Below are 144,179 nucleotides of genomic sequence, written 5' to 3'. Positions count from 1 at the left end.
TCTTCATCTTTCTAGTTTCCTATCATTTAAATGTGCCCTGAAGTTGCAGAGGTCTGGGTTAACGACTACTTCAGTTATCCTGGTGTTTTAGGATAACTGATGACAGAGAAGCTGTTTCTCTCAGAAAGGTCGTTCTGAAATTGTGGCTTTCAACCCAAGGTTCTCTTTACAGCACTCAATCTCTGCACCCAAGGTGAGATCAAATAGTCAAAACTGGCTTATTTTTGGTGTCATAGAGTGTCAGAGTTGAAAGAGACCTCAGAGGACACCCTCCCTGTTACCTAAATTCTAAAGGTTCTGCTTTACTCTAAGTCAGGCAGTCCCAGGGCTGTATATAGGCGGCAGCTCCAGAATAAAGATGGGACTGCAATACATATTTAGACCACCAGGTGATGCTCCAAATACACATAGACAAGCAAAAAAAAAAAAAAAATCCCGCATTGTCCCTGTTCAAAAATATATGTCATTCTGCACTCTGAGCCCATCACATCGCACAAGTTAGGTAACAGGCTTCATCATCATCATCATCATCATCATCATCATCATCATCATCATTCTTGGTAATTGCATTGATCAGGGTTTTCATGGCTTTCAAATTTGTCCATTGTTATTTTACAAATTGTTCTCCAGGTTCTGCTCATTTCCTACTATATCTGTTCCTTCCAGTCTTATCAGGTTTATCTCAAGTTATTCCCTTTGTTATTTCTTATAGGAAGGCAAACCAGCCTAGCTGAAGCACGCAGAGGGAGAGGCAGGGGACAGCATTTGTCTGATGAGTCAAACCACCATGACCATCTCCCTTTAGACCTTGATGGAGACAACCCAGGACCCTGAATCAAGAGATCTGGGAATAACAATGTCACCCCAGGGCCACAAGAACTGCTTCCAGACCATCCCCCACAGCCATCATTGATGGGAGAAATCATTGTGGAGAAGGGGCCATTTCTTCCTCACTACCAGCAACAGCTACTAACCAAGTGCCACTAATGGGCAGATAAATTCAGGAGCTCTGGGGGTAGCAGTAAACCCCCTCCTGCCTCCCCCTCATTCCCTTCCCCACCCCCCAACCACACACAGGTATTGCTTTAAGCCCAGCCCTCATAGCTATTGTTGGGGAAGGCAACTCCTGTGGAGAAGGGGCTGATCATTCCCACCAAATACCAACCAGCGGCCACTCATAGGGCAGTCAAGCCAGCCTAGATGAAGTAGCAAGGCACACTGAGGGAGAGATGGGAGGCAGCATAAATCAGGGAGGACTAACCACTACTATTTTGACCACCTTCCCCCCTCAAACCCAGATGAAGACAGCCCAGGACCCAGAAACCAGGAACCTTTGGAGGAGCAATGCTTCCAGCCCAGTGTCAAATGATTCAACATTAGAAATGGATACAATTTTTTCAGTGGAAATACCATTAAAGTAGAGGCTGCTGCACCCTAAGCACCATGGGAACTTTCCATCTGACCTTCCATGTGTATTGTCTCCCCCACTAGAATGTGAACTCCTTGAGAGCAAGGACTGTATTATTTTTCTATTTATATCCTGGGAGCTTATTACAGCTCTTTGCACCCAGTAAGTACTTAATAAATGCTTTATTCATTTATATACTCTTCTAGTAGAATAGCATTGCATTATATTCATATACCATAATTTATTCAGCCAGTCACAGTTTATAGGGACTCTCTTAGTTTTCAAATCTTTGCCACCACAAACACAAAAAAAGTTGTTATGCATATCTTGGATCCTTTTCCTCTTTCTTTGGGACATAGGTTCAGTAGCAGTATTGCTCCGTACTTAAGGTTGTCTTTTCTTTTGATTCAGTCACCTTGGTTTTTAATTATATGGATAAACACCCATCCATTTCATTCTCTAAGCCTCTGTTCCTAAATTGATATTCTCAGGCTTATGTCACATACATACTTGCTTTTATCTGAATTCTATCAAAGCCTGAAAGGCAATCAGTAGGAGCCAGGAATACATTTGTCTTTTCTTTTGAACCAAGCCAGCTCTTTGACTTAGGGTAAGAAAATTCCTTTTAACTTCTTTTAGATTCCTAATTGTCGGCATGAAATCCCTCAAACCATTTTGGAAACTCTACCCAAAGGAGATAAGTAGTGCTAGGGTGATAAGGCTCTCCTCAGTTCTAATAATCTTCCTTGACTGAAGTGCAGATAAATATATGAGACCAGAAAAAAAAAGGAGTAGGAAAAGTTAACAGGACCATTGACCTCTATCTGCTTCATTCCACCTTCTTGCCTTTACCAGCCAATACCATAATACCATACCAGCCAATAACATAATTACTGTCCAGAACATTCTTCCTAGCATAGAAGATCAGTTATCTCTACACATTGCCCAAGTGTGGCACTGCAATGAATGGGACATCCTATTGATTTAGGCCATAGAACCATCATGCTGACCTCATTGTAGTATACCTGTGAAACCTGGACAGTACACCAGTGCCATGCCAAGAAACTGAATCATTTCCATTGGAATTATCTTAGGAAGATTCTGAAGATCACCTGGCAAGATAAAGTACTGGACACTAAGATTCTTTCTCAAGTTGAACTGCCAAGCATTTGAACTCTACCGCAGAAAGCACAACTCTGATGGGCTGGCCACATTGTTCAAATGCCAAAGGTACATTAGCCTATAAGACTATTTTATGGAGAACTCACACAAGGCAAGCTCTCACATAGAGGTCAGAAGAATCAATACAAGGACACTGTCAAGGTCTCTCCGAAGAACTTTAGAATCAATTATGAGAAGATGGTGGAGGGGAAGCAGTGACTTGCTAGAGCTCTCCCCCAAACCCCTCCAAATACCTACAAAAAATGGCTCTAAACAAATTCTAAAGCAGCAGAACCCACAAAAAAACAGAGTAAAACAAATTTCCAGCCCAAAACAACCTGGATGGCTGATCAGAAAGGTATATTGTGCTGGGCTGGGAGGGGAGTGCAGTTCGGCGTGGGTGCGCAGGCCACAGCGACCCTGGAGCAGGCCTCAGAGGACTGAATTGCGGGCAGCTGTGGCAGTTTCCAGACTTCTCAACCCACGAATGCCAAAGACAACTTAGAAGGTCAGTGGGAAAAATCTGTGACTGTGGTGAGAGAAGAAGCTAGATCTCAGCCGCCCCTAGGGAAGAGGCTGCCTTCTGAGCTTCTGGCCCACAGACTGAAGGGGAATTGAGTGGCTGATCAGAGGGACATTGCAGGGTTCTCTTTGCCAGTGCTGAGGCAGGAATCTCTTGCTTTATTGGTACTTGGATCTGGGTCGCAGTTCTGAGGGGCGGTCCTGGGGTGAGGAGGAGTGCTGGTGTGGTGGAGCTTGTTGTGGCAGTGGAGAGGAAACACCTTGCCCCTTATCATACCACTTGGAAGAACTGACACTTTTCAGGTCCCTAGAAGTATCTCTGAAAATAGCTGTACAAACCCCCAAAGCTTGGGACAGTACATTTTCCACATTGGAAACAGACTCTTACCTTAACAAAGAGTTTAAAACTCAAGTAATTGGTTCGGATCATGAGCAAGCAGTGCAAAAAGAGTCAAACTATATTATCTTACTTTGGTGACAAAGAAGATCAAAACATGCAACCAGAAGAAGAAAACAAAATCAAAGCTCCTACATCCAAAACTTCCAAGAAAAATATGAATCAGTCCCAGGACTTGGAAGAGCTCAAAAGGGATTTTGAGAAGCAAGTAAGAGAAATAGAGGAAAAATGGAGAATGATGCAAAAAAATCATGAAAAGCAAGTCAACAGCTTGCTAAAGGAGACCCAAAAAAATACTGAAGAAAATAACACCTTAAAAAATAGCCTAACCCAAATGGCAAAAGAGGTTCAAAAAGCCAATGAAGACAAGAATGCCCTAAAGAGCAAAATTGGCCAAATGGAAAAGGAAGTCCAAAAGATTACTGAAGAAAATACTTCCTTAAAAATTAGAATAGAGCAATTGGAAGCTAGTGACTTTATGAGAAATCAAGACACTGTAAAACAAATCCAAAAGAATGAAAAATTAGAAAACAATGAAATATCTCATTGGAAAAACAACTGACCTGGAAAATAGATCCATGAGAGAGAATTTTAAAATTACTGGACTATCTAAAAGCCATGATCAAAAAAAGAGCCTAGACATCATCTTTCAAGAAATGATCAAGGAAAACTGCCCTGATATTTTAGAACTAGAGGGCAAAATAGAAATTGAAAGAATCCACCGATCTCCTCCTGAAAGAGATCCTCAAAGGAAACCTCTTAGGAATATTGTAGCTAAATTCCAGAGTTCCCAGGTCAAGGAGAAAATATTACAAGCAGCCAGAAAGAAACAATTCAAGTATTGTGGAAACACAATCAGGATAACACAACATTAGCAGCTTCTACATTAAGGGACCGCAGGGCATGGAATATAATATTCTGGAGGGCAAAGGAGATAGGATTACAACCAAGAATCACCTACCCAGAAAAACTGAGTGTAATTCTTCAGGCAAAAAAATGGTCATTCAGTGAAATAGAGGACTTTCAAGCATTCTTGATGAAAAGACCAGAGCTGAATAGAAAAATTGACTTTCTAATACAAGACTCAAGTGGAACATGAAGAGGAAATCAGGAAAGAGAAATCATAAGAGACTTATTAAGGTTGAACTATTTACATTCCTGCATGGAAAGATGATATTTGTAACTCATGAGACCTTTGTCAGTATTAGAGTAGTGGGAGGGAAAAAATTATATGTATGTATATAGATAGATAGATAGTTAGATAGTTAGACAGAGGGCACAGGGTGAGTTGAAGATGAAGGGGTCATATCTGGAGAATAAACTTAAGGGGTGAGAAAGGATTATACTAGGAGAAGGAGAAAGGAAAAGGTAGAATGGGGTAAATTATCTCACAAAAAAAAGAGAAAAGAAAAGGCTCTTACAATGGAGGGGAAACGGGAAGGTGAGAGGAAATGAGTGAATCTTATTCTCATGGGATTTGACTTAAGGAGGGTATAACATACACACTCAATTGGGTATGGAAATCTGTCTTACCTTACAGGAAAATAGGAGGGGAAGGGGACAAGAGAGTAGGGGGATGATAGAGAGGAGGGCAGATTGGTAAAGGGGGTAATCAGAAGCAAATACTTCTGAGGAGGCACAGGGTCAAAAGAAAGAATAGAATAAATGGGGGGGGGTGAGATAGGATTAAGGGAAATAGAGTTAGTTTTTCACAGCATGTCTACTATAGAAGTGTTTCGCATAACTGCACATGTATAGCCTATATTGAGTTGCTTGCCTTTTCAATGAGGGTGGGTAGGGAGGGAGGAAGGGAGAAAATTTGGAACCCAAAGTTTTAAAAACACATGTTTAAAAAGAATGTTTTCACAAGCAACTGGGAAATAAGAAATACAGGAAATGGGGTACAGAAATCTATCCTGCCCTACAGGAAAATAGAAGGGGAAGGGGGAGAGAGATAGAAGGGAAATCAGACCAGGGGAAGGGGCATTCAGAATGCATGCCATCTTGAGGTGGGGGGAGGGGTGAGATGGGGTGAAAATTTGGAACTCAAAATCTTGTGGAAGTAAATGTTGAAAACTAAAAATAAAAAAGAAAAGAATTTAAAATAAAAAAAAAAAGTACTGACCAGAATCAATTATGAGACATGTGCATAGGACATGGAGTGCCTGCATCAAAGAAGGCAATAGCTCTATAAGCAAAGCAGAATTGTAGTAGCTCAAAAGAAATGTGAGATGCACAAATTTAGAGACATCTCCACTCCAAATGTTTATATGGAATATTTGTGCCCAGCTTATGGTAGAGGCTTGGATGATCTGATCAGCCAGTCAGACACACTGTAACTTGACCCCAACATACTGACATCATTCAGATCTTCTTCAAGCACAAAGGACAACTATAGTATATGTGTCTGTATATATATGTATGTATATGTATATATGTATCCATGTATACATATATCTTGGACAAGTGCTACAGATCAACAGCGAACTGGGCCTGGGATTAAATAAGAAGATGAGATTAAGCTGGTTCATTTTTGAACTTTTGATCTCAAGATGCTCGCTGCCACACAAATTCATTTTTAGATTCCAATATTTTCCAGTGTAACAATAGTATTCCTCCATTAACTATGACTCATGCAATACTATGATTTTAGAATCAAAATCACAGGTGATCCAGAAAGCATGTGGTAGGTGTAAGTCCATTGCAGTACTTCACCAATGGTAGTTTATGTCATAAAAGAACATCAAGAACATATAGGAGCATAATGTCACTAGAATGTAAACTCCTTGAGGGAAGGAAACGCTTTGGTTTTTCTTACTAGTGCTTATGCCAGACACATTGCCTTGCAAAGAGAAGCACCTAAGAAATGTTTGTTGAGCTGAAAAGGAGGTGAGTTGATTACTCTTGATCCCACCTTTCTCATCCCAACCTTCTTCCCCCAGCATCCCTCTCCAAATCTACTCTTCCATGATGCTCCCTGGAATGCCTGCTCTGTAGGTAACAAGTTTACTTTCACTGTAAACCTTTGCCTTTTCACCTTCTGACTCTCACTGAGATGTGGCTCCTTCATCTTTTGGATCTCACTGAAACCTGGCTCTCCCCTGATGACCCTGGACACTCTCTCAGTACTGGTGGCTCTTTCTCTCATGTTCCTGGGCTCACTGATGTGGTGGAGTTAGAATACTACTTGTTTCCAATTGCCATTTCTAGATTCCCTAGTACCATCATCACTCAGTAACCTTTCCTCCTTTCACATTCATCTAATTCGTAGCTATCACCCAATCAAGATGCTGGTGGCTGTTATCTACTGACCTCCAAGACCCCTTCCTTCCTTCTTCGATGCATTCAGTGCCTGGTTCACAGTTTTTCTTCTCAACTCTCGACCTCATGCAAGATGATTTCAACATGCATACTGATACTCCCTCAAGCACTGTAACTCTCCAGCTCTTCAACTTATTCACTTCCTATGACTTATTATTATATGCTACCTTAGCTACATATAGAAATAGTCATACCATTACTCATACCATTACCTATGTTGTTCCACTTCCATGTTTATGAACTCTGAAATTCCCTTGTCCAATCATAATCTTTTATCATTCCATCTGTATGTCTATCTTACCACTCCAAACCCTGTTATTTGTCCTTACTGTAACCTTCCAACCCTCTACCTCTCAATTTCTTCCCAGTACATCCCCCCTTTACTGACTATAATCTCCTCTCTTCCCCATCTTGACCCCTTGATGAACCAGTTCAATTCTATGCTATTCTTTTCTCTTAAGTGCCTTGCCTCTTATCCTTTTAATGACCTGAGGAAGGGAGACTAACCAGAACAATTCAATCAATCAATAATAATTTAATAAATATCTACTGTGTTCCAGGCACTGCCCTTGGTAGTAGAAATACAAAGACAAAAATGAAACTAGTCTCTGTTCTTAAAGATCTTCCATTCCAATATGGAAGACAAGATGTACATATATAAGTGTAAAGATAGATATTCACTCCCACTCCAATTAATCATAGAAGTCCCAGATAACTCTACTGAATCAATCAATCAAAAATAAATTAGATCTGAATAAGCCAATTTGGGAGAAGTGAGATGCTTTGTTCATTGGATGAAAACAGGTGATACCATGTAGGAAATGTCTTGCAATTGGCTGAAAGAATCAGACACATCTCTGGGTCTATGTACAAACACAGCAAGTCAGTTCAGAAGCATTTCATCTGCAGTGAGTTAAATGGTGGTCAAATCCAGTAGTGGAGGACTCCTGAGACTGAATCGTCCTTGCTGGGATTGGGATTGAGTGTCTCCCCTCCCCTTCCCTGCTTGTAGGCAGCTAGGTGATATAATGGATAATAGAGTGTTGGTCTTGAAGTCAGGAAGACTGGAGTTCAAATCTGACACTTTTTAATTGCTTGACCCCAGACGTGTAACCTCTCTTTGCCTCAGTTTCTTCAGTTGTAAAATAAGACTAATAATGGCACTTACCTCGCAGGGTTGTTGTGAGGATAAAATGAGATATTTTAAAAGCCTGGCACCTAATAGGTGTTGAATAAAATAATAATAATTATTATTTAGAAGATGACACATAAAATGAGGCTTGAAAAAAGTGAGGGATTCTGTAAGGGGAAAGTGAGATGGGCTTTATTCCTTTCTGTTGACAATGATTAAGCTACAAAAGTAGAAAATAAGCTACAAATTTTTGGCTGAAAATGTACTTGTTGGAGTGGGGATTCTTTGTTTTGTTGTTGTTGTTGTTAGGAAGTGTCTGTTTTGTTCCAATAGAACATATTACTAAAGTAAAAAAAAAAAGTTTTTGAAAAACAGAGAGAACTAGACTGAGAGGTAGGCCACCTGGATTCTAGCCCAAGCTCTGTCATTTACCAGACCTCGAGACAGACACTTCCTCTTTTAACTCCAGTTTCCCCACCTGTAAAATGGGACAAGTAGAAGATAGCTCCATCTTTTAGCTAAATGATACAAATGTTGTCATCTGAATTTTACAGAAGAGGATACTGAAGCTCAGAGAGGTTAAGGGACTTCACCAGGGTCTCAAGGTTTATAAGTCAGAACTCAAACCTGAATTCCATGATTCTGACTCTAAATATGGGATTATTTCCTCTGCACCGCACTGACTTTCAACACGGTAATATGACATTAGATTGGTCAAGAAATGCTTTTTTGATAATTATGATGATGACAAAAAGTAGGGCCATAACTAGCAATTTTTATACCCAAGTTAAGCTGCAGAAAATATACTTGGGTATGAAACACACCACAACATCCCTGGGGTCTGACTGTCATTTGGGGGCAGGGGAAAAGTATATCTCACTCCCTCTTCTTATATTAACTAATTCTTCTTGCTAACTAGGTACCCATCCCAGTTGTTCTATGCTGCTGAAAGACTGCAAGTGTCCTGGGGCAAAAAGCCCTGATGACTTCACCCTAGTTATGTCTCTAGCAAAGACAGATCTCCTCTTCTAGGTGTTGGATCACATGCTCCTTTCCTGGTATATGATATGGGGATGAATTATTCAAATTATTGTAAGAGGAAAAGAGTCATCCATATTATAAGGGAATGAGAACTAGAATGGGAATAAAATACTCGTGTTTGAGTTCTGGGCCCATGACTTTCCAGGTGTATGAGTGTAGACAAGTCACTTTTGCTTAGATAGTTCTAAATTTCCTCCTCTGTCAAATGAAGGAATTGGACTAAATTATTTCTAAGCTACCATAAAGCTCTAGCATTTGCAATAGTTTTATGAAAGAGACCTTCTGTTCTCAATTTTGAAACCCCTTTATTTCCCATGTTCCTTAAGAAACCTCAAAGGAGAAGAGGTCATGAAGTTAGTTCCTTCTTTGTTATCAGTAAATAGTGAACAATGGCCATGACTTGATGGTAGGACTTGAACTTCTGGGTATATATTCAATAACTTATTCTCTTTCAATATAAAACTGTTAAAACATTTTTAACTTGAGAGCTGATCTACAGAAAATGTCTTGCTTTCAAAATTTTCCTGAGGGTTATAAGCTCTTAATGTGGCTTTAACATTTTATTGCATGTTACAATAATAGGGATCCATGTTCTCTGGTATTTAGTATTACATAGATTGGTTGGTTGTTTTCCTTCATTTTCGAAGAGGACCAAAATGACATTACTATATTGGAGTCATAGCACAGTGCATACAGCTGTAGTTGATCAGACCAATACAAACTTAAAAGGCTCTGCCACAGGTTGGGAACAAATTGGCCCCGTGAACATTTGGAGTCGAGATGTCTCTAAATTTGTGCATCTCATATTTCTTTGGAGCTACTGCAATTCTGCTTCACTCATAGAGCGCAGTGCCTTCTTTGATGTGGGCATGCCATGCTGAGTGGTCCTTTGCCAGCATCTCCTGTGTCTCACAATTGATTCCAGAATTCTTCAGAAAGACCTTGAGAGTATCCTTGTATCTCTTCTTCTGACCTCCATGTGAGTACTTGCCTTATGTGAGTTCTCCATAAAATAATCTTTTAGGCAAATGTACAATGAGCATTTGAACAACATGACCACCCCGTTGGATTTGCACCCTTTGTAGTAAAGTTTGAATACTTGGTATTTTAGTTTGAGAAAGGACCTTCAGTGTTCAACACCTTATCTTGCTAGGGGACCTTTATAATCTTCCTAAGACAATTCCAATGGAAGCAGTTCAGATTCCTAGCATGGTGTTGGTAGACTGTCCTAGATTTTACAGGCATACAAATGAAGTCAGCACAACAGCTCTGTAGACCTTCAGTTTGGTAGGAAGTCTAATAATACCTCTTCTCTCCCGCACTTTCCTTCAGAGCCTCCCAAATGCTGAGAACTCTGGCAATGTATACATCAATTTCATCATCTATGTGGATATCTCTGGAAAGTATACTGCCAAGTAAGTGAACTTATCCACAGTTTTCAAAATTTCTCTGTTTGCTGTAACTGATGGTTCCACGGAAGGATGGTGTGGTGCTGGCTGGTGGAGTACCTGTGTTTTCTTGGTGTTGTCAGGCTAAAATTAGCAAAAGTAGCAGAGAATCAATCCATAGTTTGTTGCATCTCATCCTCTGAGGCTACACTGAGTGCACAACAAAAGATCATGCATCAACACTCCTTCCACTTTAGACTTGCCTTGTAGCCTTTTCAAGTTAAATAACTTACCATCAGTGCATGACCTTCATGCTATATTTGTCCTCACTGAAGGCATCTGACAGCATGACTGAAAACATCATGCTAAAAAGCATGGGAGCAAGCACACAGCCCTGCTTCACTCCATTGGTGACTGGGAAAGCATGAGAGCATTGTCCACTATCCAGAACCTGGGCAAGTGTGCTGTCATGAAACTGACATACAATATTAAGGAACTTTTCCAGGCACCCAAATTTTGACATAATTTTCCACAAACCCTCACAACTGACAGTATCAAAGGCCTTGGTCAGGTCGATGAATGTTGTATACAGACTGGTGTTTTGCTCCTGGCATTTCTCCTGGGGTTGTTGGCCAGCAAATGCCATATGGATCATTTCTCAGCCCTTTCTGAAGTCACATTCATTCTCACGTAGATGACCATCTTCCAGGTGAAGAACCAGCCCATTAAGGAGGACTCTGACAAGAATCTTGTGGCAATGACTAAGAGAGAGATATCCCCCTGTGATCATCACAGAACAATCTATTTCCTTTACCTTTATAGAGATGGACAGTGGAGTCATCTTTGTATTAACATGCGCTCATGTAAACTGAGAGTAAGCAGATCCATTTCAAACAACCATTGATCCTCAGAGATGTTGGACTATTGTATCCAGTTGTGAGAACTGTATTTCAGTAAAGACATTGAAAATCAGGGGGCATCTAGAGGAGAATGGATGGATAAAGCATTTGTTTTTGTTTAGTTGTTTTTCAGTCATGTCCAACTCTTCATGGCCCCATTTGAAGTTTTCTTGGCAAAGATACTGGAGTGGTTTGCCATTTTCTTCTCCAGCTTATTTTACATATGAGGAAACTGAGGCAAACAGGATTAAATGATTTGCCCAGGCCCAGTGAGGCACTCAGGAAGAGGAGTCTTCCTGATTCCAGGCCTGGTGCTCTATTCACTGTGCCATCTAGTAGCATTTACTACCCTCTACATATTTGTCAAGCACTGTGTTAAGTGCTGAGCACAAAAATACATCCCCTCTCTTCCCTTACAAGGAGATGACATTAAAATGGGGAAATATGACAAGTATAATGGTACTAGAACAGTGAAGGGAAGGGGTGATGAAGGGTACCTGAGTGGGGCAATTCAGCTGGTAAGGAGACCAAGGTAAAGTTCAGAGATAATCAGGGCAAGAGTGGGGTGCATCCCAAAATGGTGGTTCCAGGGAGGGAAGCATTGAGGAGGAGAGAAGAATCCCAAGATGAAGATTTCTAAGGGGGTCAGTTTAAGAGATGAGAATGAGGTAGTGGCCAAAAAGAGTTGAAACCAGCAAAAATGGTGAGGGGATTGGAGAACAATTATGTAAGACTCAGTTGAAAGACATGGGAATGTTTGACCTGGAGAAGACAAGACTTAGGGGAGACATGAGAACTATTTTCAAGTATTTGAAGGACTATTATCTGGGAGAGAAGAAGCAATGGGTGGATGGTATAGACAGGTAGATTTCAGTTGAGTATAAAGAAAAATTTCCAATTAGTGAGAGTTGTCCAGAGACAGAAGAGGCAGGCTTGGGAGAATGAAGTTTTCTACTATTGGATGTCTTTTACTAGTTGCTTCAGGATCATTTATTATGGGTAAGACTATGGAGGAGATTCTCATTTAGGTACAGTTTTGAATGGATAGCATTTGGGGTTGATTCTAATGATGGAATTCTGTCTCAGCTCTTAGCCAGTATGGTGTAGGATGGTAGAATGTTGGACTTGAAGTGAGGGAGACCTGGGGTAAAGTACCTCTTCTGATAATTATTTGATTAGCCTCTCTGAGCCTCATTTTCCTCAGCAGTAAAAAGGTTCTCATAATGCCTAGAGTACCATGACTTTTGTGGAGGTGAAATGAAGTAGTATCTATAAAGGGCTTTGCCAACTTTTATACAGTTATCAATACCAGTTGTGAACCCGCACTGGGACTTATGAAGGGGTTCACATTCCAGCTGTGCCACTTAGTAGATCTTTAGAAAGTTGTATCTCAGACTCTTAATTTCCTTATTCTAAGAATCTGACTTGAAAACAAAGTTGCAGGCATTACCTAAGTTTAAATGTAACATCCTGACTTGTTGATATGACCTTGCATCATGGAGTATCAACAATACAAATGAGGAAATTGAGCAAAGTTAATGTCTTCTCACGCCATAGAAGAACTGTCGGCATCTAGCAGCAAAAACTATGTTTTCTTTGGGGTGTGTCTGTGTATTTTTTAAACTAAAATGCTTTAAGGATGTCTTTTTAAGAAATTGCTATCACTTCCCCGTGGCTGTCTCCCCAGTGCTATTGTTGTGTTTAGTTATGCTTGACTCTTCATGACTGACCCCATTTGGGGTTTTCTTGGCAAAAGTACTGGAGTGGTTTGTCATTTCCTTCTTCAACCCATTTTACAGATGATGAACTGAGGTAAATAGGGTTAAGTAAATGTTTGAGGCCAGATTTGAACTCATGAAGGTGAGTTTTCCTGACTTCAGGCCTGGTACTCTGTCCACTGTACTGCCTAGATGCCTTGGTGGGAAATGCTGTTTTTGTTCAGCAGTTTCAGTTGTGCCCAGATTTTTGTGACCACATTTGGGGTTTCCTTGGCAAAGAGACTGGAATGGTTTGCCATTTCCTTCTTCAATTCATTTTACGGATGAGGAAACTGAGGCAAACAGGGTTAAGTGACTTGCCCAGGGTCAAAACAGCTAGTTAGTGTCTGAGGCTGGATTTAAACTCAGATCTTCCTGACTCCGGACTTGGTACTCTATCCACTGCACCACCTTGCTGCTCCATTACACCCTTCCCCTATAACAAAGAAGTTGGGTTAAGCAGTACAGATTGAAAGCAACACATTGCTCATATCTGACCACCTATCCCTCATTCTTGCACCAAAAGATCATTTCTTTTCTCTCTGCCAATAGGGAGAAGACACGCTTCATCATCAGTTCTCTGAAGCCATGCCTGGCTACTGCATTGAGCATAATCCTGACAACTTTCATTGTTTTCCTTTACAATAGTGTGCTAATTGCATAAATTATTCTTCTTGTTTTTCTTACTTTGTGTTACGTTAGTTCATTAAAGTATGATGATCATAGATTAGAAGATGATAGATTTAGAACAAGAAGAACCTTTGTGGGTCATCTGGTCCGACACCCTTATTTTATAGGTGAGGGAACAAGGTCTAGAGAGGTTGTGTCTTGCCCAAGATCACCCAAGTAATAAATTGCAATCAATCAGACATCAATAAGCATTTATTAAGTGCCCAATATATGCCATGTACCATGCTAAGCATTAGTGATACAAAGAAAAACAAAGTATGGTCCTTGCCCTCAAGGAACTTACAATCTGATGGGAGAAGACAACATATAAAAAGAAGCTGAAAAGTGAGGTGGGAGAAGGTATCTTGCCTGGGGGTTTGATGAAGCCCAGGAAAGCAGCTAGGTGGGAGAAGATGAGGTGGCTGCCCTGGGCTCCTTCCTTAAATGGAAAATCTAGGAGGAGTACTCCACTGTCCACCCCAACCACTCTCTCCAATCAGAGGGAGGGAGGGAGGGACCACGGGAGCATAGGGTACTGAGGATTTTTCAGGATTTCAGGGTTGCTATGATCTTGCATGATGATGAGATTCCAGAGAGCAAGATGAAATCTGGAGAAGTATAGCTAGGTGGGAAAAAATATTGCAGAGTCAAGATGTGAATTCCGGTCCCTGGACTCAAATCCAGAATTCTTCCCGTTAAAACATATTGCCTCCTTCCCAAGTTTCTCTGTATTCCTCATATTTGTTGTTTCCTATGACAAGATAATATTTCATTACATTTATATACTACAGTTTATTCAGCCTCTTCCCAGTTGATGGACAACCACTTTGTTTCCAGGCCTTTTTTTGAATATCACAAAGGTGTTGCCATGAATATTTTAATATAGTCTTTCTGTTATTGACTTCTTTGTAGTATGTGGCCAGCAATGAGATTTCTTCATGAAAGGATATATTTCATTTAGTGGTTTCCCCCCCACTCATAATTCAAAACTGTTGTCCAGAATGATTGGATTGTACAGACAACAGTGTGTCAATATGTCAGTCTTCTCACAGCCTCTCCAAAACATTTCCACCTTTTATAAGTTTTTCCAAATTGCTGAGGATAAGAAAAAACTTCAGATCTTATTTTAATTTGCATTTCTGTGATCATTTGTGTTACGGAGTATTTTTTATTTGGTTGTTGATAGATTACATGTCTTCTTTTGAGAGGACAATGTTCTTCCCTCCTATGTGGGAAATGGGTTGGATTCTAGAAGCTGAGGACTATTAAGAGGGATAGAGAGGTTATGAGATTTTAGATCAATGGTGTGCCTTTGCCATTAATCAGGTTTAAAAGAGGCTTCTGAGGGCAGCTATCCTGATGACATCTTCTTTACCTCTTCATTACTGTGTTTGACAAATAGAAGAAAAATGGGTGGGACTTGATTCACATAACAGTGCTTAAGGAGAGTCAGAGGGGACCTGAGCAAGGAGCAAGGGAAAGATGCTTTTTAAAGTTGGTTTTTTTTTTAAGTTTTTTTTAAGTTTTTTTTAAAAGTTTTTTTAAGTTTTTTTTTAGTTGTTTTTTACTGATGTTTTCTATTTCTTACATTACCATGACATCCCATGCACCCCTCCCCTCCGTCTCTCCCTCCTCAAGAGCCATCTCAAATGACAAATAGTATTTTTTTAGAGAGGAAAAAAGTCTGCATAACTGATCTTACATCAAGATTGAAAAAAATGTGTAATGTGTAACACATGTGGACCTCGCACCTCCACAAAAATAAATATTTATTTATTTAGGTTGGGAGTGTCTTCTCATATCTCTTCATTTGAGTTCCACTTAATCTTTATGATTTTGTTACAGGTACTTTAAATTTTTTTGGTTTGATTTTTCTTTCCATTTAAATTGTTGTAGTTACTGTATATCTTATTTTCTTGGCTCTACTTACTTTACTTTGCATTAGTTCATATGGCTCTTTCCACGCTTCTCTGTATTCATCACACATATCATTTTCTTTAACACAGTGATATTCCATTGCAATCATGTATCACAATTTGTTTAGCCACTTCCCAGCTGATGGGCATCTACTTTGTTTCCAATTCTTAGCTATCACAAAAAGTGCTATTATAAGTATTTTGGAGTGTATGGGGACTTTTTTTCTCATTGATTCCTTCTTCGAGGAATAAGCCCAGTAATGGAGTCTCTGGTTCAAAGGGTATAGACATTTTAGTCATTTTATTTGCATAATTCTAAATTGTTTCCCAAAATGGTTATACCATTTCAAGGCTCCATCAACAATGTACCAGTGTGTCTATCTTCCCATACTCTTGCCAAAATTGACTGTTGCCATTTTTTTGGTCATTTTTGCCAATTTGTAGGATGTGAGGTGAAAGTTTGGAGTTGTTCTGATTTACATTTCTCTTATTATTAGTGATTTGGAACATTTTTTTAAAATGTGATTGCTTTTGTGAATTATTGATTCATATCCTTTGACTATCTATTGGGGAATGGTTTTAGTCATGTATATTTGTTAATTGTTTATGTATCTTGTATACTAAATCTTTATCTGAGAAATTTGTTGCAGAATTTTTTCTTCCCCATTTAACTACTTCCGTTCTTATCCTAGGTGCATTAACGATGTCTATGAAAAAGCTTTTCAGTTTCAACTAATCTTTATCTTTTGTAATTGCCTCTATCTCTTGTTTGGTTAAGAATACGACTCTTACCATAGCTGTGAGAGGTTCAGGATCTGTTTCTCTTCTAATTTTTTTTTTTTTAATAGTATGGTCTTTTATATTAAGGTCAGGTATTTGTTTAGAATGTATTGTAAGATATAGTATGAGATGGTAGTCTAAACCTAATTTCAGCCAAACTGCCCTCAGGTTTTCTAGCAGTTTTTAACAAATAGGGAGTTTCCCCCTCTGTAACATATTTTCCACTTTATCAGACACTGAGTTATTGAGTTCTTTGTTTCTGAATCTCCATTGTTTAGCCTGATCCATTGATCTATCTCTCTAATCTTTAACCAATACTAAATGATTTTGATGACTGTTGCTTTAGAATATAGTCTGAGGTCTGGAAGTGCTATTCCCACTTTTGTCTTCACTTCATTTCATCATTTTCCTTAATATTCCAGATGTTTTGTTTTTCCAAGTGAACTTAGTCATTATTTTATCAAGCTCTGCATAGTATCCCCTTGATAATTTGATTGGTATAGCATTAAAAGTATAAATTAAATTTGGTAGTATTGTCATTTTTTTATTATATTGGCATAGTCTATCCATGAGCAATGAGTAGTCCTCAGCTATTAAGGTTGTTTTTTAATTCTTTCAGGAGCACTTTGCAATTGTATTTACACATCCTTTTATGTGTGTTAGGAGGTTGATCTCCAGGTATTTTATTTATTTTGTAGTTATTTGGAATGGAATTTCCCTTTCTATTATTACTTCTTGTGCATCATTATTATTGTATAGAAATGCTGTTGATTTTTGAGGATTTATTTTGTTAGCTAGCAACTTTGCAGAAGCTATTAATTATCTCAAATAGTATCTTTGATGGTTCCCTGGGGTTTTCCAAGTAAACCATCATATCATCAACAAAGAGAGATAATTTTATCTCCTTCTTGCCTATCATTATTCCTGTATTTCCTTTCTCTTGTCTTAATGTTATTGCTAGTATTTCTAGGAGTATATCAAATAATAGTGGGAAGAACAGGCGTCCTTGCTAATTTTTTTAAAAAATGCACATTCAATTTATTAATCTCTTTTTTATTTTATTAATGTATAATTATAAGGATATGATTTCCTCCCCCTCCACCCTGAGAACTACTTTAGCTTCATCCTAGAAATTTTGGTATGTTGTTTCATTGTTATCATTTTCTTTTACATAGTTGTTAATTGTTTCTGTGATTTGTTATTTGACCCACTCATTATATAAGATTTCAGTATTAGGTCTCCATTTGGGTCTGTATCTTTTGTTTGTGGTCCCTGAACCAGTTTCTTTTCTTATTGCTTTATGGTCTGTCTTTTCACATCTGTTTGTAATATCTTTGTACCTTATACATTTTTGTAAAAGTTCCATGTGGTGCTGAAAAATATGTATATATTTTTGCTGTCCCATTTAGGAAATGCCATAAGTTTTTTTTAAACTCTAGTTACTCTAGAAATGCATTCAGTCCCATATTTTTCTTTTTGTTTATGTTAGACTTATTCAAAACTGGTGGAGGGATATTGGAGTCTCCTGTCACTATTGGGTTATTGTCCATATCTTTTTGAAGATCAATGTTTCCTTTATAAATTTGGATACTAAGTCATTTGCAGCATATAAGTTTATTACTGATATTGGTTTGTTGTCCAAGATTCCTTTCAGCATAGTATTGTTTCCTCTTTTGTCTTTTTATTTTTGGATGTTTGCTTTTGCTTTTCTAACAGCGTGATGGCAACACTTTTTTTTTATTCACTTGATGAAAAGTAAATTTTTTCTATCCCCTCAGTTTTATTTTGTGTATATCTTTGTTTTAAAAAAAAAATTTTAAAGCAAGAAATTGTAGGTTTTGCTTTCTTATCTATCCTGTTACTCTTTTTATTGTATTGTTTAATCTATTCACACTTAAAGTAGAAATAGTTAGGTTTATATTTTCCTAAATTGTTTTTTTTTCTGGTTATGATTTTCCCTCACTTCTGCTGTAAACATAACATTATGTTTCTTCAGTTACTTTAATCTTTTTTTAAACTGTTTTTAAACTGTTTCCACCAGCTCTTCTCTTCCCTCTGACCCCACCCTCTCTTCTTGTTTGTTACCGTTTCTCTTTAGGGTTTTGTTTATTAGTTCTTATCTCCTGTTTTTATCTGGTTATGTATTTCTTCCTCCTAATTTTTCCTCTTAGGTAAATTCTCCCTTCTTTTCCTCCCCTTCAGCTAGTCCTGTTCATTAGGGTTTTTTTTTCCATTTAATTCTTTGATGCCTTTTTCCAGAAAAGATTTCTTTCACTGTCTTCATTATCCATGTTCTCTTTCTGTTTACTCTAGGCTCTTATTCTCTGATCATGACCCCAGCAATCATATGGTCTCTTTTTGTTCTGTATTGTTCTCACAACCAAAGATATCTAGGTAGCCATTCTAGGCTCTACCCTGTAGGCCCTTTCTGCCATGGCTTCATAGGGCTTACCCCATGGATTCTTCTTTTCCATTGTGCCTCATTCTCTGAACAACACCTATTATTACTGGTATAAGAGAGGACACCGGCTCAGGATAAAGCACTTCCTCCCTCTCCCACCGAAATATACCATCTCTTGTTGACCTTTTCCCCCTACTTTGTCTATGAAGTCTCCTCCCGGTGTTCATGCTCCTATTCCTCCAGCTATCAGTAATCGCCAGGGATTTCTACTCTCCTAATCTCAGAGCAAGCAGATTTTCAGGCATCATATCCCCCAGGCTTTGTCCAGTGTAAGGTCCTCAACTCTCTTCATCCATAGGATCATTCATTAGTGAACCCCCCACACCTCTAAAGTACATCCTTTCTTTCCTCCAGTTTTCAATCTTTCTTCCCTCTTCCTCACCCACTCCCCTAGAAGTTCTTCTCTTTTTGAGGCCACAGAGGTCACTTTCCTCTCATTGATATCCCTTGATTTGACCCTGGTACATCTCTTACTCTTCTCAATTTCCTATACTCCTTCTCTTTTCATGTGCCTTTCCATGTTGAAATGTGGTTCCACAAAAGAAGCATTCACCTGTAGGTATGGGGTCACCAGGTTTTGTCCTTAATGCCCCCGTCCCCCTTCTCACTGTTCCCGCTACCAGATTTCTGCATTCACCCTCGCTTCCTTGTGTACGTTTAGAAAGAAGTTTCTTAATGGTCTTTCTGTTGTCCCTCTGATGCTGTTGCTGTCTGCATTTATTCATTCTTCCTGTATTTCTCTTGCTTGGAGTAGTCAAGAAGCCAATAATCTCTTCAGTTCTGGTTTTCTTTCTAGAAACTCGGCTTTATTATTGAATATTCTTCTTTTATCCTGTATATTTAAGCTCAGATTTGCAGGATAGGTCACCCTGAGCTGCAACCTGAGTTCTAGTGCTGTTTAGAACACATCATTCCATTGTCTTCTTTGCAGTGGGAGCAGAATAGTCTTGCATTATTCCAATGTCCTTTCCTTTGTATTTGAAGGTTTTTCTCTTGACAACTTGCAGAACTTATCGTTTTTGAATTGTTGCATTTAGCCATCATGTGTCAATGTTTGCAGCATCAGTTGTTATTGTTTTCCTGGAGACAGTCTGTGAATTCATTGGAATTTCATTTTCTATGTTCAGAAATTCTGGGCAGTTCTTTTCTATTTTTCCTTCATTATAGTGTTCAGGTTTTTTGTCTTGTCATGTTTTTCTGGGAAATCTAGGCTCCTGACTCAGGCTGTCTGTACAAATCCTGTCTGTAGGTTGTGCTTACATAGTGAGCATATTTTCTTTTAAAGTTTTTTTTTTCTTTTCTTTCTTGGGGTTCTTTCATTTCTGTGTATTTGCATTCCCAGTGAAAGAAATGATTATTTCTCTCTCATATTAACAACCAATTATTAATTGAGATTTGAGCACAAGTGTGACATAGTTGGAGTACAGTGAGGGGAAAATTACTCATGCATGGAGGTCAAAGACAGTTTAGCACAGGAGGAAACTGAAAGCAGAGAGACCACTCTTACAATAGTCTAAGCTGAATATGAAAAGCAACTTTTTGTGAAGAAGGAAAAAAAAAGGAACTTCTGCAGACTGATCGAGCTAGAAGGGACTTTAGAGGTTATTTCATCCAACTCCCTCATTTTATGGATGAGGAAAAGACTCAGAGAAAGGAAATGACTTACCTAAGGATATAAGACCAGAATGATAGAATTTAGGAGTTGGAACATTCAAGGGGGATATCCAGTCTTTTTGTTGTTGTTCAGTCATTTTTTCAGTCATGGCCAACTCCTCATGACCTCATTTGCAGTTTTCTTGGCAAACATACTGGAGTGGTTTGCCATTTCCTTCCCCAGATCATTTTACAGATGAAGAAACTGAGGCAAACAGGGTTAAGTGACTTGGCCAAGGTCACACAGCTAGTAAGTGTCTGAGGCTGGATTTGAACTCATGAAGAGGAGTCTTCTTGACTAGGTCCGGCGCTCTATCAACTGAGCCACTCAGTGAGTGGTTAATCAGTCTCAGTAGGAAAGCCTCCAAACATAGGGAACGTACTACCCCTGGGGCAGCCCATTCCAGTTTTGTACAACTTTAAATGTTGGGCAATTTTTTCATGTATCAAGCCAAAAATCTTTTATGTTTGGAACACAGACCTATTGCTCCTCATTCTGTCTTCCAGAGTCAAGTCTGGCAAGCCTGATACATCTTCCACACAATGTCCTTCTGAATAACTGAGGACTTTTACTATGTTCTCCATAAGGTCTCTCTTCTCCAAACTAATTCTGCCCAGTTCATTTAACTAATTGTCACTTGTCAGTTCTCAGCCATCACTTCCCTTCCTCTGGGTATGTTCCAGCTTGTCATAATGTTCTTTCTAAAATGAAGGACCCAAATTGTACATAATAATACAGGCATGGTCTGATAGGGACATAGTACAAAGGGACTGTCATTTTTGTAAACCAATAAATCTTTCTTAAGGCATCCTAAGATTGCATTAGTTTTGTTGACTGCCGTATTATGTCACTCATCCACATTCTACTCAGAACCTAACCAAAAGACCCAGATGTTTTTCATTGGGCACTTCTCCATCCACAGCTCCTCAATCCTATACTTGCACAGTTAAAAAGGACCTTTAACTGTAAGACCTCACATTGAACTCCACTAAATTTCATTTTATTAGATTATTGTCTGTGAGTATAAGCTACTAAAATGTTTTTCAAGTTTGCAATTCAATCACCCTATGTTTTCCCTTTCTTTTTCAGCCAAGTTACTAGGGGAAAAACTATGCTAATTATCTCCATTTCCTTTCTTTTCATTTACTTCTCTACTTTTTCCTTTCTGACTTCTAACCTTATCACTCGACTGAAAATTCTTTCTTCAAAATGACCAAAAATTCTCAAATTCCCTCAACTCTGATGGCTCCAACAGCAAGGGTCCACCCCTTATGAGATCCATATTATTAGGTTGCTACTTTGGGTAGGAGGTGAGATTGTGGAAATCATCCTACTCAACTGTCTGCATCTAGGGTAGTTCTTTTCATCCCCTGTCGCACTCCTAGACTTATTCCCCAATGGTTAGTTAGTTAGCTCTTACCCTCTTCTTATTCTCCTGAGCTGTATGATACTAAAACCCATATTATTGAAGAGAAAATCCCAATTTCCAGGCCCTGTTGCTAACTCTCATCTCCATCAGCCTTGAAACTGTGCCCCCTACCTATGTCCTGTCCCATATATTCTCACCCATTACATTATGTCCTCTGGAAATCTTGCTCTTTAATTTTAAAACTTCTCTTCATTTTAGATCTCTTCCTTTCATGTTCCTTCCATCTTCTGGCTCTCACAAAAAATTTCTGTATGATAGACCACCCCAGGCCTTCCCTTCTAATACAGGTTGCACCTTCCCTTAGGTCTCAAAACACACTGGTCCCAGAGGTGGAGTTGGAATACTTCTTATTCTCTTGGCACTTCCAGATTCTCTCTCCACCACTCTGGGATTCCCTTTATCCAGATTTATCAGCCAATCCAAATCCTGGTGGCTATTATCTACTGAGCCTCAAAACATTCTCCCTTTTTCCTCAATGAATTCAGTGCCTGACTCACAGCATCTCCATCCATAACTGTTGCCTTCATTCTATAAGACATCAATACATGTGCTGATATCGTTTCTAGCCTCCCAGTTCCTCAATCTACCCAGCCTCCATGTTTTTCCTATGCTTCCACTATAGCTCTGCTCTGAATCTGGAGGCCTTCCCATGAGGCTGGCTGACCACACATTGGGGATGTTCGAGAGGAATTTCTGCCCACGCACATGTTAAATTAGATTCCACGCTCTTGATTTTCCCGTTACCCGTAACTGTTCCATTTCCACATTTGAGAACTCAAAATTCCTTTTTCAGATCACAACCCACTCCTCCCAAAGCCTACTGCTCTTCCTCATGGCATCTTGCAATCTCTTTACTCCAGAGTAGTTTGCCAGGTCATCACTTGTTATACTCTCCTCCCTTCGCAATATGGACCCCTTAGAGGACTAGTTCCACTTTATACCATCCACCACTCTTGAATCCCTCAATCTCTTGTCCTGTTACCGCTCACACCTGGCTTAACCTCAATCCAAGGTTATTTCTATCATCTGCTTCCTCTGTTCGTCCTCATCTGCTATGGAATGGTACTACAGGAAGTCTTAACCTGTTATCTAGATTCAGTACAAATTTATTTTATCTAATCTCTACTGGGCCTTCTCTGAAGTGAGGCAATAATCCTTTTTCTCCTCCCTAACTGATTCTCTGTCATGCTTTCCACAATGACTACTCCAAACCTCTTCTCTCTTCAAGATTCTAACAGGATTTCTTAAAACCAGCCCTTCATCTGAACCCTTCATGTCATCTTTCATCCCCATAAAATCGAGGCTTCTTTGCCAAGAGCTCCTTCCCTTCCCCCTTGTCCCCCTTCACACCCCCTCTTTCTCATCTCACAATCCCATGACATCATTCCCCACCTGTTACTCCTTTTAGTCTACTTTCTCCTGAAGAGTTGAGTCTCTGAGGGCGTCAAAGAGAAGAAACTTCTACATATTCTATGCTAAGGGCCCTTCTTGTTGTTATTCAGTCATTTCAGTTGTGTCTTACTCTTTGTGACCCTTTGGGGTTCTGTTGGCAAAGATACTGGAGTGGTTTTCCATTTCCTTCTCCAGCTCATTTTATAGATAAGGAAACTGAGGCAAACATGGTTAAGTGACTTGCCCAGGGTCCACCCACTGTGCCATCTAGCTGCCCTTAGCTAAAGGAGCTCTGGAATGCACAAGCTGACTCAACACCAAGAGGGCTTGGTGTTTTGGTATGATGAAACCATCCTTTTATTGGCCACTGAACAAGAAGAGCCGCTGATTCGGTGGCCCTTGAAATACAAATGACCCTCAGTCCCTCTCTCTCCTCCCATCTGCTGAATAGGACAGGGCTCTCAGAACTTCTCTCCAGTATGATGGGGATGGGGGTGGTGCTGGTGGTGTCATTTACCCAGTGGCATGACGACTTTTTCCACATGACAGCTAGAATGGTGGTTTAGCTAGGTGAGCCTGGGCCTAGGACTACAACTTCTGTGTTTCTTTGTCTGATCGTAGGTGACTGAACAGGGATCCCAAGATGGATGAGTCCAGTCTTGGAGGCAACCCATTGAGTTCAAGGCAGTCAGGTGTCACAGTGGATAGAGTGCTGGGCCTGGAGTCAAAGAGACATGAGTTCAAATCTGGCCTCAGACACTTACTAGCTGTGTGATACTGGCAGGGAAACGGGAGTGCAGCCCGCATAGGAGATGGATTGTTGTGTCACCTCAGCAGCAAGTAAGCCGGGTCTTTTTGTTGTTATTCAGTCATGTCCAGCTCTGTGACCCCATTTGGGGTTTTCTTAGCAAAGATATTGAAACGGTTTGCCATTTCCTTCTCCAGCTGTTTGTCTCAGTTTCCTCCTCTGTAAAATGGGGATAATAATAGCACCTACCTCTTCAGGTTGTTGTGAGGGTCAAATAAGATAATATTTATAAAGCATTTAGCACAATGCCTGGCACATAGTAGGTGCTATATAAATACTAGCTGCATTCAAGGGTTCTAGAGTTCCTGGATCCCTCAGGTAGAGCTAACTGATGGCAAGTGTAATTTCTGAGTTGGAGAGTAAGCACATCGAAAGAGGGAGACTCTCAACCCCTGATTTGGCTTATGAGAAGCCAGGGACCAGAGGGAGTTGGTTGGACAGTGTAGGTGAAATGCTGATTCAAAGGTTTCACAAAATGGTTCATGTTTCAATGTCTTCTTTATCAACATCCTTTGGAGAGCATTACCAGGAGTTAGTTATAAAGTAACATATTCTGTTTTGAGTCTTCATTAGCATGAGTATTTTGTGTTTAGGATTTCTTTTACATAGAGAAAATAAATAGCTGTAATATGCCTGAACAACATTGCACATTGAGTACCTCTCTACTCCTACCTTTGAGAATAGATGTGTCAAAACCTAAGCTTTAAGCAATTTTCTCCAAGCCTCTGAGGTGGCCATAGAGCCAAATAGAATGAGAAAAAGAGAGCCTAATATCTCCCTTTCAAGGGCCATATAGAACCTAGCTCACAAAAAGCTTGCATCTGTTTGGGACAAATGTGTACACGTAAAAGTAAATAAAACATATATTCAAAGTAATTTGGTGATGGAAGGGATAGGCACTGGCAGCTTAGGGAAGGTCTCAAAGGAAAGGTAGTGCTTGAGCTGAGCTCTGAGGGAAACTAGGGATTCTAAGAGGCAGAGCATAGGAAGGTGTGTATTCCAAGCATGGGGGAGGAGTGGAAGTGGGGGGAAGGACGGGAGTACAGCCTGTGCAGGAGATGGATTGCTGTATCACCTCAGCAGCAAGTAAGCCAGATCTTTTTGTAGTTGTTCAGTCATTTCAGTCCTGTCCAACTCTTTGTGACTCCATTTGGGGTTTTCTTGGAAAAGATATTGGAGTGGTTTATCATTTCCTTCTCCAGCTCATTTACAGATGAGGAAACTGAGGCAACAGGGTTAAGTGACTTGCCCAGGGTCACAAAGCTAGTAAGTGTTTGAAAGCAGATTTGAACTTAGGTCTTCTTGATTCTGGAGCTGGAAGCCCTTCTATCCACTGCACCACCTAGCTGATCAGTAAGCCAGATCTACAGGAACTTATATAAGTTGTATGAAGGTAAATGATATGTAGGGATTAGGCGCATTCTGCTTAGCCCCAGTGGGAAATTTGGGGAAATTGTAAGAAGATTTAAATTCCCTATAAGAGTGGTCAGGGCAATGTGCATTACCTCCCAGAGTTCTCTTCTTTCTTTATTACTTCCTGGGTGACACGTACTCTCATTGGATCATTTTACAGCCATCCATTTACAATTTATTATCCTTTTAAATTTGGTTTATTGTTAACAAGTCATGTAAATGTCTTAGGGTCATGAAAGCAAACCAGTTAAATCAGAAAAAGCATGGTAGTATCAGCTCTAGTAGAAGAAACCATAGCCAATTTAAATTCTTATAGCATAGAACTCCTGGACTACAGGAAAGGAAATTAGGGGGGATCTGCTGGTTCAACAGCAAGAAATATTCATGGTCATCATGTAAAATGATGACCTCTACACTATCATGTATAAGATAGAAAGAGCAGGGTCTTGATATCTATAAGTTAGTTGGTCCTGGAGATGACATGACCTGTTGGATCCTACTTACCTGGCTTCCTTCTTCTCAGCTTCTGCCTTTGCCTTTCCCTTCCCAACTCACACCTCACTGCTGCATGTTCTGACACTCTGCTTCACATGTCCATCTATCCTTACCATTAAAATGAAGACTGGAAGCTGGTGCACCACTTGCTATTCATTGCTCAGTCAGGGAAATGTCCCATCAAAGCAGTGACTAGGGAAACAATCACCAAGAAACTCCCAGGGCTGCATCCAAACTGACAGACCCATTACACAAAGAAAAATTTCCTAATGATGAGAACTGTTCAAAAGTGGAATGGGCTGTTGGGGCAGTTAGTGAGTTCCTTATGATGGGAGGTTGATAAAGGGACTTTGGCTGTAAAGGAACCTTTGACTGTAAAGGGAATTTTTGTTTGGCCAGAGTTTGGATTAGTTGTCCTATGATGTCCCTTCCAACTTTGTGTTCTAGGATTCAGAATCTTCTAATGGCTCTTCGGATGTGTTACCAACACATATTTCTTTGTAAATACCCTGATTTCTGTCAATGAAATCTCAACTGCCATGGTCTAAGCAGTGCTTTTCACCAGATACATCTTTCGTTTTGACAAGGATGACTGTTTCTAGACTCTACCTCTTTGCGATTCCAATCCCAACCAAGCCAACATTCCCTACAAAATAGAGCTGAAGCTCTCTGCCTGGATTCTTTTCCTTTAAAGGAAATTCTTGGATCCCTACAGGTCCAGGCCTCATTCAACATGTAAGTAACACCAAAGTCTTTACTGTTTTAAGTGATAAAATGCTTACTTACTGATGGATATGTCTGGGATTGGCCCCAGGTTCATATGTTTCTAATCTTCTGGCAAATGATCCTTGCCCCTCTTGCTCTTTTCAAATGAGTGTGACATTATTGTATATGTCTCCAGAATCCCACATGTTACAACAGCCAGGGAGTTACCACTGCACCTTCAAAGTTGACTCTAACCTCAGAATCAATCAATAAGTATTTATTAAGCACTTACTATGCTCCAGGACTATATTAACTACTGGAAATACAAAGAAAAGAAAAAGTAAAAATAAGTTTTGCCCTCAAGGAACTTACATTCAAATTGGTGAGAGAACATATATAAAGCAGAACATGAAGATAATTGTAGAGTAAAAAGCAGGTAACCCTAGAAAATGAACATAGCACCAGGAGGGACCAGAAAAACTCTTCTAGAGGAGATGATGCTTGAATTAAGTACTAAAGGGAAACCAGGGATTCTAAGAGTCAGATGTTGACAGAGAGAACATTCCAAGCATGGCAAACACACAGTGCAAAGTCACAAAGATAGAAGATACAAAGTTTTGGCTAGGAACAGCAAGTAGACCATGAGGCCAGTATGGCTATATTATAGAGTTAATGGACAGAATAGTCTATAAAAAGATTGGAAGGGTAGGAAGAGGCCAAGTTGTTATGAGTTTCCATTGGAAAAGGACTGTAGATTTTATTTCTGGAGGTAAAGAAGAGTCACTGGAGTAGGGTGATGTTGCCAAGCCTACCATTTAAGAAAGTCAATTTGGAAGCTGGATGTAGGGCAAATTGAAATGGGGAGAGATGAGTTGAGGAGTGCAATTAAAAGGCTATTGAAGTATTTTTGGTGAGAAGTGACAATGACCTAATTTAGGTTCTTGGCTCTGTCATTAGAAGGAAGAGAATATATGTGAAAGATATTGTAGAGAAAAGGGTTACAAGATTTGGCTAAATTGATTGGATATGTGGGGAGATCAAGAGAGAGGAGCCAAGGGTGGTGACACCAAGGTTGCAAAACTGGGTGACTAGGAAGATGGTGGTGCCCTTGACTGTAATAAGGAAGTTCAGGAGATGGGCGCGTTTGGAGGGAAAGATGATGAGGTGGACATATTGAGTTTGAGATGCTTATGGAAAATTCAGCTTGAAATATCTGGTAGGCAAGTAGTAGAATGGGACTGAAACTCAGGACAGCAAGATGAGGATTAGACAAATAGATCTAGGAACCATCTGCATAGGGATGATAGTTGAACTCATAGGAGCTGATGAAACCATCAAGTGAGAGAGTGCAGAGATAAAAAAAAAAAAAAGAGGACCCAAGATAGAGCCTTGAGGGACAAGCAAATTTAGTGGGTATGCCACAAATGAAGACCCAGCAAAAGGGACTGAAGAGGAATTGTTAGATGGGTAGGAGGAGAACCACGGGAAAGATGAGTCATAAAACCCAGAAGACAGTGAACCCTGAAAGAGAAGTGGTCAACAGTGTCAAATGCTGCAAAGAGACCAGGAAGGATGAGAATGAAGAAGAGTTTGGTATTGGTAATTTTGGAGAGAACTGTTTCCATTGAATGATGAGGTTGGTAGTCTGGTGGTAGATAATTTGTAAGAGAATTAAGATGAGTGGAAGTGGCTGTTGTGAAGACAGATTTCCAGTGAATTAAAAAGTGAGGTTCTCAGCTGAGAGTAGAGTGATGGAGAGGCATGAGAAGTTTGAATAGAGAAATAAAGGTTTAGAATAGCTGCTGTGAGTGGGATAGGGAATCACTTAGGGAATAATAGTAGGATTGCCTTGTCAAGATTAGCTAGCAAAAATGTGTAGTAGACCATGTGAGTTTCATGATTTCCTTTAGTTCCATTCAGCACCATATGTGTAGGAAGGAAGTAGATGGTAAGAGTACCTCAGGATTGGGTGTGGGAAAAGTATGATGTATGGTAGGACAAAAGAAATAGAAGATGGTGTCAAGTTGATCTTGTTCACTCTAGGGGCAAAATTGAGAAGAGAGGAGAGTATAGTCAGAGCAGGGGTAGCGGTCCAGCCTGAGGAATGGATATAGTGGAAGAGTCGTGGTTAAGATAAAGAGTAGATTGAAAGTAGGTTGAAAAAGAGTGAGATTTAGAGAGAGATGTAAAGATAAAAGATTATGAATATATGAAGGAAATTCAGAGCCCATGGAAATGGAAGTGGAATACCTGTAAGTCATGACAAGATCCAGGGTGTGATCAATCTTGTATGTAACTGAGGTGTAATGGAAGAGCAGATCATGGAAGCTGAGTAGACTGAGGACCTGGAAAAGTAAGCTATTTGAGGGAACATCAACAATGTGAAGTCAATGGAGAAATCCATTCTGGGTGACAAGACTCTCTGACTACAACTAGGACAATGTTTATGCACTGATTGAACACAGGCAGTATCATAATTAAACTTTGAACTCAGATCTTATGACCACAAATTTAGTGGGTTTTTTTTTTACCATATTATATTGCTCTCCAATAACAAATAGTAGCTGACATTTATACATTGCTTTATATTTTTTCTTTTCTCTTAAAAACACTTTAATTCCATAATAAATTTCTCAAGTGCCCACCCTATGATTTTAGCTGAAGACACTCCATCTCCATTCTCCAGGCATTTTCATTTGCTGTCCCCCATATATGGAATGCTCTTCCTCCTCATCACTGCCCCTTAGCTTTGCTATCTTTCTTTAAATCTCCGCTCAATTCTTACCTTCTGCAGGAAGTTTTCCTTCATCCCCCTTAATTCTAATGCTTTTTCTCTGTTGGTTATCTCCAATTTATGTATCTTGCTGGCACATAATTGTTTGCATGTTGTCTCCCCATTAGACTGTGAGTTCCTTGTATCCTCAGTGCTTAGCACAGTGGCTGGCACATAGTAGGTGCCTAATAAATGCTTCATAACTAGCTGTTGCCTGAGATGTGTTGGTTAATTTTGATGAACTGTTTCCCCCCTCCTTTTTTTTTCTGGGTTTTTCATAAGGAATGGCTCATGAGGGTGAGGAGAAGGGAGGGATTCATTTGTAATTGAAAGTGATTTAAAAACAAGATACCAGTCTTTTTTTTTTTAAAGAGATGATCAATGACCTTGGAAAAAGATGTTAGTCAATGTTTGCATCAGAAGCCAGATTGCAAAGGGTTGAGAAATGAGTGGGAGGTGAGAAAGTGGAGGCAGTGAGTACAGACAGCTTTTTTTTTTAGGAGTTTGGCTGAAAAAGGGAGACAGAGAGATATAGGACAATAGCTTGGGGAGATAGCTATCCAACTATTCTAGCTCTTCTGACTTGGCTCTTTAAAAAAAATTCTATTGCTATCTTGTTTTTTCATCACTATAATTTCTCCCAGTACCCTTCTCCCTCCTTTTTTCCCCCAGAGAGCTATTCCATAGAACAATGGATCTTTTAAAAGAAAGACATGAAAATAGGGGAAGAAAAGAAAAAATAAGCAACAGTCATCAAAACATCAAAAAAGTCTGAAAATATATGCGATGTCCCCCAGCCATGCACCTTGCACTTCTGCAAAGGAGTTGGACGGAAGGGTCTTCTCACTTCTCTTCTTTGGGGTCATGCCTATTCTTTGTAATTTTACAACAAGCCTCTTTCATTATTTTGTGGTGGTTCTTTCCATTTCCATTTCTGGCTTCCTTTTCTACAAGGTGGACAAAGTGCTGAGCTGAGAGACTTGCTCAGGTCTAGCCCCAGATAAAAAATGTTTTCTTACCAATTCAATTCAATCAGCATTAATTAAATACCCACTATGTGCTAGTGCTAAGTACTGGAAACATGATAGAGAGTGAGCCTCTGACAGTGGTAAGGTTCTTTTCCTCCATATCAGTAACCTGGGACTAATAAGCCTTCCTCCCCACCTGGGAAGTTGATAAATCATCTTATATTTTAGGTGTATTTATCAACATACCTTCAAATAGTTCTATTTTTTTCTTTTTTTAATTAATTTATTTTGAGTTATCAACAATCACTTTCATAAGCTTTTGAGATTTAAATTTTTCTCACCCTCCCTCCCCAAGATGGCATGCAATCTGACATAGGCTATACATATACATTCATATTAAACATATTTTCACATTAGTTATGTTGTACGGAAGAATTAGAACCAATAGGAGAAACCACCGGAAAGAGAAAACAACACAAAGCAGAAGGAAAAAAAAAGAGCAAATAGTATGCTTCAATCTGCATTCAAACTCCATAGTTTGTTATTCAGATGTGGATAACATTTTCCATCATGAGACTTGGAGATGAGCCTTAGATCCTTGCATTGCTAAGAAGGGCTAAGTCTATCAAAGTTAGTCATCGCACAACGTGGCTGTTACTCTGTAATAACGTTCTCCTGGCTCTGCTCACTTCACTCAGCATCAGTCCATACAAGTCTCTCCAGGTTTGTCTGAAGTCTACCTGCTCATCATTTCTAATAGCACAATAGTATTCCACTACATTCATATACCACAACTTATTCAGCCATTCCCCAATTGATAAGCATCCCCTCAATTTCCAATTCTTTGCCACCACAAAAAGAACTGCTATAAATCTTTTTGTACATGTAGATCCTTTTCCCATTTGTATGATCTCTTTGGGATGTGGCCCTAGAAGTGCTATTGCTGGGTCAAAGGGTATACACATTTTTATAGCCCTTTGGGCATAGTTCCAAATTGCTCTCCAAAATGATTGGATCATTTCACAACTCCACAAACAATGCATTAGTGTTCCAATTTTCCCACATCTTCTCCAACATTTATCGTTTTCCTGTTTTGTCATGTTGGCCAGTCTGATAGGTGTGATGTGGTACCTCAGAGTTGTTTTGATTTGCATTTCTCTAATCAATAGTGATTCAGAGCATTTTTTCATATAACTATAGATGGCTTTAATTTCTTCATCTGAGAACTGCCTGTTCATATCCTTTGACCATTTTTAAAAGTCATTTTATGACTATGAGAAAATATTTCTTTGCTGTTTAGGCTTCTTTTTTGTCTTTCAATGTCTCACAATAAAGATAAGAACTTACATTTATCTTGAGCTTTAAAATTTACAAAGGGGTTTCCTCCTAATGATTCTATGAGGCATGTGATACAAATACTATCGTGCCCATTTTAAATATGAGGAAATTTAGGCCTAAAGAAGTGAAATAAATTACCTATTCTCCAAATGCTAGACTTGAACCATGTTTCCTGATTGCAAATCCCATTTCTTGCTATGCTCCATGATGCTTCACAGTGGGGCATTTTGAGTGAAATGTAGAAGGCCCTTAGTAAATATTTAGTAGAGTTGGAAATGCTCCCTAAAGACTTTCTCTTATACCTGCTGAAGTGTGAGGGTGACCCTGGGCTCTAAGAGAGCATTCCAGAAGTAAGAGAGGAGAAGAAGAAGAAAGGAGAGACACAGAGAGAGTCAGAGAGAGAGAGAGAGAGAGAGACAGAGAGAGAGAGACAGAGGGAGAGGGAGAACAATTCTGGTAAGAACTCCTCCCAACCTGGAAAGATTTCCAGTAGGCTTTGGGCTTGCCATCTGGGGACCAGACTGGATGAAACCAAATAAGTTCATCTCCAGGGTGGCTGCTGTGTGATGAATTTCTTCATATTCATCTTGGCATGGAGGGGTTGGGATCGACATCATCAGAAGGCACAGTCGTGCTGATGAAATCATGGATCCCTTTGAGTGTTAAAATAGATACTACAGCCTCCCTGGTTTTAATTTTTACTTTGACTTTTAGTGATTGAAATAGAATTTATTAAAGCTGACTACAAAATAAAAATGGAGGTCTTCTGAATGAAGCCCAAAAAACCCCAGGATAAGTTTCATAAAATACAGACTGAAAACAGACCCTTGGAATCAAAGGTCTTTGCCTTGATTCATTGCCCTTAAAACATTCCCCATTTACAGTGAAAATTCCATTTTTGTTCTCAGAGATTTTTGAATAGGCTCAACATTTTAAAGGCTGGGAACAATACGTAAATGTCTGTGGCTTATCCCAATCTATTTTGTATTGGTGATTTAAAGCTGATGCTGGGGTGAGAAGAGACCTCAGACTCCTCACCCCTCCATTCTTACCCTCCTGCCTATCTTCTTCTCCCATTCTGTCCCCTATCCTTCCATACTCTCTCCTATCTCCCCACAAGTTCACAGAACCAGATGGAACAGACAATACAATGCCTTTATTGTTTCCCTGTCACTTGATCTGAGTGGACCATATTTACTAAGCAATTTCTAGAGAGAAGAAATGACATTTCTTGAAAAAGGGGAAGAAAAAGCACTTTCTCATAAACTCTTTATACTTGGAAAAAAGATGTTGAAACACAAGAAATTGATAGCAATGTTCCTAGCTTGCCAAGCCCCACCTATCACACCCAACACCATAGAAGCCACAGGGATCTGAAAAGAAGTTAGGTTGAAATGTGGGGGGTGGGGTGGAGGGTGGGAGATAAGGGGTGGATGGCCTGAGCAGCATGCTGCTAGCCAGCAAATGTTCAGAGATACAGAGGAAGGCCTCCAGGTGTTGGGTTGATCCTCTCTGGAGGATTCCTGGAAGGACAAGAATGCAGATCTCAGAGCACAAAAAGGTGTGGCAGGGTTGTGCCCTGCACTGGTAGAAGGGGTAACCACATGAAGTAGATCATGGACCCATTTGAACACAAGCCCCTGAGGGCAGGGGCGGTTTTTGCCTTTTCTTTCTGTCGTCCCCTTTTCTCAGTGTCCAGAACATACAACATGAAATATTTATTCTTGTTGACTGAGTGAGTGAATTTGCCAAGAAAGTGACTTTTAACAAAAGCCAAGCCCCGAGCTTCCTCTGTCAGCCTGTCCTTATGGACCTCCTTTCCATTTCTCCCCTTTCCTTATTGTACACTGAGGGCCCACTTGCACACTTTCCAAAGTTTTGTTTTGTCTGTATTTTTGGTTTACTGGTCTAGACCTGCGACCTCATTGGTGCTGGGAACTTCCAACAGAGAAACTCGCTCCATGGCTGCAGATCTACAACACACCTGCAACAATGTAGTCTTACATTTCATGTCACGGGCCTCCTGGGCAGTCTGATGAAGTCTATGGACCCCTTCTCTGAATAATGTTTTTAAATGCATTAAATAAAATACATAGGATTACAAAGAAAGTCAATTATATTGGAATGTAGTTATTACATTTAAAAAGCAAGTTCATGGTCAATAACCACTGCAGAGTTGTCTAGGACTACTGAGAGGTTAAGCAATTTGCCCATGATTACATGACTGGTAGGTGCCCAAGGCAGGGCTCAAAACTTGGTCTTCTTGACTTAAAGGCCAGCCCTCTATCCACTATGCCATGCTGCCTCTCACTGAATGCATAAATATGGACTAAGGGGCAGCAGTGGATAGAGCGCCAGCCCTGGAGTCTGGAGGATATGAGTTCAAATCTGGCTTCAGACACTTGACATCTACCAGCTGAGTGATGCTGGGTAAGTCACTTAACCCAAACAAAAACAAAAATAACAGACCAAACCAATATCTTCTTTGAGTGGCATCCAGATGAGCCAGGATTTACAAATGTATATGTCCTTTGGGATTGGAGCTTTCATTGGCTTTGCAGACACAATCATAGCTGCACTGTCATAACAAGCCATCCATTAAAATTTAAAAATGTCTTTGCCAAACAGCTCTCTATATCAAGGAACTGTTAGATGAAACTCAATGTTATATTAGCTTCCTTACAGAGTCCTCCTCTGGTGCATCATCTGAACATGAAGGTCGTTATAGCTTCTGGAATCTAAGACAGAATTGAAGTTCTGAATAGTTCCAGTAACCTATGAAGACTTAAAGAACAGGCCTGGTGATCAATCATGCCTGTTATCCAATGACCAGCCTAGGTAAGTTTGGAGAGGCTCATTAGCAAGTCATTTTATTTTCTTTTATTCTTGGTCAAAGAATTCAGAGGCTAATTGCTAAGGCATGGAGGAGTCATGCTCTCCATCGGAAATATAGCACTGGAAAGGAATATCCCCATTGATGAAGCCAGACATTTTTGGAAGCCTTGAACATAGCCCTTCAAATCCAAGGATCATAGATCTATAGTTGGAAAGAACTACATATAATCCAATTTGCTTAATTTTATATATGAGGAAACTGAGGCCTGTAAGTGACTTTTCCAAGGTCACATAGATAATAAGGACAACACCTCACCAGGCTTACTTTTCCTCACCCATATTTGCTCTGGAAGGTCCTCCTGAGGGCAGCTACTACCTCAAGTTCTAAGAATAACAATGTGGGTCTAATAACTCCCCAAACCATACCTCGAGTCTCCACTAATGTGCTTTCCCTTAATAATTAGACAGTAGATGAGAACAATTTGTTTCAATGGCCATGAAGGCAGCTGAAGCAGGCACTGTGGAGCACTTAGAGCTTGGTCAGACATCAAACATTCCAACGGGGCCAGCTAGGTAGCACAGTAGATACAGCACTGACTTTGGATTTAGGAGGACCTGAGTTCAAATCGGGCTTCAGACACATAACACTTACTAGCTGTGTGACCCTGAGCAAGTCACAACCCTATTGCCTAGCCAAAGAAAAAGAAAAAAAAGAAAAGAAAAAATAAACACTCTAACATCTTCCACTGCATCCTGGGCCATCACCAGTCATCCTGGATTTTGTCCTGCCACTGGAGTTCGAAGACTCCAGAAGAGAGAGTTAGGCTGATGACTTTGTGCAACTCTGCCTTACTTAAATCCAATTCACGCACAAGTCAAGACATCACTTGTAATCTCATTGGTCCTGTTTGGAAATGAAGGAGAAATAACACCAACAACAGCCAGTAGATGTAATTAGCTCTTAGCAAAGACATTTACAAAGAACAGAAGCTATAAAAATATGTCACCTCCCCTTCCCAGTAACCTGGGGAACACTCCCATTAGTATAGTTCACACAGCATCTGTGGAAAGAGTGGGCACAGATTTGGGTACGATGGTAATGAAACATACACGTAGGGAATACGAATGTCCGAGGCTACTCACTACTCTAGTAGTCAAAGACCTGAAAGTCTTTTCTCTCCCCCTTGGGTCCAGCATCTTTGATTGGTGGTTTGCTCAACTAGGCCCCCAGGGTCTGTTCCTTTCCATAGCTTTAGTCTCAACTGTCAGGATTAGTGCACTCTCTCTCTCTCTCTCTCTCTCTCTCTCTCTCTCTCTCTCTCTCTTTGGTGAGGCAATCAGGATTAAATGACTTGCCCAGGGTCACACAGCTAGGAAGTGTCAAGTGTCTGAGGCCACATTTGAACTCAGGTCCTCCTGACTCCAAGACTGGAGCTCTATCCACTGTGCCATGTAGCTGCCCCAGGATTAACTTTCTCTTGAATCCATAGCCAGATCTCTCTTCTGCTGTAGGAAGCACCACTGCCCAAAGCTGATGCTAGTCCTGAACAACAAACTGCCTATCAGTATCTGTATCCATCTGGAGTATGTCTCTGCTCCGCCCCACCCCCCACCCCCCCCACTGTACCTTGAACATTCTCATACGGACTCCAACTTCTGGATAGGGTTTCTCCTTTTATAGGACAGTAGCTTTGTTGCTGACCAGTAATGGAGGAAGAGACAAAACTCCTTCTCCTCTTTCAGGGGGTCTTCTCCATAGGTAGCTTTTTTCCTGAACTCACCAGAACCCCAAAATTCATCTAGGGTTTAGCCATTGAAAGTCTTAAAAAAACATGTCCAATTTGTGCTCAATGATGTTGTTCCTTGGAATTCTTTCAGACAATAATAATACCTAGCATTCATATAGTGATTTAAGGTTTACAAAGCACTTTATATGCATTATCTCATCTGATACAGCAACCTTGGGAGGTAGGTGCTATTATTATCCTCATTTAATGGAACGGGAAACTGAGACATACAGAGGTTAAATGACTTGCCCAGGGTCTCATAGCTACTAAATGACTGAGATAGGTTTTCCTAACTCCAAATCCAGTCCTCAATTTACTGCTCCACCCAAAGACTGTAACACTTCATAAAAGAATCAGTAGGTTTTAACACCTTCTAACCTCTGATATCTACTCTGTGTTTTTTTGTGACTATATCAACCAAGCCAAGTTCCCTTTCCTACATAAAAGGATTATATGTAGGATAAGAAAACAGGGCCTCTGACTTCAAAGTCAATGTTCTTTCTACTGTATTATGTTGCTGCTTCAAATGTTATTTAATTACCAAGTGGCATTGACAGTCATTCTCCCTATCAGGTTCAACTCTAAAGATCTGGGTCCTGGGAATTCCATGCTCACCCTGGTGATTTACATATATGATATCTTTCTGGGTAAAGACATAGAGTAAATGCTGTTCTTTCTATGGTTCTCCAGTGTCAGTGATCTTCTATCTCTCAACTTTGTCTTCCTCATGGGGCAGAGCCAACTCATTGTAATAGAGAGTGTGGATTTGTTGATTTATTGAAATGGAATTAGCTCTGAGTCCCCACTCATTGGAGAACTGTCTCTTCTCAATTTCCTATATTTCACTGAGTGCTGACCACATGACCTTGGCATAATGGCATCAACTCTACACAGAAGCAGACAAGTGTGCTTGTGTATTGGACACAGGATTTTTTGCTCCACGTAGAGTCAATAAGCAAACAAATTGTATAGTAAATAATAACTGGCAACTGTCCTGTATACCATTTCTATATCTGGGGAACTTCTGGGATAGGGCATGATCATATACCAAGTGTCTGGGAGTCCACCACTCTCCTAGACTCCAGAAATTCCCAAAACATAGGAACTAAACACAGTTAATGTGCAGTTTGAGTCCTTCCTTAAGTGGTCAAAGGAGCATAACAAGGTTCAACAACATTCCAGCAGGGCCAGTCCTTAGGCACTGATACAAAACCTCTGAATATAGGTAGACCTTTGTCTTTTCTTTTTTAGGCAATTGGGGTTAAGTGACTTGCCCAGGGTCACACAGCTAGTAAGTGTTTGGTCTGAGGCCAGATAGACCTTTGCCTTAAGCTGTGTAGGGGATGCCTGGTTTGGAAACTCCATTCAGCAACAACTGATTGTGTTAGAGAGTTACATGGGGGCAAAAATAGGTAAAGTGACTTGCCCATGCTCACAGAGGCAGTACATTAGGAGCAGAACTTGAACTCAGTGTTTATGACTCAGAAACTGGTCCCCTGTCCATCAAGACATGCTACCTTTTATAGGGCACTTTTCTTTTGGGGGTGATTAGTTAGGACAAAATAAAAATAGCAAATTATAAATTATAAATAATAAAGTACTCATATAATAATAATCAGAACCAATTTATACATAGTGCTTTAAAATTTATAGAGCACTTTTCGAACATTATCTCTGCAAAAACCCTTATTATATATCTGCTCTTTTCATTTATTGCATGGCGCTTTGATGTGGTAATTGAAAGGTGTGGAATGGATAGAAGACCAGCTTTGGGGTCAGAAAAATAAGGTTCAGGACCTGTAGCAGACAAATATAAGTCATTTGGCCATGGACAAATCATTTAACCTGTATGTGCTTCTAGACAACTGCCTATGATTATCAGCTGCTATTGGATGGAGTTGCAAAGACCGGAGTTTCCTCACAGGAAAAGATAAATCTAGGCTTTGAAAATATCTTTTTGAGAGAAACTAATATTCATCCAAATTGGTCCTTTCAGTATAACCAGGCACTTACAGAAAATGCTTTTGGATGAATATTATTATGATGCTCATGGCCCCTTTCTGGAATGGGTAATTTCTCTGAATATCAAATCATGTGATGTTTCCCAACTCAAGTAACAAAGCTACTTCAACTATACCAAGAAAACATGGCCTTCCAGGCTGCTTGAAAAACCTCAGATGATAAGAGGATGGGCAGCTAGTTTCCTCTTTCTTATTAGTAAACAGTCAAGAACAGCCATGGCTAGAAGTCAGGGCTTGCTACTCTGGGGTAAGTGTTCAATAACTTATTCTTTTCCAGTCTTGACTAATTGAAAAATGTTCACCTTGTGAGCTGGTCCACAGAAAATGTATTGTCTTCATTATGTATTTCAGAGGATCAAGCAATTCTCATCCCTTTTAGCATGGGTTTTACGTTACCATGACGGGTGTCTGTGCCCTTTGGACTTCTTTGCCATTGCACAGACAGGCAATTTTGCAACTGCCTATGATCGGGCAGTGATCAATCTAGCTTAGCCATCAGCCCCAGATAAGCTGGAGTGTTGCATCCAGTTGTAGGAGAATTGTTTATATGTTTTAGGAAGGACGTCGAAAAGTTCTAAGGTGTCCATTGTGGGTCAAAAAAGTAAGGAGAACACTAGACACCAGTCCGTGAGTGATACAGTTGAAAGAACCACGGATGAACAATCTGGAGATGAGAAGGCTTAGCAGAGATATGATAACTAACCTAAACTTTGTGAAGGGTTGTCATGTGACAAAGAGATAGGACTTGTTTTTCTTGGTGTCAGAGGGCAGAAATAGGAGCAAAGAGTAGTAGGTACAGATAGTAGGATTTCAGTATGATTTAAGGAGTCAGATTTCAGTATTATTTAAGCAAAAACGATGAAAGCTGCCCAAAAAATGGAAAAGATTCCCTCAGGAGGTAATGAGCTCTCCATCAGTGAAGATTTTCAGCACTGGCTCAATGACAATCTGTAGGGAGTATATTGTTGGGGGGATTCAGGTATGGGATAGACTGAATGGTCTTTGAAGTTCCTTCCAACTCTTAAATTCTATGAATCTCATTTGATGCACCTTGGATTTTCATGTTATTATTTTAATTCTTTTTTTTTTGGTTAGGCAACGGGGTTAAGTGACTTGCCCAGGGTCACACAGCTAGTAAGTGTTATGTGTCTGAGACCGGATTTGAACTCAGGTCCTCCTGAATCCAGGGCCGGTGCTCTATCCACTGTGCCATCTAACTGCCCTATTATTTTAATTCTTAAATTCATTACTTGACACAGTCTCCTTTGGTCTTCCTATAGAATTATCACTCATTAGTACATAATAGTGGTAAACATTTCATTAGAAGTTGAGGAGACAAGTTATTTTTCATATTTGTATCTGCAGTGCCTCGCCATCTTCATTGTTGGGGGTTTTATTTTCTATTAGGACTTGTGATTTTTTATCAGTGTAGGGAACTTCTGGTGAAGAAACTCTCCACAGAAAAGGAAGCTCAGCAAGCCATCTGTAACTCACAGTCTTGGAGGGGAGCTGCATGGGGGCATCAAGAGGAACAGTGACTTGCCCAGGGACCCATAGCAAGAGTGTATCCAAGGCAGGACTTGACTTGAAACTAGGTCTTCCTGACTCCAAGTTTGGCCCTCTATCTGGTATCCCATATCATCATTCGTCTTGAACACAATAGGCATTTAATAAATGGTTTTTTTAAATTAACTTGAAAACGGAGTAAAAAGAAAAGTCCCAAAATTTCACTTCTGACGTCCAATCATTGGAATGTCGTACCATTGCATGCTTGAAGTAGAAGGCGCCTTATATTTGGAGAAAGTCCTAGGTCTGAATCCTGGCTCTTTCACTTTCTAGCCTCATGGTAACAACTCATTTCCTCTTTCTGAGCCTCAGTTTCTTCATATGTAAAATGAACCAGTTGGATTAGATGATTTCTAAAGCCTCTTTCAACTCTGACATTATATAATTCTGACATTAAGGATCTATAAAAAGATGACATCTTGAATAGAGCACTGGATTTGGAGTCAGTAAGATTTAAGTTTGGATTCTAGCTGTGTGACACTGGGCAACTGATTTGGAAGCCAAGCCAATGTGATCTGAGGCAATCAGGGAGTCCCATCAAAAGCAACATATGTTAAGTCTTGGCTCTCTGGCCTTTGGGGAAAGAACTAACTCGGCCTATATAATGAGGGTAGGGGTAGGGTGGAGGGACTCTGGAAATATTGATCCAATCACAGGTTCCTCATACCTATGGGTTTGGGGTTTAGCAATCCACTAGTTTCTAGAATATGGACATTTTGAGATTATAGCATTATATAGCAATTTTTAGTCAAACTCAAAAGTGGTTCCCAGAACTAGCTACATTTCTAGCAAATCTTCTTCAATATTATCATTTTGTCCAGCAAGCTGAGAAGGGAGCTGGGTTAGGAACTTTAGCATAAAAGTAACAAACCAGGTCAGATCATATATAGGAATGGGCCAGATCAGGCTGTCTATGGAACCAGTAGTAGCAATTATTTCATTAACGTACTTCATTTTCAACTCTCCTTGCCCAAGATAGGCATTCAAGTATATGAAGAGTCACTAAAGCGTGAAAATGCCAATCAAAAACATGAATTAAACAAAACAGCATAAAAAGAATTGTGATTGTCCATTTTCTACTATTTAATAATTATTAGAAGAAACAAAAATTGTACATATTAAATTTAATAAGGAAGCAACCAAGTGAAGGGAAGTATTAGAGTGGGGTTTTGTTGCTGTTTTCTGTTATCTGACACAGGAGCACTTGATTTCTCAGATGACACATGAGATGCCACAGTCCTCATAGCAACTTACACTAACTTGTTTGTTGTTTGTCCTTCATTCTCCAAGAGGACCATTACATCAAGAAGGTAATGCCAAGTGAGGCAGGGCTGTGCAAAGTCACCAGCCTCACTTTCTCCTCTGGAGCCATCTGGGTCCAGTGGCCAGATATAGTGAAGTATGTTAATGAAATAATTGCACTAACTCATCTTGCTTTTCAAAAGACTGCAGTTGTCACTTTACCATTAACCAGAAAGAGAGTGTACTTCATGATTTTGCCCACCAGGTGGCATGATACACCAAAAACCAGCCTGAAAAAGATTTTCTGTGAGGTTGGTTTAAAAAGAAAAAGGCATGAAGAAACCTTTTAGGGACCCAACTTCAGAATTAATTTGAGATAAAGAGAAAAACTGACTCTCCACCCCTGTTCAAGAGTATTAAAGTATGGACATCTCTATGGCTTTTCCTACTTTGCTTGTCTAGGAAATTCCTTCCCTCAATTTCTAGCAATCAATCAATCAATCAACATTTATTAAGCACCTACTATATTCCAGGCCTTGTGCTGTGTTGATATTAAACAGGCAATCAACTTTCTTTGCAGCCACATGGCTTATTCTACATAGCAACATTTCAAAGAAATTGTCCAGTGGTCCCCTTCGTTGGAATGCTTTGTCTAGTTTTCAACTACAGTAACCTACCATCTTCTTAGGGCTATGGAAAAGCTAAAGCAAGAGGCTCTTTTTTGTGACCATATTTCTGTAGCCTCCCTCCTTTAGATGTCATTCCAGTAGACTGCAGTCTGTGCTTTCTTTGCTCCTGCCCCTCCCAACCAGAAATGGGCAAGGTAAAAAATATTCAGACTACCCTTTCCCTGCCTCCTGAGTCAGCTGGGACAGGACTTTCACCTCTGGTCTATTCTTCCTCATTTATCTTTCTTTACTCTCTCTGGAGAAGAGGAATTGAGGTGAGGGAATTGCTTAACCTCAGGGACTTGCCATGGGAACCATACTAGGTAACTTACCAATAGAAAGGAAAGGCAGGTTTGGGATATGAGGGACAGACTGAAAGTCCCAGGTTTCATCCCAATTCTGCTCTTGAAGTTTAGCCATGAACCACGCAACATCAGTTGCTTTTAAAATATGACCTCCTAGCAGAGGCGCCTAACTCACGGCTATTGCAAATGACCTGAAAAACTCCCAAGTGTAGTCAGAACCAGATTAAAATATAATCAGGAAATGTTTAATAAAATAAGCGAAATTACAACACAACATAGATAATGTTAATTTGTAGTCTTCTAAATCATTATGCAACAAGCAGAGAGCTGCATCTATTTAAATTTGATACCATTATCATTGACTGCCAAATCAGGATTGAGAGCTGCTAGCTTATATATTCTGTGAATTATGAAATGTCCTAAGAGCTGCATGTGGCCAACTTCGGCAAAATAATAGACAATGGACACTTTCTTTTTCTTTTTATTTGCAAGGCAGTTGGGGTTAAGTGACCTGCCTAGGGTCACTCAGCTAGTAAGTTTCAAGTGTCTGAGACTGGATTTGAACTCAGGTCCCCCTGTCTCCAGGGCTGGTACTCTTTTCACTACACCACTTAGCTGCCCCTGAATGGACACTTTCTAAATGAATAAGGTTTAATAATAACAAAAAATGCCATTGCACAGGGAAAAATCTATGTAATAGATGGAGAACACAAGAGGAAAAAAATCATTTTCATATGGAAAGAAGAAATGAGAGAAGACATTCTCAGCACTTGCTTACACTGCCAACGGGGAAAGACAGGCTGGTGTCTGTCTGCTTGCTGTGCCCATCTGCTCTTCCAGAACAGTCTCTACCAAGTGCTGGAGATACAAAAAGAGTCAAAAGACAGTTTGTGATCTCAAGAAGCTCACAATTTGATGGGAGAGTCAACAATCAAATAAATATGTACAAACATGCTAAATACAGGAAATAATTAATGGGGGAAGGCACTAGAATTTTTTTTTGTAGAAGCACAATTTTATTTTTTTTTTATATTTCACCTTTTTAAATTTTTTTAAATTAATTTATTTTGATTTATCAACTATCACTTCCATATGCTTTTGAGTTTAGAATTTTTCTCCCCCTTCCTCCCCACCACCTTCCCTAAGATGGTGTACAATCTGATACAGGCTATACACATACATTCCTATTAAATATATTTTCACATTAGTGATATTGTAAGTAAGAATTAGAACCAATAGGAGGAACCGCCAGAAAGAAAAAACAAAACTCAACAGAAGAGAAAAAAATTAGCAAATAGTATGCTTTGATCTACATTCAAATTCCATAGTTCTTTCTTTGGATGTGGATAGCATTTTCCATCATGAGGCCTTTGGAGATGTCTTAGATCCTTGTATTGCTGGGAAGGGTTAAGTTTATCAATATTAGTCATTGCACAATATGGCTGTTATTGTGTACAATGTTCTCTTGGTTCTGCTCACTTCACTCAGCATCAGACCATACAAGTCTTCCAGGTTTTTCTGAAGTCATCCTGTTTATCATTTCTTATAGCACAATAGTATATTCCATTACATTCATATGCCACAACTTGTTCAGCCATTCCCCAATTGATGGGCATCATCCTCTCAATTTCCAATTTTTGGCCACCACAGAAAGAGCTGCTATGAATATTTTTGTGCATGTGGGTCCTTTTCCCATTTGTATGATCTCTTTGGGATATAGCCCTAGAAGTGCTATTGCTGGGTCAAATGCACATTTTTATAGCCAGAAGGCACTAGAACTAAGAGAGGTTGGAGAAGACTTCCTGTAGAAGATGGAATTTTAGCTGGGACTTGAAGGAAGCCATGGGAGTCAGTAGGGGGAAATGAGGATGCAGAGCATGCCAAGCGTGGGTGGACAGCCAGAGAAAATGCCCAGAATGGAGAAATGGAATGTCCGATTTGTGGACCAGCGAGGAGGCCAGTATCACTGGATTGAAGAAAACATAGTAAGGAATGAGGTGTAAAAAGACTGGAAAGTGGGGGGTGGGGAGTGCTAGGTTATGAAAGGACTTGAATACCAAGCAGAACATTTTGTATTTGATCTGGGAGGTGACAGGAAGCCACTGGAGTTTATTGAGCAGGGGGAGTGACATGGTCAGAGTTGCACTTTTGGAAAATCACTAAGCGCTTGGTTGAATGGAGATTGAGAGAAGAGTAACTTGAGTCTGGCAGACCCACTGACAGGTCATTGCAATAGTCCAGGCATGAGGTGAGGAGGGCCCGCCCCAGGATAGGGGCAATGTCAGAGGAGAGAAGGGGACATATTTCAGAGATACTGCAAAGGTGAAATTGACAGGCCTTGTCAACAGATTGGGTATAGCAGGGGAGAGATATCGAGGAAGCATAAGGGACTGGGAGAATGGTGTTGTCCTTGACAGTAATAGGTAAGTTGTGTGTGGGTAGTGGGGGAGAGAGCTTAAGGGGAAAGAAAGTCCTATTTTGGACATATTGAGTACTGGAAAAGCAGTTCAAGATTTTTGAAATGGCAATTGGATTGGAGATCAGCAGTGACATTGGGGTAACATAGCTAGATCTGAAAATCATTAGCATAGAGATGGTAATTAAATCCATGGGGGATGATGAGATAGCCAAGAGAAGCAATATAGAGGGAGAAGAGAGGAGGGCCCAGGATAGAGCCCCCATGGGACACCTACAAGTTAGAGGGTGTGATCTGGAAGAGGATCCAGCAAAATAAGAGAACCAGAAGAGGGTGGTGTTCCAAAAACCTAGAGAAAAGCATCAAGGAAGAGAGAGGGATTAATGGTGTCAAAGATTGCAGAGAGGTCAAGGAGAATGAGGATTGAGAGAAGGCCATTGGTTTGGCAAATAGGTGATCATTGGTAACTTTGGAGAGAACAATTTTGGTGGAATGGTGATCACCAACAGGGTCTTGGGATGTTCGTTTAAGTCATCTATCACAAAGAGATTTTTTTTTCCCTGAGAGGAGGGAAATATGTTTCTCATCATCATCTGCTCTTCTGAACCAAGACCAGTCAATACAGTTAACTGGAGCTTACCTGCATTTGAGTAATGTTAACATTTACTTTATGGTACTCATTGTGAATGTTGTCCTACTGGTTCTGCTTGCTTTACTCTACATCAGTTCATGCAGGTCTTTCCATGTTTCCCTGAATTTCTCGCATTCATTGTTTCTTCCAGTACAATATTTCATTACAGGCCACTATTTATTTAACCACTCTTCTGATTAATGGGCACCCACTTTGTTTACAGAGGTAGTTTTTTTTTTGTTTCTATAGAAAGGACTACTATAAATATTTTGGTATATAAGGGACAGAGATTACATTTTATGAGGGAGATTCACAAACTGCAGAGTATCCAAAAGAGGATGACCAGAATGGAGTGGACAGGAGATCACACCAAAGAATTGCATGAAGGAACTCAGAGGTGTTTAGTTGGGGAAGAGATGACTTAGAGAGGCTACTGATGTGTCTTCAAGTATTTCAAGGGTCCCTGGGGACAGAACTAGGAGTTATGGATAGAAGTTGCGAAAGGGCAGATGCAGGTTGAAGTAAGAAAATATTTCCTAACCACTGGTGCTATCCCAAAGTGGCATGGATTGTTGAAAGAAGTGAGCTCCCCATCCCTTTTAGGAAAGAAGTTTTCAAGTGGCTGTTGAATGACAATTTATCAGGGATGTTACAGAAGGGATTTGGGGTCTGGTCTTAATGAGTTTAAATGAACTTTGAGGTCTTTTCCCAGTCTGAGATTCTGAGGTGTACTACCTGGGAAGAAGGTTAGAGATATACTTGAAAGAGCCTCATGGGTCTATCACACATTTTACAAAATACCTCAAGTGATCAGTCTGCCCTTCTTTTTTCTCTCACCCAGGTGGCATCTGCTTCATTTATTTTTTGAAGATTCAAATTTCATCAAGTCAAGGTACGTTGATACTTAGAAACAAGGCCTTTGTCCAAAGGCCTACACGAGTTCAAATAATAAAATGTGGCAGCACAGGGTAGGGAAGGAAAGAAATAAGTGCCTACTATGTAAAGTGCTAAAAACTTTATAAACATTATCTCATTTGGTCCTCACAATAGCCCTGGAAATAGGTTCTATTTTTATCCCAATTTTACAGTTGAGGAGACTGAGGGCGGATGAGGCAAATAGGGTTAAGTGTTTTTCCCAAGGTCATACAGCTAGTAAGTGTCTGTAGCCAGATTTGAACTCAGGTCTTCCTAATTTCAGACCCAGGGTTCTATCCATTGTGCTACCCAGCTACCTACAGGATGGGAGTGGGGAGGTGTGTCTAGAAAAAAAGTTCCTGTGAGAAACATCTGGAGCTTTAATGAGTTGCAAGCTAAAAATGGACCATCAACATAAGCTAGCAGCTAAGAAAGACAAGTTAGGTCGTGTTAAGAGAGACTTTATTTCCAGAGCTAGGTAGGTGACAGTCCCAATGTATGCTGCCCTTTCTAGTCACCACAATTTAGGTAAGATGGTTGAATGGACTGGGGATGTCTATCCTAGAGAAGAGCAGAACTAGGATTGGTTTCTAACTGTCCCTCTCAATAATCCCCCTCAAAGCAATAAATAGAGCATTTTCTTATTTGACCGTAACCTAGTATCGTTCCACCTTTCTCCATGTCTCACCCCTCCTAAACCCATCATTTGCACTCTCCCAGACCTCCATTCCCTTCATCCCTCAATACTTTCTCAGGTCATTATTCCTGCTCTGGCTTCCCTTTACCCCCCTTTCTAATTTTCAACCCAGTTCTGCTCTACGCTGCCCTCTACTGAGGCCCTTGCCCCCTTGATGTTGCTCATCCCTTGCCAAAACCAAGCCCTGGATTTTTCCTATGATCCACTACCTCCTCTCCTCCCTACTTGAGATGCTGCTGCTCCAAGCTGAAGAAGTTACCACCACAGCATACATTCATGGCATGCAGTTTCAAGTAGGCAAGGCAATCTTTTTATTGGTCTATAATTGATTCCCTACCTCATTCCCCTCAGAAGTGATTCCAAACCTCTTCTGTCATCAAACTTCCCACACCTTCCCTTATTCCTCCTCCTCAATCTGAGGATATCTCCTCTTAAACTACTGAAAAAAATTAGTGTCGTCTGATATGAGTTACCTCTTCTCTTTTTTCTTTATCTTAAAACCTTTTAACATCATCTCTTATCTCTCCTCCTTTCCTCCAGTTTTTTTTCGTTCTGTTTTGTTTTGGCGATTGGGGTTAAGTGACTTGCCTAGGGTCACACAGCTAGTAAGTGTTAAGTGTCTGAGGTCAGATTTGAACTCAGGTCCTCCTGACTCCAAGACTGGAGCTCTACCCCCTACACCACCTAGTTGCCCTATCCTTTTCTTCAGTTCTGACAGTGATTTGGACTTTTTCTTTGCCAAGGCAACCCCCTCTCCCTGTGCCCTAGAACCCATCCTCTTCTTTCATCTCCAGAGGAATGAGGCCTCTGTCATCCTTTCTCTAATCTTCTATCTCTCCCTCCTACTCTTCTTATGTACTGCCTAGAAGTATGGCAATTTCCCCCAACCTTAAAAAAGAAACAAAAAACGCTTCAACAGATCCAATTTCAAGCCATCATCCTATATCTCTCCTCCCTTTCTGAGCCAAACTCCTAGGAAAAGCCGTCTACTCTTGCTGTTTCTATGTCCTCTTCTCTCATTCATTCCTCAGCTTTTTGCAATCTGCTTTCCAACCTCATTCAACCCAAACTGCTCTTTTCAGAGAGCACTAATTGTCATATCTGCTGGATTATTCTCAAGCTTTGTCCTCAGTCATCTACTGAATGTGACCCTCTTCCTGGACAATCTCTCATCTGAGTTCTTGTGACACTCCTTCCTCCCTGCTCTTTTTCTACCTGTCTCACTGCTCCTTCTCAGTCCTTTGCAGGTTCATCAACCAAATTATGCCCTTTATAATGAAAGGCTCTCTTGGTCCCAGGCCCTCTTTCCCTTTCCCTCTTCACACAATCTCTCAGTAACCTAATCAGCTCTCATGCTTTTTCTTATTTCTATGCAGATGACTCCCACATCTCTACATCTAGCCCTAGTCTCTCTCTAGACTCATATCACTAACTGCCTATTGGAGGTTTCTAATTGTATGTCCCATAGACATCTTAAATTCAATAGAATTCCAGAACAGAAATTCATCATCTGACCCCCACCTCCAATTTAAGCCTCTAATATACTTAGCTATTTCTGTTGAAGTCGCCACCATTCTATTTCGGTCTCCCACATTCCTAACATCCTTATTATTGTCACCTCAAATATGTCATCAGTTGCCAGGTTGCAACCTTCATTGCACCACAGCAGTCACTGCCTCTCCCCTAGAAATAATCTAGGGGGTTATCTTGCAGTGAACAAGGGTTTCCCAATTGGTCTCCCTGCCTTAATTCTCTCCCCACTCTATCAATCCTCCACGCTGCTGCCAAAGTGACTTTCCTTAAGTGAAAATCTATGTGTTCCCCTGACTCATAAACTCCAGCGCTTCCTTATAGGAAAAAAAATGTCAGCTCTGGCCTTGTTTGCTCTTTGCAATCCTGCCTTATCCTATCTTTATATGTCTCATTAGACATTACCAGCCCTTTAATACTCTTGTGATCCAAACTGACCTTCTTTCTTTCCCTGCTACCTAAAAATGTACCTCCAGTTTCCCCTGTTTTTACCCCGCGTCTGGAATGCATTTCTTCATTACCTCCACCTTAGAGAATTGCATTTTGTCCCTCCCCAGGCAGCTCAAGGCCCACTTTGTGCATGAAAGCCTTTCCTGATAACCCCCGCTATTGCTAGTGGCTCCTACCCAATCCACCTTGTATTTAACTATTTCGCATTTGTATTTGTTCTCTTTACATTTATTCTGTATGCAATTCGTTACCATCACCTCCCACCTCTGAAGACAAACTTTTGGTGGCAACTGGGGCCTCTCCAGCTGAGGCCGGAACACTGCCACCTTCTGCTCCTTCCATCCCCTCTGGCTCACGCTTCCGCCGGAGAAAAGGGTGGACTTGAAACCGCCGCATCGCACCCCCAGTACCTATGCTGCATCCCCGGGCCGCCATGTGGTCACACGGGAGTCCAGTAGCACTACCTCCCACCACGCAAGAACTCACCAACAGCACTTCCCGCCTCCAGAGCCTCTCGTTTCCTTTCAGGTCTCGCCAGTACCCTCCTAAGGGGTGGGTGGGCAAGATGGGGCCACCTCCAGTCCAAGACCTCCGCCTTCGGTCTCGGAAGGCCACCTGGAAAGCTCCAAATGTGGCCCGTGAGCCCCAGGGCTGCTACGGCGCTGCTTTTCAACCCCAGAAGCAGCAACCTAACACTGATATCTCTTGCCCACTCTGGGGACAATTGGGATCTCGCTGGCAGAAAGACGTGACACTTCCACCTCCCAGACACAGGAGATCCCAACACCACCACGGCTCGCCTGTCTGGGTCGGGCCTTCTCGCGTGGCACTATCCAATAGAAGGGGAAAACACGACTCTATCTTTCACCCTTTTAACTTCATTCAACAGCAACTGGCTGCCTCTGCCGCTGCCACCGCCACCTCCACCACTACCACCACAGCCACCCCCACCCCCACGGCCCCCCCCACGGCCGCCACCGGCACCACCACCACTGCCCAACCCTCGATGACTGGCTTCCTCCAGGGTCAACTTGCACTACACCAGACCCTGCCTAAGCCTCGGGAGACCACGATGCTGCCACATCCTGAGCCTGGGAGACCACCTTCCTCCTGTGAAAAGTTAAAAGTCACCAACATCGGCTTTGGAGGTTGGAGGCCACAGAGACACCGGCGCCACCATTCCTCTCTCCTCGAAGATTTGGAACACAGACACTACTACCACCAGTCCCTCTATAACTTGATTGCTTCTATGGCCTCCCCAGCACCCTCCGAGGATACAAAAGTACAGGACACCACCACCACCCTTCCCAGATATCTAACTTCTCCCCTTGGCAACCCAGACGTCTGGAGAACCATTCTACTCGGCAGAAAGACAGAACAGCACCACATCCTTACTCTGGACCCCCACCTTGGGCACAATTGGCAGCTTCTCCCAGGGTCACCCCAGATGCCTCCAGAAGTGGAGTCAGGAGGCAGATAAACTTCCAAGATTTATGTCTAGGGTTCCTGGGCAGGTTGAAAAGCTTTGCCTCCCCTCCATCTGGAAGGATTGTGGACGTCCTGGGACAGTACAGATCTCACAGACGCAAGCCACTACCAGTGACACTGCCACCTTTTGCCCTCCGAAGATCATCTTCCTCTAGTGGTTTCCGAGGCCCTCCAGGCCTACACCGTGGAAAGCCTATATATAACTACTTACCATCCTTTAAAGATGAGCTTCCTCATTTGGTAACTCCAACCTCTATAGCAAAGAACCCTTCTCTCACTGCCATCTCCAGCCTTTCAACTGGGCTGCCAGATTCCACAGCCTGACCTCCAAACAACACTTTGATCTCAAGGGAAGACTTTGAACGGTCTAATCACCTGCCTACCTTAAGGACTTCTTCCCATGCACAGATACCTAAATGAGCCCAGACTCATTCCTTAATGATTTGCTAATTCCAACACCACATACTCTTTCCATCCTGGTATTAGCCTGAACTCAGGCTAGAAATGAATAAATCCTGTTCCCAAGCCTTGTTGTCCTCTCCCTTATTCCCATCCACCTCTATTCCTTCTCCCCCAAGTGTCCCAAGCTAGATCTACCCCTTCCTCTGTGCCCTCTGGAATGCTCCATCAGTAATAAACTTCCTTTCATCTTAAACCTCTTTCTCACTTTTTCCATCTCCTGACATTTACTGAGACCTGGCTCTCCAATGTGAGACACTACTTTCCTAGCCACCCTTTTCTACACTGGCTATACTTTCTCCCAACTCTCTGTGGTGGGTGAGTTGGAATTCTTCTTGCTCCCCTTTGCTGCTTCCAGATGCCAAGTTCTCCCTCTACCACCCATTACTCTATCATTTCAGGTTCTAGAACCTTCTCCTCTAAGGTTCCTTCCATATCCTTCTGTACTGTGTACCTATCTCATTATTTTCATGCTCTCTCACCTACTAGAATGTAAGTTCCTTGAGGGCAGGGAATGTTTTTGCCTTTCTTTGAATCCCCACTGCTTAGCACAGTGCATGGCAAATAATAAGTACTTAATGAACGCTTGTTGATTTATTGCGTGTTTAGTCCTGAGGTATAGAATGTGCCCCACTAGATCTCTGGAGTGGATTTTTCACCTCAGCTGACCATCACGTTATCAAGTATGTGATCTTCAGGGAAGATCTACCACCACACAGCTACAACTCAAAAGTCTCTCAAAGTACTTGCTAGGTGGGAAGATATACTTCCACTCATTATTCTAGCTCCAGAACTTCCACTGGTATGATTTCCATTTATGAAAACATCAGTCATCATGACACTATTCACTTATAAACATAACATATTTACTTAATAAGACAAAAGCAAAATTAATCATGACATTCCAGTTTCTCAATATAAAGCAAATGCCTAAACAATAAAATATTGCAGTCCATCCATAAGCCTAGGTCTCACTCTCCCACTAATGCAGTGTCTATTTGGGAGGCTGGTCACACATTTGTAGAAACCTAGCAAAGAGGTTTATGAGTGGGGGAAAACATATGCTTAGGGTAACACACAACTCTGTTGCCCCTTCAGGGAGCAATTTGCATTACATGAAGCCATTTTTCTACTAGTTATTGCCCTTCTGATACTCTCTATTATCCTACTGGGCAAACTCAATTCTCTTTTGCTAACAAGCTGAGGAAGTAATAACAAGCTCTATTAATTTACAATCACCCTTAACAGAATGCTTAAAAAGTTTATTGTGACAACAATTCTATTTTGTGGCAAGTAAATCTCTTAAGCTAGATGCTGCAAACCTTCTGAGCAATGCAGAGAAGCCCAGTCATCTCTTCACTCAACAGCATTCTGCTGTGTCTGATCATCTCTCCACCTTTTCTTAAAACAAACAAACAAACAACAATCCTTTTTTAAAAAATTGCTTTATTTTTCAATGAACAAGATTTATTTCTCACATTCCCACACCCCCCTCATTTAAAAGAAAGCAAAGACAAAGAATACTTTTGTAACAAATATGCATAGTCAAGCAAAACAAATTCCCACATTATACAGGTCCAGAAATGTATGTCTCATTCTGCATCTTGAATTCCTCATCTATCAGTGATGAGGTGGGTAGCATTATTAATCATCATTCTTCTGGATTCTCAATCTCTTCTTATTGCAAAGCATGACTCACAGCAAAATTCCTCAGGTTGGCTCTCTACATAATTCAGACAAGCCCAGCCAAATCCTCACTCAACAGATTTCTGTGTCATCCAATCATTTCAAGCATTTTCTTATAGCAAAACAGATGAAAGCCTCTATTTCCCTATTTTTCCCTTTCAAAGAAGAAAGAGCAGTAGGAAGCAAGGAGACCCTTCTAAGAGGTTTCACCTCCTTCAAGTTGGAGATGCTGGAGAGCAACAGCTCAAATGACAGACGTTACGTCTCTTCCAATGAAATTCCTAGCAACTGTTTCAGCTTTTTATTCAGTTAGTCCATAGTAATGCTTCTCTTCCATCACCAAGCTCCCAAAACAACACCTGAAGACTGACTCTACCAATGGCTCCTTAACACTCAGCCTCTTGAAAGTTGGATTTTTCATTCTTCTGAATACCTCAGATCAGAGCCTCCTGGTGAATAGTTTTCTCTTGTGAGGGAAAATATATGAAATTCCTCTTTCTGTGAGGTGCAAGACCAAAACTACTCACCCTTCCTATAGTTTCCAAGCAGTTATTTAATTTATAATATTGTCACTTATAACCTTTAGAACTCTAGAAATAGTCACATGCAAATAAACTGAGAAGCCAAAATGTCCCAAGTCCTAAGTAATTTTTCTACTTTAAAATAAAATTTCTCAGGAAATTAATCTGTGGTACAGCTCTCTATCTGGCCTTCCCAACAATCTGTCTCTATTTCAATTTTACCTGAGACATTACGTTCTCTCATGGACTTTATCAGTCCTTTCACACATAAAAAGGTGGGGGATTTTTTTTCTGCCACTTACAGCAACCGAATTATGCACATACAAAAGGATCAGTAGCTTACATTCTTTACAAGTTGATTTCATACTTGTTCTTTCCACAAAAATTATATTTCTGCCTCTTTGGTGACTAAATTAGTATTTTAAATAAGCAGTATTTTACAGTGTACATACTTGTATATGTACTTGGTGTTCTCACCCCCTCCATTAAAAAGAAATTAAAATATGGATTATCTTATTTTTATGCCTGAATCTCCGGCATCTAGCACAGCACCTGGCATATAGCAGGTGGTTAAAAATACCTATTTATTGATTGAAATCCCTGTGATCCAATTTCCTTCAGCATATTACATCCCCCCCCCAAATCATTCCCTCTCTCCCTGTAATCTTCAGTTTCTCCCTATTTATCAAATCATTCCTTGCTTCCTGCAAACATACCCAGAGTTTCACCCATCCTTAAAATACCCTTACTTGACCCTACCATCCTGTGAAGGTCTCTCTCCTCCTCTTCACAGTCAAATTCCTAGAAAAAGCTTTCTACTTTTGTTACCTCAATTTTCTCTCATCTTACTCACTTTTCAATCTTTTGCAAATGACTTCTAACTCTATCACTCAATTGAAACTGATCTCTCCAAAGTGACTAATGTACTAGAAGTAAAGGTAGACTGGGGAATGATTCATTTATTAGCTAGGCTAGCAGCCCCCAATAAATAGGGTCAATGACTCCTCAGTAGTCAAAGACCACTCCAGGGAGGGAAAGCAGGGTCTTTTATAGTGATTAACAGGATGACAGAACAAAATCTCTAGAGCAACACAGGTGTATTCTATTAAAAAAAAAAACCCTCTGACATCACTTTGGTATTATGATTGTTTGGGTCTTCCCTTCTGAAATCCTCTTGACCACAAGCAAGTTTTGTGATTTAGGTCACAAGACAAAGGTAAAACAATCCTGTGGTAGACATTTCAATGAGGAGGTGGGATAAGTGTCATTTTAGCTCTACCCCCCCCAATTACATCACTGGGAGATGAGATCAGTTCTCAGGTGATGGGATTAGTCTGCAGGGGATCAGAGTTGCTACTACAGTTTAGACTGATGAGACTAACCCTTAAGCAAGTTTCTCTGGAATGTGGATGGTGGGTGAAGTTACAAAGGTGGAGTCACAAGTTTCACTACAAAGGTGAAAGTACTAGTTACATGATAAGAATTGTGAGACAAGTGGCCTGAGGTTACCTAACTAAAACTCACAGTGAAGGGGAATATTAGGTCTTGATTTTAAGTCTTAACAGAATTAAAAATCAATTTTCAATTTCACACTAATATATCTTAATTGCCAAATGTGATGGCCTTTTCTCTGTCTTTACCCTTCTTGACCTCTCAGCATCATTTGACACTGTTGACCATCCTTTCTTTCTTCATAGTTTCTCCTCTGAATTCTTAGGATTGCTTTCTCTTCACTCTCCTCTCTGCCCCCCCTTTTTTGAGACAGCAATTGGGGATAGGTGATTTGCTCTGGCCACATAGCCGGTAAGTATCGGAGGCCAGATTTGAACTCAGGGCCTCCTGACTCCGGAGTGGGTGCTCTATTCTCTGAGCTCCCCCTCCTCTTTCCTTTATGAGCACCCCTTGGCCTTCTTCATTTGATAACCATTGATATAATGCTCTATAACTGTGAGCATCCTAGAAGGTTCTATCTTGGGCCTTCTTATCTTCTCTTTATATTTGCTCCCTTGTTAACTCATTAGCTCTCATAGGTTTGAATATAATCCCTATGCAGCTGATATTCAGGTCTAAATCTTTAGCTCTAGTATCTTTCTTGACCTCTTGAGTCACATAATTGTTGTTTTTCAGTCTTGTCCAACTCTTCATGACCTCATTTGGGATTACCTCGGCAAAGATACTGGAGTAGTTTGCCATTTCCTTCTCCAACTCATTTTACAGATGAGAAACTGAGATAGATAGAGTTAAGTGACTTGACAAGGGTCACACAGCTAGGAGGTGTCTGAAGCCAGATTTGAAGTCATAAAGATGACCTCTGTCTGCACTCTATACACTGAACTACCTAGCTGCCCCCTATCTCACGTTACCAACTGCTTATTGGACATCTAAAACTAGATGTCTATCAACCATCTCGAATTCAAGATAACCAAGGCAGAGCTTATTATCTTTCCCCTCCAAATCTGCTAGTCACTTAGCTTTACCACCTTGGAATCATCTTTATCTGTTTGCCTTCACCCACACATCCAATCATTCATTGCCAAGTATTATTGATTTTTACCTTCACATTTCTTGCATTTTTCTCTTATTCTTTATTCAAGACTTCAAGCCCTCATAACCTCTCCCTTGGATTACTGAAATAGCCTCCTAGTTGGTCTCTTTGCCTTCAGTATTTTCCCTCTCTAATCCACCCCCCACATAGCTGCAGAAGTCTGATGATATCATACTGCTACTCAACAAATTCCAGATCCTCCCTGTGATTTGAGGCTTGATAAAAGAAAATACTTTCTAATAATGAGATCTATACAAAAATAAATAGACTGCCTCAGGAGGTAGTGAATTTCCCTTGGAAGGAAAAGTGGACTTCGTCAAGCAAATGCTGTATAACCACTTGTTAGGTATTTTGTAGAGGGTATTCTTTTTCTTTTAGTGATTGGACAAGATGGTCACTGAGGGCCACTAGATGGCCCTCCAACTCAGAAATTCAGTTATTCGATGACTTTGGGGGAAAAAGTCTAACAGGATGAGAAGGTATATACAAGTTGATATCTGCACCTTTAGAGGGGAATCTTCATATTGCTGAGCACATGGGTCCAGCAAAAGATTTTATTGAAGGATACATGGGGATAAAAGAGAAGATATTAATATCTATATGACCCACACACAAATAGCAAAACAAAACAAAACAATTATAGTGCTAATCAGTTCTACTCTACATGTAAGTCCTGACATTTACAATCATTGAAGGATGCTTCATGTCATCTGCGTAAACATGGTCTTCTACTTACAGAACAATTTCGGTATTAACCACAGACCAGTTTGCATTCTGTAGCTTAGTGAGGTGCAGTCACTAGATTATCCACCTTTGGTAGATATTCAACTTTTGTAAAGCTTCCCCAAAATAGTCAGTTCTTTCCTTCTCTTATTAAACTTCACAGCCCATTTCTCATTTATATATGGCATATCTCTCACTCATCAGAATGCATTCCAAAGTAAACATCAATGAGAAAAATTTTAAACCACCAAAGTTAAGACTTCAAAAGTGTCTAGGTATTTCCAGTCTGCATACAGGTTTGAGTCAGAGTCCTAATGTTCTTTCTAACTTCATAGAGTCTGTTGTCCACTAGGGGGATTCCAATAGACTTCCTGTAACTGACACCATGGAGACAAATTTCGTGAAATTAAATTTAAAAATAATTTCCTCAGGTTCTTTGGTAATAGTCTTATGGGTAATGGGGGATAGGTCTCACCTCTTGAATTTGAGCTGCTGTTACATGGACTCAGGTTTAAAGACATAGATCCTAATAAAATAACAATTGCAAAAATAACTCTGCAAGTGAAGAAGAAAGTAGACAATAGCAATTGTAATTGATGTAATTCCCCAGGGTAAATGAGGCTCTACACATATATTGTTTAACCCATTCCTGCACCTACTTCAATTATGGACCTGCTACTCAGTCCTGTTATTGTGCCTACTTGGCCTAAATCATACAATGAAGAAGTTCATTTCAGAGATTGAACTTTAATGGCTATCAGTGAGTGTGGCCTTTTTTTTTGTTTTTTGGGTTTTTTTTTTAAGCTTCTTAATGGGCAGACTCAAAGTAAACTGGGTGAATCTGTCTTTGGACCAGTGCAGTTTAATAGGTATATAGGTATACATACATACATACATACATACATACATACATACATACATACATATATATATTTGTCTACATCATATATACACACATATATATGTATGTGTGTATCTACATACATTTACACACACACCTATTAGACAAACACACAGATAGCATGCTTATCAAATCTTCAGAAGACCCTGAACCAGGGGAGAGAGTGAACACTTTGAATGAGAAGGTCAGGACCCCAAAAGATTTAAGCAGAATGGATAAGACAATGGGCCCAACTCAATGACCATGGTGAGTAGCTCATAAAATTAGAGCTAGAAGGGATGCTAGAGGTCATTTAGGATAACCTCCTTATATCACAGATGAATAAAAAGAGGCTCAGAGAGATCAAGTAATTTGTTCGGGGTCACATATGTCACAAATGGAAGAGTTAGGATTCAAGTCCAAATCTTTTTTTACTTATTCTACTAAATCCAGGCTTCTTCTTACTGTGTTTATCTACCTCCATGATGGTAATGATGATGATGAAGAAGAAGAAGAAGATGATGATGATGATGATGAGTGGGTGGATGAATAGAATAGTTTACATTTAGCAAAGTGCTTTATAGAGACTAGCTAAATGGATCCTTGCAACAATTCTAGAAGTAGATACTAAAGGGACTATTATAGTCATTTTAGAGATGAAGAAACAGGCCAGGAGAAATGAAAGTACTTGTCTATGGTCCCACAGTTAGTAAATGTCCATAGAAGGTTTGGAACACATATCAGCTTGATTCAAAGCCCAGGATTCCATCTATTATACCAAGAGCAAGATAAAATATAATTAGAGTAGAAATAAAATTCAACACTTGGGTTCAAAAGCACAACTATACAAGAACAGAATGGAGGAGAGTATGGCTAGAAAAAATTTATGAAAAAAAATCCTTAAAGGTTTTAAAGTATGTCAAGCTTAGTATGAATTAGTAACATGACATGGCAGACAAAATAGATCATACAATCTAAAAATTTATTAAGAGATGTACAATCAGTGCTGACTATATGCCACACATAGGCTAGAACTGTTCAGTGGTGCAATGGATAGGGTGCTGGCCTTGGAGTCAGGAAGACCTGAGTTCAAATGTGTTCTCAGATACTTACTAGCTATATGACCCTGGACTTAACCCTGTTTGTCTCAGTTTTCTCATTTGTAAAATGAGCTGGAGAAGGAAATGGCAAGCCACTCCAGTATCTTTGCCAAAAGATGGGTCACAAAGAGTTGAACATGACTAATAGACCAAAAAAAAAAAGGGGGGGGTCAGATACTGTACTAAGTGATAGAGATACAAAGAAATGCAAAAAAAAAAAAAATTCAAAAATGAAAAACAGTCCTTGCCTGAAAGAACCTACATTTTATCTGGGGAAGACACACTATAAATAAGCAGGTATACATAAAACACATACAGTGTATATGAAAACATTCTGTAAGGGCAGGTGTTAGCAACTGTGAAGACTATGAAAGGCCTCCTATGAAAGCTAGGATTTGAGATGAGTCTTGAAGGAATTAATAGAAACTAAAAATAGGAATGAGGGGACAAAGCTTTCTAGCCATGGGAGAGTTCATGCAAAGGCATGGAGATGTGAGATGAAATGTTGTTTCTGCAAGGAGGCCAGCGTCAAGTAGGCCAGGATCATAGAGTGCATAGAGTGATGTGAGTTATAAGAACACTTGAAATGTAGGAAGGGAGCAGGTGATGAAAAGCTTGAAATGGCAAACAGAGGAGTCTATATTTGATTCTGGAGGTGATAGGAAACCCTTGGAGCTCCTTGAGCAGGGGTATGTTAGGGTGGTGTATGTGACACGGTCAAACCTACACTTTAGAAAAATTACATTGGAAGCTGAGTGGGGGATCGATTTGGAGTTGGGAAAGACTACATGTAAAGAGACAAGTTAAAAAAGGTGATTTCAGTAGTTTAGTCAAGACAGCCCGAACTAGGGCTGTGACTGTATGAGTGAGGAGAAGTCGATATTATTGTATATGAGAGATATCATGAAAGAAATGACAAGATTTGGTATCACACAGATACATGGGAGAAGAATGAATAACCTGGGTTACTGGGAAGATGATGATGCCCTCACTGGTAGCAAGGAAGTTCAGAAGGAGGAAGGATTTGGGAGGAAAAATGAGTTTTGTTTTGGACACGTTGAATTTGAGATGTCTGTGAGACGTAATAGCTAGGTGTTATAGTGAATAGAGCTTTGGGTCTGAAATCAGGAAGATCTGAGTTCAAATTTGGCCTTAGACACTTACTAACTATGTGACTCTGGACAAGCCACTTAAGCCCTATTTGCCTCAATTTCTCATCCATAAAATGGGAATGCATTGGGGAAGGAAATGGCAAAGCACTTCAGTACCTTTGGTAAGGAAAACTCCACAGACTTTGTCCACAGGGTCACAAAGAGTCAGACTTGACTGAATGACTGAACAGCAACAATAATGTCGTATGGAGCTCAAGATAGCCAAAAAATAGTTGATGATGCCTGGCTGTCACTCAGCAAAGATGCTAAGATATAGAGATGTGGGAATGATCTGTGTAGAGATGATGATAGCGCTCATGGGAGCTAATGAGATCACCCAGTGAGTTAGCATAGAGGGAAAAGGTAAGAGGCTCCAGGCAGGAACTTGGACAATCCCCACAGTTAGTGGGGACAAAATGGATGAAGAATCTGCAAAAGGGACTTTTACGATTTTCTTTTCAAAAAGAGTGACTAGATATAACCAACATTGAATACTATTATAAGAATAAAACAGACAGAAAATGAGTAGTTACTAAAGTGGGAGTCATTGTCACATCAGCAGACTACATATAACCTAAACATAAATTTTTTAGAATAAAAATAAAAATCAATACCATATTAAAAGAAAGAATTAAACTGAAATGCAAATATAACATAAAACACAAAGCAACTGTAGCCTGATCCATTTAAATAAGTTATTAAGCTATTAAGGCTGAAAGATGGCAATGGTTAAAAGAAGATAGAGTAACACAGATTATGACCTTTTCCTTGGCAATTTTGCTACATATAAATCAATTGCTACAAGAAAAACAGAAGAGCTGAGAAACTGCTCTAGCCAGAAAACACTTACTATGTTTGCAAAACAGAAAGATATGGCAGCTACAGATAGCACTGATTTTAAGAACTTTTAGAAAATATTATAGAAGATGATGATGAGTTATGATTATAACTCAAAAATGAGAGTAAATTGTCTAAGATTACTATAGTAAACTATTTTCTCCATCGATGATGGAATTCACCATATATGAACTTCAGTATCATAGTCCCCAGTTTGCTTTCCCAAGTGTAGAAGGCTACTTGGGCTTTCTTGATAGTAAATTGGAGTAAATTTCTTCCAACTTCCACCAAGCCCTGGGCACCTAGTACCAGAGGCATGTAGATTACTCGGCAGCTTCTAAAAGTTACAAGGACACTCTTAGTAACACTAAAGGAGGAGTGACAGGGGGAAAACTGGCAGCTTCAATCTTCCTATATGTTCTTATAGTTACATGCTATTCAATGTACTTTCCTGTAAACGACATATTGCTGGATTCTTAATCCAATTTTAATCTAATCTTAATGTTGGATTTTTAATCCATTCTCTAATCCTCTTCCCTTTTGTGGGTGAATTCATCCTATTTGCATTCAGTTAAGATTATTACTTGTGTACTTACTTCCATCTTATCCTCTTATATTTCTTTCTTTCTTTGCCCCTGATCCCTTCACTTTACAAGGACCTGCTAAAAGAAGAGTGAGCTCATTGCTAGTGATTCCTGCTTGTCACAATCTATTTCCGTTCTTTACCCTTACCCAGACCCCAAGCACAGGTCAATCCTTTTTCATGACATTCTCCAAAGTAAGAGGTTTTTTTTTTCTTGATTAATCAGGTCTTTTTTTTTAACCTACCCTCCCAATTTACCCCATCTCCTAATTTCTTTCTATTATCCCTGTTGAATTGAATGGTTTTTTTTTACAACAAACATTGTATATATATATATATGTTTGTATGTTCTACCTTTTTTGACCAATTTAGATGAAAATCAGGTTCAGGTGATGTTATCTTCTCCGATGTCTTCCTCTTTTTTTTTCTTTTTTGCATCATCTTCTACTACATACCAATTATGTGAGAATAAGTCTCCTTCCTCACTTCTCCCCTTTTATGCTATAGTGTTTTTTTTCCTTTTCCTTTCTTTTTTTAGATCATCAGAACATAATGAAGCCACCTCAGGCTTTCTGTCTTATCTTACTCTCTCTATAATCCTTAATGGTATTAGGGTTTCTTCTATCCCTACTAGAATATAAACACTTCATTCTTCTATCCCTACTAGAATATAAACACTTCATTCTTCTATAGACTCTTCATGTTTCTTGTATAAGTTTACTTTTTTATGTTTTTCTCGAGTATTACATTTGCATTTCAAAGTTTCTACTCAGCTGATGTTATTTTCATCAGAAATGCTTGTAAGTTCTTTCATTAACGGTCCATTTCCCACACCCAATCCCTCAGTATGCTGATACTTAGTTTGGCTAAGTTATTCTTGATTTTAAGCTTCCATTTTTTGCTTTTTAGAATATCATATACTAAAGTCTTTTCTCCCATATAGGATAAACTCCCAGGTTTCGTGTAATGTTGACTGTGCCTCCCTGATATTTGAATTCTTGCTTTCAGGCATCTTTGACTTAGAAACTTCAGATTTTGGCTATGACATTTCTAGGAGTTTTCATTTTGAAGATTCTTTCAGAAGGTGATCAGGGGACTTTGTCTCCCTTCAATTTTCACTATTCTCTAATAAGTCTATGTAGTGTTCACCCAGGATTTCTTGAAATTGTATCTAGGTTCTTTTTGTTGTTGTTGATAGCTTTCAGGAAGACTGATGATTATTAGATTTTTATCGCCTTGACCTATTTTCCAGACCAGTTATTTTTTATATAAAGTACCTTACATTTTCTTCCATCTTTTTCAAAATTTGGACTTTGTTTTTAGCATTTCTTATTGTCTCATGGCATCATTCATTTCCATTTTCCACTCTAATTTTCAGAGTCTTTTATTTGGGTAAGATGTAAAAGACACTGGGTGGACCCCCTGGGGAGGATTACAAGAGCTGCATGATGAGAAGACATGAATAAGTTGAAACCAGGAGTAAGCACAAAGATGAGATTAAAGAACCATCACTGTAATTGTATAAAACTCTTCAAAGAGGGTCCCTACTGAAACCCAGGTTTCTTCTGCATTTGACAATTCCTAAACATTTTAAAAAATAATTTGTTTGCCTTACTTCTTCATAATTCTTAATACTTAGGAAGATTATTACTAGGAATATCAAAAAAGATTTGCAACCATTTCTGGGCACTAAACCTTCAAAGGTCCTGAAAAATACTGCAGTGATGAGTAGAAGATGCAGAAGAAGGCTGAGAAAGGGAAGGAGCTGAGACCATGTAGTCTATTTATACAGAAAATTTGTAAATTAAAACATAACAGGCACAGCAAGGTTGAGGATAGAGCATGAAACATGGTCAGTGTCTAGCATCATACCATTCATATAATAAGCACTTAATACATGTTTGATGAATTTGTTAAATTTGAAACACTCTTAAAAAGACAGGGAAAAAAGAAAAGAATGGATTATCATTCCTTCTGCTTCAGCTACTCCTCTTACTACTACTTATAAATATAGCTGATATATGTATATATATATATATATATGGATATATATATACTACATACACACACACACATATATGTGTGTGTATATATATATATATATATATTCACCTGGTCTCTATCTCACCTCTACCCCCATTCCCTCCCCAATTTCTAATGCCATGCCCTCTAAGATTATCTTGCATTTCTATATTTCATTGGTATGTTTTGATTTACATGTTATTTTTCCTCAATAGAATATAAGCTCCTTGTGGAGGCAAGGACTATTTTTACTTTTTTTAATGTCCTCAGCAGTTAGCACAATTCCAGGTACACAGCAAGTGCTTAATATATCCTTTTAAAATTAGTTTTTATTGATATCTTCTGTTTCTTACATCACTACTGCTACCCCAAGTATCCCTTTTCCTCTCCCTCATAGAAAGCCATCCTATATAACAAATAGTATTTTTTTAGAGAGGGAAAAAAAATCAGCCCTGCTGATCTACACATTGAAAAAGTCTGAAAACATGCAATGTGTATCATTTCTCAACCTCCTACTCCCACAAAGGGATGAGTTGAGGATGCCTTCTCATATCTCTTCATTCCAGTCTTTCTTGATCTTTATAATTTTGTTGCAATCACTTTAGATATTTTTTGTATGTCATTATTCTTTCCATTTACATTGTTGTAGTTACTGTGTATATTGTTATCTTGCCTTTTCTTATGTCACAGCATCATTCATATAATTCATATAGATAAGTTCATGTAGATCTTTCCATGCTTTGCTGCATTTGTCACACACATTCTTTCTTACAACACAGTAATATTTCATCATATTCTTGTACCACAATTTGTTTAGCCACTCCCCAATTGATGGGCATCTACTTTGTTTCCAATACTCATCCATCACAAAAAGTGCTGTTATAAATATTTTGGAGTAGATGGGGACTTTTTGTGTTTTTAATTAATGGCTTCCTTGGGGTATAATCCTAGTAACAGAGTCTCTGGTTCAAAGGATATTCAGGGGTAGGGAACCTTTAGCCTCGAGGCCACATGGCCGAAGGTTCCTCACCCCTGCTAGATATTTTAGTTTCTATGGCTTATTTTTTTTTTCAGATCACCCTGCTCGGCTTAAGATTCTTAAAATCTAGCCACCGCTCAGAATCTTAGAATCTAGCCAATACCTCACAGACTCTCAGATTCCTCAAGAGTCTGGCTAATATGGCGGATCTTTAATAAACCTTGTCTTTGGCTAAAAGAAGGCTTGGATTGAATTCTTTTGGGCAGGACCCACGTGTCATGGTCTTGGGGTCCCAGCATCCCTAAACCTCTAGACTTCATCAAGGTGACTTTCAGTTCTAAAACAATGATCTCATGCTCTTCGGACACCAGGTGGCCATGCCCGATTCAACCCCAGCCAGTCTTCTATGAATTCCACAAGTGGACAGACCTTCTGCTTGCAATATGTCAGTGATAGCCTCACTGGTTTCTTTGGCTATGACACTGTGACTCCAGCAGAGCTCTCAGAGTTGGGGTGAGGTTGTCTTTGGAGGTGTTGACAATAACCTATACACTGGTCAGATCTACAGGGCACTCAGGAAATCTATTGGCAGATTGGCATCCAAGAGACTGACGCACCCCTTCCCTGGCTTTTTTGGTTCTCCCTTGGGGTCAAGCTACTGGCTGGTGCTGCCAGGGTTGCCAGGCCATTGTGGACACTGCCACCTCCCTCCTCACTATGCTGCAGCAGTACATGAGTGCTTTCATTCGGGCAACAGGAGACCAGCTGGACCGGTATGGACAGGGAAAAAAAGCTAGCCTCAAGATAGCAAAAGGTATAAGACAAAGAGAAATCACCCTGTAAGATGGTGAGGCAGGCTGCAGAGGTTCTTGGCAGTATTGGGGTATTTTGTATATAGGGATTCTTTTCTTCTTTCTTTGATCTTTTTGGGAGTATAGACCTATTAGTGGTATTTCTGTGTCAATGTATTCACAGTTTAATAACTTTTCAGATATAGTACCAAGTTGCTTTCCAGAATGGCTGGACCAGTTTACAGTTCCATTAACAGTGCCTTAAAGTACCTGTTTTCCCAGAATTCCACTACTTCTCATTTCCTTTTTTTTTTTTTGTCAATTTAGCAGATTTGATGCCTTTGAGATGGTACCTCAGTTGTTTTATGTGGTTATTGGCAGTTTGGGTTTCTTCTTATGAAAATTGCCTATTCAAATCCTTTGAATATTTATGAATTGGGGAATAGCTCTCATTCTTATAAGTCTGGCTCACTTTCCTATATAGAAATGAGACCTTTATCAGAAAACACTTGTTGCAAAGATTTTTCCCCCAATTGTCTGCTTCTGTTCTAATTTCAGATGCATTGGTTTTGTTGGTGCAAAAATCTTAATTGTCCATTTTACCTCCTGTGAATGTCTCTATCTCTTGCATTTGGTCATGAACTCTTCCCTATTCATAAGTAATTTCTTTCATGCTCCTCTAATTTGCCTATGACATCACGCTTTATGTCTAAATCATTATCTGTTGAAGCTTATCTTAGTATGTTGCTATATATCTAGCTTCTGCCAGACTTTTCCAGTTTTCCCAACAGGTTTGTGTTGAATAGCGAGTTCTTGCCCCAATATCTGGGATCTTTGTGTTTATTAAACACTGGGTTGCTATGCTTATTTGTTTGGGGATATGGTATACCTAATCTATTGCACTAATCAACCTCTCCATTTCTTACTCAGTACCAAATTGTTGTACCAATTATGTTTTCTTTAGTACAATTTGAGATCAGGTACTGGTAGTCCCCCTTCTTTCCCATTTTATCTTCTTTTATTCCCTTGATATTCTTGACCTTTTGTTTCTCCAGATGAATTTTGTTATTTGTTCTAGCTCTATAAAGGAGTCATTTGGTAGTTTAGTATGGTACAGAATAATGAACTAATTTAGTATAATTGTCATTGTCAACTCTATGGATCTCTAAGTAAACCATCATATCATTTGCAAAAAGTGATAGTTTTGTTTCTTTATTGCCTATTCTTATTTCAATTTATTTTTCTTGTCTTATTGCTAAAACTGGAATTTCTAATATGATATTAAATAATAACAATGGTAATAGACATCGTTGCTTCACCCCTGATCATATTGGAAAGGATTATAGTTTATTTCCTTTACAGAAAATGCTTTTTCTTGGATTAGGTAGATACTATTTATCATTTTAAGAAAAAATTTTAATAATGGCAATTTAGTTTTCTTCTTTTTTTTAAAAAAATCAAATCAGCCAAAGGTTTATGTATTTGTTTATTTCTAAATTGGCTCCTAGTTTTATTTATTAGGTCAATGGTCTTTTTACATTCAACTTTGTTAATATCTCCTTTGATTTTCAGGATTTCTGTTTTGGTATTAAATTGGGGATTTTTAAGTTGTTATTTTTCTAGGGATTTTTTTAGTTGCATGCCTAATTTATTTATCTGTTCTTTCTTTCATTGATGTATGCATTTAGAGATATGAAATTTCCCCTAAGTACTGCTTTGGATGCATCTCAAAAATTTTGGAATGTTGTCTCATTTTTGTCATTCTCTTTAATGAAATTATTAATTATTTCTATGAATTATTCTTTAACCTACTCATTCTTTAGGATTAGGTTATTTAGTTTCTAATTAATTTTTAAACTATGATTCTGTGACCCTTTATTGAATGTATTTTTATTGCATTACAGCCCCCAAAGGCTGCATTTAATATTTCTGCTTTTCTGTACTTGTTTGTGAAATTTTTATTCCCTAAAGCATGGTCAACTTTTGTGGAAGTGTCATGTACAGCTGAGAAAAAGGTATACTTCTTTCTCTTCCCATTCATTTTTCTCCAGAGGTCTATCCTATCTAACTTTTCTAAGATTCTATTCATCTCCTTGACTTCTTTCCCATTTATTTTATGTTAGGTTTATCTAGCTCTAAGAGGGGATATTTAAGTTCCCTCATTAGTATTATTTCCTTCTATAATTCATTTCACTTTTCCTTTAAGAATTTGGATACTATGTCATTTGCTGCCTATATGTTTAGTACTGATATTACTTAATTATCTATGGTTTTGGTTTTTTTTAGTAAGATGCAGTTTCCCTATTTATCCCTTTTAATTAGGTCTGATTTTGCTTTTTCTTTGTCTGAGATCATAATTGTTTCCCCTGCTTTTTTTAATTCACCTGAAACATTATGGATTCTGCTTAAGTCTCTTATTTCAACTCTGTATGTACCTCTCTATTTCAAATGTGTTTCTTGTAAACAATATATTTTTGGATTCTAGTTTCTAATCCAATCTAGTTTCTATTCCATTTCATGGATGAGTTCACACCATTCACATTGACAGTTATGATTATTATAACTATGTATTTCCCTCCATCCTGTTTTCTTCTGTTAATCCTTCTCTTTCTCTTTCTCTCTTTTTTAACCATCTCCTCAAAAGTATGTTTTGCTTCTGATCACTATTTACCTTATTCTGCCCTCCCTCTTATCATTCCCCTGTCTTTCACTTATCTTCTTCCCCTTCTACTTCCCTGTGGGGTAAGATAGATTTCTATGCCCTACTGTGTGTATGGGTGTATACACACACATCTATCTCTCTCTCTATCTCTCTGTCTATATTTGTGTGTGTGTATATATATATAATATATATACACACATATATTATATATGCACACACACACACACACATATATATATATATTTTCCTCTTTAAATCAGTTCAGATGAGAGTGAGTTTCAAACATTGCCCACTCCTCCTGCCCCTATTTTCCCCCATCGAATGTAAAATCTCTTCCATGCAGGTCTCTTCTATGTGAGATAGTTTTCTCTATTCTTCCTTTCCCTTCCCTATTATCCCAGGACATTCTCTATTTCACCTGTTTTTTTACACATCATCCCAACATAATCAACTCACATCCACTCTGTTTTTCTTTTTTAAAATTTAAATAATATTTTATTTTCACCAAATACATGTTAAGAAAATTTTTTAGTGTTCATTTTTACAAGATTTTCTAAATTTTTCCAAATTTTTCTCTCTCCCTCTCTTCCCTCCCCTCTTCTGAAAATGGTAGGCAATTTGATATAGTTTATGTGTGCTATCATGTAAAACATGTTTTCATATTCATCATACTTGTGAAAGAAGAAATAGATCAAAAGGAAGTAAAACCACGAGAAAGAATAAAGTCAGTGAAAAAAATATACTTCAATCTACATTCTGAGTCCATCAGTTCTTTATCTGGATATGGATAGCATTTTTCTTCATAAGGGCTTTGTACTTGTCTTGCATCATTGTGTTGCTGAGAAGAGCTGAGTCATTCTTAGTTGATCACCACATGATGTTGCTGATACTGTGTACAATGCTTTCCTGGTTCTGTTCATTCAGTTTGCATCAGTTTATACAGGTTTTTCTAGATTTTTCTGAAATCTGCCTGTTCATTATTTCTTATTGCACAGTAGTATTCCATTACATTCATATCCCACAGCTTGTTCAGCTATTCCTCAATCGATGGGCATCCCCTCAATTTCCAATATTTTGCCATCATGAAAAGGGCTGCTAAAATATTTTTGCACATGTAGGCCCTTTTGCCTTTTTTATGATTTCTTTGGGATACAGACCTAGTAGTGGTATTGCTGGATCAAAGGGTATGCACAATTTGGTTGCCCTTTGGCATAGTTCCAAATTGCTCTCCAAAGTGGTTGGATCAGTTCACAACTCCACCAATACATTGGTGCATCAGCGCATTAGTGTCCCAATTTTCCCACATCTTCTCCAACATTTATTATTTTCCTTTTTTGTCATATTAGCCAATCTGATTGGTGTGAGGTGGTATTTCATGGTTTTTTAATTTGCATTTCTCTGATAAAAAGTGATTTAGAACACTACTTCTTATGCCTATGGATATCTCTGATTTCTTTATCTGAAAGCTGTCTGTTCATATCCTTTCACAATTTGTCAATTGGGGAATGGCTTGTATTCTCATAAATTTGACTCAGTTCTCTACATATTTGAGAAATGAGGACTTTATCAGAGACACTTGCTGTAAAGATTATTTCCCAGCTTTATGCTTTCCTTCTAATCTTGATTGCATTGGTTTTGTTTATACAAAAGCTTTTCAATTTAATATGATCAACATTATCGATTCTACATTGCATAATGTTTTCTATCTCTTCTTTGGTCATGAATTCTTCCCCTCCCCATAGATCTGACAGGTAGATCATTCCTTGCTCTTCTAATTTGATTGTTTCATTGTCTATAGTACCTTTTTAGTAAGATGTAATTCCCTGCTTTATCTCTTTTAATTAGGTCTATTTTTGCTTTTACTTAGATCCAGATTGCTACCCTGCTTATTTTTTACTTCAGTTGAAGCATAATAGATTCTGCTCCAGGCCCTTGCCTTTACTCTGTGTGTGTCTCTCTGCTTCAAGTGTTTCTTGTAAGCAACATATTGTAGGATTCTGGTTTTTGATCCACTCTGCTATCTGCTTCCATTTTATGGGAGAGTTCATCCCATTCACATTCACAGTTATGATTACTACCTGTGTATTTCCCTCCATCCTATTCTTCCTCCTGTTTCTCCTCTCCCTTCTTTCACCCTTCCCCACCTCACCAGTGTTTTGCTTATGTCTACCACCTCCCCTGATCTACCCTCTCTTCTGTCAATCCCCACCCCACCCCACCCCTTTATTTAATTTCCTCTTCTCCTACTTCCTTGTTGGGTAAGATAGATTTCTATATTCAACTGATTGTGTATATCATTTCCTCTTTGAACCAATACTGATGAGAGTAAGGTTCAAGCGATGCCCATCACCCACCCTCTCATCTTCCCCTCCACTGTAATGGGTCTTTTTTATCTCTTTACATGAGATAATTTAGCCCATTCTACCTCTCCTTTCCTTCTGAACCCATTGTACTCCTTTTTCTCATCTCTTAATTTTTTTTAAATGTCATTCCCTCAAATTCACCTTATACCCAAACCTCTGTCTATTCCTTCTATCTGTACTGTTAATGATACAATTTTTAAGAGTTATAAGTATCATCTTCCTGTGTAGGGATGTAAACAGTTTAGTTCTATTGAATCTCTTATGTTTTCTTTTTTCTTTTTACTTGTTTATGCCTCTTTTGGGTCTTAACATTGGAAGTCAAATTTTTGGTTCAATTCTGGTCTTCTCCTCATAAAGCTTAAAATCCTTCTATTTCATTGAATAACCATTTTCCCCCTGCATGTATTATGCTTAATTTTGCTAGGTAAGTGATTCTTGGTTGTAGTCCTAGCTCCTTTGCCCTCCAGAATATCATGTTCCATGACCCCTGATCCTTTAATATTGCAGCTGCTGAATCCAGTGTGATCCTGATTGTGACTCCCCAATATTTTAATTGTTTTTTTCTGGCCACTTGTATTTTTTCCTTGACCTGATAGTTCTGAAATTTGGCTATAATGTTTATTTTGAGATCTCTTTCCTGAGGTGATCAGTGGATTCTTTCAATGCCTATTTTACCCTCTGGTTCTAGGACATCAGGGCAGTTTTCCTTGATAATTTCTTGAAAGATGCTGCCCAGGTCTTCCTTCAGATTATGGCTTTCTGATTGTCCAGTGATTCTGATATTGTGTCTGCTGGATCTATTTTCCAGGTCAGTTGTTGTTCCTATGAGATATTTTATATTTTCTTCCATTTTTTTCATTCTTTTGAATTTGTTTGATTGATTGTTGATGTCTCATAGTCATTAGCTTTCACTTGCCCAATTCTAACTTTTAAGGTGTTGTTTTCCTTAGTTAACTTTTGTGCTTTCTTTTCCACTTGGCCAATTGTTCTCTTTAAGGAGTTGTTTTCTTCAACGGATTTTTGTATCTCCTTTTCCATTTGCCAATTCTACTTTTTAAGCAGTTTTCCAAGCTGTTGACTCTTTATTCTCTTGCATCACTTTCATTTCTTTTCCCAATTTTTCTTCTACCTCTTTTATATGATTTTTAAGCTCCTTTTTGAGCTCTTCCATGAGTTCTTTCAGGGCTTAAGACCACTTTCTATTTTTCTTTGGGGTTTTGCCCACAGGTGTTTTGACATTGTTGTACTCTTCTGAGTTTGTGTCTTGATCTTCCCTGTCACCATAATAATTATCTATGGTCTGATTCTTTTGTTGTTGTTTTTTTCTTCATCTTTTTTTCCCTTTTCTCTTTCTTTTAAATTTGAGCTCTGTTCCCAGGGTGGAAGAGGCATTGCCTCTGGTTTTTCATGCTAGCAGCTTCAGGCCCTGGCTATTTACCTAGTGCTGCACTGATGTTGTTCTGAGGCCCATGGAGGTGTCTGGTGCTGCTCTGAGGGGGTGAGGAGGGAGTTGGCTGGTGCTGCTGGAGGCTGTAGGGATCTGGCAGCTTACCTGGTACTGTGCTGGGGTCCTAGTGGTGATGTCTGGCATTTGCTGAGTCCTGGTGGGGTGTTTCTGTATTTCTCTGTGACTACACTGAAGCTGCCTGTTTGCCCAGGGCTACACTGAAGCATGGTAGGGTTGGTACTGGTTGGCCACTGCCTGTTTGCTTAGGCACCCATAGGATTGGCATCTATCTCTTTGCCTATGACTATGCTGTAGCACATAGAGTTCTAGCCTCTGGAGTCTGCCTGTTTGCCTGGGGCTACACTGTGGGGGGGCCCTGGTGCTAGCTGATGGCTGCCTCTTTGATTAGGCACCTGTAAGGTTGGCATCTACCTGTTTGTCTGGGGCAAACCTCATGTGGAGGTCTGGTCACTGGAAGGTGCATGTTTGCCTGGGGCTACACTGAGGCACATGGTGGTTCTCAGAATTGGAGTCTGGCAGTTCCCCTGGCTATGCTAAGGCACATGAGGGTTCCTGGTGTTGGTGGTTGCCTGCTCCACCACACTGAGACTCAGTATCTCCTGCTGCTTTGTTGAGGTAGGGCTTGCTGCTGGCTTGTTGGAATGCTTCCTGTCCTGGCCTGCACTTCCCTTTCATCCAAGTGGGATAGAACTTTCTTGCTGATCCTTCAATTTTCTTGGGCTAAAAGATTGTTTCACCCTGTCTTTTTGCTGGTTCTGCTGTTCCAGGATTTTGAGAGGGCTCTATTTTATGACTGTTTGGGAGTACGGGAGAGTTACAGTTATTTACTGCTTACTCTGACATCTTGGCTCCCAGAAATCCTACATCTATCTTCAGCTCTGATTTTTTCATTAGGAATGTTTGAAAGTTCTCTAATTCATTAAATATACATTTTCCCCTTGAAGGATTATGCTCAGTTTTTCTGGGTAGGTTGTAATCTTAGCTCTTTTATCTTCCAGAATATCATATTCCAACCCTTTTGCTCCTTTACTGTAGTAGCTGCTAAATCTTATGTGATCTTGACTTTGGCTCCATGATATTTGAATGGTTTCTTTCTGGCTGCTTGCAATAGTTTCTCTTGACCTGGAAGCTCTGGAACTTGTCTATAACATTCCTGAAAGTTTTCATTTTGGGATCTCTTTCAGGAGGTGATCAGTGGATTCTTTCTGTTTCTATTTTATTGTCTGGTTCTAAGATATGGTTGTTTTCCTTTACAATTTTTTAAATAAAATTGCTAGACTCTTTTTTCAAAATCATGACTTTTATATAATCCAGTAATTTTTAAATTATATCTCCTTGATTTATTTTCTAGGTCAGTTGTTTTTTTTTTCCCCAGTGAGATATGTCTCATTTTCTTCTATTTTTAATTCTTCAGACTTTGTTTTATAGTTTCTTGATGTCTCATGGAGTCATTAGCTTCTACTTGCCCAATTCTCATATTTAAGGAATAATTTTCTTCAGGGAGCTTTTGTACGACTTTTTTCATTTGTCCATTTCTGATTTTTAAGGTGTTATTTTCTTCAGTATTTTTGTGCCTCTTTTACCAACTTGTTAATTGTCTTTTCATGGTTTTTTTTTTCATTGCTCTCATTTCTTTTCCCAATTTCCCTCTACCACTCTTATTTGATTTTTAAATGATTTTTTTAAGCTCTTCTGGGAATTCTTGTTGAACTTCTGTCCAATTTTCATTTTTTCCCTTTGAGGCTTTGCTGGTAGCTGTTTTGACATCTTTGTCTTCTTCTGCGTTTGTGTTTTGATCTTCCCTGTCATCACAGTAGCTTTTAATGGTCAGTTTATTTTTGGTTGTTTACTCATTTTGCACTCTATTTCTTGACTTTGAACTTTATGTTAAAGTTAGCCTCTGCTCACCTTGGTGGTGGTGGAAGCTGCTGTCCCAAGCATCAGTTCTTGAGCTGCTCTTTTCATAGTTTGTTCTGGGGTGTGGGAAGTTTTCAGTGCTTCTGAGGGAGAGAGGTATGATTCAGGGGAGGTGTGGACATTGGTTTGTACTCTGGTCATTATCCATGAAAGACGTCTGATTCTTTGAAACCACAAGTACTATACCTCCTTAGAGCCTCTGCTCTTTTCTTGGGTTCATAACACCACAACTATGTTTCTGGAACTTAGTTCTTGTTCCATACACAAGAAGGGCCCCTGCTCACTCACAACAACAATCACTCCTCTCTACTCTGAACCCATGACCCAGAACTTGGCAATGAGTGCCATAGCTGCCAGATGGCATCTGTTGCTGGACACAGTGCCAGTACTGTAGTCACTTGAGATCTCTTTTTCCCCATGTGTTCAGTAATCTTACTGTCATTGGGCACTAGACTGTTCCTTATCACTGCTGCTACTTTCATGGTCTGCTTCCATCAGCTGCAGGCACTGCTGCTGCTGCTGCTGCTGCTGCTGCTGCACTGAGTTTCCAGTGCACCCCACTCCAGTGGCTACAGACCTCTCTGTCCATCTTCCTAAGCTGCCCTGAACTGGAAAAAAGACACACTGTAACTTTTTCTTAGCTTTCTTGATCAGACACTTTTTTAGCTTGTTGTGGAGGGGGTGTATTGGAAGAACTCAGAAAAATTTCTGGCACTCACTTTACAATCTTGATTCCACCCCCTTTAACTTTTCTTAGAGTCTACTGATCTCCTTAGATTCTTTCTTATTTATTGTATGGTTAGATTTATCTAGGTCTGAGGAATAAATTGACACCCCCCACTAGTAGAGTTTTGCTATTTCTTCCAGCAATATGCTTAAATTTTCCCATGAAAATTTAGATCCTATACCATTTGATGTATGTATTTTTAGCATTGATATTAATTAATTGTCTGTGATGCATTTAGCAAAATATAGTTTCCCTGTTTATCTATTTTAATTGTCTATTTTTGCTATTTCTTTGAGATCATGATTATTACTCCTGCCTCTTTTTTTTTTACTCAAGCTAAAGCATAATAGATTCTTCTCCAGCCCTTATTTTAACTATGTGTATCTTTCTGTTTCAAATGTGTTTCTTGTAAACAACATATTGTTGGATTTTGGTTTCCAAGCCATTCTGTTATCCTTTTGCATTTTATGGGTGAATTAATTCCATTCACATTCACAGTTATGATTGCTAATTGTGTATTTCCCTCCATCCTAGTCTCTTACATTTTTCCTTCTCTCTTTTATCCCTATCCACTCTTTAAAAGTCTATTTTGATTCTGACTACTCACTCTCCCCTTAACCTACTCTCCTTTCTGTTTCCCTCCCACCCCCTTTTAATCCCTTTCCCTCTTATTTCCCTGTTGGGTAAGATATATTTCTCTACCTATGTGTTTGTGTGTATTCTTCTCTCTTTTAACTTGTTCAGATGAGGTTCAACTGCCTCTTGCTCTCGCCCATTTCCTTTACCATCACATAAACTCCTCTTCCCACATCCCATTTATGTGAGGTATTTTTTCCAATTCTTCCTCTCCCTTTCTCTCACAGCACACTTTTCTCTCCAATCCTTCTATTCTTTTTTTTTTTTTGAGATTATCCAAACACAATATAATCACATCCAGACTTTCTGTCTAATTAGACTTCCTATAAGACTTCTGGTCATGATAAAGTTCTGAGGAGTCACATGAATCATCTCCCAAATAAGAATTTAAACAATTCAACCTTGTTTAGTTACTTATGATTTTCTTATCACATTTACTTTTTGTGCATCTCTTGATTCTTGTGTTTGTATGTCAAATTATCTACTCAGAGCTGGTATTTTCATCAGAAATACTTTAAAATAGTCTATTTCATTAAAAATATATTTTTCCCCTTTGAGGATTTCTGTAGACTGCAGTTGGACTTTGTCACTGTTAGCCTGCTGGGAAACTCTAGAGTTTTGGAATGACTGAACTGCTTCCTCCTCTTTGGTCTGGGAATCCTAACCTGGTTATTCTACTGCAGGCTTAGGTGCAGGATGTACAGCCTTGGTAAATGCATAGAGGCAGGGGATGACAAGTTGGGAAAGAGAAGCAAGGCTTCCCAACCATGGGTCATGGCAGAATTCTTTTCCTACTCTACAAAATATTTACTACTATAATTTTCAAATACATGGCCACTTATATTCTTAAAGAACTGCTTAGAATACTGAGAAGTAAGTGATTTTGCCATGATCACACAGCCAACATGTGCCAGGGGCAGGACTTGAACCCGAGTCTTTTGGATCCAAGGCCAGCTCTCTGTCCACTATGATATCCTTGCTTCTCTAAGAGCACTAGTAAAACATTTAAAATCTAAAGGGAGTAAAGCCCAAAGAGTTTGTGCTTAAGGTAGTTAGTGGGCACTGTGGATAGATCACTGGACCTGGAGTCAGAAGGAACTGAATTCAAATCCAACCTCAAATGCTACATGACCCTGGGCAAATCACTTAACTTTTGCCAGTCTCAGTTTCATAAACTGTAAAATGGGGATAATAACAGCACCTAACTCCCAGATTGTTATGAGGATCAAGGGAGATAATATTTATAAAGTGCTTTATAAACCCTAAAGCACTATATAAATGCTAGTTATAATTATAATTTTTATCCATAGGCAGGTTGTAAATAGCTGCTGAAGAAAATCATGTTATCATTGGGAGGCTGTGGAAGAGGGCGAGTACAATAGAAATAGCATTGGCTCTGGAGTCAGAGGAGGGAGAATCAAATCCCGCCTCTGTTACTTAACTGGCTGTGTGAATCTGGACAAGTTACTTCCCCACCATGGGCTTCTCTTTTTTATCGGTAAAAGGAGGAAGTCAAGAGGGTCTCCCCAGCTCTTAGCATGTGATCCCATATCCTCGATCTGCCACATATTCCTGTTACCTGATTGGAATTGCACCTTCCTTGCAAGACAATAGTCCTTTTGTTCTCTTTCTGTCTCTGTCTCTGTCTCTCTCCAGCCTTAATTTCCCAATCTCACCAGGGTGGAAGTACTGCAGCCACTCATGGTCCCCATCACACTATCAATTTATTGGTAGGGGATTTTTCTTCTGCTCCATTTGCAACCTGGCCAGTTTTCCCATCCTTAGGCAGCCTTGGCTCCTAGGAACTCACTATATTGCTTCCAGACTTAGTGTGGACACTTGATTCACTTTAACCCACTTGTAGCTCAGAATTCCAGAGCTCAAGGGATCCACCTCAGATTCCCTCTCAGGTAGCAGGGATCACAGGGCATCCTACCTGGCTAATCCTTTTATTTGTCCGCAATTTCATCACTGTAATACTTCTAAAGCTTCTACCCTTCCAATGTGGCAGTTCAACCTTGCCCTATCTCCTTAAAATTCTCTTGTCCATGACCCCTTGGCCCCTTGAGTCTCAGCAGAGGACCTGGCCTCCTCTTCTACTGAAAAGATCAAGACTGCACTTCCAGAGCTCCCTCACCTCCTGGACATTATATCTCCCAGACCATTCTCTTCTCCTGTTCCCCTGTTTCTGGGGAAGAGATGACTCTTTTCCTTGCCAAGCTCAACCTCTTTACTTGTGCCCTCCATCTCATCCCCTCTCCTCTCTCCAGGAGCTGAGAGACCATGAAGACCATGACCTGACTGTCCCCCTCCAAATCATCAGCCTCTCCTTAGGCATTGGCTCCTCAGACCTCCCCCATCCTCAGAAATCTCTCTCTTGGCCTCCTCAAGTTACCATCCTCTATCTTTTCTCCCTTTTATTGTCAGAATCCTGAAAAGAGTGGTCTATACTTACATGCCAGCAGGAATCTCCCAGGCAGAATTCAGAGATGAGACTTGACCCTGCCCCTGAGCCCACCTTCTTCCATTATGTTACTGATCCCTTCTTATCTTCCCTTTTCTTTTTTCAATCAATAAATATTTCTTTCCTCTTCCTCCCATTGCCCTTGGAACAAATAGCATACTGTAGTCAGATGAAACAAATTCCCACATTGGCCATGTATAGATACTTGTGATTCATTTCATTTTTTTTTCTTATCTTTTGTCACATTGCAGCTGTTTATGAATGTCAACGACCCTTTCCAGTCACTTGTGGCCAGAATGCAGACTGTGTTACTAAAGATGGAATTTACCAGTGTTCCTGCAATCCTGGATATGCGCTTCCTTCTAGGGAGGAGACATTTCCAAATGCCACCATGAACAACTGTCAAGGTACCAACCTCTCTGGCATTCTTTGGCTGGCCTGGGAGTCAATGAAGAGCTCTTTCTGCTGAGCTGGGAGCAGAGAAGTCCCTCCCCGCATGGGGCACCTCTGCCCAGTGCCCTTTGCCTCCTCATATGGGCCCCCGCCCTCCTTCCCCAGGCCCCTCCCTCGCTCTGCCTCTCTCTGTTCAGTGCCCTTAGCTCCTCACTACAGGGGCCACCTCTAAATCCTGGGAACTCTCCCCTTCTCCCTATTCTGTCCATCCCAGCTCAGGCTCCCTCAGGAAACCTCATCTAAGTGTTGTGGCCAGACCCGGTCTCTGGGCTGGGAAGTTCAAATCTCTTTCCAGGCTATTACCCCGAAGAAGGAATTGAGGCCACAGGGGTCTAACCTGCCTGGCAGTGCTGCCTCCTGGGAGGCAGAGGACTCCTATCTAGGAGTCAGAGGGAGGAAGGATATTTTGGAAGGGACTAGACAGTGATTTCTCTCCACCAATGCCCTGCTAACTATACTCTCAGAGGGAGGTGTCTGAGGCACTGGGAGGCTGGGGGCCTTGGAGACTCGTGGAGCCAGCATGTGTCTGAGGGGAAACTTGAACCCAGATCTTCCTAATTCTGAGCCTAGCTCTCTCTCCACTCTGCCACATTCCCTATCTTATCCAATAGGCTTTCCCTTCCCCCTGCCCCCATTACATGGGCCATTTCATTTCTCTTTTTGTGTCCTTTCTTTCTCTCCCCACCCCCATCTGCTCCATCCTGGGTAGGACTCCCTCTTGGCTCAGCCTCAGAGACCAACAGTGGCCTCCAGCCTGAGGCGAGGAGGGATTATCAGAATTAATAGCTGGATTTCCACAATCCTTCAGGTTTACAAAGCCCTCCCTTCTCTCTGATTTTACCTTCTACTTACACTGCCTGTATCTTGTCTGGACATGGTTGTTTGCATGTTGTCTCCTACATTAGACTGTGAGCACATCTTCAAGTGCAGAGACTGAGTTTTTGTCTCTCTTTGTACCCCCAGTGTGCCTAGCACAGTGCCTGGCACATAGGAAGTGCCCCATAAATGTTTGTGGGTTGACTGACTGAGGAAGATACTAGAGGTATCTTTGATCTTCTGATGAGGAAAATGAGATCCCAGGAGGTGCAGAAGTCTGCCTCTGTGGACCCCCTCCCTCACTGTCTCTGGGTCCCCATCCAGGGCCAAACCTCCCTTCTCCAGCAGCAAGTAGGGTTGTTCCTCATCCTTTTTTCCTTCCTCTTACAGACGAGGATGAATGTCAGCTCAACCCCTTACTCTGTGAACCCCGTGGGGTCTGTGTAAATAAGCCTGGAAGCTATGTATGCAAATGCAAGCCAGGCTTTGCCCGAAGCAACCAGAACCGGATTGTGGACTGCATAGGTAAGTCCCTGTGGTAGGCACCCCAGGGACTCCCAGGGGATGAACTGAGCCCCTCAGTGTGTCTGTGAGAAGCCCCTGGATAAGCCAGCCAAGGATCAGGGGATAAGGCAGGGAACAGCTTGTCTGGGGAAGGTGAGGCTTCCCCCTGAAGTCAGAGCCAAGAGGGCTGGGGCAGAGCCACCCAGGGGCAATTTGGGCTGCGGTCCAGAGCCTCTGACAGGGAATCGGCTACAAAGAACTAAACTGGGAACCTCTGATCTGGGAGAGGAAGTGTGAGACCAAGCTCTGTAGGGAACAGAATGTGGGCAATGCCAACTGGACACCCTGGAGCCTGTGGGCACTGAGGCAGCAGCAATGGCCTTGGGACAGCACCCACCGGCACTCCCTGCTATGGGACCACGGATAAGTCACTTACCACTTTGTAGCCTCAGGTTGCTCATTTATAGAACACCCATCCCGCTGCACAGGGGTAGGGAGGTAGGGAGAGGAAAGAGAATGAGCATTTATATGGGCATGGTGCTAAGTGCTTTATAAAGATAATCTCCTAACAATTCTCGGCAGCTAGGTGGCGCCATAGTGCAGCGTGCTGGGCCTGAAGTCGCTAAGACTCATCTTCTGAGTTCAAATCCAGTCTCAGACATTTACTAGCTGTGTAACCCTGGAGAAGTCACTTAATTCTGTTTGCCTCGGTTTCCTCATCTGTAAAATGACCTGGAGAAGGAAATTGCAAATCACCCAGGTATCTTTGCCAAGAAAACCCCAAATTGGGTCAAGAAGAGTACGACATAACTGAAACAACTGAAAACATGCATAGAGACACAGGATGACTGGATGAGATGGACAAGCAGGGTTTCCCAACTGCGTGTCATGGCAGAGTGATTATCCTGCTCTACCCAACTTTTATTCCTAAATCCTATAAATAACAATAAAAAAACCATCCTAACCTTTCTTGATCCTCCCAGTTCCAGCTGCCTAGCTTCACCCTCTCCCTCATTCTGAGCTAGCCATAGAGCCTGAGCAGGGTGGAGGAGGCCATTTAGAATGGGTATATTTGCCTGGTGGATATACTGCTGTGTAGACCTGAATTCAGATCCAGCCTCAGACACTTACTAGCTAGCTTACCTTGGACTAGTCACTTAACTTCAGTTTCTTCAACTCTGAATTGAGGATAATAATAGCATCTACCTCTTAATGTTGTCCATAAGATCAAATGAGCTAATGTGTGCAAAGTGCTTAGCACATAGTAAGTGCAATGGGAATGTTAACTTTTATTACAAGTCACTGAGCTGAATGACATCTGAAATAGAGGCTCTCTCATCTTCGCCCAGAAATAATGAGAAAGAGCTCAGGTCTAGCATAGTTTCATTCTCTGCCAGTGTAGAATGTGGAATAAGTATGTGTGTGTGTCAGGGTGGTGGTGGTGGTGTTTTCTCCCCTTATCCCCTCCCATTACTCAGACATATCTGGTTATGACTCTTAACATAAAAATGAAGCCCAGTTAAGAATAGTATCACAGATCCAGTTCTGGAAGGGACCTGGAGGGCATCTAGTACAACCCATGCCTTTGACAGAAGAGGAAACTGAAACCCACAATTCATCATTTTGTTTTCCTTGGGTGTATACACTTGTTACAAAGTGAGGATGTGGGGTGGGGGTGGGGGAGCAGGGGAGGGGATCCTTGGGAAGTGGCAGTTGTGTTTATTTTGTTTTTTAAAAGAAAAGAGCATCAAAAAATTTAAAAACTAAGAGGCTGAATCCCAAAGAGCTTGTGACTTAGCCAAGGTAAGACTAGGATGTAGTAAGTAGCTGGTGGAGGATGTCACATGGTGACTGAGAGCCCATGTGGAAACGTGGCAACAGCACTGACTCGGTAGTCTGGGGTTGGGGTTCACTCCCCACCTCTGATGCTTAAAACTTGCCCAGGTCTCTATACCTCTCTGGGCCTCAGTTTCCTCACCTGTAACATATGGGTGTTAGACTACATGACCTCTAACTTTCCTTCCAGGTCTATGATTTTACAATAAAAAGGAGCAGGGGGAAGGTAGGGGAGGGAAGAATGCTACTTGGGCCAATCTCACCCAAAGAAGGGAAAAGAGGGAAATTAGTTTCATTGAGATCATTGTCTCAGAAGACCCAACCAGGGAGTGATATGGAGACTGAATGGAGAGATCTGGAGGCTTCAAAGCTTGGGATGTTTCTGTCCAGCCCAGGTCCCATCCTCTCCAGCAGGCAGACAGGGGCAAGAGATGCCAGGGGGATTAAAAGTCCCACCCAGGTCTCTGTTGTGTCCAAACTAGGGTTGCTAATCACCCCCTCTCCCTTCCTTTTGGAGATAAAAATGAATGTCAGAACAAATCACTCTGCAAACCAAATGGAATCTGTAAGAATACTGTTGGAAGCTATGTGGTCACATCAAACCAGGCTTTACTAAAAGCAGTGAGAACCAGTTTCAGTGCATAGGGATGTATGTCTCTAGGCAACAGGATGACCCACAACCCTGTGAGACTCCTGGGGGAAAGGACTGGGGAACTCAGTGTGTCTATGAGAAGCCCCCTGGGGAAACCAGCCAAGCATCAGGGCCAAGGCAAGAAGTACCTTGGATGGGGAAGGGGTGATGCTTCCTCCAGAAATCAGAGCCAAGCGCGCTGGGGTAGAGCCACCCAGGGGGGATTTGAGCAGCAGTCCAGAGCATAGGGCTGGGTTGGAACCAGGAACCTCTGAGCTAGAAGTTTGCAAACAAGTGTTCCATGGAACAGAATATGGGCAACACTAGCTAGATGCCCTGAAACCTGGAGACCCTGTGAGCACTGAGGCAGGTCCCTGTCCACCTGGTGGGAAGAGCAGTCACCTTCAGAATAGGACCCCTGGGTCTGATGCACTGGCCCTGCCTACTCTGGGGCCATGGGCAAGTCACTGACCCCCTCTGAGGCTCAGGGGGCTCATCTAAAAACTCCCAGCCCACCTCCCAAGGGTGTGGTAAAGCAAGGCTTTTAACCTTAAGGTGTCACAGAAACAGAGGCTGTTGTTATTATCCTGGCTGTCTGATTTCCCTTTGCCACAGGGAGTTCACCCAATGGGCCTTACTCCATGACCCTTCTGTAACTCTGACCAAGCACTTGGACCGGCTCCCCTGACTTCCCTCACCCTCTCACATCCCTCAACTGTCTTTTTTCCATCATGCTTTTCCTGATGACAATTTTCCTTCTGTTCTTTGGAGCTCCTCATTGGTTATATTGGCTCACACCACCATGGGCCTCTCTAGCGCCCTCTGTTTGGACCTCGATTATGTTCTATGGCTCACAGTCAGACTGTAACACCAATGGAATATTGGTATTAAAATATAGACCTTTATTTTTTAGCGGTCATTAGAGGACATTGGCCATTTCTTGAACTCCACCTGTTATCTTTCTCTGCTTAATTTTGAGTCCAATTAATTTACTACCTGTACTGTCTGTCCAGGTCATAAGCTGGGCAATAGACATTCTTCATCCACTTGGTCTTTCCTGTGTGGATGGTCAGGCCAAATTCTTTTGATTCATTATGGATTGGGGAGATCCAAAGAAGATGAATGTTACAAACCCTTGCCTCAAGAAACTTACAGTCGACCAGAAAGGATATGACAAAAATAAGAAGAATACAAAGAAGATTGTGATAGGGTCTCCCTATGCAAAAAAAAAGGAGAAAAAGTGTGTATGGGCAAAGAGATTCCTTTGAACTGAGGTAAAGGGGAGGTAATCAGGGAAGATTCCAGTAGAATGTAAGGTCTTTGCAGACAGGTGAACTGGTTTGGTTTTGCCCTGGCATCCTCAGTGCCTGGATACAGTAGGCAGTCAATTAGTGGTTGTTGAATTCAACTGAACAGAAGAGAGTCCTAACAGGCAGGGATGAGGAGGCAGTGTGCTCAAGGCAGGGGGTACAGCCTGAGTAGATGTATAGAGGCAGGACATGACAAGATGAAAAAGAGAAGCAGGGTTTCCCAAACATGGTTCATGGCAGAATGCTTTTCCTACTCTACAAAACATTTACTCTTATATAATGTTTTCTCTACAGACACTTATCATCTTAGAGCTGCTTAGAGCACTGAGGAGTTAAATGAATTTCCCAAGATCACACATGTATTTTGACTTCAAGGCCAGCTCTTTTTCCACTAAAACATCCTTGCTTCTCTAAGAACACCACCGGCAAAACATTTGAAATCCAAAGAAAGTGAAGTCTGAAGAGCTTGTGCTTTGAGGTAGTTAGTGGGCACAGTGGATAGAGCATTGGACCTGGAGTCAGAAAGACCTGAGTTCAAATCCAACAGCAGATGCTGTGTGACCCTGGGCAAATCATTTAACCTCTGCTTGCCTCAGTTCCGTAAACTATAAAATGGAGATAATAACAGCAGCTACCTCTCAGGGTGTTGTGAGGATCAAATGAGATAATAAATGTAAAGCATTTTAAAAACCTGAAAGCACTACCTAGATGTTAGCTATAATTATAATTTGTATCCACAGGCAGGTTGCAAGTAACTGCTAAATAAAGTCATGTTATCACTGGGAGGCAGAGGATGGGGTGCCTGGTACAATGGGAAGAGCATTGGTCCTGGAGTCAGAAGAGGGAGAATCAAATCCCACCTTTGATACTAACTGGCTGTGTGAACCTGGACAAGTCACTTCCCCACTGTGGGCTTCCCTTTCTTTATCCGGAAAAGGAGGAGGATGAGAGGGTCCCCCCACCTCTAAACATGAGATCCCATATCCTGCATCAGGCACAAATTCCTGTTGCTTGATTTTAATTGGGCTTTCCCTGGTAGAAAATAGTCCTTTTATTCTCTCTTTTTATTTCCTTTCATTTCTTTTCTTTCTTCTTTCCTTTATTCCTTCCTTCCTTTCTTCTTTATAGCATTCCTTCTTTACTTCTTTCATTCCTTCCTTCCTTCCTTTCATATTTAATTTTCTTTCCTTTTCATTCTTCCTTGGTCTCCCAATCTCATCAGGCTAGAAGTGCAGCAAATACTCATGGTCCCACTCCCACTACTTATATATTGGCAGGGGAGTTTTCTCCTGTTCCATTTCTAACCTGGGCCAGTTTTCCCATCCTTAGACAGCCTGGTGGCCCTTCCCTTCCACAAACTCACTATATTGGTGCCAGACTTAGTGTAGACAGTCAACTGACTTTAACCCTCCTGTAACTCAGAACTCCAAGGTTCAAGGTATTCACCTCAGGGATTACAGGGCATCCTACCTGGCTATTCCTTTTATTTGTCCACAATTTCATCTCTGTAATACCTCTAAAGCTTCTACTCTTTCAATGTGACAGTTCAAAATCTTGCCCTGTTTCTGTAAAACTCTCTTGGCCATAATCCCCTGGACCCTTGCACCTCAGTAGACAACCCAGCCTCCCATTCTACTGAGAAGATCAAGGCTGTCTTTCCAGAGCTCCCTCACCTCCTGGACATCATATCTCCCAGAACATCTTCTTCTCCTGTTCCTCTGTTTATCAGGAAGAGATTGTCCTTTCCTTGCCAAGCCCAGCTCTGTACTTGTGCCCTCCATCTCATCCCCTCTCTATCTACAGGAGCTGGCCCTGGAGATAATGTCCTGACCCTCCTCCTTCAAATCATCAGCCTCTCCTTAGCCATCAGATCCTTCGATCTCTCCCATCCTCAGAAATCCCTCTCTTGGCCTCCTCAATTTACCATCCTCTATCTTTTCTTCCTTTTACTGTCAGAGGGCTGAAAAGACTTGTCTGTACTTACATGCCAGCAGGAATCTCCCATATAGAATTCAGAGATGAGGCTTGAAACTGTCCCTGAGCCCACTCCCTTCCACAACCTTCCTGATATTTTCTCTTCTTTTTTCTTTTCCTTTTTTTCTTCTCTTCCCTTTTCTTTTCTTTTTTTCCATCAACAAGCATTTCTTTCAACTTCTTCCCAGCCCCTCAGAAAAGAAAATGAAAAAGAAAGCCCCTGTGAAAAACAGCATACTACAGTCAGACTAAACAAATTCTCACATGGGCCATGTGCAAATATGTGTGTTTAATTTCTATTCTTTTCTTATCCTGCAGATGTTGATGAATGTGCACCATCCTTTAATGCCTCTTGTGGTCAGAAGGCAAACTGTGTTAATACGGAAGGAAGTTATCACTGCGCCTGTAACCATGGATATGTGCTTCCTTCTGGGGATGACACATTCCCAAATGCCACCATGAACAACTGTCAAGGTACCAACCTCTCTGGCATTCTTTGGCTGGCCTGGGAGTCAATGAAGAGCTCTTTCTGCTGAGCTGGGAGCAGAGAAGTCCCTCCCTGCATGGGGCACCTCTGCCCAGTGCCCTTTGCCTCCTCATATGGGCCCCCGCCCTCCTTCCCCAGGCCCCTCCCTCACTCTGCCTCTCTCTGTTCAGTGCCCTTAGCTCCTCACTACAGGGGCCACATCTAAATCCTGGGAACTCTCCCCTTCTCCCTATTCTGTCCATCCCAGCTCAGGCCCCCTCAGGAAACCTCATCCAAGTGCTATGACCAGACCTGGGCTCTGGGCTGAGAGGTTCAAATCTCTTTCCAGGCTATTACCCAGAAGAAGGAATTGAAGTAACTGGAGTCTGACCTGCCTGGCAGTGCTGCCTCCTGGGATCCAATATTTAGGAGACAGGAAGGGAGATATTTTGGAGGGGACTAGACAGTGATGTCTCCACCAATGCCCTGCTAACTATACTCTCAGAGGGAGGAGTCTGAGGCACTGGGAGGCTGGGGGCCTTGGAGACTCATGGAGCCAGTATGTGTCTGAGGGGAAACTTGAACCCAGATCTTCCTAACTCTGAGCCTAGCTCTTTCTCCACTCTGCCACAATCCCTATATGATAGCCTTTTCCCCTGCCCCCTTTTCATGTGCCCTTTCATTTCTCTTTTTGTGTCCTTTCTTTCTCTCCCCACCCCCATCTGCTCCATCCTGGGAGGACTCCCTCTTGGCTCAGCCTCAGAGACCAACAGGCGCGTCCAGCCTGATGGGAGAAGAGATGGGAGGACCTGGATTTTCACAGCTCTTCAGGTTTACAAAGCCCTCCCTTCTCTCTGATTTTACCTCCCATTTATACTACATGTATCTTGTCTGTACACGGCTGTTTGCATCTTGTCTCCTCCATCAGACTGTGAGCACGTCTTCCAGTGCAGAGACTTTTTGCCTCCCTTTGTACCCCCAGTGTGCCTAGCACAGTGCCTGGCACAGAAGAAGTGAAAGATAACTGCTTGTGGACTGACCAACTAAGGGAGACAGTAGAGGTATCTTTGATCCTCTGATGAGGAAAGTGAGGTCCCAGGAGGTGCAGGAACCTGCCTCTCTGGCCCGCCCCCCTCACCATGTGCTGGGTCCCCACACAGGGCCAAGCCTCCCTTCTCCAACCGCAGCTGAACACACCAGGCCTCCTCTCTCTGCTTTCCATCTGCCATATTTCTCTTTCCCACCAATATAGATGTTTAGGGATGGGAGATGAAATTAGTCCATTTCTTGGACAAAATGTACTTAAAGTTGACTCTGGAAAGGAGGGGTGAAGGTCTTATGCAAAACTCTCCTGACAACAGCCTTTAGGGGATACAGCAAAGGAATTAGAAATTCCAGCTCAGATGAAAGCATAGGCCTTGGCCCTTGTCTCCTCCAATTGCTGCCCTTTTACAGATCAGGAACATGATGACCTTATATTGTTAACCGATGCTGTGGGAGGTCAGCTTAAGGCTCGGGTGGTTTATTGAGGCTGGCAGGAATCTCTGGGCCACATTCTGATACAGCATCACAGGGAGATAGATGCTCACAGGTCCCACTCCCCCAGGGAGGTGAGACTGACAAGATCCCTGTAGAGCCCTGTCCTTCCTGCTCCCTGCCTCCACTCTTTACAACTCACACCAAGCCAAAAGCTGGCTTCACTGAAAGACAGACATTCATTCTCTCTCCTACATCTGGAGACTCTGGGATTTCCCAGTTTGTTTGGATAATTAGAATCTATCTAAGGCAAAGGGGATGGTGCCAACCAATGGGGCAGGGACTGAAGGAAATGGCGAGATAGCAGATGGGGCCTCCCTCCTCCCCAGATGGACGAGCCCGTCTAAGACCACACAGAGCCATGCTTCACCACATCAAGGGGGCAGAACATCTGGGTCACTAGGGAGAAACCTGAGGAACCCCCCAGCCAACATGAAAGAGAAGGCATTTATGAAGCATTTACTATGCATCCAGCAATTTCCTAAATGTTGGCACAAAGAAACAAAAAATGAAAAACTGTCCCCTATCCTCAAGAAATTTCTTCTTTAAACATGAGAGACAATAGAAGTCTGTGGCCTTATGCCCCAAATTCAATGACTACTAACTAGCTTAATGCCCTAGATCACTTAACCTCTCTGGGTCTCAGTTTCCTCATTTGGATTTTGGACCAGATGACCTCTAGGTTCCCTACCAACTCCTTTTGTTCATTTGTTTTAGTTGTGTCTGATTCTTCGCGGCCCAATTTGGAGTTTTCTTGGCAGAGATAATAGAGTGGTTTAACATGTCCTTCTTCAGCCCATTTGTCAGATGAAGAAAATGAGGCAAACAGGGTTAAGTGACTTGCCCAGGGTCACAGAGCTACTAAGTGTCTGAGGCTGGATTTAAACTCACGAAGATGAGGCTTGCTGACTCCAGGCCTGGCACTCTATCCCCTACGGTGCTACCTAGCTGCCCAGCTCTAAGAACCTGTAGTAAACGAGAGGTCTGCCTCCTGGGTCAATTTCACCCAAAGAGGGGAAGAGAAGGAAATGAGTGTCACTGAGATCATTGCTTCAGGAGGCCCAGGCCAAGGAGGGAAACAGAGACTTAGCAGAAAGCTCTGGAGGCTCCAGGGGCTTGGCATGTTTCTGTCCAGCCCAGTTCCATCCTCCTCAGGAGCTAGAGAGTGACAAGAGATGACAGTGTCTGTTATATCCAAACTAGGATCGTTCCTTATCCCCTTTCCTTTCTTCTTACAGATGTGGATGAATGTCAGCTCAACAGTTCACTCTGTACACCTGGTGGGTTCTGTATAAATAAGCCTGGAAGCTATGTATGCAAATGCAAGCCAGGCTTTGCCCGAAGCAACCAGAACCAGATTATGGACTGCATAGGTAAGTCCCTGTGGGAGGCAGCCCAGGGACTCCCAGGGGATGAACTGAGCCCCTCAGTGTGTCTATGAGAAGCCCCTGGGTGATCCAGCCAAGGATCAGGGGATAAAGCAGGGAACGACTTATATGGGGAAGGTGATGCTTCCCCCTGAAGTCAGAGCCAAGAGGGCTGGGGCAGAGCCACCCAGGGGCAAATTGGGCTGTGGTCCAGAGCCTCTGACAGGGAGTCAGCTACAAAGAACTAAACCAGGAACCTCTGATCTGGGAGAAGAAGTGTGGGCCCAAGCACTGTAGGGAACAGAATGTGGACAATGCCAACTGGACACCCTGGAGCCTGTGGGCACTGAGGCAGCAACAGTGGCCTTGGGACAGCATCCACTGGCACTCCCTGCTATGGGACCATGGATAAATCACTTACCGCTTTGTAGTCTCAGGTTGCTCATTTATAGAACACCCATCCCACTGCACAGGGATGGGGCGGTAGGGAGAGGAAAGAGAATGAGCATTTATATGGGCATGGTACTAAGTGCTTTATAAAGATAATCTCCTAACAATGTTCTGCAGCTAGGTGGCGCCATAGTGCACAGTGCTTGGCTTGAAGTCACTGACTCATCTTTCTGAGTTCAAATCTGGCTTCTGACATTTGACACTTATTAGCTGTATGACCCTAGGCAAGTCACTTAACTCTGTTTGCCTCGGTTTCCTCATCTGTAAAATGAGCTGGAGAAGACTATGGCAAACTACTCTTGTATCTTTGTCAAGAAAACCCCAAATGGGGTCATGAAGAGTCTGACACAACTGAAAAACAACTGAACAGATGCATAGAGGCATGGGATGACACTGTGAGATGGAGAAGCAGTTTTCCTTCTGTTCTTTGGAGCTCCTCACTGGCTTTAGGTTACAGGGGGCCGACACCCCCTAGGCATCTCTAGCTCATTCTGTGTGGACCTCGATTATGTTCTATGTCTCACAGTTGGACTGTAACACAAATAGAATATTAGTATTGAAAATATAGACCTTTATTTTCCAGGAGAAGTTAGGAGTCATTAGAGGAGACTAGCAATTTCTTTTTTTGTTTGTTTGTTTTTGCTTTTTGGTGAGGCAATCAGGGTTAAGTGACTTTCCCAGAGTCACACAGCTAGTAAGTGTCAAGTGTCAGAGGCCAGATTTGAACTTAGGTCCCCCTGACTCCAAAGCTAGAGCTCTATGCACTGGGCCACCTAGCTGCCCCCTTGGCAATTTCTTGAACTCCAGCCTGCTATCCTCCTCTGCTGAATTTTGAGCCCAATTCACTTTATATCTATAGCGTACGTAATGAGAAGCATGCTCTATAGGTCTTTCTTCCAAGTGCTGGTCATAATGTGTGCTATGGACATTCTTCATCCACTTGGTCTTTCCTGTGTGAATGGTCAGACCAAAATCTTTTGAGTGGTTATGGATTAAGGAGATCAAAGAAGAAGAATGCTACAAACCCTTGCCTCAAGGAACTTGGAGTCAAGTAGAAAGGATATGACAAAAATAAGAAGAATAAAAGTAGACTGTCTCCCCATGCAAAAAAAAAAGGCAGAAAAGTGTGAATGGGCAAATTTGAACAGGGAGAGTGATTCCTGAAGAGCTTGTGCTTTGAGGTAGCTAGTGGGCACAGTGGATAGAGCATTGGACCTGGAGTCAGAAAGACCTGAGTTCAAATCCAATAGCAGATGCTATCTTACTCTGGGCAAACCACTTAACCTCTGCCTGCCTCAGTTCCATAAACTGTAAAATGGAAATAATAACAATATCTATATCTCAGGGTGTAGTGAGGATCAAATATTTGTGAAGCGCTTTATAAACCTTAAAGCACTACTGAAATACTAGCTAACATTATAATTTTTATCCATGAGCAGGTGCTAAGTAGCTGTTGAAGAAATCCATGTCATCACTGGGAGGCCAGGGGGATCCAATGGGAAGAGCATTGGCTCTGGAATCAGAGGAGGGAGAATCAAATCCCACCTTTGACAGTAACTAGCTGTGTGAACCTGAACAAGTCACTTCCCCACTATGGGCTTCCCTTTCTTTATCTGTTAACAGAAGAGGTTGGAATGGTCCTTGCAACTCTAAATATGTGATCCCATATCCTGGTTCAACCACAAATTCCTGTTGCCTGATTTTAACTGAACTTTCCCTTTTGTCTAACTATTGTTTGACAATAGTCCTTATATTTTCTCTTATCATTTCATTCCTTCCTTCCTTCCTTTCATTCTTCCTTTTCTTTCCTTTTTATTCTTCCTTGGTCTCCTAATCTCATCAGTGTGGAAGTGCAGGAGATATCAATGGTCCCAATCCCACTACTGATTTATTTGCAGGGGTTTTCTCCTGTTCCATTTCTAACCTGGCCCAGTTTTCCCATCCTTAGATAGCCTGGAAGCCTTCCCCTCTTAGAAACTTACTATATTGGTTCCAGATTTTGTGTAGACACACAAATGATTTTAACCCTGCTGTAACAACTCAGAATGCCAAGGCGCAACATATTCACCTCAGCTTCTCTCTCTGAGGTAGCGGGGATTACAGGGCATCCTACCTGGTTAATCCTTTTATTCATCCACAATTTCATCTTTGTAATACTTCTAAAGTTCCTCCCCCTCCAATGTGGCAGTTCAAAACCTTGCCCTGCCTCCATAAAACCCTCATGGCCATAACCCCCTGCCCCCTGGGGTCTCAGCAGAGGACCTGGCCTTCTACTCTACTGAAAAGATCAAGGCTGCCCTTTCAGAGCTCCCTCACCTCCTGGACATCATACCTCTCAGACCAGACTCTTCTCCTGTTCCTCTGTTTCCTAGGCAAGTCACTTAACTCTGTTTGGACCAGGAAGAGATAGCTCTTTTCCTTGCCAAGCCCAGCCTCTTTACTTGTATCCTCCATCTCATCCCCTCTCATCTCCCCAGGAACTGGCCCTAGAGACAATGACCTGACCCTCCTCCTCCAAATCATCAACCTCTCCTTAGCCATCAGATCCTTGGATCTCCCCCATCCTCAGAAATCCTTCTCTTGACTTCCTCAAGTTACCATCCTCTGTCTTTTTTCTCTTTTACTATCGGAGGCCTAGAAAGAGTTGTCTGTACTTATATGCCATCAGGAATCTCCCAGATGGAATTCAGAGATGAGGCTTGACACTGTCCCTCAGCCTATGCCCTTCCATTGCTGATCTTTTCTTTTCTTTTTTTCTTCCCTTCCTTTTGGTTTTCTTTTTTCAACCAGAAAACATTTCTCTCGTATTCCTCCAACCCCCTCAGAAAAGAAGAAAGCTACTGTAACAAATAACACTGTAGTCAGATGAAACAAATTCCCACAGGAGTCATGTGCAAATATGTGTTTCATTTCTTTTCTGTTCTTTTATTGCAGATGTTGATGAATGTGCACCACCCATTAATATGTCTTGTGGTCAGAATGCTGACTGTGTTAATACAAAGGGAACTTTCCACTGCACCTGTAAACCTGGATATGCATTTCCTTCTGGGGACACAAAATTCCGAGACGCCACCATGAACAACTGTCGAGGTACCAGCCTCTCTGGCATTCTTTGGCTGGCTTGGGAGTCAATGAAGAGCTCTTTCTGCTGAGCTGGGAGCAGAGAAGTCCCTCCCCGCATGGGCCACCTCTGCCCAGTGCCCTTCGCCTCTTCATATGGGCCCCCTCCCTCCTTCCCCAGGCCCCTCCCTCACTCTGCCTCTCTCTATTCAGTGCCCTTAGCTTCTCACTACAGGGGCCACCTCTAAATCCTGAGAACTGTCTCCTTTCCCTATTCTGTCCATCCTAACTCAAGCCCCCTCAGGAAACCTTATCCAAATGCTGTAGCCAGACCTGGGCTCTTTCCAGGCTATTACCCACAAGAAGGAATTGAGGCCACAAGAGTCTGACCTGCCTGGCAGTGCTGCCTCATGGGACCCAATATTTAGGAGACAGGAGGGGGGATATTTTGGAAGGGACTAGACAGTGATGTCTCCACCAATGCCCTGCTAACTGCAGTCTTAGAGAGAGGTGTCTAAGGCACTGAGAGTCTGGGGGCCTTGGAGACTCATGGAGTCAGTATGTGTCTGAGGGGAAACTTGAACCCAGATCTTCTGAACTCTGAGCCTAGGTCTTTCTCCACTCTGCCACATTCCCTCTCTTATCCAAAAGGCTTTTCCTTCCCCTGCCCCCATTATGTGGGCCATTTAATTTGTTTTTTGTGTCCTTTCTTTTTCTCCCCACCCCCATCTGCTTCATCCTGGGTAGGACTCCCTCTTGGCTCAGCCTCAGAGACCAACAGGGGCCTCCAGCCTGAAGGGAGGAGGGATCATCAGAATTAATAGCTCGATTTCCACAGCCCTTCTCTCTGATTTTACCTCCCATTTACACTGCACATGTCTTGTCTGTATATGGCTCTTTGCACGTTGTCTCCTACATTAGACTGTGAGCACCTCTTCCAGTGCAGAGACTGAGTTATGCCTTTCTTTGTACCCCCAGTGTGCCTAGCACAGTGACTGGCACATAGGAAGTGCTCCATAAATGCTTGTGGACTGACTGACTGAGGGAGATACTAGAGGGATCTTTGATCCTCTGATGTGGAATGTGAGGTTCTGGGAGTGGCCGAAGCCTGCCTCTGTGGGCCCCCTCCCTCACTGTGTGCTGGGTCCCCAGCCAGGCCCAAACCTCCCTTCTCCAGCAGCTGCTGAGCCGACCAGGCCCCCTCTCTCTGGTTTCCATCTGCCAAATTTCTTTTTCCTACCAATATAGATGTTTAGGGAAGGGAGATGAAATTAGTCCAGGAATTGTGAAGGTTTTATGCAGGACCGTCCCCTGATAACACACAGTCCTTGGCCATTGTCTCCTCCAATCCCTGTCCTTGTACACATCAGGAGCCTCGTGACCTTTTATTGTTAACAGATGCTTTGGAAGATCAGCTTAAGGACCAGCTGGTCTATTGAGGGCTGCCAGGAGTGTCTGGGTCACTTCTTGATACATCATCACAGGGAGATAGATGCTCACAGGTCCTGCTGTTCCAGGGAGATGGGGTTGAGAAGATCCATGGAGGGCCCTGTCCTTCCAGTTTCCAGGATCCAGTCCATGCCCTTCATACCAAGCCAGAATCTGATTTGACTGAAAGACAAACATTCATTCTGTCTCCTAGGTCTGGAGGTTCTGGGATTTCATAGTTTGTTTGGATAAGAAGATTCTATCCAAGGCAAAGGGGATGGTCTCAACCAATGGGGCAGAAATTGGGGAGAATGGCCAGATATGAGATGGGGCCTCCACCCTAGCTGGATGGATGGGTCCATCTAAGACTGCATAGAGTCATGTTTCACAACATCAAGGGGGCAGAACATCTGGGTCACTAGGGAGAAGCCTGTATGACCCTTCAGCCAACATGAAATAGAAGTCATTTATGAAATATTTACTATCCACCCACAATTTGCTAAATGTTGGCAATAAGAAACAAAAAAGGACAAACTGTCCCCTGTGCTCAAGAAATTTCTATTTTAAACATGAGAGAGAATAGAAGTCTGTAGCCTTATGCCCCAAATTCAATGACCACTAACTAGCTTTATGACCTCCGATCACTTAACCTCTCTGGGCCTCAATTTCCTCATTTGATGTTGGACTAGATGACCTCTAGATTCTCTACTAGCTCTTTTTGTTCAATCATTTCAGTCACGTCCAACTCTCTGTGACCCCCTTTTGGGTTTTCTTGCTAGAGATAGTGGAGTGGTTACGATTTCCTTCTCTAGCCCATTTTACAGATGAGGACCTGAGGCCAACAAGGTTAAGTGACTTGGCCAGTGTCATACAGCTGGTAAGTGTCTGGGGCTGGATTTGAACTCTGGAAGATGAGGCTTGCTGACTTCAGGCCAGGCACTCTATCCACTGAGCCACCTAGCTGTCCAGCTCTAATAGGAGCCTCTAATAAAGGGGACAGCTGCTTCCTGGGTCAATTTCACCCAAAGAGGTGAAGAGAAGGAAGTTAGTGTCACCAGGATCACATAGGCACAGGCCAAGGTAGAAAAGAGATTCTTTACAGAAAGCTCTGGAGGCTCCAGGGGCTTGGCATGTTTCTGTCCAGCCCAGTTCCATCCTCCTCAGGAGCTAGAGAGTGGCAAGAGATGCCAGAGTGTCTGGAAGCCCCACCGGGGTCTCTGTTGTGTCCACACTAGGTTTGGTTCTCATCCCTTCTCCCTTCCACTTACATGGTTGAATATCAGTTCAACAGCCACTCTGTGAACCTGGTGAGGTCTGTATACATAAGCCTGGAAGCTATATGTACAAATGAAAACCTGGCTTTGCCAAGAGCAGTGAGGAACAGTTTAAGGGCTGCATAGATAAGCCGCAGAGAGAGGCAGCCCAGCGACTCCCAAGGGACATCCCAGGGGATGAACTGAGGCCCTGAGTGTGTCTATGAGAAGCTCACTGGGTGAGCCAGCCAAAGATCAGGGCCAAGGCAAGAAGTACCGTGGATGGGGAAGAGGGTGATGCTTCCTCCAGAAGTCAGAGCCAAGAGAGCTAGGGCAGAGCCACTCAAGGGGAATTTGAACTGCAGTCCAGAGCCCAGGACAGGGTTAGAACCAGGAACCTCTGAACTGGAAGAAGTTTGGAACCAAGTGCTTTATGGAGCAGAATATGGCAGCACTAGTTAGATGTCCTGAAGCCTTGGAGACCCTGTGAGCACTGAGGCAGCCACTTGGCCATCTGGCGGGAAGAACAGTCACCTTCAGAATAGGATCCCTGGGTCCGATGCACTGGCCCTGCCTACTTTGGGTTCATGGGCAAGTCACTGACCCTCTGTGAGGCTCAAGGGACTCATCTATAGAACTCCCAGCCCACCTCCCAAGGGTGTGGCAAAGCAAGGCTTTGTAACCTTAAGGTGCCACAGAAATTGGGGCTGTTCTTATTATCCTGATTTCCCTTTGCCACAGGGAGTCCATCCAATGGGCCTACCTCCATGATTCTTCTGTAACTCTAACTGAGCTCTTGGACCGGTTCCTCTGACCTTCCTCACCCACGTCATATCCGCCAACCATCATTTTTCTTTCATGCTTTTTCCTAATGACAGTTTTCTTTCTGTTCTTTGCAGCTCCTCACTGATTATAGCTCAGGGGGCTCACAACACCATGGACCTCTCTAGCTCCCTCTGTGTAAACCTCAATTATGTTCTATATCTCATAGACCTTTATTTTTCAGGGGTCATTAGAGGACATTGGACATCAGAGGAGATTACTTTTAGATTCCTTGTAGACTCACTTTATCTCTCTCAATTTCAAAGCTTATTCAAATGCACTTTCCTTCCTGGCCCCAAAAAGAACCTGGCTTCTGTTTGTCTCTCTTTATCTCCATTTGAAAGCAAACTTCCCCCCCTTCAGCTCCCTTCATTATCTATTCTCATTGTTTATTACCTTCCAAATGGACCCAACCAACCCCCCTTCCTCTGGCCACCTTTAATCCTAGCTAGGGGCCATGCAGTCCAGGACCCAGGAGTTCTGCTTGCCCCAGCTTGCTGGCCACTTCCATCCAGATCTCTTTAGACCCCTCCTCCCATCACCCCAAACTACTTGGCCACTCCTAAGATCCCTCCCCCCAATCTTTCTGTACTTAAGACTCACCTTTCTCCCATTCTGATGCTGGGAACTTCTCATGCCCCTAGAGGCTGAGACCATGCCCTCTCATAATGAGTGTTACCTGGCCTGACCACCTTAGCTCCCAGCCCCCAACTCAGACACTGACTTTCCTCATGCCCAAGAGGTTGAGACTGCCTAACGCCACACCTGACCACCTTAACCCCCATTTAGATCACTGATGTTTGGGTTCCTTTGGAGTCTGGCCTATATGCTTATCTTTAATAAACTTTTCCTCTGGCTGGAAGAAGATCTGGGTCGAATTCTTTCAGGCAGATGCATGCTGCAATTTGGGCTTTTTCCTGCCATCTTGGGGTGCCTCTGTGCATCTAGGAGCAACCTAAAACCCCCCTCTTCATACATATGTGTGTATATATATATATATATGTGTGTGTGTGTGTATATATATATATGTGTGTGTGTGTATATATATATGTATATATATATATATATATACATATACCCAATACATCCTTCACTCAATGTTCCCTTTAGTAATCATCAAGTTTTACCTTTTCATATAACACAGAACTAAGGTCCAGAGAAGGGAAGACAGTTTTCTTATGATCACCAAGAAAATTCTTGGCTACTTTGGGACCGGAATTCAGTTGAGTACCTCTGACTGCATCCTATTCCATAGTTCTTAGCTTGGCTGTGAATTAAATACTCTTTCTTTCACAATAAAATGGAGCTGGATGTTCCAGACTCTAAACTGGTTCTGGGTTTCCTACTTTGGAAATCAAAGGACAGTTACCAAGTGGTGAGTTCTTCAAAACACATTTCAAGGCTGCTCCTGGCTATCCTGCTAGTGCCCTAAATATTAATCAGTTCTTAAAGATTCAATTTTCTAATCACTGGCTCTGGAGTGTTTCTTAACAGATACTGCTCTAAAGCTTAGGGTACACTTTCCTCATGTCTCTGATTAATCCTAATTGTGTAATCCGAATCAGGGATCCTATGTCACCAAATCTTTTTCAGGGGAGGTCTGTAACAAAAATCCCATAGATTCTTTGCTTTCTCTTGGGTGGGGAGGGGAGTGGGTTTCAATGAACTTTTCATCTTCTTTGCAAATAAATCAAATCTAATACAAAAACTAAGTTCAAAAAATGGGAGCAACATGATTTTCTTTCTTACCTAGCAATAATCCTGGTTTTCCCCACATACAACAGCCAAGCCTAAAATCCTTTCAGGCTCTGAATTCCCATGTGAGTGTGTGTGTATGTGTGTGTATATATAAAATATACTACTGACACTATGAGAAATTCTAAATAGAAGTCCAAAGCCCTTTGATATCAGATGAGAGAAAATATTATTAGGGAAAAGCAATGAGATATAAATAGAGTGCTATTTGTATTTAGGAGAATGAATACTCACTTCTGGTGAGGTAAGAAGGTAAGCCTCTTGGAAGAGACAGATTTTAAATCCATATCAAGATTCACCCATTTTTAGCTATCAAATAATCCAGCTATGAAGAAATGCAGTCACTTTCTTTAAATTCTACAAACATCTCTGTATCTCCCTGACTTAAAGAAGATTGCATTCTCCTGGGAATGAGGTCAGTGGTTGTTTGGGGAGGGGTGGGGAAACCAAAGAATATAATCAGTACAGAGTTAAGTAAATAAAGGGGATGGAAGAGAATACAAGTAACTATGAGTAGCTAGGGTGGAGGAAAGAAATCAGAAAAGCCCTCATTTAAGAGATGGCCCCACAGCTGCTTTTTTATTTATTTTTTTAGGTTTTTTTATTATTATTAAACTATTTATTAATTTTTAGTTTTCAACATTCACTTCCATAAAATTTTGTGTTTCAAAATTTCCCCCCTCCCTTTCCTCTCCCCTCCCCAAGACAGTATGCAATCTGACATAGGCTCTACTTATACATTCATACTAAGCATATTTTTACATTAGTCATGATGTAAAGAAGAATTAGAAAAAATAGGAGGAACCACAGGAAAGAAAAATCAAAACAAAACAACAAAAGAAAAGGAGAGCAAATAGCATGCTTCCATTGGCATTCACATTCCATAGTTCCTTCTCTGGATGTGGATAGCTTTTTCCATCATGAGTCTTTTGGAATTGTCTTAGATCCTTGCATTGCTGAGAAGAGCAAAGTCTGTGAAAGTTAATCATCACACAATGTATCTGTTACTGTGTATAATGTTCTTCTGGTTCTGCTCACTTCACCCAGTATCAGTTCATCAAGTCTTTCCAGGTTTTTTCTGAAGTCTACTTGCTCATCATTTCTTATAGCACAATAGTATTCCATTACATTCATATACCACAACTTGTCCAGCCATTCCTCAATTGATAGGCATCCCCTCAATTTCCAATTGTTGGCCACCACAAAAAAGAGCTGCTATAAATATTTTTGTACATGTAGGTCTTTTTCCCGTTCTTATGATCTCTTTGGGATATAGACCTAGAAGAAGTATTGCTGGGTCAAAGAGCATAGTTCCAAATTGCTCTCCAGAATGGTTGGATCAGTTCACAACTCTACCAACAATGCATTTTAGTATTCCAATTTTCCCACGTCTTCTCCAACATTTATCATTTTCCTGTTTGGTCATGTTAGCCAATCTGATAGGTGTGACCTGGTACCTCAGAGTTGTTTTGATTTGCATTTCTCTAATCAATAGTGATTAAGAGCATTTTTTCATATGACTATAGATAGCTTTAATTTCTTCCTCTGAAAACTGCCTGTTCATATCCTTTGACCATTTATCAATTGGGGAATGACTCATACTCTATTTCTTAGCCAGTACCAAGTAGTTTTGATGATTGCTGCTTTATAACACAATTTAAGATTTGGTACAGCTAGGCCACCTTCCCTTGCATTTCTTTTCATTAGTTCCCTTAATATTCTGGACCTTTTGTTCTTCCAGACGAATTCTGTTATTGTTTTTTCTAGCTCTATAAAATAATTTTTTGGTAGTTTTGTTGGAATGGCACTGAATAAGTAAATTAATTTAGATAGAATTGTCATTTTTATTATATTAGCTCAGACTACTCATGAGCAACTGGTATTTTTCTAATTATTTAGATCTGACTTTACTTGTGTGAAAAGTGTCTGTAATTATGTTTATATAGTTTCTGAATTTGTTTTGGCTGGTAGACTCCCAAATATTTTATAATATCTGTAGTAACTTTAAATGGAATTTCTCTTTCTATCTCTTGCTGTTGGGCTTGTTTAGTAATATATAGAAATGCCAATGATTTGTGTGGGTTTATTTTATACCTTACAACTTTGCTAAAGTTGTTTATTATTTCAGGTAGTTTTTTACTTGATTCTCTAGGATTCTCTAAGTATACCATCATATCATCTGCAAAGAATGATAGCTTTGTTTCTTCTTTTCCTATTCTATTTCTTTCAATGTCTTTTCTTTTTGCTAAAGCTAACATTTCTAGTACAATATTGAATAACAGTAGTGACAATGGACATTCTTGTTTCACCCCTGATCTTATTGCACAGCTGCTTTTTTAAAAAAAAGATACCAAGGATTCCAAGATATAGAAGTGAGGAGGGAGGGTGTTTCAGGCATGTGGTGGTGGTGGCAGGGTGTTTCAGGCTTGTGGTGATGGTGGCAGGGGAGGCGGTGTGGTTGGTCACTAAACTAGTAATATAATGATATGAATACATAGTTTAAGACATTCATATTCATGGAAGTTTCTCACCTAAGTTCATGAGGATGTGAGCTAACAGAAGGCAATCCATCATATGGTGCCTCTGACATCTGCTCAGTAGCCCCCATAGGCAGAGAATCCTGCACACAGCAGGTTGTATAGCTTATCCACCCTAGGCAGAGATTTCATTTTTCTAGAGTTATTGCTATTTCCACCATTGTGGAAGGGGACCTAAGTGCAGCTTCAGAAAAGGCATAACTGGAAGGAACTTCTCTATGAAGCATGGCATAGGGCATTCCTTTTTGGTAGCAGCCTTGGCAAAGGCTAAATTCCATTTTGTATCAACCAACTATCCAAATGAAAAGCTAAAATCTCTGTACATTATGTGTAAGCATCATATATACAACATGAAGTATTATTTTGAAAAATCTAGAGATCAGCCTTCTTGTTTGTCATCTTAGCACCTGGCCCAGACAGACTAGTCAACAAAAGGTAGGTTCTTACATGTTCATTGCTAACTGCTGGACAAAATAGCACTTTCCCTTGCATTCACAAATAATTCACTTAAGTGGCCCAGGTATAGGGAGGAAGAGGGGACCTCTTTTTTTTTTGGATGCTTACCCAGAAGAAGCCATGTATCTACTGTGCACTCACTCAGACCTTAGGGTAGAGAGTATAAGACTGGGTAAAGAGTCATCTGTCATGGCCAGTCTTAGCCTCAGCCCCAGCAGGAAGCTCACAAATGGGAAGGTAAGACATTGTCCTGAGGTGCTATACCTTCAGATTCCTCCTCATAGTCCTTCCCACACCCACTTTTGCCATATATATTAATCAGTATACAGCTCCAGTTACTATGGAAAGTGACCACTGCAGCAACATCTCTAGATAGGAGCTGTTTTCTGGATAGAATTCAATCATAAATTCCAATGTGAATACCTGCCAGGGTCAGAACCTCCCTGTCCTCCTGTCAGCTTTGGAGGAGCCATTTCTGCTGTCTCTGTGAGTGCAAACAGGACCACATTCCACATGGCACCTCTATCAAGTGTCTCTTTCCCTCACACATCTCAAGACTTTGACCCAACTCAGTCCCTGTCAATACATTATAATTCAATTCAAGTAAACAAAAGTAGGTTCTTTCACGGTCATCTGCATAATGTAGTCAAAGGACAGTGTTCCCATATGCCACATTCATGGACAACTCACTTAAATGACTGAGGAAATGAGAAGAACTCCATTTTTTTTTTTTTTTTTTTGCTTTTTGGCTAGGCAATGGGGTTAAATGACTTGCTCAGGGTCACACAGCTAGTAAATGTTATGTGTCTGAGGCCAGATTTGAACTCAGGTTCTCCTGACTCCAAGGCTAGAGCTCTATCCACTGTGCCACTTAGCTGCCCCTAGAGAACTCCATTTTCTATCTGGTGATTGAATAGCAGGAATTACACCTAAGTGTGAAAGGGTTTCATACACACAGCACATGATCAGAAAAGTGTATGATCTAGTATCAGCCACAGTTTAGACCATGATGGACAGACTCATGTAAAGTTACAGTGGAAATGGACCTCCCATTCTTCTATTCAACTTCATCCCTATGTACAGAAACACCTCCTGTGGGCTCTCATCTTCACTCTTTCTTTTCTTTTCCCTCTGCTTTTTGCAATTTGTTTTTAGAACAGACTCAGTTTCAGTTCTTCCTTGAGTGCCTGGTATGATTGGAATCTCAGAAGGAAATGGGGAGAAATTCCCTTTGTTTAGGTCAATGCAATCAGTTCTTTCATCAAATAATATCCCTTCCCCAAATATGTCTTCCTTGTTTCCATCCCTAGGCAACAGCTCCTGGTGTTCTAATCTTAACAACGCTACATTTTCAAGAAACTGTGACATGCAAGTAAGTTTGACGTCATTATGAATGTGTTTCTTATATATGGAGGAAATTTATAGAAATAAATAGCCCTCAAATGTATGTGAATAAATATTTTTAAAGTTTTATTAAAAACTTAATACCACCAAAGTTAGTTATAGATGAAATATATATTAATATATAATATAATATATGACACTGTAATATGTGATATATAATAATATTGTATATAATATAAACTTGCTTAGTAACTACATCCACTTAAATTAATTCATTTCAATTCATAAAATTACATAGCAACTTTTCAGTCATTCCCTCTAAGTTTCCATCTGGATTCTTTGCCTATTCATTTTCTTATATGGTCATAGTTTGTAAGTGCTCTGTCCTCAGTGTGTGTGTGTGTGTGTGTGTGTGTGTTTTGCTTTGTCCCCTTTACATTTCTGGATGCTATACCTCTCTTAAGATGCACTAAATTTCATTCCATTTCTCGGCTGCCACATCACATAAAACAAAGAAGCAGTTGATTAGCTGCTTGTAGTTCACAGGTTGAATGTCTGTATTTAAACACAGTTCTATTTAAAGGAATGAAAATAATTGTCATGGTCTTTCTTAGCCAACTGCTGCCTACTCTCAGGATGGCTTCACAGAGATTTGCCTTAGTTTAAAGAAGTTGTACCAAGCATGTGGAAATGGCAATGCTTCACTTTCTTTAAAGGTTTGAAATCCTTTTACGGCATATAAAATTCTAAAAGACAAAATCCTGGGTGTGAAAAATCAATTTATTAATTAGGCCGGCAAATAAACAATGAATTGAGGCCAGTGGTCTCTCTTGGTGACCCAAGATACCCTGGGAGCTTTCAAGACTACCTTAAATTCCAGTCTGTCTTGCTGACAGCACATTGTTGGGGCCTCCCCTGACAAGCAGGAGGCAACCCTGACTGGTGGACACTTGATGAGGAGGTGGGCTAAGAGCTCTCAACTCCTCCTGATCACTTCATCATTGTGGGGGAGGGGGGCCGTGATCAGGTGAGGAACAAGGTCTGCTTATAACGTTCAGCAGCCTCTAGCCATCTGGGCAAGAGAAGTCACCTCAATCAGGATCTACTTGATTAAGTTTCTCCTATGTGAGCCAGGTCACCCCAAACTTTTAATTGGAAAATCCAGGAGCAAGGTTGCCCTTTGGTAGTAGGGATGAGTTAAGTCTGGCTCCTGTTTATGGGATAAACAGAGAGGTCAAGACCAGGCCTTGGGAAGGCATCTGGAATGTGATCTCATTCCTCAACCGGTTCTTGGAAGAAGCTTTTTTTTTATGTGAGCTAAACTAAAAAGTGGGGTTTTTAAACAGAGAAGGGAATATTATAAATTAATATTAATAATTAAATGATATGGCATTAAAATTAATTTTTCTCACTTCTCCTTTTCATGCTGGAAGCACATCCCCTTCCCTCCTCACCACCATATTATGGCATGTTCTTGAACTACAATAAGAAGTTTTGAGGACCAGAAGTCCTTTTCAGACACAGAGCTCGATGACCCAATCCTGAGGATGAGATTGGGCACAAAGAGTGGGTGAAGGAATATGGCAGTCTTTGAAGAGGTCTCATTCCTCTGATCTTAGGGCACCTTCATCTTCTTAGAACATCTTTGAGAGGTGGCACAACTTGGTGGGCTTGGAGTTAGGAGATTTAGATTCAAGTCCTAGTTTTTCTCCACACTTGCTATGTGACCATAAGCAGGTCACTTGACATCTCCAAATCTCAACTCCTCGTGTACAAAATGGACTATGAAAGCACCTAAGACTATTGTTAAGAAAAAATTTTGCAGAGTTAAAAAACTCTAAAAAGTGAATTATTATGACTGGAATTATTATGGCACTGGAATTAGTAATCCCATTCATTGCCTTTGGGAGAGAACGAGGAGGGTAGATGAGGTTCACTTCCATGTTTGGGGGACATAGTTCTTATGAGATGGGACAATAACAGGTTAGGAATCAGACTAAAGCAAGAATATCACTCTCTTGTGGTTAATTCATAGGATGACAGATTTGGAGGAGGAAGGGACCTTAAAGGCTATCTGGTCCAACCCTTCTAATCTTATGAATGAGGAAACTGAGACATCATGAGTTTATATGATATGGTCAAGGGCCAACTGATAGTAAGCAACTGAGCTGTAATTGGAACCTAGGGACTTCTAACTCTAAATTGAGAATTCTTTTCCCCTGGGCCATATATACTTTACTGATCTTCCACCCTCTCCTCTATCCAGCTACCAACCCAATCTTTCTCTCCTTCCCTTTCCTCCTAATCTAGTCACATACTCTCCACACTCACTAAGCAAGGGTATCACACATTTCCAAAGAGCAGTGGCTTCCGGTAGCATAGAGGGACCAGAGTATATGTCTCTGAAGCAGACAGGGCATGTGTCTGGAGGACTGAGTCCTGTACAGAATGCATGTTGAAAACAGCCTGGACACAGGCCTAGCTTGAAGCATGCTCTTTGGCAAGGTCACTGTTACCCTCCTTAAACTACATCCCCTTCCTGTGGCTTTCAGGAAATGAGAATAATTTAAAAGAAAATTCTCAGAAGTACCTTGATAGAGCAGAAAGTGTGTTGTTTTTGGCATTTAAGAGAGAGTTGAATTCAGCTCCCTACCTCTAACACTTACTATCTGTGTGACTACGGGCAAGCCATTTTACCTCTCAGGGCTTCAGTTTCCTCATCTATAATTGGGAATGAAATATAGCCTTTAACTTAATGGGACTGGTGTGGGCCTCATGTGAGATAATGTAGGTAAAGTGCAAGCCTTGAATAGCTATAATAACATTTCTGGGACATGTTATGTTTTTCAGCAAAAGGCTGAGAATTTGATTTTTCCCCAATTTTCCCCAATTCCCACTGCATTAGTTCATTGTGAAAATAAAACCATGATAAAACCACCTGGAGCAGCCCAGAAATCTCAATAGAACTCACTAACAGAACATGTAATTTTTTTCTTTAACTACAGGATATTGCCAATAATTTTGACAGTCTTTTGGCCCAGGTGAATGGAAACCAAGCAGAAATAGCTCAGATAGTGACCCTCTATCTTGAGACTGTACAGAATGTTATATATGAGTTTGCCCTCAATCTCCCTCTTGGAAAGAAAAACTCAGAAAATGAATCAATGGGTAAGACTGGCCACTGACATTTTGCACTGGGTTGGCAGTTTGGGTATTATTCAGTTGTGTGTGCTTTCATAAATGCTCATCTATGGGCCATGTGAAAGTGTGTCTCATTCTATATTATGAGTCCATCATCTCTCTGCCAGGAGGTGTGTAGCAATTTTCAACACAGGTTCTCTGGAATCATTGTTCATCTGAAGTCTTTCAAATTATTTGTCTTTACAATGTTGGTGTCTTGGGGTAAATTGTTATCCTGGTTCTGCTCACTTCACTTTGCATCAGTTTATACAAGTCCTCCAGTTTTCTCTGAAAGCATCTCTCATTATTTCTTCTGTCACGACAATATTCCATTATGTTTATATGCCATAATTTGTTCAGTCATTCCCCAAATGATTAGTTTCCAGTTCTTTGCCACCACACAAAAAAGAGCTGCTGTAAATATTTTTGAACGTATGGGTCCTTTTCTTCTTCCTTTGATCTCTTTGGGGTATAAGCCTGGTAATAGTATTTCTAGGTCAAAAGGTATGCAGTTTTGAAGATACTTGGATATAACTGGGAGAGACCTTTGAATGTATCTGCTCATAACGTAGACAAAGCAGCTAAGATTCCAACATTGTGGAAAATCCTGAAATGCTTTACTCAAAAGGTGACATTACTAGAACACCCTTGTATTCAATTTACAAGAGTTCAAAACTCTGTTGTCTATTCCAAAAGAAGTATCTCAGAAAGGTAAAATTGGGAGGAAAGGAAGGCTCATTTCAAGTTTCCATCTGTGTAGAAAACTAGAATTATCTCCTTGAATATTACTATTAACTTTCCCAGTGTAGAAATGGCTTCTAATAATTGCCTTCCTCTGATTTCTTTTTCTTGGGAGCTAACAGAGTCTAGTGAATAAGGCACCAGAATTGGTAAGAAGGTCACAGGACCTAGAGGTAGACGAGTCAGAGGTAATGCTGTATGATCACCTCATTTTACAGAAGAGGAAATTGAGGCTCAGAAAAGTTTCATGACTTTCCCAGGGTCACAGAGGTAGTAAGTGGTAGAATTTGTATTTGAACTTAAATATGGCATTATTTCCACTGTGCCACAATTGTGAGTTCTGGTCCTTATTTTTCCTCTGGGTTCCCTATGTAACTCTGAGCCACTCACCTCTAAATTTTCTTTCCCCGTGTGCAAAATACAGGTGATGATGATGATGATGATGATGATGATAATGATGATGGTGATGGTGGTGATAAATCCATGTGTATGTTAGAGAATGTATACACTGTATCTTTAGCACTTCACACAGTGCCTGGATCATAGTAGACACTTAATAAATGTTTATTGATTGATTGAACTACTTTCTATTTTAGAGGCATTGATTCATCAAAATGCTCTTCTGTCTAGATGTTTGGGGTCCCTTTAGCAACAAAATGCCTATTTCTCCATCACACAGGTTTCCCTGTCTCCACACCCAAAAGACACTTGTAAAATGTCCGTTTTATGCCACAAGCAAGTTTTGAGGAATGGGCAATAAGAAGGAGTGGGCATTCATTTTAAATTTCCTGTTTTTTTATTAGTTATTCAAACATTGACCTTTGAGAGTGACTGCGACAAAAACAAGTCATTCATCTTGGACACTGGAAATGAAACGATGAATTTTGATTGCATCCCAATGACTAAAAAAGACTCAAAAGGTACAGAAAATAAAAGTGCCAGAATTAAGGCAGAACTTCCTCTAGCATTTCTCATTTATAGTAAGAAGCTAGCTTCTCAGTCAACTCAACTTAACCTAATGAAGTTGTCTCACTAATGTTTGAAAGCTTGTTATTGGGGTATGGGACGGGTGGGAGAGGTAACTTATAGCTGCATGGTTTCATCATTTTGGGGGAAATCCCAGTGTATAAACTGCCTTCACCAATGCAGGTCAACAATTCAACTATAACTTCTTATCTTTTAGAGTTGCCTGGGCATTGAGTGGTTTAGTGACTTGCCCAAAATTACATAACCAGGTCTTCTGGACTCCAAGGCTGAGTATCTATCCACTCTGCCATGCTTGACATTTGGATAGATTCCCCTAATCATTGCCTACATAATTGAGGATTGCATGAAGGGAACATATGACCAAAGTTATGTGTTCACCAAGAATAGATCCTGAATATACACATTTTTAAAACCACATTTATTAAGTACTTGCTATGTGCTATTATCCTGGATGGCAACAAAATTCAAACATCTTTCTTTTCACAATTTCTACTATATTTCTTATGTACATGACCTATTGGGATTGTGAATGTACTAGGATATTGAGTTTTATTCAATAGAAAGGAATACTAATGATGAGAGCTGTTCCAAAATGGAATGTTTTAACATTGCAGGGTTGGCTTTGAATTCCCCATTACTGAAGGACATTAAGCAGAAGCTAAATGATGACTTGTTGGGGATCCAAGCATTCAAGGGGGTGGGGGAGGAGGTCAGACTACACATTTCGGAAATCTCTTTCAACTCTAAAATTCAGTCCCATTATTGACTGGTTCAATGACCCCTTAAATTTGGCCTCTCTTTATAAGATGGCTTTTTTCAAAAGTCCTTCTTAAATAAGTTGCTTTTCTTCTTTCCTAACAGGTGCAGCTGTTCTTATTTCTTACAATTCCATTGGATCCATCATAAACGAGAGGTTTGTCTCCAAGGAAAACCTCATGAACAATAAAGAACCGGTAAAGTTTCATCTAAACTCCAAGGTAGTGAGTGGGGCAGTTGGATACAGGAGTGGTAGTTCCTTGTCCATACCTGTCAACTTCACTTTTCAGCACATCCAGGTAAGTAAAAAGTAAATGGCTTCATTCTTGTTTCTGAACTTCCTGCTCTTGAACTCTGATATGCCACAGATCATGTCCTTCTCCTTCCAGATGAGGAGTGGGAGAGAAAAGCCTCTTTGTGTTTACTGGAACAAGACAGTCTGGTCCAACCAAGGCTGTAATGTCTCCTGGTACAATGATAGTCAAATTGTATGCAGCTGCACTCACCTCTCTAGCTTTGCCATACTCATGGCAACTGTGGAGCTGAAAGTAAGTTGAATCAAATTAATTTCATTTAAAGTCCTTCACAACCCAGCTCCTGCCTGCCTTTCCAGCCTTATTATATACTACTCACTTTCACGTGTTCTATGGTCTTATCAAACTGGCTTTGCTACTGTTCATATATCACATTCCACCTCCCATTTCCATCACTTCACTGTCTCCTGTGCCTGAGATGCTATTCTTCATTACCTCTGTTTCTTAGAATCATTAGTTCAGCTCGAGCTCCATGAAGCCTTCGCTGATTCCTCTCTCTCTTATCCCCGAAACAACCTCCAATTTATTTTGTACATACTTCTAAGTGTATATGTTTGCCATGTGGTCTCCCATCAAAGAATGTGCCCTCCTTGAGGACAGACATGGTTTTATTTTTATCTCTGTACCCTCCAGAGCCTACCTCACAGAGCACCTGCCACATAGTGGTCCCTCAATAAATGCCTACTGATTGGTTGTTCAGTTATAGTGCCACATGAAAGAAGCCATCTAGTAGAGAGACTAATGTGCACTTGTCTTGGAGTCATTAAATATTCTGGTTTGCATTATAACCCCATTTACTACATGGATATGTTTTTCTCTTTAAAGAACATAAATTCTGGGGCAGCTAGGTGGAGCAGTGGATAGAGCACCGGCCCTGGAGTCAGGAGGACCTGAGTTCAAATCTGGCCTCAGACACAGAACACTCACTAGCTGTGTGACCCTGGGCAAGTCACTTAACCCCATTGCCTAGTCAAAAAAAAAAAGGAATATGAGTTTTAAGAGCGGGAATTGTCTTTGCATCTTTAAGACCTATCACAATGCCTGACACATAGGAGGTGCTTAATAAATGCTTGTTGATAGGGGTGACAACATTTTTGAACCCGTTTCTCCATCTGTCAAATGAGGATAATATGTAATGCTTACTTTACGTCTTGAAATGGATGTCTTAAACTCAACATGTTCAAAATTGAAATTGTCATTTTCCCCTCCAAACCTTAGTCTCTTCTCAGCTTCCTACCACCACCTTTCCAGTCACACAGCCTAAGTGATGGACACAACTAGTTTTAAATCTAGGTATCTGAAAGATTCAGCCGAGAAGGAAATGTAACCTGTGGTATTACAAGTCTGTCTGCATATGATAAATAAATGCCATTGCAGTGTATATATTCCACTGATGGTCCAGAAGTATCTGTTAACACCAACATAACCACATGCATCTTTGAAGTCTTCTGGTAGATGGTAATGCAACTCAAAATGGTGACCACTGTTCTCTTTCTGGGTCAAAGGAAGATTGTGTGCTGACAGTGATCACTCACGTGGGGCTGAGCCTCTCCCTACTGTGTCTCTTTCTGGCTGCCCTCACCTTCCTCCTGTGTCGAGCCATCCAGGGCACCAGCACCTTCCTCCACCTGCAGCTCTGCCTGTGCCTCTTCGTGGCCAACCTCCTCTTCCTCTTTGGAATCAAACAAACTCAGCTTAAGGTACAAAGAGCCCTTGAAATTCTTTCCTATAGAAATCAGATGCAGTTATTTTGCTGATAAGGTGCAAGGGTCACAGGGAAGACAAATCACAATAGGTAACTAAGTGAATGGCAAACATTGGGGCTCAATTATGTTTAGGAAGTATTTTTTAATAAATAATATTTGGTAAGGATTTTTGCCTGGGGAGGTGAAACAGCATAGCAAGATGGATAGAGTGCTGAAGTCAGAGTCAGGGGCCTCCTGAGTCCAAATCCTATCTCTGATTCCTACTGTGTGACCACAGGTGAGTCACTTAACTTTTCTGAGTTTTAGTTTTTTCATTTGCAAAAGAGATAGTAAAACTAACCTGACTCCCAGGGCTGTTGTGAGGATCCAATGCGTAAACAGAGGTAAAACAATTTACAGACCTTAAATACTCCCATATTCCAATGGGACCTTGGTTTTGAGGATGTACTCCTCCTCTTATGTCCTCCATATGCTTTGGGAAATCCTCTACCCCTGGCACTACATGGATCATACCATGTCTCTTGGTCCCATCCATCTAGTTATCCGTGACTCATTTGGCCCACCTCCTCTCTGGGCAGGGACTAGAGGAGAGAATAAAAGAGGGTCTCGATGGCCCAAGGTGGCCACAGCTGAGCCCCTACCTGTGGCACTCTAGACCAGGGTGGTGGAGGTGATTAGATTGAGATTAGAGACCAGGACCAAAGGGTGAGGAAGCCTCCCAAGAGCAGGAGGTTATTGGCTGGAAGCTCAGGGCAGCCTCAAGATCATGCTGTTGGGGCAAGGTAGGAGCCTTAGGCCAAATGCAAGGGTGCTCCTTGCCCTGCCCATCACCAAAGAGAGACCAGAAGTCCTACCCAAGAGGAGAGAAAAGGAAATAGGAAACTCAAGACACTCCTTTACATGCGAATTTGAAGAATTTTTTTTCCCTCTACTCCCCGATCCACCATGACTTCCTTATGTATCATGATTTTGTCTCCCCTGTGGAAATTTCCCTGGGTTCCTCAATTTCCCTCATGTGGTGTAGTACAGAGAAAAAAACTGGCCTCAGACCTATGAATATTTGGGTTCAAGTTCCCCTCTCTGACACATAGTGGGTGTGTGATCCCAGGCAAGTCGCTTGATTTCTCAGTGCCCTCGGCAATGCTGTAGGTGCCAACCTGTATTGGTAGAGAGAGTTTCCTCACCTGAGAATTCCCTGTGCCAATGATATCACAGGTCCAGACCCCATCCATCAATCCTCCACAGGGATCAAAATGAGATGCCCTTGCTGTTACACTTTATAAATATCAGTGTAGAAGAGGGGAAGTGTGCTTCTTCACCCCTGGAATGAGTTACAAAGGGAGGTTGTGAGATTTCCATCTGCTCTCTATATACCAAGCATGTGGCATGCAATTTATATGTTAAAATGTGAGCTCCTTAAGATCAGAGACTGCTTTTTAGTTTTCTTTGTTTTCCCAGCACCTAGCACAATGCCTGGCACATAGTAGGCACTTTATAAATGCTTGTTGCTGGACACAGAAGGCATGCTCCTCACCTTCACCAATGACACAAGACTTGCAGTGATTACAAACATCCCAGATGACAGTCAGGATCTAAAATGAAATAGACAGGCTGGAGCATTCAGCTGAGTCGAATAAGATCAGATTTGACAGAGATAAATAAAATGTCTTATAGAATCAGCTTTGCAACAACAAATCGGGGAGACATGGTTAGCCTGCAGCTTGAGAAAGACAGCAATGTAAATGGGAAATAACCACACATGCACAAAAAACTAAATTAAATGTTGAAAAATTATAAAAAAAAAAACAAACATGGCTCAAAAAAAGAGATATGAGAAGCTATCCCCCACCTCCATCCCTTTATAGAAGTAAGAGATCATTAGATTGTAAACCTCTCCAGGGTAAGAGCTGTCTTTTGTCTCTTCTTTTATCTCCAAGCAATTAGTGCAGTGCTTGACAAATAGTAGGTGCTTAATAAATGTTGATTGATTGATAGGTTCCCCATTATGATACACTACACATATTTTCAGACTTTTGTGATATATTGGTCAGTTTTGCTGATTTTCTTTCCTTCTTTTTTTTTTAAAGAATATTTGTTACAGAGGCAGCTAGGTGGTGCAGTGGATAGAGTACCAGCTCAGCAGTCAGGAGGACCTGAGTTCAAAACCAACCTCAGACACATTATACTCACTAGCTGTGTTACCTTGGGCAAGTCACTTAACCCTATAGCCTTGCCAAAAAAAAAAATAAGACTTTGTTATAGAGAATAGCTCTCAGGGAGGGGGAGGGGATACTGGGAGAAATTTTGGTGATATCAAAAAAAACAAAGCATCAATATAAATTTATTTTTAAAATAAAGAAAAAGACAAGGGGTCAAGGAGATTGTTTAAGCTCAGCGTGAGTCAACAGCGCCATATGGTAGCCAGGTAAGGAGGTGATAATCCCACTGTGCTCTGCCCTGACCAGGGCTAATCTCTGGAGGATTGTGTTCAGTTATGGGCACCATAGTTTAAGAAGAATATTGATAGGCCAGGATGGTGAAGAAAAGAAGAATCTTTTGTACGGTGACTAGTTGAAAATAAGGAGGCTATTTAGCCTGGACAAAAGAAAACATGGAACTTGACTCTGTGTTCAAATAGATCTGTCCTTGTTTTCTTTGGTCCCTGAGGATAGAATCAGGAGCAGCAGAAGGAAATTTCAAAGAGGTGACCTTGGGATTGATGTCAGGACAAGCTTCTCACCAATTTGTTGTTGTTGTTGTTAAGTTGTTTTCAGTCATGTCTGACTTACCATGACCTCATTCGGGAGTTTTCTTGGCAGAGATACTAGAGTAGTTTGCCATTTCTTTCTCCACCTTATTCACCTCCACCTCCAGGTGAGGAAAGGAGGCAAAGAGTGTCAAATGACTTGCCCAGAATCACTCAGCTAGTAAGTGTCTGAGGCTGGATTTGAACCCACGAAGAGGAGTCTTCCTGACTCTAAGCCCAGTGCCCTATCCGCTATGGTGCCACCTTAGAGCTATCTAAAAGTGGAACAAACTGCCTTGGAAGCTAGTAGATTACTCTTAATTGGAAGTCATTAAACAGAGGACAGATGATCATTTATGGATTTGGGGATACATCATAGTAAGAATTTCTTTCTAGTGTGGGTTGAACCCAATGGCTCTTGATGTTTCTTCTAATGCTAAAACTATTTGATTTTGTGATAAAAATATAGTCAATTTTCATCTTTCTTGGATGATTCAGAAACATGTCCATCTAAAGGCAAGGGAATAGTAATTGAAATTTCTATAGCACTTGAAGGTTCTGGGGAACTTCTCTCCCAAGAGGACTGGAACTTCACAGGAGAGGTATACCCATCATCGGGGGGGTCCAAGACAAGGTGAAAGCCAGGAGGTCAAACCAGAAGCAAAGAAATGTATGAGAGTGCTCAGGAAATTACAGATATCTTCCTAGGGTACAGGCTTTGTTTTGATAACTTCAGGCCTGCTTAGAGTACAGAGCTAATCAGCAGTATTCTGTGGCAACTTAGGATAAGTAAGTAACACTTTCCACAGGAGCAGGAGGTGTAGGGGAGGAGGAATTATTAAAAGAAAGAAGGAGGAGGGATTTCTGGGGGAGTATCTGGCGTGTAGCCAGCAGGGTTTGTTATCAGAAGGAGAGGACATTCCATGTTCAGGGGCAGGAGATAGGGGGAAGTGACTGATACTTTTGTAAATGTGAAAGCAGTCCCTTTAGACAAACCTGCAGGGTTGAGATGACCATTTAGACCAGACTGCACATGTCCCTCATCCAAGGACAAGGAGCTACTACTTCAGGGGAACAGACCATCCTCTTTTTACTGCATACTTGCATCATTTGTTATATTATGTTTCTCCTTCAATAGCAGGTGGGGACTTTCTATAATTAGGCCACCAGATGGTTGGGGTGGGAGGAGTCCCTACATTATTAGTCAATGAAAATATTGCGGTTCCTATGTTTCCCCCACAAAGGTTTGCAAAGTGCTTTACACCAGTTATCATTTGAGCCCTGAAATTACCATCTAAGGTAAAGACGACAAATATTTTCCTCATTACATGGATGAGAAAAGTAGGAATTGTAGGAAAGACCTCTCTGAGGCCATCTAGTCCAGTGATTTCGTTTTGCAGATGAGGAAACTGAGACCCATAGAGTTTGAGTAATTTGTCCAAGGTCAAACAAATAGTGAGGGTCTGAGGTAGGATTTAAACCCAGGTTTTCCTGACACCAGGTCCAAAATTTACTCTGCTACACAGCCTCAGAAAAGGGAATTCTCAGGGTCACTCAGGATTCTATAGCTTTATATTAAAAGAATTAGATAGGAAGTAAAGCAGCATTTTCCTCACTCCACCCTGGTAAATTGTGGGCTTTCCTTTCCATCTATACACCAACCATCTCTGTCTTATCTGTTTCTCTCAGATCGTGTGTTCCATCATTGCTGGGGGGTTGCATTACCTATACCTGGCTGCCTTCACCTGGATGTTCCTGGAAGGGCTTCACCTTTTCCTCACTGTCAGGAACCTCAAGGTTGCCAATTACACCAGCGCAAGCCGGTTCAAGAAGAAATTCATGTGCCCTTTTGGCTATGGGATCCCAGCTGTGATCGTGGCTGTGTCGGCAGCAACTAGCTCCCAACACTATGGAACACAGTACCAGTGAGTGGGGCACATCATTTGTGTCAGTGCGTTAACCTACACACTCAATTGGTGTTCTGCAGTTAAATCTTTTTTCATTCTTTCCCAATTTATTTCTCACAATTCAAGTTACCTCTCTCATGAGGCTGGATTCCAATAACTCAAGACTCACTGCCCAGCCATTTCAACCCAATGCTTGCTCCCATCAAAGTCCGTATTAAGTGACTTTGACAATCTATGGAGCCTATGCACAAGTTTCTGGGAGAAGCGTTCTGGCAAATTTTCCCTGATAAAAAAGGCTTTCCCTTAGGACTAAACATTATAACAACATGGCCTCCATCTATCCACACCCCTCTACTTATAAATATCTTTAAATCAGAGAAGCAAGTTCAAGAATTGAAGAGCAGGCAAGTCCCAATTCAAACTATCCAATTCTGAAGCACCTACGACCCATAATTTGCATAGTATTGCCCATGGGACTGAGCAAACAGGGACGCAATATGATAAATCCTTGCTGTTAGGTAGCTTACAGGCTACAAGACTTGTTCCCCAATAATCCAAGCCTGGAATACTTCTCCTTCCTTCCCCTAAGATCTTAGAATCTCTAGCCTCCTAGGCTCAGCTCAAGTACTCCCTTCCATAGAAGACTCCATATATCAGTGGCCTCCCCCAATGATTTATATTTTTTTATTTAATTGGTATTTACTTATTGTGTATATATTTTTGCCCCCAGAAGAAGTAAACTCCTTGAAAGCAGGGACTATTTCATTTTTTTTTTGTCCCTGTGTCCCCTATGCTTAGGAATCCAACAACAAATGAAACAATTCCTGCCTTCAAGGAGTTTGTATGATATTATTCATCTACTAGGCCACATTTCCTCTCTTGGCCATCTTGCAGTAGATTTTATACAAAACCAAAAGAATGTTTGCGTGCCCTTTACACCCATTTGTGATGCCATCCCCAGGTGTTTCCATCTTCACTCAATACCACTGATACAGCCAAAATCATAATCGCTAACTATGGACATGATAATGGAAAGAACAGACATAAGGCATAAAACAGATAATTCCCTGTTGAAGCAAATCCTACTGAGATAGTCATTCAATAAACATTTTAGCCAACAAACATTTACTCAGCATGTGTGGAGCATTGGGTTCAGAAGAATGTGCTCAATGCCAAGGGACACAGGATGCTTAGCTAAGGCACAGCCCCAGTCCTCCTGGAGCTCACACTCTATTAAGGGTAGGAATAAGGCACCAATACAGGAAGCTAATAACATACAGTTCAAATAATAATTACATCAGAGAAGAGCAAGAGAAGTGCTTTGTTAAGGTAGTGAAGGAAGATCAAGAAGAGGAATCAGGGATGGTTTCATGGACAAGAGAGCCTTGAAATTCAATAGCAAAATAGAAAAGGATGATACTCTGGATAGGAAACAGCCTGAGCAAAGGTTCTGAAGCAGGAGTGTGAAGGACAGGGTGGGGATACCAGAGGTTTGCCCAGTTTATTAGATCACATGAAGAGGGGAAAGCAAAGACTGGAAGGGTAGGGTGACATTAGGTTATGGAAGGTCTTGAACTCCAAGCAGAGGAATCTGAACCTGATTCATTGAGCAAAAATGTCACAATATTTTTGAGTAAAGATTGATTGTATAAGAAAGATTATTCTAGCTGTAATTTTAAGAATACCTGGGAAGTAGGGAGAAAGCAGAGCCACCTAAATATAGGTATACAGAGGCTATTGCAAATAGCAGTAGTTAAGTAAACTATTATTTACTTATTACAGAAGTTTATGGAAGTAAATAATATTGGAAATCAGATTGGATTGGCCATCATGCTTGGCAAATATAAAGTGCTCCATGGATTCCTTTGGAAAAGCTAAGGCTAAGTTTCCTCTACCTTATGGAGTGTGAAAGTGTGCCATTTGACATTTTTCCATTTTACCTAATTATCCTGCTAACAAACCCCCCCCCCCCCCAACTTCCTTATTACTGCCAAGGGTACCACAATGTTCCCAGTCTCCCAGGCTTGCAAGCTACAGGTCATCCTCGACTCAACACTCTCACTCCACAAATCCAATCAGTCACCAAGTTCTGTCAATTCTTCCTTCACATCTCTCTCATATGTCCCCTTCTTTCCTCTGATCTTGCTACCATCCTGTCACAGGCCCTTGTCACCTTGTGACAGGACTTTTGCAATTACTCCCTGCCTTGATTCTCTCCTCATTCCAATCCATTCTCTCCTCGGGTGTCAAACTGATCTCCCTAAAGCACAGGTCTGACCATATCATTTTCCTATTCAGTAAACTCTGGTAGTTCCCTACTGTGTCCAGGATTAAATATGAAATTCTCTGTTTGGCTTTGAAAGCCCTTCACAACCTGGTTTGTTCCTACTTTTCAGTCTTCTTGAATCTTATTCTCCTCCACATATTCTGCCATCCAGTGACATTGACCTCCTCGCTGTTCCTTACATAAGACACTCCATTTCCCAACTGAAGGCATTTTCACTGGTGGTCCCTCATGCTTGGATTGCTTGCCCTCCTCATCACCACCTCCTGGCTTTTCTGGCTTCTTTCAAGTCGCAGGTGAAGTCCTACTTTCTACAGTAGACTTTTCCCAGTCCTCCTTAATTTTAGCACCTTCCCTCTCACCTGTGGCTCTAAGAAGCTGTAACACAGTGATCGCACCCTGTTAAAACCATCTCAGCAGATGGGCTAAACCAGTTTGAGGGTAACCAAGAGGTTTCAAATCCATTGATGGGTTAGAAGGTATCTACCCAAGAACGTAAAGATTTCCCCCAGTGAAATGGGAGGATGAGAAAAAATTGTTCCAAAGTCTATGAAGGCAGCTGAATCAGATATTGCGGAGCACTAAGAGCTTGGTCAGACACCAAAGATGCCAAGAACATCGACTGCATCCTGAGCCATTACTAGTCGTCTTGACTTTTGTCTTGCCACTGAACTTCGGTGACTCTGGAAGAGAGAGTGGGGCTGAAGGCTTTGCTCAATTTTGCCTCACTTAAATCCAATTCACACACCAGTCGAGATATCACCCATCAACCATTTTTACCCCAATTGTGATTTCATTGGTCCTCTCCACAAAGAAAGAAAAACAACAGCAGCAGCAGCAGCAAGCCTTCACTCTGAGATTACCTCAATTATCCTATATGCAATTTGTTAGTATGCGGCTTCTCCCAATTGACTGGGAGCTTCTTGATATTAGGCACTGTTTTTGCCTTTCTTTCTGTCTTGTTGCCCTGAATCCAACTTAACCCAGAGAAGGACTCAAGGTTCGCTTCCAGTGGACCCAGAAACCACTGACATCCTGAGGTGATAGCCATCCCAAGATCCTACATGAGGACTGAGTACGTGGCAACTGTCACCACTCATTAATCTTCTGTCTTTACCTTTGCCCTTATGCTCTTATTTTCATTAACTGTCTTTCTGTGTCTTTGTTAACCTCTCATTCATGTTGTATATGTTTTCATAAGCCTTGCTAAATCATGATGTTTCCTTTGGTTTTTGTACTGCGTACATTCTTGTCTACTGTATGTCCAGTCAGATTCTGCCCAGTAGGCTAATATATCTTCCTGCTGGATTTGTGCCTGAAACAGGCATTCACTGTTGGGGCCTGCTTCTGAATTGTTTGGAGTGACTGCACCCCTTTCAGTTTGGGGAAATGACTATTCCATGGTACTCTTAGCTGTATTAAAGCTAGGATATGCCAACTTCACCAGTGCTGGCCAGCTCTTTGGGTGGACTCATTCCCCAGGCAGGTGAACCTGTTCATGAAATATCATGTTTGACCAGGAAGTTATCCCTTTGCATTGAGGTTCCCCACCACCCTTCCTTACAATTTGTAGGGACTGTTCCTCTTTTTGTGTTAATTACACAATCCTGGTAAATCTAACTGGGACATTTCCTGTATTCCAGGCCCCTACTACATTTAGCTGTTCAGTCCCACGCTCTCAATGGCCACTGCATTTTTGCTAGAGTGCAAAAGAGTGCTATTCTGATTGTGATCATAGCCCCTGCTGTCTGTTGCCTGGAACCCCACTGGTGTTTAATGTTTGTATTGGGAACACTGCTACCTTCACTGCAATTCCCCTTGGTGACAATACAGATGAATACAGATGAATCCCTTTTTGTCCTCCTCCAGGGATTTCACACCATCCTCCCCAGCACCTATGTTGCCACGCAGGATTGAGTGAATCAGGGACTCTTCTGGGTCTATGGCCATGACATTTACCTCTCTCTTCCCCTTCAATGGACTGGGCAGTGTGGTGTGGAGTTGTTATACTGATGCCTGATATTCACCTCAGGCTCCATCTTCCAGCAACACTTGTCTCCAACCTTGGCCTTCTGGAAGCTGCCTGCTTTTGCCCTGGGCCAGGGCAATTCTGGGTGGTGGACATTCTTCTGCTCCACTTTCCCATGGTTTGGCATGGTGTCTCTTGAGGCTGCCCTATAGGATGTCTCTGCATAAGTTGGTGAATCGATAAATACTACTTCCCAGTCAATCTCTGCTGTTCGTGAGGAGCTTCTAACTTTCAGGAGTGCTCCTGGAGAACTGCCATGTTCACGCCTTGACTGCAGCACAAGGTGGGACCTGTGCCTGCACTGGAGAAGAAAAGAATGTGGGCTCTCTATTAAGTGATCTGCTATGATACAAGAAGGCCCTGCAGCCTGAGAGGAAAAGGCTTCTTATTCCTATGCTATAGGGCATTGGAATTCAGGTCTGTTTAGCTGGTTCCCCAGAGGCTCAGGCCATCCTTCAGGGGTAGGGTCTCTTGTTAGCTATTTGCTCACCTTTATCTTTGTCAAATATCTCTGTACCCTCGCCTCCAGATGCTCAGCCCGGGTGGCATCCAAGATAATGTTTAATCACGTACGGTCATTAGCATGTCCAGATGCTGCCTTGACCACCATGCGGAAATGTTGCTCTGAATCCAACTTAACTTGTCTTCTTGAGTTGCCATATATTCCAGAAACACTAGACCCAGAGTGTGCAGGAAACCCTAAATGTGTCAAGGATGAACCCCTCCCCCGACAGCTGACATAATTTCTTGTTTGCACCCCATGCTGGACTCCCTGTGTGTCTTTGGAGTCAAGACAGGCACCAGTCAGTCTGCACTAGACCGCGAAATTGCTGGTGCAGCTGGGACTCTTGTAGATAAGCAGACCATCCCATCTTACTGGTCTAGCACAGGGGTGGGGAACCTGTGGCCTTAAGGACACATGTGGCCTTCTAGGTCCTTAAGTGCAGCCTTTTGACTGAATCAAAACTTTACAGAACAAATACTTTTATTTTTATTAATACATTTTTGTTCATCTTTTAAATTTTTATTTTATTTATTACAGGTAAATGTTAATGTGGCCTTCCAACACCTGTTCTAGCAGTTCCTGAGGGAAAAGAATTTGGCTTCTGCCATCACCTTGCTCCTCCCCTTCAGGAGGGGTTTAGTCCTTTCCCCAGCCCTGCTGCTCCTTTCCTCCTCCTACGCCACTCCCATTTAGGAGGAGATTTCTGTTTCCCTCTGCTTCCTTTATTGCACTTTCATAAACATGCCAGCTTCTGTTTAGAATGTGAACTCTTCTCACTTGCTTGGGGTTCTCCATGCATGTTCATTTCTCTTGTAATAAACCTCATTTTTCAAGTATGTTTCATGAAGTTCCGATGGCACGTAGGCAATCTTCAGCATTCAGCACGGTGTTTGGTACATAGCAGGAGCTTAATAAATCCTAATTGACTAACTAGGTACTAAGCACAGTCGTTCCCACTTTGTTGAAGGCAGATAAGGGCTGTCAGTGCCCTGCGGCAGCCGGATGCCTGGTTCTAACTAGAGCCAATATCTTCCTTTCATTGCAACCAACATCTTCAAACTAGAATCCTCAATTGTTCTCTGATTGCTTAATGTGCTTTAATGTCGTCTCTCCAATCAGATTATAAATTTCTAGGAAACTTGTATAATGGTTGGAGAAGTGGACGTGGAGCCTAGTGACCTGAATAGGAAACCCAGCTTATGACATCCTACTCGTGTGACCTGGGACAAGGCGATTCACCATCTGGGCCACAGTTTCCTCATTTCTAAAATGAAGAAGGTGCACTAGATTACTTCTGAGGTTCCTTCCGGTTCTAAATCTATGGTCCTATGACCTCTCAGAGCCTCAGTTTCTTCATCTGCACAATAGAAATAACACACTTCTACTGTCTAGCTCACAGGGTCACTAGGAGGATGAGGCTTGGCAAATCTTAAAAAGCCATAGGAACATGAGCTATTATTAATTCAATTCAACTCAGCCAGTGTGCATAAAGGACCTCCTATGTGTCAGGCCCTAGGCGAGTCTCTGGGGTTACAAAGATTCTCTTGGGGAGCAGATACTCTCCCTGATCCTGACTTGGCTGCCCAAATCCCCAAAGCCAGGCTGGATACTCCAATTCAAAAATGCTCATTTACAGGTGTTGCTATTTCCTCTTTCCAGTTGCTGGTTGAAGATAGAAAAAGGAGTTATCTGGAGTTTCATAGGACCAGTGTTTGTCATCACATTGGTGAGTCAAAAAACAACCTTTTATTTTCTGCTTCAGTCAAAATGAGCTAAAAATCAAAAAGAGTAGCAGACAGTGGAAATAGCCCTGGATTTCATATCACAGGGCTGGGCTCCAAATCTGGATTCTGCTGCTTACTCCCTAGATTGCATGAGATAAGTTACTTAGTCAACCCATAAATATGTGTAACTATTTACTATATTCTAGGCCGGGTGCTGGGTGCTAGGTATAGAAAGGCAAAAACACATCCCCTGCCCTTAAGGAGTTCATATTTTAATAAGACTGACAACGTGCAATCAACTCTGTACATATAAGAAATATGCAGGATAAATGGGAGGAAATCTCAAGGAAAAACCATGAGGCCCTGGGGGTGTATGGAGGAAGCACAGGGAACTGGGAAAGGTCTCTTACAGAAGATGGGATCTGAACTGAGTCCGCTGGTTATCAAAGAATGATCCATATATCCCTGGGGAGGACAATAGGTTTGTCCTCAAAGTCAAAACTACGTTCAAAATAATTTTTGCTGTTCAGTCATTTCTGACTCTTTGTACCTCATTTGAGTTGTTTTTTCTTTGGCAGAGATACTGGAGTGGTTTGTCATTTCCTTCCCCAGCTCATTTTTACAGATGAGGAACTGAGGGAAATTGAGTTAAGTGACTTACCCAAGGTCACACAGTTAGTAAATGTCCGAGGCCAGATTTGAACTCATAAAAATGAGTCTTCCTGACTTCAGACCCAGCACTCTATCCACTGTGCCAACCAGCTGCCCTTTAAAACAATAAGATGCTATTCGCCTGTTAACATATTCATCCTTTTTCCAACTAAATATTGGCAAGACTCAATTTTCTTCATATAGTGGAACTGAAAAAAAATCACAACATATTGAATACAAAAGCCTTCTATTAAGCCAGACATCAAAGCAGTAAAGAGATTTGCAAAAATATTTATGTGTGTGTATATCTATCTATCTATATATATATATGTATATATATTATGTATGCATATAGATATGTATAAGCAATGGCACTCACTAAATTTTTGTTTTGGAAAAAATAGTTTTTTTAAGAATAAAAAATGCTATTCATGTTAATACATAGTAGGTTTATTGTTATTATTAAATGAATAAATATGTTTAAAAGTTTCTCAGTTTTTATTTCTAAAATGGAAGATATCAACAAGGAAGTTAAGTCAGTCAGAAGATTGAGACAAAGAAAGAGAGCATTCCAGGCATGGGAGGCAGCCAGTTAAAAGGCAAGCGTTTGGGAGACGTAATGTTGCGTGTGAGGAACAATAAATCAGGGTCACTTGATTGTGTAAATTGTAGAAAACATGAAGGGCAATAAAGTGTTCATATGCTGGAAGGGTAGGAAGGAGCCAGGTTTTGAAAGCCGTTAAAAGAGAGGATTTTATATTTCAACATGGAGGCAATAGAGAGCCAGAAGTTATTGAGTAGTGGGGTGGGCTTTAGGAAGATCTCTTTGGCAGTTGAGTAGATGATGGACTGGAGTGGGGAGAAATGAGTCAGGGAGACCAACCAGAAAGTTATTGTAATAGTCCAGGTGAGAAGTGATGAGACTCTGGACCAGGGTGCTGGCAGAGTTGGAGAGAAGGTTATGTACATGGTTGTTTTCCTTCCTTCTCAAAGATGACCAAAATGACACTGCTATGTTGGGGTAAAGGTACAACCATATGTATATGAGAAGTGTTGTGAAAGTAGAATCAGGGTCAGCTAGGTGGTGCAGGGAATAGAGCACCAGCCCCGGAGTCAGGAAGACCTGAGTTCAAATCTGGCCTCAGACACTTACTTGTGACACTGTGTGACCCTGGGCAAGTCACTTAACCCCAATTGCCTTAAAAAAAATTTAAAAAGAAAGAAGAATCAATACTTGGAAACAGACTGGATATTTGGAGTAATTCTGAATGAAGATACTAGGATGACACTGAGGTTGTAAGCCTAGGTGACTAGGAAGATGGTGGTCCCCTAAACAGGAACAGGGAGGATCAGAAGAGAAAAAGTTTGGGGACAATAATAACAAATTATCTTTCTGATGCGTTCAGTTGGAAATGCCCATGGAGCATCCAATCTGCAGTTGCTTACATGAGACTGGAGGGTAGGAGAGAGATTAGGGCTGGATGAAAAAAAAAATCTGGGGATTATCTGCATAAAGATAACAATCAAACCAATTCTGCTTTTCTTCATTTATAAAATAAAGGCATTGCACTGGATGGCTTCTAAATTTTCTTCTATCTGGAAATCTATTATCCTGCATTAAAACTGCAACAGATCAATCATTGAACATAGGGATGAAGTTGTTATATCCACTTTTGGCATTTATCATAATCTAAAGGTCCAATTATGTAAAGAAAGAGGCAGCATGGATTTGTTAATCAACTCCTGAACTTGGAATCAGAAGGGCCTGGTTTCAAATCTTTCTTCCAACATTTACTAGCTGTGCAACCATGAGCAAGTCATTTAATATCTTTTTGCCTCAGTTTCTTCCTCTGTAAAAAGGAGATATTGGGGGGCAGCTAGGTGGTGCATTGGATAGAGCACTAGCCCTAGAGTCAGGAGGGCCTGAGTTCAAATCTGGTCTCAGAGCAGACCCTTGACACTTACTAGCTGTGTGACCCTGGGCAAGTCACTTAACCTCAATTGCCTCAACAAAAAAAAAAAAAGGAGATATTAATACCTGTAGAACCTACCTCACAGAGCTATTGTGAAGATTCAGTGAGATACCATTTATTATGCTCTTTGCAAACTTTGAAACACTCAGTAAATACCAGCATATAACTCACTTCGTTTGAAGTCGGGGCTTGCTCCAACATTTCTTCATGTATCCCTGTTCTGATGCAATTTTGTCATCTACTTGTGGTTCTCTTATACCTCAGTAGAGCACCCTTGAGCATTTTCATCAAATCTGTGTGTCCTATCCCTTTCTGAACATGGCCTAAATAATATCCTACAATGCTGGGGCGGGGGGAGCTAGATGGCACAGGTGATAGAGTGCTGAAGCTGGAGTCAGAAGGACCTGAGTTCATATCTGGCCCCAGACACTTATTATGTTTGACCCTGGGCACATTACTTCACCCTGTTTGCCTCAGTTTCCTCATCTGTAAAGTGAGCTGGAGAAAGAAATGGCAAACCATTCCAGTATCTTTGCCAAGAATGACAAAGATGGGGTCAGGAAGAGTGGGACACAACCGAAATGACTAAACAAGAACAGTGCTGGGGAACCAGTTCCTAGGTCTGTAGGTTGGAAGGTTACAACCATGTTGGTTGTAAATATTGACCCGAGTTTGGTTCAAAGTTAGCGTTTCTTTCTGTTCCTATAGATCAACTTGTTCTTTTATTTGACAACCCTGTGGATTTTGAGAGAGAGACTTTCATCACTCAACAAAGAAGTGTCCACCATCCAAAACACAAGGTAAGTTGGTCAGTCCCTTCCTTGCCAGAAAAGTCCAGGGATTTGGAGGAGTCTAAAGCAAAAGTGAGGGGGGCATTGGCTGGGTAACTGTAGAGGGTGATATTGCTCTAGCCTGGCTTCCAAAGTCCCTTCCAATGCTGAAGTTCTGTGAACTCTGTGGGCTGAGCTGATTCAACACCTCAACAGTATATTTCTATTGGGTAATAATAATGAGGAGGAGGAGGAGGAGGATAGCTCCCACTTATAAGGTACTTTAGAGTTAATAAAGAATTTTCCTCACAAAAAAAAAAAAGGAATTTTGCTCACTATTGTCCTTCAAGGTATACCACAATAGACATTATCATCCCATTTTAAGAATAAATGACTTGTCCAAGGTCACCTAGCTATATAAGTCACAGGGATGGGGCTTGTACTCAGGCTTCTTGACTCCAAGTCCAGTTGTCTGTCCCCAAATGTCTCTTCCATAGTGGTATTACTTGAACATGAGCAAAGCTCAGGTTATTTATGCCTGCAAAGGCAGCCTTGAAGAAGGATAGTCAAAAATAATCCTCAGGAATGGGAGAAAGGGGAAAGAAGGGGGGTAAAAGCCATTTATGTAGGACCTACTGTGTGTCAGGCACTGTGCTAAGTGCTTTTTATAAAAATTACCTTGTTTGATAATAGGATATGGACTATTTGTGCCTGACCTGTGGTAAAGCCTTCTAAGCTCACATTGGTCTGATCAGCCAAGTTGGACACACTGTACCTTGACTCCAACATAGTGATGTCATTTTGGTCCTCTTTGAGAAAAAGGACAACAACCAAATGAGAATGGGAAGCGTTGAGTTGGGTAGAAGATAAAACATAAAAGACGAATCTCATCTCTGCCTCTTGGTTTTCATAGGTCCCTGACAATTAAAGCCCTAGCTCAGCTCTTCATCCTGGGCTGCTCCTGGAGTCTCGGCTTCTTCCTGATTGACTCTATAGATGAACCAACCAGATCAGTCATTGCCTATACCTTCACCATCATCAACTCCCTGCAGGGGGTCTACATCTTCCTGGTACATTGTGTCCTCAGCCGCCAGGTAATACGAGGCTTTCATCCTCTTACCAGCTCACATGAAGAGTCCCATTTCCAAGAAGTACAGATTCATAGAATCTCAGAGTGGAAAGGGCCTCAGAGGCCATTTCGTCCAATCCATACCTGAACCAATGTCCCCTCTACATCTTGCCTTACAAACACTCACCTGGCCTTTGCATGAAGACATCCTGCCACTCATTGAGACAGCCCATTTCATATTTGGATAGCTCTAGTTCCTAGGAAATGTTTCCTTATTTCAAGGCCAAATTTGACTCTTTGTAACTTCTATCCTCTGCTCCCATTTGATAGCTACACATCATCTATTTCTTTCCTGACTCATTGTACTATCTCAAATGTTTTCTTCGGAGAGGGTGCTCCTTCTAACCAATTACTTCCCTTGTTTTCAATTTTCCGATTTCCTATCACTCGACTCTACAACAAAAGTTGTGTTGTGATTCCCTTAACTCATTTTCTTGATGAAGAAATAGTTCTTGGCAGAACAGGCAGTAACTCATTTGGCAATTTTTTCTTAATTTTCTTGAAGCTTTTACTGTTTTCCTGATGACAATACTAGCTCCTTTTTTCCCCAAAAGGATTACGATAAAAACATAGGAAGCATGTAAATATTTATCTAATCCTCTTTGTCAAACTGTCAGTGGTAACAAAGAGAGGTCACCTGGGGTAATAGCATGCTCGTGGCTAAAGTCATTGCCAAGATCATGTGGATCCCAACCCTGCCAACTCATCTGGGACATTTCTTTCCATCTACCTTTAGATATCCAACAAGAGATTGCCTGTAGAGTTTTGAACTTCCTTGAGGTCCAGATGCCCAGCTGCCTAATCTCCCCAGATGCCCAACTGCCTAATTCCTAATTCCCTCACTAAAAATAGTACACAGTAGAATGGACAGCAACTAACAAACCCTGTACAAAATGTGTTAACTGTTTCATCTGTTGTCCTACCTATATAAAATGAACTTTTGTGCCGTCCCTCACAAAGTTCCTATTATAGGGACTTTATGATAGAAAAAGAAACTGAGATAAATGAGCCCTGAACCCAGACCTCACATTCAGAGAACGAACAGGTAAGTTAATATTCTATAGCATTTTTTTGGTAGAGGAAGTCCCTATCTGTGATTTCCTAAGTAGAGGGGACTCCTTGGAATGGAAATTCCCTTTATCAATGTAGATCAGCAACTTGCCTATGACTTAGAATCACAGCAGCCTAGGATACTGAATAACTAAGTGACACAACTAGATTCTGTCAGGGGAAAAAACTGAACCTCAATCTTCTTCACTCCAAAACTGGCCCTTTATCCACTAAACCAAGCTTTTTTTAAATTGTTGTTTAGTCATTTTTTTCAGTCATAGCTGACTCTTTATGATGCCTGCAAAGATACTGGAGTGATTTGCCATTTCCTTCTCCAGCTCATTTTACAGATGAGGAAACTGAGGTAAACAGAGTTAAGTGACTTGCACCAGATGCAGCATGTCTGAGTCCAGATTTGAGCTCAGTCAGGCCCACCATTCTATCCACTGTGCCACCCAGCTGCCCATTAAGTCATGCTAACTCTTATCATGTCCATCAGCAGAGTAATAGCATTAAACAGTTAAAACTCCTTTACTCTTCCCTCCTGGGTTTACTTTTCAAAGGATCTTTGCATCTATAATCTCATTTGTCCTCATAAGCCCCTGTGAGGTCTGTAAGACAGGTAACATTTTCAAAAGCCCTCTGGCCATGAAGCAATAGTGTTACACAATTAAGAATGAGAAGCATCCAATGATGCCATCAGGAGGATGGAAGTGACTTCCCCTGAAGAGCCAGTGTGTTAGGGTCTTTAATTTGATTTTACAAATAAGAAAAATAGAAAGTATTGGACTTGGATTCACAGGACCTGACATTGAATCCCAGCTCTACCTATTCCTATCTGTGTAACCCTGGGCAAGTCATTTCATGTCCTTGGGCTTTAGTTTCTTTAGGTATAAAATGAATTCATCAGATTGAATGATTTTGAAGGTTCCTTCAAGCCCTAAACCCTAATAAACCTTATCTAAATCATGCAGAATATTAAGGAAAAAGTAGACATTAGCATGGATGTGTACACACACAGACACACACACACACACGTACTCCTACCTCTACTTCAGTGATGTGACTGCTAAAATGACCCTCTATGCCAAAATTCAATTCTCTGCCCTCCTGAAACTTTAGGTCCAAGAGGAATACAAGAAATGCTTTAAGAGAAATAAGAAAAGGACTGAAACAGATACCTATATGCTGGCTGTTTCAACTAGCCACAGCAGAATGGTAAGATTATTTTTTTATCACTCAATATCACTGTTCAAATCAAATACCTCAAGTTTGTTGGGTATCCTTGCTCCTTGGTTTGCCAAGAATAGTGTGACCTGATTCCATACTGGAGTCATCTAGAGTTCACAGAGCTGTAGAAACCAATAGCAAGCTGAATTAATTTTCAAATTTTACTTTGAAGTAAGTTTAGTTCAACCATAGGAAATGAAAACCTATGCATAGGAAGAGCTCCTCCTGAGAGGAAGGGATGATAAAGGATATGCTTGATCTTGGCTCTACATACACTACCAGGAAGATGTATCACCCTCGTGAGTGAGAGATTGGGTAAAACTTCATGGACCGCATCACAAACCTACCTTGGACAGCATCACTTCACAAGATCTGGGGTGGGCTGGAGAATCTGTCAGAGAACATTATGTAAGCACAGTACATACTTATGCATGTCTTGCCCCAGGCTCCTGAATAGTTTTTAGCCCTTTCTAAATGAAGAGAAATGAAAATGATCTGGGTGGAGGTTGGGTTTGTTGATGTGAGTTAAACAATGGCCAGAAGTTGCAAAGGTAAAACTAAAGAACCAGTTGTTCATTAAGATGTTAGTTACATGTATGAAATTCTGGAGCTCATAGATTGGACAACAATAGGTCCCTGTCCAGACACCACTTCATGGTTATTTTTTGGGCCCTCCTGGCTCAGAGTGAATATAAATAGTAACTGTTTCTCTTTTGGCCAGCAATCCTGAGCGTCTTCCTCCTCCCAGTTTGATTTTTTTTTATTAAAGGGGCCACCCCTTGACTCACTTCTTAAAGAGACTTCTTCACTGAATGGGTGTTGCCTCACTCAAAGTGAGAACCTGAAGAGACCTTAGCTTAAAAGGACCAGGCTCTCCCATTGCATCCTGGGCTATCTCCAGTTGTTCTGATGAATATCTGGCCATTGGACCCAGATGGCTCTGGAGAAGAAAGTGAGGCCAGTGACCTTGCACAGCCGTCCCTCACTCATATCAAAGACAATTGCAAATCATGTCATCATGTCCCTGATGTCATGGTCCTCTTCGAGAATGAAGGACAAACACAACAACAAGTCACATGTGGCTCTTTCCCAAATAGATCTAATTACAATCACAAACATTTAAAAGTGTACCTCTGATTCATCATGTCTGATTCAAATATGTAAACTAGTTTGTACAAAGTTTATTATGTAAGACCCATTCTTTCATCCTCTAGGCAAAAGTTTTCTGCTTTACAGTTACCTTCTTACTCATTTTCAATATCTTTTTGTCTCCCTTATGTTACCTGCTTCTTTTCTTTCATTTTATTGCCTCTCTCCCTGTGCACCCTCCCTCATCAACACAGCTGGAAAAATAATTGAAGTTTGAAAGGAAAAAAATATGCTACCTCTGCCTGAAAGGATCTCATTGCTCACTCCATCAGCAGACTCCAGCTCCTGGTGGATCAGAAGAAAGAGAGGGAGCTTTCATCAATGGCACATTCAGGAAGTACCATCTCTTGCTGTGCACTTAGAGTACTTAGAACTTGTTTCAGAAAGATGCTTCTGCTAGATCATTTTGTTAGATTTCCTTTATCACTATGTCTATGTCATGTCCTCAGTGACACGTGCCATGCATCTGACCTGTAATTATCTGCTATACAGGCTATTATTAACCCTTTTCCCTGGTTGACCACTTTTTTCCTGAATGGGATTGGGAGGTGGGGAGGTAAGAAAGAAGGAGGGTTTGAAGATGCAAAGGTACCTGCCATTCAGAGGATGCACTAGATTAAGGAAAGGTAGGCTTGGGAGATAACTGTCTGATTTCAATTCTTCCACCCAACTAGTTCTTCAAAGGAATACGTAAGCCAGAAGCTGCCTAGACATTGACATGCTGGGGACTAGAAAAGAAGCAGGAATTATCACTGGGCTATCTCCTTCCCTATATAAATCACCTCATTCATTTTTCCCCTTCTATCTTCCTATAGAAACAATTCTAACCCTCCTCACACCCTCCTTTTCTGATTTTATAAGTTTTTACTTTCAATATTGGTATTGCAATAATATCATCTGCTCTTTTATCACAAATGTACAGCATTTCAGCCATGTGGTTCAAACAAGGGTTGTGTGGGCTAGCCTGGGAATGTGACCACCAGTCATGAAATGCTTTTCATGTTGCTAGTTTCAAACAACCAATTCACAGATAAAGTTTGATAATTTAACTTATTCAGTTACTTATCAGTTTTTGTAGTTACTTTGTAAGTTCATAATCTATAAGCAATATTAAAATAGTTACTACTACTGAGTCATCTCTCAGTATTGTAATTTCAATCTGTATACCATTTTGAGTTAGTTACATGCATGAAAGTAAATAAAGCTAAATTTTTGCTGTCTTAATCTCATTGATCTGGCAACCAAGAGTCTACCAGCTTCATTTCATTACAGTGAACCTGAAAGGAGTCAATGAACAAACTTTAAAGATTTGATGCCAAAAGAAGGAATTAAAAAAATTGAGAATTCCCATTTATGCTTGCAGTTATAAAATTAAGATATGGCCCTAATAATCTTTAGTATCAGTATCCTCAACATCCATAAAGTTGTGACATTTGACAATAAAAGAGGACAGTAGAATGTAAACACTCTAAATGAGACCCAACACTCTTCTATTCCAGAACACAAAAGTTCATGAAAGCAAAATAGAAAGCAGGTGGAAATTTGGTTGCCAATACTAAATGTTTGTTGAATTGAAATAGAACTACCAGAAAAGTCAAAGGACCCTGCTGAAGATAGTGAGTATGATAACTTAAGTGATGGTGAAAAAAATCAAGATGCTTTGGTATTTAATTCAATAATTAAATTTTGCAGAAAGTCACCCAGGCCATCACCTTGATACCTCTCTGAGTCACAGCTCAGCTTAGCTATCATTCACAGATCAGTACAGCTGCATGGGAAGAGATGGGGCAGTTCACAAGCTCTGGGCTGATTGCTCCAGTTATTAGCAAGGCTTTGATTAGAGGCAAGGGAAAGCCAGAAGTATTCTTAATCACTCACATTTCTCTTAATTTAAAGAAATAAGTAGCTAAACCTTCTCCTACTATATCTCCAAGTACTTTACATCTTTATCCAGCTAAACCACACCCATATTCAGTCATGAGATTGAAGTGGCCATGATTTAGACATGATTTAGAACTTTAAGGTTTACAGAGCACTTTCCTTACAATAGAACTGTGAGCTCAGGTGGATGGCTTATTCCCATTTTACAGGTGGGACTTTAATGAAGCCAGTGAATCTAGGAGGAAGAGATCAGGAAGGAGAGCATCAAAGTCAGCCAGTGTAAATACTTGGAGTGATCCAAATTCTTTTTTTAATTAATTAATTTATTTTTAGTTTTAAACAATCATTTCCATACACTTTTGAGTTTTAAATTTTCTCCCCCTCCCTCCCTACATCCCTCCCCAAGATGGTGTGCAATCTGATATAGGCTCTACATATACATTCCTATTAAACATATTTTCACATTAGTCATGTTGTAAAAAACTAGAACCAATAGGAGGGACCACAAGAAAGAAGAAACAAAACAAAACAGAAGAAAAAAAGAGCAAATAATCTGCTTTGATCTACATTCAAACTCCATAGTTCTTTCTTTGGATGTGGATAGCATTTTCCATCATGAGACCTTTGGAGATGTCTTAGATCCTTGCTTTGCTGAGAAGGGCTAAGTCTATCAACGTTAGTCATCGCACAACGTGGCTGTTACTGTACACAACGTTCTCCTGGTTCTGCTCACTTCACTCAGCATCAGTCCATACAAGTCTTTCCAGGTTTTTCTGAAGTCTACTTGCTCATCATTTCTTATAGCATAATACTATTCCATTATATTTATATACCACAACTTGTTCAGCCATTACCCAATTGATGAGCATCCTCTCAATTTCTAATTCTTTGCCACCACAGAAAGAGCTGGTATAAATATTTCTGTACATGTGGGTCCTTTTACCATCTGTATGATCTCTTTAGGATATGTCCCTAGAAGTGCTATTGCCGAGTCAAAGGGTATACACATTTTTATAGCCCTTTGGGCATAGTTCCAAATTGCTCTCCAAAATGGTTGGATCAGTTCACACTACCACCAACAATGCATTAATGTTCCAATTTTCCTGCATCTTCTCCAACATTTATCATTTTCCTGTTTTGTCATGTTGGCCAATCTGATAGGTGTGATGTGGTACCTTAGAGTTGTTTTGATTTGCATTTCTCTAATCAATAGTGATTTAGATCATTTTTTGTAAGACTATAGATAGCTTTAATGTCTTCATCTGAAAACTGCCTGAAGTAATCCAAATTCTCAAAGGAAAAAATGATTATGCTAGCTGGGGGACTCAACTTACCCCTCTCAGAACTAGATAAATCTAACCATAAAATAAACAAGAAAGAAATTAAGGAGATGAATAGAATTTTGAAAAAGTTAGAGTGATAGCTGTTGTTTCTGAGTCATTTTTCAGTCCTGGACAACATTTTATGACCCCATTTAGGGTTTTCTTGGCAAAGATATTGGAGTGGTTTGCCATTTCCTTCTCCAGATCATTTTGCAAGATGAGGAACTGAGGCAAACAGGATTAAGTGACTTGCCCAAGGTCACACAACTAGCAAGCATCTGAGGCTGGATTTCCACTCACAAAGAGTCTTCCTGACTCTAGGCCCAGTGCTCTATCCACTGTGTCACCTAACTGGATGGGAATAGAAAGAGTATACCTTTTTCTCAGCTGCAGATGGCACCTTCACAAAAATTGACCAAGTATTAAGGCATAAACACTTCACAACCAAATGCAAAAAAGCAGAAATATTAAATGCATCCTTTTCAGATGATAACGCAATACAAATTATATTCAATAAAAAACATGAAAACATAGATTAAAAATTAATTGGAAACTAAAAGATCTAATCCTAAAGATTGAGTGGGTCAAAGAACAAATCATAGAAACAATTGATAATTTCATTAAAGAGGATTACAACGAGAAAATGTGCCAAAATTTATGAAATAGTCAGAACAGTACCTAGGGGAAAATTTATATCTCTAAATGGTTACATCAATAAAATAGAGAAAGAGTAGATCAATGATTTAATCATTCAACAAAAAAAACTCAAAAAAGAATAAATTAAAAATCTTCAACTAAACACCAAATTGCAAATCCTGAAACTCAAAGGAGAAATTAATAAAACTGAAAGTAAGAAAATCATTGACTAATAAATAAAACCAGAAACTGTTTTATTTTTTAAAATAATAAAATAAATAAACTATCAGTTAATTTGATTTAAAAAATAAGAACCAAATTACAAGTATCAAAAATGAAAAGGTAAATTCATCACCAGTGAAGATGAAATTAAACAATTTTTAGGAGCTGTTTTGCCTAATTACATATCAATAAATCTAACAATCTAAGTGAAATAGATGAATATTTACAAAACATAAATTGCCCAGATCCACAGAAGAGGTAATAGAATAGTTAAATAACCTTATCTTAGAAAAAGAAATTGAGGGGGCAGCTAGGTGGCACAGTGTACAGAGCACCGGCCCTGAAGTCCAGAGGACCTGAGTTCAAATCCAGCCTCATACCAAACACTTGACACTTACTAGCTGTGTGACCCTGGGCAAGTCACTTAACCCCAATTGCCTAAAAAAGAAAGAAATTGAATGAGCCATCAATGAGCTCCCTAAGAAAAAATCCTCAGGACCAGATGGATTCACAGGTGAATTCTATTAAACATTTAAAGAACAATTATTTTAATACCATTAAACTATTTTGAAAAATAGGCAAAGAAGGAGTCCTACCAAATTCCTTTTATGATGCTTATACCTAAACCAGGATGAGCTAAAACAGAGAAAGAAAACTACAGACCAATTTCCTTAATAAATATTGATGCAAAAAATGTTAAATAAAATACTAATAAGGAGATTACAGCACTATATCACAAAGATCATTTACTATGACCAGGTAGGATTTATACCAGGCATGTAGGGTTGATTCAATATTAGGAAAACTATCAGCATAATTGATCATATCTACACCAAAACTAACAGAAACCCCATGATCATCTCAATAGATACAGAAAAAGCTTTTGACAAAATACGATGCTCATTCCTATTAAAAAAAAAACACACACCAGAAAGCATAGGAATAAAATGGAGCTCTCCTTAAAATGATAAGTATGTTGTTGTTCAGACATTTTTCAGTGGTGTCCAACTATTCATGATCCCATTTGTGAGTTTTCTTGGCAAAGATACTGGAGTGGTTTGCCATTTCCTTCTGCAGATTATTTTACAGATGAGGAAACTAAGGCAAACAGGTTTAAGTGACTTGCCCAAGGTCACACAGCTAGTAAGTGTCTCAGGCTGGATTTGAACTCATGAAGAGGAGTCTTTCTGACTCCAGGCCCAGCACTCTACCTACTGTGCTATCTAAAACCATCAACAAGCATTATCTATAAGGTGGATAAGCTAGAAGCCTTCCCTGTACCCTTGGACATATCCCTTCTTGTCTTTTTAGCAGATTGCCCCAACCATCATCTCAACTCTTCTTCAATCTTTGATCTCTCCCTATCTATTAGCTCCTTCTCTGTTGTCTACAAGCATGCCCAAGTCCCCACCACCCTCAAAAAGCCTTCATTAGGTCCTATCTTTCCTACTATTTATCATTCTATATGTCTCCTCCCCTTCTCAGCCAAATTCCTTTAGAAAGCCCTAATTCCTCTCCTCTTAATCCCTTCTAAACCCTCTTCCTCTTCTCAGTCCTCATTCTTCTTAACTTCCCTTAAGCATCTTATACTGCTGATCATTCCTCCTCTGGGATATTCTTTCCTCTTTAGCTTTTCATGACACGTCTATCTCTTGCTTCTCCTCCTACCTGTTTGACTACTTCTCAGTCTCCTTTAGCTAGATCTCCATTATTGTCATGTCTACTAAATGTGGGTATACCCCAAGGCTTTGACTTGAGTCCTTTACTCCTTTTTTTTTTCTTTTTAACCTCAAATCTCATCAGTCATATCATCAGTTCCTATGGGTTGAATTATAGTTTCTAGCAAATTATTTTCAGATTTATCTATCTGTTCTACATATCTATTTATTTATATCTATTCTGTCTCTTGAGTTTCAGTTCATGCCATCACCAACCACCTATTGGACTTTTCAAACTGGGCTCCTCATACTCAATGGAATCACTATCTTCTCTCTTGCTCACTCCTTGAAACTTTCCTCTTTCTCTTAAGGGCATCACCATCCTTCCAGTCACTCAGCTATGTAAGCACAGATTTATCCTCAACTCTTTCCTCTGCTTCTCTATCCATTTTCAATCTGCTACTGAATCCCGCCAATTCTATTTCTACATGTCTCACATCCATCTCTTTTACTGTACTCACATGGCCACCTCCCTTTTTGAGGTTCTTATCACTTCTCCCCAGGACTATTGCAATAATCTCCTAATTGTTCTTGCTTCTATTCACTCCTTTCTTAAATTCATCCTTCACAAAACTATCTAAAAAATCTTCTTAAAAGACAGTTATGCCCATGTCATTCCATTGATCAAGAAACTTCAAGGGCTCCCTATTACCTCTAGAATAAAGCACAAACTTTAGATACTTAGCTTAGATTTCAAGCCTTTCACTGTCTGGCTACCATCAACTTTTTCTGACTAATTGCACATGATTCCTCTTCATACATTTTAATTATATTTAAACTGACCTATTTGCATTTCCCTAAACTGAACCCAAATCATATCCCTAGCTTTTCTACTTCCTACTTCCTTTTACCTACTTATCTATGTAAATACTGTATCCTCATCCCACCACCATAGAGAAGGTAAACTCCTTAAGGGTAAGAGTCATTTTTAAATTTTTCTTCATTTCCCAGAACCTTGCACATACTAGGGTCTTGATAAATCCTTGAATGCATGTAAGAATTGCAGCCTCCTCTGCACCATAGGGAGGTGAAATCAGGGATATCCCAAAAGATAGAAAGCTAATTTAGAAAGGGAGATGTGGTTCCTAAAGACAACCCAGCAACATAAAAGTCACTTTCCTACTTTTCCTGGGACATTCAGTTGCTACAGACTATATCTAAACATACAACCAGGCAATTTGGCCAATTTTGTGAAACCACTGGTTGAATTTAAAGGAATTGAGAATCACTCAATCACAGATCTGCAAGGAACATCAATGAACATCCAGCACAACCCATTACCTGAAGCATAATCCCCCTCCACAATATTCCAGAGGAGTTGTCATCCACCTTCTGTCTGAACATCTCCAGGGACAGGGCATGAACCAACCTTAGAAGTATACCTGTCCCATTGTTGTACATATCTGTTTGTGTGTCTTAATCTGAACTTAAATATCAAATAAAACGGGAATTTTCATATATATGTAATATAACAGAAGAAGAGGATTATATATGAAACTTCAGATTCTTTTCTTTTAAGTATAAATTCAACATGTAACTTTCAAAGAAGATAGCTGCAATTGTTAGGAGGCTCTTCCTTGTATTGCATCCAAACCTACTTCCTTATCATTCCTCCCCATAGGTCCTAGATCTGTCTTCCAAGGCCAAGGAGAATTAAGCCTTTTTGACTAGATAGTCCATTAGAAATATGGAGACAGTTATTATACCCAACTGAAGTCATCTCTTCTCCAAAATAAATATACCCAGTATATTTTCACATTCCCTCAGTATGATGGTTATTTTCACATTCCCTCAGTATGATGGTTATTCTTCTCTGGACAAACTCCTGAGATGACCAGAATTGAGATCAATTGATGTAAGTCAACCAGTCGGTTCAGTCAAAATAGTAAATCCATTAGCACTGTATAGACTCATGTAGAGAAAGACCATGACTAAGTCACTCTGCAGTGCAGTGAATTAAAAAGGTAATGATGACATGGCTGGAAAGAAGAGGCAAGTAATGCATACATTCCTTTAACTCCATCTCACCTATTTCACTAAAAGACATAGAAATTGAAAAAATTCCTTTTCAGAGTGGAATTAACTTAATTAGATGGTCCAACAAGTCCCAAAGCACTTTCCTTTTATTAGGCTTGCAAATGAACTATTTCCATCACATCAATGAAGAAAGATCTACTGGACCACATCATGCAGCCTCATGCAACCACTCAAAATCTTGTGGAACAAAGAGACAGATAAAAAGATGGCACAATTCCTCTTGATTATTAAGAAGCAGCTGCCAAGAACCATGGCTGAGAACTGGGCTGTGTTTCTTTGGGATAGTGGTTCTTTCTTTAACTTACTTTCTTCGAATAGAAAATGTCCTACTTGTTATCTATTCTTTGAGAAGGAGCTGATCGCCCCCTCCATGAATTTCCTGCTGAACAGGATCGGGCAATAATAACAAATAATTCTCTAGGGCTTGAAGGCTTACAAAGTACTTTTCTCATACTCTCCATGTTGGGTAAATAATGTGAATAATATTATTCCCATCCCTCAGAGAAAACTAAGGTGAAGAAAGGAGAAGGACTTGCCTAAGTTCACACAGCTAACAATTGTCAACGGTAGTGATGGAATATCAGAATGTTAGGAATCATCCAGTCCCACGCTCTTGTTATACAGAAATCCAAAGAGGGGTTGCGAATGTCTAAAACAGCTGGTCAACATTAGTGCTAAAACAGAATATTAGAATATGGGAGGTTATCAAGTCAAACTTCATTTTACTGACACAAAAACTAAGGTCCTGAGAAGAAAAGAGGCTTGCCCAAGGTGTCAAATATTATTTAAGTGTGTTACCCTTGTTAAGCATTCAGGACTGCTCATTCTTGCTACTTTGAAATCCTACAAGCCTCTTGATATTCCCTCTGCTGTTGGGCTCTCTGAGAGCCATGAACACTGGGGAGACCAGTTTGATGTAGTAATAGATATTGTTGCTGGGAAAATTGGGATTGTGCTATGAACAGAGAAATGTGACAGCAGGTAACCATATGCTTAAGCTTAAATATCCTCAGACTCTTGACCTTTCCCCCTGCCCCTACTCTCTAACTGCTCCTAAAGCCAAGCAGGACACCTGTTCATGATAACTTTTCAGAATATTAAGAAACAATCATGTCTCCCTCCAACCCTCTCTTCTCTAGACTACATACCCCCAGTTCTTGCCTAATCATACAAGGTCACAGATTTAGAGCTAGATGAGATTTCAAAGATCATATAATTCAACTCCATCATCTTACAGAGGAATTTATGGCCCCAAAGTGCTAGAGTGTGATGTGGTTACAAAACTAGTCTATATTTAAAGCCAAGATTTGGACAGCAATCTTTTGACTCCTGACTCCAGACCCAGACAGAGTCTTTCTCACTGTGCCAGTTTCAAGTCCCCTCTAGATTCTAGAAAATTCTGACCTTCTAAGCCTAATTTTTGGAAAGAGGGTCTTCATTGTTTCTTAGCTACAAGGCAGTATTTGCATCAATGAGAAAGACAGATGAGGCAACAGGGAGTCCCTGTCTCTGAGATATGTTTCTGCTTTTTAATTCCCTCCAAAGTAAAATAACTGCTATTCTGCTAGTTAGAGGCCTTAGCCTTTAAAGAGAGTGTCTTAAGGTCCTAAGAAAGGGAAAATGACATTGGTATAGTTTATCAGTATCATCAATAATTCCCTACAAATATCTGTTGTACTATGTACCCATTATGTATCTTCTAAAAAGAAACAGATGTTTGCTAATCCTGGACCTCTGTCCTAAATAACTGTGTACCTTGGGAAAATCACTTAGCCTCTCTGGGCCTCAAGGTCTTCCTCTGTAAAGTGAGAAAGTAGGACACAGTAATCTCAATTGTCCCCTTCCAGTTCTTTGTTCAGTTGTTTTTCAGTCATGTCTGACTTTTCGTGACCCCATTTGAGATTTCTTTGGCAAAGATACTGGAGTGGTTTGCCATTTCTTTCTCCAGCCCATTTTATGGATGAGGGAACTGAGACAAGCAGGATTAAGTGACTTGCCCAGGGTCACACAGCTAAGAAGTATCTGAGGTTAGATTTGAACCCGTGAAGATGGGTCTTCCTGACTAGACCCCAGGGCTCCATCCGCTGTGCCACCAGGCTTCCAGCTCTAGCATTCTATAATTCTGATAGAGATTTTTCCTTGGGGATATTTGCCATAGAGAGACTAAGGATCTCAAAAGGTAGTATGATTAATTGGCATGAACCCTGGACTGAAAGTCTTCCCTTCACCTCTCTAGACCTCATTTCTCCCATCTGTACAAGATCCATATGGTGTGTCAACAAAACTTTGACATCTGCAATGCATTCATAACGTCTAGCCCATATAATTCTACACTGTTGTTTATAACACGTCTGAAAATATGCCTTTAATTTAGGACTTTTAAAATGAGAAATGCTATTCTAGTGGATGGATGAACTGATATTTGCCAGAAAACAAGCAAGGGAAAACTGTAATTCCTTAAAAGTAAGGGTCAACTGTTCTCCACAAAAGAACAAGTCTGAAGGCCTTCCTTCTTGGCAATGGAAAAGCTAGTTAGAGAGGAGAGAGAACGTTAAAGGACTCTTTATGTCCAACTACGCAACTTGTTTCACATTCCTACACCCCCAAGATCTCTCCCTATTTCCAAAATTGTGATATTGCACAGTCTATGTGAAGTAGTTTTCTTTGTGGATAAGAGATTTCTTCATCCCACAGATAAAGATTAGCTTTCTAACTCTACTCCAGCCAATCACTTCCCTAGAATCTCCAGAAAGCTAGAAAATGGAAACATCTCAAATGTGCATCTGAGACGAAATCTTTTTGCTCAAAAAAGTGAGTCTGTGCCACCATCTTGGGGGTGAGCTGCTACTGCTCACCTGATGATCAGTGGTGCTGGAATAGAGATGATAACTCCTTGGGGGGTGGTATGAATGACTGGGAGGGGTGCTAAGATCTTAGGCTAACACAAGTGCTAAGACCTTTTCCCTGAAATCTACTGGGTGATCTGAGTCTCTGAATTGCTCAGATAGCTAGTGCTACAACCAAAAAATATCCTTCAGCAGACCTCATTAGGATTCCTAAATTGTATACCTCTGGCCCATTTATTTCTTCCCTGGGTATGATCCTTAGCTGATCATAGTAGCATTTATTTAGAGGAAGATAGTTACCAGGTATAGGATGTAAAATGAATAGGAGAATCTGATCAATTCCTCTCTTCCATTTTTTTTTCAAAGAATAAGGTACTAGCAAATAGGTGACTCAGTGGACAGAGTGCTAGACCTAGAGAAAGCAAGATCTGAGTTCAAATTTAGCCTCAGATACGTACTAGCTGTGTGACCTTGGACAAGTCACTTAAGCTCTATTTGCCTTAACCCACTAGAGAAGGAAATAGCAAACCATTTCAGTATCTTTGCCAAGAAAACCCTGTGGACAGTATGGTCCATAGGGTCATAAAAAGTTGGACAAGACTGATCAACAGCAACAAGGTATTAAAATGTTCCTAGTTCTAATAGTCAATGTGCTGCTGAGTACAAAAAAAAGTGTATAATGGAAAGAAATTTAAAACTTAAGTGTTAGGTAGCTAAATGCTAGGGCAGCTATGTGGTGCAGTGGATAGTGATTCCCGCTGGACCAGGAATCAGAAATATTCATCTTCATGAGTTCAAATCCTGCCTCAGACACTTACTACTTCTATGATTCTGAGCAGGTCACTTAACTCTGTTGCCTCAGTTTATTCATCTGTAAAATGAGCTGGAGAAGGGAAAGGCAAACCACTCCAGTATCTTTACCAAGAAAATCTCAAATGAGGAGGGGAGGGGTCATGAAGGGTTGGATGTGAGTGAAATGATTCAGCAACAAAAAAGCTAAACGGAATATTTCATGAAAAGAGTACTGCACTTAGAGCCTGATTTTTAATTCTATCTAGAATCTAGCTGTAGGACTCTAGATGAGTTACTTAACTTTTCTGTGCCTCAGTTTATTCATCTATAGAATGAAGGGTTGGACCAGATGGTCTCTAAGGTTCCTTCCAGATCTAAAATCCGTGCGTCTATGTTAGGGTCCACTGCCCATTGAAGAGCAAACAAAAGAAAATTGGTTGGAACCCAAAGTTTTAAAAACGCATGTTAAAAAATTGTTTTCACATACAACTGGGAAATAAGAAATACAGGAAATGGGGTATAGAAATCTATCCTGCCCTTCAGGAAAATGAAAGGGGAAGGGGATAAGAGAAGGTGGGGAGAGATAGAAGGGAGAGCAGATTAGAGGAAAGAGTATACAGAATGCATGCCATCTTGGGGTGGGGGAGGGATGAGACGGGGAGAAAATTTGGAACTCAAAATCTTGTGGAAGTGAATGTTGAAAACTAAAAATAAATGAATTTTAAAAAATTAAAAAATAAAAAAGTAAAAGAAAATAATTTATGGTAAAGAAAAAAAAGAGAATTGGAAACATTGAGACAATGTGATATAGTGAAAAGAATACTGGCCCTGAGGGGTCAGGAAACCTGGTTTTGAATACTGGCTCTGAAATGGTGACCTTAGGCAAGTTACTTAACTCCCCTGAGCTTCACTTTCTTCCCCTCTAGAGTGAGAATGATATTACCTGCACTCCCTACCTCTCAAAAATTTGAAGATCAAGTTTTAAAATATGGTAAGAAGAGGATCATAAGGCTTAAAACTGATAGCTCCCTTGAGATCATCAGTCCTCATAGACCATCACCCTTGGCCCCATTTTGAAGATGGGAAAATGGAGGCCAAGATTTGACCATTGTCATCCAGGTAATAAATAGCAGAGCTGGGATTTGAACTCTCATGCTACCTGCCTCACATGGTTTCTGTGAAGAAAGAATCAAAGCCCTAGAAATATGAGGGCTTCTGTTAGGAACTATTTGTGGGCTCATTGCTTGAGCCTGTGGAACTAAACAGAGGTGGAGGAATGGTTTTTTGCAGCGGCCCATACTTTTCTGAAAAGCAAGCTATTCCCATTTTACCCCTGTCTGACATGAATGTGACTGCAGGCAAGAAAGATTATGAAGGACAAGGTGAAAATGAATGGAAGACTGTTCCCTTGTTTCCCTACCTCAGTGAGTTGGGTATCCGGGGTTAAAGACTAGGAGATTCCAAAATACCAGCTTACTTTTTGTAAAGAGCTGGACCTCTTGCTAACTGTCCCTTGTCCCTAGTGTACTACTGGGTGGGTAGCCCCTATGCCGTCCAATGCCCCTCTACTCTGGGCCATTCCTAAGTATTGTAGATTCAGAGCTGAATGGCACTTCAGAGACCATCTCATCCAACCCCTTTCATTGTACAGATGGGGAAACTGAGGCATGGAGAGCTTTAGTGACTTGTAGATGGTCACACAATTAATGAGTGACAGAGCCAGAATTTGGATTCCAAATCTGTCACTACATCATGCTTCATTACATCATGTTTCATTAGCAGAAGCAGAGCCCCATCTTAGGTATCATGTCTCAGGATCATAAAGAGAGGGAGTTCCACCCACATCCAATCCCCACATCAATGTAACCATTGTTAGGCCATGATTAGTTTTTAATGTGTGAACAAAATATTCCTAGAATTGATACCTTTATCATGTTTAAGGTAAGGGAGGATATTTTGGGGACAGAGGAGGCTGGGTAGTATAATTTGACTCTCGGGTTGAAGCTGTGATCTGGCTAGAGGCATTGCGGTGCAGTAAAAAGGGTCCTGGGCTTGAATTTTATCTCGTCTAATTACTATGTGATATTAGAAAAATCACTTAGTCTCTCTGGATCTTAGTTTCTTCATATATAAAATAAGGAAATTTGATTCAATGATCTTTAATGTTCCATGAAGCTTTAAAGGTTCCCAAATTTATTTGGCATTTTCAAAAAAAAAAAATTACTCAGTGCTCCCCCTGGAAATCTTATAAACAAGGAAAGAAGTCTCAGATTAAGTGTACAATGGCACCTGGATAGTTCCAGCACACCCTCAGAGGACGGTATTGCCCATTTTAGGGACCACTGCAAAATCATTGACTCTCTAGGATTCTGCAAGTTCTTTGGGTCAGGATTGTTTAGTTTCTGTATTTCAGTCCCCAGAACCTAGCACAATGCATAGCCTCAAAGAAATATGCACATGGGAGTCAACTACTCAAAACCCATCATTTTACAGATGGGGATACTGAGGTCTAGAGAGGGAAAGTGATTTTCCCAAGGTCACACAGATAATAAGTGTCATAGTTTAATAGCTAAAGAGTATATAAATCAGGGTCTTTCTTCATGCCAGGTAATGGTAAGTTTTTATAAGAAACTATATGTAGTTAGGGTTGGGGTTAGAAATGAATTTTGAAAAGAAACAAATTTAGGGTTAGGAATGAATTTAGGGTTAGAAATGAAGAAATATTTTTCTCATTGAAGAAAAGAATAGTAAAACTATAGAATTAAAAAATAATTTTTTCTATTTGGAAGGAGACAAGATCTATGATTTCATTAGTGTGCCCATTGATGAATATGGGCAGCTCACCCCTACATTATAGCATTAGAGTTGCCTGAGGTACAGTAAGCTTAAGTGATTTGCCCACAGTCACACTAATATATATATATATATATATATGTCAGAGACATGACATAATCTCTGGTCTTCTGTTCAAGACTGGCATTCCATCATTCATTCATTCATTCAGCAAGTATTTATATTAATAACTGTTTAGTACTTTGTCTTTATAATAAGATCATAGATCTAGAAGTGGAAGACATCTCAGAGGCCGTCAATAGTCCTCCTCCCTCATTTTTTTTACATATGAAGAAATAGAAACCCAAAGACATTAAGTGATTTACTCAAGGTAGTAAGTAGCAGAGACAGAATTCAAACTCAGATCTTCTGACTCTTTGTTCAGTTTTCTTTAGACTATACCACACTATCTTTCCCATGCTCAGCATTGGGTACATGAAGACAAAACAAGACAGTCCCTGCCCTCAGGGAGTTCTTGATTCTCTACTAGGCAACTCTGTCTATACCTGAAGTGGATTGTCTATACAGCAGAAAGAATACCAGTGTGACATTTGTAGTTCCTGGTGTCATCCCCAGTGTTGTCAAAATATGGTTTCCAATCTGAAGCCAGTGCCACTGATTGAGTCAAAACAATTAGCATTAACTCCAGACTGATTATCTATCTATCTATATGTATGTACGCATATACACATACACATATATAAAATTCTCTGTTGAACAAGTGCTTCTGAGATATTCATTCAACAAACATTTCAGCCAACAATTATCTAGTATATGTAGTTTGAGCACTGTGCTTCCTGCCAAGGAGAGAGAAAACTTAACTAAGTTTCTCTCCACTTTCTTAGAGTTAACATTCCATTGCTGTTCAGTCATTTTTTCAGTAGTGTCTAACTCTCCGTGACTCTATTTGGGATTTTCTTGGCAAAGATACCAGAATGATTTGCTCTCTCCTTCTCCAGCTCATTTTACAGTTGAGGAAACTGAGGCAAACAGGGTTAAATGACCTGCTCAGAATCACAAAATTAGTGAGTGTCTGAGGCAAGATTTGAACTCAGGAAGATGAGTGTTCCTGACTCCAGACCCAGCACTCTATTCACTGTGCCATCTGGCTACCCTTCCAAATAATAAACTTTCACTGCTTTTAACCTTTTAAAAGTAGGTTCCTGATTAGAATATTAGTTTCAAGTTTCTGGAAGAATTGCAAGACAAACATAGGAAATTCATTATAGAAGGCTTATGTTCCTAACCCTCTTTGCCAGGGAATCAGGGGCAATAAGGACTGGCCATCTGGGTGCAGAATATGTTCATGGCAAGTGACTCCACAAAGAATACCTGGTCAGTAACACTTTCAAACCATCTGGGAGGTAGATATTCATTTTTTGTTCGCTTATAAAGAACCAGTAGGAGAGATTATGAAACTTTGACCCCAACCGTAGCAGCCTCGATTCCCAAGATCACTCACTGAAAGATCTCTCAGTAGAATTAACAATCAATAGACTTGGCCCAAAATGTCGGGAGACATTTCTGTTTTCCTAACACAAATTGTTGTCTAGCCCCTCACTTAAAGCAGTTCTTTATAATCGAACAGGTGCTCAAAAATGTGGTGGGTTCATGTACAAAAATATGTGTAGCAGTTTAATTTGTGGTGGCAAAGAATTGGAAATTGAGGGGATGACCCAAACACATATTTGTAGGTATTGTATATAGTTTGTTCGTGTTAAAGACATAATTTTAAAATATTTTGAATAAATTCTATTTATGACATTTTAATTCAAAAAAAAGTTTAAATGTGGTGAGTTGAAGTGAGCACTGCACACAGATCTCACATTTAGTGTGGCAAAAGATAAATAAGCATCATGTACCTTGGTAGTAGAAGTTGGAAGGAATCCAGATCTGTGATTTCATCATCGAGGGAAAGTTCCAATGGGAAAATTACCTTTACCTTGCAGATTTGCAACTCATATGCTGCCTGAGGGGCATTAAGAGGTTAAGTGACTTGCTTTTGGTCACACAGTTAATGCCACTCAGTCAACTAGACTTTATTCAGTGGCTACAATGTGTCAGGCACAGTGTTAAGTGCTGGGGATATGGAGACATGTAAAAGATAGTCTCTCAAGGAGCTCATAGTCTAAAGGAGGAGACAACAAACAAACACTGGGAACAAAGAAGATA

General features: G+C 40.8%; 2 protein-coding genes and 1 long non-coding RNA gene across 3 annotated transcripts; all 3 read left to right on the top strand.

Moving 5' to 3' along the window:
* Positions 1–38,683: 38,683 nt before the first annotated feature.
* LOC114035216 (adhesion G protein-coupled receptor E2-like) lies at positions 38,684–79,092 on the top strand. Its single transcript, XM_027851288.1, has 5 exons — positions 38,684–38,717; positions 46,140–46,190; positions 77,144–77,299; positions 78,552–78,699; positions 78,954–79,092. The coding sequence occupies exons 1-5, from the start codon at positions 38,687–38,689 to the stop codon at positions 79,090–79,092; spliced, it is 525 nt and encodes a 174-aa protein (XP_027707089.1). The 5' UTR covers positions 38,684–38,686.
* A 5,710-nt stretch (positions 79,093–84,802) lies between these two features.
* LOC114035081 lies at positions 84,803–91,247 on the top strand. Its single transcript, XR_003568189.1, has 3 exons — positions 84,803–84,890; positions 87,657–87,791; positions 91,170–91,247. It is a non-coding gene; the product is annotated as an uncharacterized LOC114035081 (long non-coding RNA).
* Positions 91,248–106,733: 15,486 nt separating this feature from the next.
* LOC114035215 (adhesion G protein-coupled receptor E4-like) lies at positions 106,734–128,626 on the top strand. The gene is made up of 10 exons (XM_027851287.1): positions 106,734–106,853; positions 106,944–107,084; positions 107,502–107,516; positions 108,374–108,568; positions 113,010–113,245; positions 119,705–119,771; positions 123,102–123,193; positions 124,077–124,257; positions 126,465–126,560; positions 127,916–128,626. Exons 1-10 carry the CDS (start codon positions 106,734–106,736, stop codon positions 127,925–127,927), a joined length of 1,155 nt encoding a protein of 384 aa, XP_027707088.1. The 3' UTR covers positions 127,928–128,626.
* Positions 128,627–144,179: the final 15,553 nt, after the last annotated feature.

Source organism: Vombatus ursinus, unplaced genomic scaffold (assembly GCF_900497805.2).
Source record: "Vombatus ursinus unplaced genomic scaffold, bare-nosed wombat genome assembly UNPS02009173.1, whole genome shotgun sequence".
Taxonomy (NCBI): domain Eukaryota; kingdom Metazoa; phylum Chordata; class Mammalia; order Diprotodontia; family Vombatidae; genus Vombatus; species Vombatus ursinus.
The sequence above is the reverse complement of the archived record's forward strand: the minus strand, read 5'-3'. Positions and strand labels throughout refer to the sequence as shown.

Coding starts and splice junctions, on each gene's coding strand:
- LOC114035215 (XM_027851287.1), top strand. CDS start 106,734: ATGAACAATAAAGAACCGGTAAAGTTTCATCTAAACTCCAAGGTAGTG. Junction 106,854..106,943: donor TCACTTTTCAGCACATCCAG/GTAAGTAAAAAG, acceptor TTCTCCTTCCAG/ATGAGGAGTGGGAGAGAAAA. Junction 108,569..113,009: donor TCAAACAAACTCAGCTTAAG/GTACAAAGAGCC, acceptor TGTTTCTCTCAG/ATCGTGTGTTCCATCATTGC.
- LOC114035216 (XM_027851288.1), top strand. CDS start 38,687: ATGGCTAGAAGTCAGGGCTTGCTACTCTGGG. Junction 77,300..78,551: donor CACCATGAACAACTGTCAAG/GTACCAACCTCT, acceptor TTCCTCTTACAG/ACGAGGATGAATGTCAGCTC. Junction 78,700..78,953: donor TGCATAGGTAAGTCCCTGTG/GTAGGCACCCCA, acceptor GATCTGGGAGAG/GAAGTGTGAGACCAAGCTCT.